The following is a 126,206-nucleotide window of genomic DNA, read 5'->3' as shown; positions in this document are numbered from 1 at the left end:
GTTGAGATCTGGTGACTGTGGGGGCCAGTTTAGTACAGTGAACTCATTGTCATGTTCAAGAAAACAATTTGAAATGATTCGACCTTTGTGACATGGTGCATTATCCTGCTGGAAGTAGCCATCAGAGGATGGGTACACGGTGGTCATAAAGGGATGGACATGGTCAGAAACAATGCTCAGGTAGGCCGTGGCATTTAAACGATGCCCAATTGGCACTAAGGGGCCTAAAGTGTGCCAAGAAAACATCCCCCACACCATTACACCACCACCACCAGCCTGCACAGTGGTAACAAGGCATGATGGATCCATGTTCTCATTCTGTTTACGCCAAATTCTGACTCTACCATCTGAATGTGTCAACAGAAATCGAGACTCATCAGACCAGGCAACATTTTTCCAGTCTTCAACTGTCCAATTTTGGTGAGCTTGTGCAAATTATAGCCTCTTTTTCCTATTTGTAGTGGAGATGAGTGGTACCCGGTGGGGTCTTCTGCTGTTGTAGCCCATCCGCCTCAAGGTTGTACGTGTTGTGGCTTCACAAATGCTTTGCTGCATACCTCGGTTGTAACGAGTGGTTATTTCAGTCAAAGTTGCTCTTCTATCAGCTTGAATCAGTCGGCCCATTCTCCTCTGACCTCTAGCATCAACAAGGCATTTTCGCCCACAGGACTGCCGCATACTGGATGTTTTTCCCTTTTCACACCATTCTTTGTAAACCCTAGAAATGGTTGTGCGTGAAAATCCCAGTAACTGAGCAGATTGTGAAATACTCAGACCGGCCCGTCTGGCACCAACAACCATGCCACGCTCAAAATTGCTTAAATCACCTTTCTTTCCCATTCAGACATTCAGTTTGGAGTTCAGGAGATTGTCTTGACCAGGACCACACCCCTAAATGCATTGAAGCAACTGCCATGTGATTGGTTGGTTAGATAATTGCATTAATGAGAAATTGAACAGGTGTTCCTAATAATCCTTTAGGTGAGTGTATATATATATATATATATATATATATATATATATATACACACACACACAGACGGGTGATAAATTAAAGGAAAAAGCAGCATAAAGTGTTTCAGTAAGGTTTGGCATAGATCCTACGTGTCTCTGGACTCTACTGGAGGGATGAACACCGTTCTTCCAAAAGATATTCCCTAATTTGGGGTTTTGATGGTGGTTGAGAGTGCTGTCTAACACGTCGGTCCTATATAGGTGTTCAACTGGGTTGAGATCTGGTGATTGTGAAGGCCATAGCATATGATTCACATCATTTTCATACTCATCAAACCATTCAGTGAGCCCTTGTGCCCTGTGGATGGGGGCATTGCCATCCTGGGAGAGACCACTCCCATCAGGATAGAAATGTGTCACCTTAGGATAAAGGTGAGCACTCAGAATAACTTTATAATGATTTGCAGTGACCCTTCCCTCTAAGGGGACAAGTGGACCCAAACCATGCCAGGAAAATGCCCCCCACAGCAGAACAGAGCCACCGGACCCCCTCACTGTAGGCGTTCAGCAGTCAGGCCTGTACCGTTTTCTTGGTGTCCCACACATGCACTCGTCCACTTGTCCAGAACATTAGCCAGTTGAGCGTCTTTGTGACTGAAGCTCCTGCCGTTCGTGCCCCAATAATGGCCCCCTCTTTCAAAGTCACTTAGATCCTTTCCTCTTGCCATTTTGATCCAAAATTGAGGTCAACTGGGCCTGCTCAGCATTTGTATACATGCCACAGAGCATGATAGGATGTTAATTGCTTAATTGTATCATGTTATTCACCTGTTTGTAGGCATCTGCATTCGTTATGTTCTTCCAGTAATTTTTCAGGTTTTCCTTTAATTTGTCACCCGTCTGTGTGTGTGTATATATATATATATATATCACACAAGATGAAAAACAATAAAGAAGGGGGAAAGATGAGATCAGACTCCAGTCCCAGGGGGGCGCAGTGTCTGCTGTTTTTTGTTCAGATAGGAGCTCCCAATTATTATTGTCATTATTTACTCAGGTAGGCTTATCTAAAACTATTTCTTTTTAAAATTGCCAATACCTTACAATTTGTTGGAATCAAAACAGTAAACCTGCAACATTTCAGAGTCTGAAGAGAAGTGTTAAATTATTCCAGTTGATAGTTTAATTAGACCATTTAAGGTGCCAAGAACTGGACTGGAACAAAACCCAGCAGACACTGTGGCCCCCAGGACTGGAGTCTGACAGCCCTGTAAGGGATTGGAATTGGAAACATCTTTCGGAGGCCTTAATTTAGCAGTGTATTTATTTAGTAGAATACTGTTGCTTTCTTTCTCTTTTAAATTGAATTTAAATGGACTGTGGTGTATTATTCTTTGTATTTGAGTTTGTAGGCTAGACAACTGGCTGCAGACCTCAGTGTACAGGAAATAGTATGACAGTGTGTGATAGTGCTGTATTACATTTGCAGTCACATGAAGAAGGATACAATATGCTGTTGTCCTTTAATTATTATTGTGACTTAAACAACAACCCAGTTTATCTTTGAATCATGGTCCTGACATTGATCAAATCTGAAGAGGACTATTGTTGTTTAAATGCAGAAGTGGCAATGCCTGCTAAATTAAGATGAAGTAGTATCTGAAGTCTCCACAGACATTGATTTTTGTGATGCAAAACTGCAATGCAAGTGGACTGACAGCATGTTTACAAGCCACTGTCTAAATACATTCCTGTTGACTACAATCTTTACAGTTTGTTATAGGCTAAATTGGTGTTTAACAAAACCTCATCCAAGACATAATTGACAAAAAGTATAGTTTAAGAGGGAATCTTTTAATGAAAATTACAGTTTCAAATCCTTTTAACTACAACTATTTAAAAGCTCGCCTTGTTAAAATTAGAAACATTGAAACAGATAACACAACTACAACAAAACATCAAGCACATTAATCAGCAGTTGAGCCCTGTACATGAGCGCCTGTGTTGTTACAGCCTTATAAACGTGCAGAAATTCATTAGAGAATGAGACAATTCCATGCTTAGGTACTTTTATTATGGCAAGCATCTGTATTTTTGAATCTTGCAAATAATTCAGCGGTATGTGAGGCATTCTAACCCTTTAGATCGAAAAACCTGCTGTCTGTAGAAATCAGAGATGCTTGAAAAATATAAACAAATGACATAAGACACACTGAAATCTGTGGATTTCAAGGTCACACATCCAGAAAGTTCTAATAAGGCCTGCTTAAATAGTATTGTAATATGATCTATTTGACATCAATACAATAAGTATAATAATCATCATCATCATAATTATAATAATAAGTATACTAACAACAACAATTATGCAGAATTCTACTTGGCAATGGCACAAACTGCATGAAATAGCACACTGCCTATTATTCCAGCCCAAACACATTTATTATGTTACAACATCTTTCATTAATAAAAGGTCAACACAACTAAACTGTTTTTTCCATTAGGATATTCAAAATTACGTAGTACCTCACTGTAGACACAAGATGGAGACAGCCTTTTAAAGTTAGGTTTGCTGAAATAGACTTTTTATAGTGGACGAGTTCAAATGAAGTTTCCAGTCATGGAATAGCAGAGGATACAAGAGCAGTCAAGACAAGCTATATACATACCACAGTTTAAATACTAAATCTCACTTGCCATTCAGGCTCTACAATGTTTTATTTTGTTATAAAAGGTATTCAACAGGATGATTTTAATGGGGAGAAATAGTTGCCAATATTGTAAAGTTCAGTGATTAGGCATAAAAACAGAATAGCTGTAAACAAAACTCTGCAGAAGAGATGCTTTCAGATATAAGGTCACCTTTCAAGAGGTGTTTTCAGCTGAGTTTATTTAATACCTCCAACAATGATACAATCACTACTACAATTGTGTGCATGTGTGGCAATACCAAGGCAGAGGAATCCATTTTTAGAACTAATAATAATTTTGTATGAATATTTATGTGACTGCGCATTTAATCTCTGTGGTAGTGTATACAGTAGACATTTATAATCCATGTGTAGTTGTCCTGAATGAGTCGATTGGACTGGTTCAGCAAGCTTCCAAATGTTTTTCTCAATCCATTTTTTCATACATGTGAATCATTAATAATAACAACCCAGTCTTATTTATTCCTGGGCTCAAAGGCATTTTCTACACAGACAGGCAAGTTAATGGAATCTCTTTAGTCATCGAACTATAAAGAGGATTCAAATAATCACATTCCTGAAAGGCGCTGACATACAGAGGACAACATGGGGATTATCAAGGAAACAAGAACTTGAGGACAGAAATTGAAATGAAGAGGAAATGCACTTATGTTTTCACACACAGGGTGGTGGTTATCTGGAGTAAGCTAGCCAGATGTTGTTGAGGTGGATTCCCTGGCATTAGACACCACTTCAATCCTTCAGTAATTCAGTGCTTCATTTAGTTCAATAAATGGATAATGAATGAATAATAATAATATTGCCACAACACCATCAAGAGTTAAGGAATTTCATGAGGCACCATTGTCATGGGAACACAGAGGGAGCCAGGTATTCTCAGGACCTCAGAGTCAGCTGAAATATATCAACACGGACACCTACCAAAATTCACTAAGCATCTCACAGACTTAAAGACTCAGGCCTGGCCATCATGAGAGCTGATGGCGGCATGCAATACTAAAACAGTCCTCTGTGGAGTAGCTGTTAGTGCGGTATGAAAACCTGCTTTCTGCCAGCCCAGAATGCCAACATTAGAGAAAGGCATTGCTTTATGGAGTGAAGTTAGATGTGCAATGACCAGTCACACGGTATTTGCTAGCTAAAGTGTTGCATTACAAACAGTGATGTATAAAGAAGCAGACATTATGCTTAATGTGTTTAAACATTGGCTCGATTTACACAAAGACACAAACTAAACATCTCAAAGCTCTAGTACTATAATGTGTGCTCTTTGTTCTTCTCAAGGGAGAAACATTAATTGAGGCCAACTCTGATTAGACATTACAAAATGTCTGGAATCCCTACTTTCCCTATGAAAGGTAATTGATTAGAAAACATTTGATCACTTTCTTCTCAACCACAATAGATCAGTTTATATAGGGATTCACTTCACTTACAAACTTAAGTTTGATAATTCTAGTGCAGATAGTGGATTTATCCACTATTTTATTTATTTATACTCCTTTGTTTTTAGTTTTTTTTTATATATGTGCCTGTTTTTCATTTTGTGTTTCATCTTAAATCTTTACATTTCCTACAAAAAATACACAATGTTTTGGACAAATAATGGGTTTAATTTGTTTTTATTATGTTTTGTTTAATAATAAAAAATATATCAAATCTGGCAGCATCATAACTACGATTATGTATTGGTATGACAGTGGGAAAATGCTTTCAATCTCAAGAATGCTTTTATGCATGAAGCTTGCCTCCATTATAATTGATAACATGTCACTGTGTAGACCATATTGCTTCTTGCACTCTTAAGCCTGTTCATACATGGCATGTGCAAATTTGATAGCATACCCTTTTTATAAGCTGTAGAACTTGTTTTATCAAGTTTCTTCAATATTGATTTCTAACACTGTCCATGAAACTGAAAAATAAAGAACAGATATATGGGCAACAAAGAGGACAAACTATCCCACCACAACACATTATGCTAAAAACTTTGGCTGCTAACTTATTGAATCAAAAAGCTCAGTTATTGCTTATTTGAAGGGCCTTGACCAAATCAACAGTTTCCACAAATGTACTGGTGAAACGGTTTTTATCATTTCATAAAAACATGCACAAAAAGACTGTCAGATTCTAAACATATCCAGACTGAAATCTATCATATATGACACAGACAAAACTGTTCAAATATAGAAACATTTTATTTTACAGGTCAGCAAAAATATTATACAATTCCAGTTTAGTTGAACAGTTGTTAAATATCTAAATACATTTTTTCCCCCAGTCATCATGTCTAAAAGTCAGTACAAAAAAAAATATTGGATATTTATGAGATACAAAATGTACACTTTAATTCCCTAAACATCAAAATTACACATACTGAATGATACCTACCTAAAAATGTTAAAAACTCAAATATTACTCCCACGTTGTAGCTGAACAGTATGTCAATTATGAAATTCATATCAAATGATTTGAATAGTATAAATCGTTCTCTTGTAACTATAAAAATATTAATTGTATTAGCCTCCCTCCCAATGTTTTTCATATTTTGAATAAAACTTGATTAAATACAGTGCACTTACACTTGACCAGTAGTTACAGAACAGAATACAGTTTCTATACTGTATAAAAATACAAGCATTTACACTCACTATATTTCATGATGAAGTTGAGGTGTTAATGTGAAGTTAATAAAATTATACTATTTAGAACAAGGAGAAAAGTGTAGGGAAAAGTGTAATATTCTTAAGGACAATTTTTCTTCATAATGAAAAAATACTGAAAGGAAAGAACCTTAAAATCAACTCATAATTTGTGTGCTGGAAATATTCAGCCTTATCTTGAATAAAGTGCCAAACTTGGTACACATTGCTACTGAATCACATTCATTCTTATCTCAAATCGTATGCCATTAACTTTATTTATTTAAAGAAGCTTAATCAATGAAATATGATCTTTGGAAACTTGTAAGAAATCATAATCAAAGAACAAAAGATACAAACATCACAGCTGAAGTAAACCTCAAAAACAAAATTATTAGTAGTGCTATTTGTTAGTACATAGTTAATTTATCCCAAATCAAAGATATACAATGACATTTGGAAAGTCATTTGATATATTACTGGTCATTGTTGTTCAATTAGTCCTGGACATTCCGTTCCAATATCATGTCTGATCTGTATAGATTTAATAAAATCCACATTCCACGATCAAATAAGGGGAAAATAAATATAATAATGTATTAGATAAAGTAAAAGGACTGACTATTCCCATTTTTGAGTAACCATATGACATCAGAAAAAAACTAAAATTAAAATACAACTCATGATTTAAACACACAAACTACATATATACATATAAAAGAATATCCAAAATGAAGACTTATTAAAGAATTAAGGACACAATGACCATTGTACACTAGAATTCAGTGATCAGATCAATTCTGAGAAAATTTAAAACAAACAAAATAATCTTTGGTTTTATCTTATATTTCGGGGTTTTACCTTTTTAACAGTTACACGTATTTAGAATGTGGTTAAAAAGAAAAAACAAAAACAAATTAATCTGTTCATATTGCTGTGGATTATTAAATCTTAAATTTATTAGATTCTCTCCCTACAAGCAAAATGATTTGTCTTTTTACTTCTATATCTTAACTGAATTGGTAACTGGAAGCATTAAAGGTTTCTTATTTTATTCTTAGAATGCCCTTGTTCCAGTGAAGGCTACCCATAATTCCACAGTTCTGCTGATTGGCCATGAACCCACAGTATGGCTTGGCAGTGCATGGTTGACAACTGGCAGTTCTGGATTGGCCAGGCTTAAATAAGTCATCACTGGTGAAAACCTAGACCAAAGCAAAACTTTGACCTACCCACGAATAACTTATGACACCTCCCCCTATAAGGGTTGCCTGGGGAAGGAGACGGAGGCTCACATCTTTAGAGAGTGTCCCTCCGCCTACAGGGTCTGGCTCCTGTTTTCTCCGTTCCTCCACAGGTTTGCCGTTCCTGTGCGGGCGACCGCCCAGCAGATCTTATACGGTCCTGCCAGGGGACTAACATCTTCCACCCTGAGGTGCTGGTGGCGTGTCGTCTGTGCAGTGAAGCAGGCCCTGTGGGAGGGACGGAATATCTGTCTATTCAATAAGCAGGAGCTGGACCCGATTATCATCGCGCGGAGGGGCATGGTGCTAGTGAGAGACTACGTCAATCTGGAGGTCCATCAGAGGGGCAAGGAGGAAGCCTATAAGAACTGGCATATACAAGATCTGGGGGAGCTCAGGATCCCATGATGGGACCCACCTCCGGGGATGGTCAGTTCCCCCTGCTGGAGCCCGAGTCCAAGATCTTTTAACCATTTTATGAATGATTGTTTTTAAAATGACTTTTAAGAATGAATTTTTAACTGTTTTTAAAGATTTAGTTGGTTTTAAAACACAAATTGTTTAGGGGTTTTTTGGTTTAGTTTTGTTATATTTTTTTTGTCAAATACATTGTCCGTTTTGGATTTAATTTTAAATGCATTGGACCTTTTTTGTTTGTTTTTTATTTTTACCTTTTTAATTGTTTCTTTATTTTGTCCAATGCATTTTCAGTTATTTTCAATGTATTTGACTTTTATGTTGGTGAGCAGTTTTGCTTTAAGCACGTTTGTTTTGTTGTTTTGTGCACATGTTTATTTAAAGTTAAGTTTTTTTTGTTTTTGATTTTGTTAAATCACAAAGATTTTAAAATTTTTAAGTGATTTTAAGAATTGATTTTAAAAGTTTTTAATCATAAGTATTAAAAATTGAATTGTTTTTATATGTCATGTAAAATACTACATACAATAAAACAGTATTTTACCCACGAATAACTCACTACAGACTTCTACCTTAAGTGGTCTCTGATAACGCAGTGTACAGGTTTGTACTTTGCTACTTGCAGGTTTACGTTTTAATTTGGTCTAGCCCTAAATTTAAAAAGTATAAAAATATTTTAGCGACTGGAGGACAAGTTATAGGCTGAGTCATGAAACGGAAAGAACTAGGCACAGAATAAATATAGTGGGAAGTGGGAAATTACAGGAAAGTGCAGGTATTTTCTCTCTAAAAGGGGTGATAAAATATAAAACAGTGTTCAAAGTAATGGAGAGAATTGCTTAATTATTAACAGTTAGGCTTGCCAATTGTTTCCTGAAAAGAGCTTGCTTCTCCTTGCAAATTATTCACAGGCATTAGTGACTAAAAGGGGACTCTTACATCCAGACAAATGTAAATGTACTTTTCAGCGAATGATGGTGACGCAAAGCAGTTCATGGTCAAAAGCAGAATTTCTTTCTAGAAGAAATGATGCAAGTTGCAACAGATGTATACAAATGTATATAACCTCAGTCTGCTTCTCTAAACAAATCCAGGAACTGAAAACTCAGGATTATATTAAACACATTAGTTTGGCATACAGTCACAACCGATTACCAAATATATATTAGTCACTTTGTACAAAAAAGCTTTGAAAGAGTACACAAAAATGGACTAGAATGGATTCTGGTTTCAAAAGCATATATATAGCTTGTTTTTATAAAACCATTTTAATGCTGTCAATTGTTTCTTTTCCATTCATCACATATTAAATAACACAATAGCGCATCATGAATACAAAAGGCCACACTTTCAGAATGATTGTAGGCAAATCAGAGGAAATGCCTATTTCTGCATTTTTACATGATGAAAATTGAGTCTACACTTTTATCAACCACACTGTGACATACATCACAGGAATGAACATAGATTGGCAACATTAAATGCATATTTTTCCACTGCCAGCCACTTAACTAGATCTGCTGCGGCTTAGGAAAAAAGGATGAAGCCAGTTATTCTTATTAATGCAACTGAATCAATTTCAAACAGAAACAGAGAAATATTATGGAGATAAAACAAAAGCTGTCACTGCTTGTCTTTATGAAATGGCACTGTTCATTGAGAAAGATTATTCTCCCATCTCTTTCCCTTGTAAAACAGGGTAAGTAGCACAATATGTATTGATTACATATTCACATTAGCAATTGATTTCAACTGTCTTGGGAACTCCGGCTCAACTCTTTGTCGAAGTATTTCGGCTGCTGAACGAAGAACTGACTATGTATACACACAAATCAGAAAAGGAGAGACTACTGTGTTCTGACCCAAGGCTATCAAGACTAGTATGAGTAACTGCTGTGTAATAGAAGAGTTAATACATTGGGAATATACTAATAGGGGTATATACACCCATGGAATAAATTAAGAGACCACTGCAAAATTATCAGTTTCTCAGTTTTTACTATTTATAGGTATGTGTTTGGGTAAAATGAATATTTTTGTTTTATTCTATAAACTACTGACATTTCTCCCAAATTCCAAATAAAAATATGAATGGATTGGAATGGCTGCCATACATGTAGAGATGCTGATTTAAGAAAAATGTGCAGTGCTCTCTTAATTGTTTCCAGAGCTGCATTCCCAAGAGATGAAATAAGGACCTAGAAGACAAACATAAAAGATGGGAAGTGTACATAATAAACTTTGCAGGTGTGAAATGAAAAAGAGAAGCTATGGATCAAAGCAAGTGAAGGAAGCCTTCATTCAGCAGCAGATCAATACAGGCTGATAATTATGATGGTGATGAGATATAGATAGATAGATATATAGATATATAGATATATATAAAAATAAATAATGCTTTTCCTCATAGTTGAGTTACTCTTGGTTATTGGGCCAGTTTCTATTTACAACCAAAATAAACACACAGGGGAAAAAAAAACAAAAACAAAACACTACTAATCAGTGGCTCCCAAGAGGTGTATCCAGTCAAAGAGTACAGGGTGTGTGTGTCCTGTAGGACCTGTTGGTCAGCAGTCCAGCTTAGGCCATGGCTGGTGTTGGCTGGGAGCTTCTAGGGGTTTGTGCACAGTATGACACAGTGACACCGGGGAGGAGAGGATGAAAGCCAGTTGCTGCAAAACTTGGTTCTCTGCCCACAAGTGACTCCTGTGGTTGCTGAGCATCTGTAGATTCAGGCTATAAGCTGTTCCCATCTGCATTAAATCCTCCAATTGATTTGATAGGTAGACTGTAGGCAGTATGGGCTCACAGGGCAATATACTGCAGGCACCTTTGACAGCAGGGAGGTTGCGTGTGTCTGTTCCCTCCTGAAGTAGCAAGACAGTTGTATTGATGAGAAGATTTCAGATTCCAAATTGAGAAGAGAATTGAGAGAGGGGGGGAAAAGCCTCCTTTTTGAGAAATCCGCCTCATTGAAAAAAGGATTTTCTAAAGGGGTCTGGGAGAACTGGGGTACTGGGATTTGCATTACTCTTGTCCAGCAAGGCACTAAGATTTAATTCAAGTTTATCAACACAAGAGCTCTTGCATTCATCCTCTCTACATTAAAATCAGTCAACTGCACCGATGTGTGACATCTGGGCAAACCTGTGTAGAAACACGCCTGCAGTGTACAGCCACACAATACACATTATATTGTCACAATTCCTCTTTGCCATAAAAATTTACACCAAACATCACTATGCAGTTCAAGTTATTTAACACCCCCCCACATAAAAAAATAAAATAAGAGGACTCCCTTCAAGTGTAAAAATAGCCATTGATTATAACTGCTCTTGGAGTGTCTTAATGGTTGCTTTCCAGCTTTCCATTACAGCCATTAAGCATTGACAGCCTCTGGAAAATGCACCCTGATCCCTTTAATGGCATCTCAGCCTTTAAAAACAAAGAGCTGCACTTAGAGAAAGCTGACACTTCTGTAAGTAACAAAACTGGACACCGATACATTTCACTTTTTTCCTCGTGATGCCGTTATAATCTGTCATAGAACTAATTTACCCAGGTCAATATGCTTTAGTTAAACACAAACACAAAGTTTCAGCAATTCTTACCTGCAAACTGCTACCGAAGCACAAAAGCAAGACAAAGATAAAAGTGTCATTTTTTGTGCCTAAAAGTGTCATTCACTCAAGCTGCAATCCTTTATTTATTGCAGATTTATTCCTGCAATCTTAGAGACACCATTTAATTTCAAACGAAAGGAGGCAGCACACGGGCCCTACATATAAGCTTCTGGAAATTCAGTCTTCGCCTCGTGTGTCAGGGAATCACAGGACTGAAAGGGGTGCACCTTTCAAGAGACCTGGAGGCCGTCAGGAAATGCTAAACGAGAACAAAGGGAACAAATCAAAGCCTTGGCAAATTCATAGAGATGTATTACTCTAACTTGCACTTCGGATCTGATCCAGCTGATTTGATGTATCCGTTTACCGTGCAAGGAAAAACCCACATGTTTTGGTCTTGTTCTCTCAAGTATTGCACAGCTATCAGCTTCTTGACTGGCTGACCCCTTACACGACCTCCTCCTGAGAGACATCCCTTGTATCCAACTTTCTTGATGTAAAAGCAGCTATTAAAAAATAAAACTTAACAAACAATAAAAATGTGTCCTGTTACCCCATCCCCAGTAATAAAATATACTTGAAAAATGTGCTGGATTTCCTCTTTCAGTTGTTCCTGTTGAACTGTTCCAAAATAGTTGAGTTGGTTTTCTCAAAAACCCACTGCTGCGTTGCAGAAGTCGAGTCACAGCTGTTCATAAAAACTCTTTTGTCTGCGGTGCTGCAGTCCATACAGCTGTTGCTGATGGGATGGTATATGCTCTTGTCCTGTGGAGAGAGTTAAGATCAGTTCAGATCCAACCTTTATCAGATTGTGCTATCATTTGGCCTTGGGTTTTCCATACATGTACTTGCTTTGCCATACTTTTCTATAGTTTGACATACCTCTCCTATGCCTTAGCATAATTTCACGATGCTACAACGAGCTTTTGCTGTATGTGCCATGTGGAAATGTCAGCTTTATAACAATTCTGACTAATGAGAGACCAAAGAAACCCAGCCAGGGGAAATTCAGAACAGTGTTTGATTCCATTTGTAAACATATATATAAAAAAAATAACAACTTATAATTAACCAATGGAAAAAAAAATCCTAGATTATTCTGTTGTCTGAGATTACACTAGGTTTTATCATCACAGGAATAAAAAGTGCCTTTAAAGAAGGGAACGCAAACTAACAATTTTACAACCCCCCCCCACCTCACGATGATGTTGCTTTTTAAAAGTGCATAAACAGGAATGCAACCAAGGGAAAACTAAATTGGTCTAGATGCAGACCTCTTTGTATTTACAGACAGCAACTGGAATACAACAACAGCAATAGCCCTTACCTTCCTGTATCTCCATAGCTGGTTCCCTTTCATCCCGTGACAGTCGTATAGAGTAACAGGGCTGTTGTGGGAAATGGCATCGAAACATACTTTTTTAGTATGCAGGGGGTCTCCAACTCGTATGTCTTCCCTCCAGCCAAACGTGAAGACCTGCAAGTCACAGATGCAGAAGGAGGGGTTTCTTTTGGTTACCACTGTCTCAGTTGATGCACCTTCAGCAAATGCAGAAACTGTTGTGCATCTCTTGTTTGATTGCTGTATCTATTCATCTTTCCATACAAATGGTCACATATTCCACTTTGAGTAGGGAATTGGTTGCCGAGTGTTTCAGGATTGGCAACTTATTTTAAAGCTGGTTTTAATGCAGTATCCAGCTTCATCTACTGACAGCTTTATAGATGCAGTCAATCCTTTTTGTTTTCTTAATATACATTTTTTTCCCTTGACGGCTTTAAGATTAATCTGCAACATAATTATCAATGAACTGAGTTGTCAGTGCTTCAAAATGCAGTTTTCAAAACCTTTTTTTTAAAAAACCAATTAAAACTACTTATGATCTGGTGGAGATCAAATTTGTGGACAAAAAAAAATATATATATATATTTTTCAGAGCTTCCTTTATGAAATGTTAATCGATGTCATGTAGAAACTCAGCTTAACAGCCTTGCTATATTTTGATAATTACCAACACTTTCACTTGTTTGTTGAAGCCCCCCGCTGACAACTTTGACCTGGAGAGGGAACAACTGGGGAGTTTTTCTAATTAAATATAATAACTTTCATAAAATGTGTGATTTGTTCTCTCCTGAATTATTATGGTGTTGAAACCACTGCATACATATCTGGAGAGAGAGGAGTCTTTTGAGTGGTTCGCTAATGCTTTACATTTCATTACTACACAGACTTTGTCAAAGGGGAAACCATTACTTCACCAGACCACACATTTTCTCACATTGTGTTAAACTGCAGGAGTCTCTAGCCTTTGTGTAGGACAGTTATTTAACAGGTTTGAATTAACTACTAAAGAGAAATGTTGAATGTTCTCTGGAGAGCCCTAGTGTATTAGGTGTTGAGTGTCTAATTTGCATGTTCATTTTTAACCACACATATAGAATGGACATGGTGCTGATGATGGTTTTGTTGGATCCTTCAAGAAATGTTTGGGTGAGACTTTGGGGGAACTGCAAGACAGGCCAGCCTATAACCTTTATGTTCTTATGTAATGAAAGTCACATTTATTTGTATGCCAATGCAGAACACAACCTAAACCAAACAGGTGCGTTCCATGTTAACGCTGCCCCCTACCTGGCCATGACTCCAGCCTGCCTCCCCTCGTCCCTTCAGGCAGGTCTCCATGCGTACTGGGGAGCCGGAGGCGCTGTGCTTGCTCTCCACGCACATCCCACTGCCCACATTGCGCAGCTGCCACACAAACACACACAGACATGCCCGTGAAGAGGGTTGCATTAGCCCAGTATCTCTATATGGATATATTCTGGGAGATGGCTGTAGACCATGTGAAGGGTGTCTCTTGTACATTTCCTGGTTTTGATTTTAAGGAAAGGCAAAACATTATATTTCATATTTTGTATGAATAGTTAACTTGAATATCCATGCAATAAAGATATAATGCCCAGATCATATTTTGTTAGTGTGCTGTATGACATACAATTGCAGGTTTAACATTGCTACACGAAAATGTCTTAGGAACACTGAAACGTTTTAAAAAACGGAATGCCAAAAAATAAAAACAAAAAAGAGCATAATAGACCTTTCAAGTTCAGATTCCAGACATGCTTATTTAAATTTAGATTAGTGCTCAGTGAAGTAAAATAAATTTGATGCGAATGTGTCACTTACCAAAAAGAATGCTTCTATTTACCACAGCTGCAATAAGAGCCTTATTAATTCCAGGTCTTTTTCGAGCTGCTGGAGTTCATTTTGCTTATTGAGATGCATTAACCTTTCCTAACAAACTGTTGCATTGAAGGGGAAAATCTAATTGAGGTGGGCCTTCTTAAACACTGAGCTATCTAATGACTTTGGAAAAATCTAAAAATGAATTAAGTCTCTTAATAAAACCCAGACCAAGAGTCAGCCTTGCTATAGGTAGTCTTAACATGACTCTTTGAGGTCACGTTTCCTTTACAAATGACATTTTCTTATCTGAATTTCCTTCTTCTTTTATTTTTTTTATTTTTTTTAAGGTAAGTAGAAAGTGTGGAACAGGTTTCTTTGGTAACTCCCTATATTATAAGTTATAATCCACCCTCCACTCATCATTTTGATTTGTTAATTCATCCTTAAGTGCTTTTTCTTTTCTGAAATTTGTTTTGACTAGATTTACTTGATCATTGCAGTCAATCAATGCCCTTGAAAGAAAGTGTAACACTTGACTGTCTATGGTGATAATTGCAGTGTATGTGTGGGGAGTAACAACCAAACAAGGGAGATGGCACAATGCACAGTACCTCTCCCCAAGCAGCGGCAGGAGGTTCCACGGGAGGATAGTGTTTGGGGAGGTCCCAGGCCACCTCTGTCATGAACCACTTGAAATTCTTGCAGTTCAGGTTGTTCCTCAGTTCCTTCTGGGCGGTCATGTCTCCGGCAGACAGGTGCCTGTACTCGGGCCGGCGCTGGTAGATGTACTCGGCGTATTCGTCCATCCACACCTCTGCCACCCGCTTCAGGTTCTGTTTGAGAGCCAGTGGAGGAGAAACAAACAAGAGGATATTTCTGAGTGTTGTCGCCAAGGGTCATGTCAAGGTCAACTGTGAAACGAGGGCCTGGGGCTGTGAGCAAGGCGAAGTGCATTCACAAACCATATATAAAGATCAATCTGCATTGTTGAAGGGATTCTTCAAGATAACTGGAATGGCTTCCTGTTAATTGGAACCTTTGCTGAGCTTAAGCACAAGGGACAGGAAGCAAATTTGGCCCACATATCCCATTTAGTATTTTTTTTTTTTTTTTTTTTAATATAATTAAATCTTTTGCAAAATCACTAGTTCCTCAACACGGCTCAATACTACAACTTCATCATCAGCAGGGATGGGACCAAACGGATGTCTTCCGCCATCAAAAGCCAGGCACAATTTTTCCCCACTGCAAATGCAGAATTTCCACAGCGCTGCTATGACACCCATCAGGCCGACATGAAGCACCGGCGGTGACCAGAGAAGCCACAGTCAGCCGCTGGAGCGCTTAGGATTGCCCAGCTGACTTCTACCCACCAACCCTGGCTATACTTGAAGAAGCTTTAACTACACAGCAGGGCAGTGCTCTAGAGACTCGAGTGTAAAGAAGCACTTGCTTTTTTAAGTCCTTAAATGCACCTGCACTTCATTTCCACTTGGTGTCTGTATCAGCCCACATAGATTAGCACCAAAGATCTTTTTGCCATTTTGCTTTTTGTTAGGCAAAACAATTTTAATACATGCATACTAGAAGAGAAATAGCCCAGATTCGAAAGTCTGTCTGTCTATACTGAAGTCTTGATTGACAGGGTCAGAACAAGTGTTGCTTAATGTTGAAATCTCAACACACAAAGCATAAAACATTAAAACCAATGATATGGCTATAGTTGCTATATAATTCAATCTTCAAGGGTAATACATATTTTAAAGTAAAGTTTCCTCTCCAATAGAATATAGTATGGCCTAGAATATAAGAGTGGACAGTTTCATTCTGAATTTAACTGCAAGACGACACATTTTGACTTCTGCTGTCAAAAAGATCTGCTGTTAAAGCAATTTGAAAGCTTTCATTGGCTATCCTTAAACACACATTGAAACAATGCACCCAGCCCGCCCCCTTATGAATCAAAGAAAATGACAAAATGAATCAGTTTAAATTGGAACCATTGATTAAAATCTAAAAATCAATGCTGGGCTGAAGTATATGCTTTGAAGAAATCTGGGCAATATGGGAGAATAGGCATTGATTTCATGAAATGTAATACATTGTATGCGGACAAGATTGAAATACCTCTGCCTTGGTTCCAAGTCAAAAATGTAACCGATAAGCTGTTCAAAGTGGCCCTGAGCTGTGATTTGTTTTACAATAAAGCAAGTACCCATTAAAACAACCTTATTTGGCAATTCTGTCAAACAGAAAAAGAGACGAAAACGTGTAAAATGTGATAACTGCAATTTTAACACTTCGTGGCAGTCTGCGCTTCTGAAATGAGGATAATAGTCAATGCATGAAGATCTCAAATTAGTAGGCAGGGATCGAAAGAACAATTTATACAACTTACACAGGAGTGAAGATTTGTACTAATGACAGATCAATACAGTGAATTACTAATCAAGGTCACTTATCTGGTCTGCTTTTAAATGAACAAATCAATACACTGATGGCTGCACAGAGTGTAGAAAATAGAAACTTGATGGGAAAGAAAAGATACGCAAGACACACAAACCCTCTCACACTGGCACACGCATGACAAAATACATGCATCGGCTTTTCATTCGAAGTGTACTTGCCAATTTGCAAGCTCTTAATCACAATGTACAGCTACAGACTATAGCTTGATTGATTGAACTCACAAGAAAGCAAAAAAATAAAAAATAAAATAAAAGACCCACGAGGCCTTCCCGAACGATCTGGACTTTTGCTAATCTTGGTAGCTGCATTTGTTTAAGAAGTCACACGTTGACTACTTAGAAAGATCTAGCAGAAAAGTCTGCATGATAACAAAATGCATGAAACCACCCCCTTTGCTTATTACATTTTGGGGTGGCCAACCTACCACATAGTTGCAGCACCATTGAAAATTCATAGTGTTCAAACATTCAATGTCAAAACCCAAACTCTTAGTGAGCAGCAGCAGGATTCAGACAAATGGTAATAGATTTGGCTGTGTTTTACCATAGATATTTAGGTCATCTTTTTAAAAGCAAAGGTTGAAGTCTACCTCAGTGCTGTTTAAGACGCTCTTATCCCATGCAATGTGTTTCTGGTATATGGGAACTTAGTGTGCTCTTCCAGAAGAAAGATTTCATATTTACAGTTTTAGCCCTCCTCCCTGAGCTTATCACAGCAAGAATGACCCAATTATCACAGGGCACTGAAACCTCAATGCACTTTACACTTTGTACCAATGCATTACTTTTGTAATTTATTTGGTCTTGTAGAAGAGGTCAAAGGTTACTCCAAAGGCATATATGTTATTGTTATTTTTATACATAAAATGCATTACTACAAAATAGAGTGGAATTTAGGCCACCAAACTACATGCAGTACGACGATGTGTGTTCAATTAAGAGCAAATACAAATCCCTAGTATCAAGGGATTGTTTCGGGCAGACTGGTTAAAGGAACAGAATCTCTGTGGTCATGAACGGAGGTGATCACAGACAATGGGGACTGGAGTCGGGGATTCCAAATCCTGAATGGGCTGAAGGAGATCAACCCCAAGGACTACTTCAAAAAATGGAGATTAGGATGCTGTTTTCAGAAGGCTGAAAACAGATCATACTTCACACCAAGAGTTGCGGGGGCCTGGAACAAGTCATCTAGCCAAATCCGTGGCATCGTTCAAGAGGCAGCTTGGATGACATTCTGGCATTGATTAGCTACTAAAGAAAAATGTGTCTGAACAGTCCAGGCTCATTTGAATCTTTCATTATGTTCTTAATACTGCTTTTTTTAGGGAAGCCCCCACAACATGTGCAGACTCCTTGCCATCTGATGTCAGATACCCCGGTTGGAGTATGAGCTGTGGGCGGCCAGCAATGTGTATTTGGAAATACATTTGACAAGAGCATCTAACTACTTTCACATCCCAGTGTTTAATAACACACTTTGCATTGGGATAACCTTTTTTTTTCTCTTTTGCAAATCACAGACACACAACAGGGTTCTTCCATATAAGAATCCCCATAGCCTGCATTCGATTATCACTTGCAAATCCACAAAAGAAAAACCTTCATCCTACTAGTCAGGTTTACTGAATGTGCATTAATGCCGTGCACTTAATGGGCTTGTGGGACAAACATAAATATTGCACTCACCCGTGCCAGGCTCACCCCACCAGGGACCTTGTAGGGAACATATTTCCTGTATATGTGTCCCACTCTGGAGCAAGGAATATCTTCCATACGTCCTCCACACATCCATACCTGCAGAACATAAATACATTATAAATCAGATCTCGTAGCCACACAAGTGCAGAAACGGCACATCACATTACATCAGCAATGCAAGGGAAAACCACTACATTATCACAGGGCTAGGCTGGGCTTTAATGAGATATGCACAAATACATACACGTGTGAAAATTATACATCTGCTACAAAATGGTTTTACATGAGACTCTGCCAAAGCTAAGAATGCATGAAAGAACAAGTGTGTTGCTCATAAAAGTATGAGGAACTGGTATAAAAGGAAAAATCACCACTGAGAGGACAGAAGCTTAACACTTTCCATGGGAAAGACACACTGTTATTACATTCCTATAAAACACTATCTTTAAGTAAGCCCTGTTATGTGACATTTCATTAAATATACAGCTTTAGAGGAAACAAATAAATATAATCTGAGGAAAGGGAACTGAGATCAAGTCCAAAATACAACACATGATTCTGTTTAGGGTCAGTAAAAAGGGGCAGTTCAGGAAATACAGCGAGAGTTACATCAGTGCAGTCCAGACGGGCGTAGCTACATATCACAAAGATACATCTACAGCCAAGTGCATTTATAGTGCAATAATAATTACAGATATAATAAGGGGCAATAATAGGCAGGATGAAGGTGGGGTCAGGTACATATGTGTTAAAAAGTGCTTTCAAAGTTGATTGCCATATTGTCCAGAAGGGGACGGCCGAGTTATTACAGATGCACAGTGTTTTACACAGAGTGTAATAAAAATGTAGTGGGGCTATCTATGACATCCACCATTATTATTATTTCCCCTGTGTCTAAGTGCTATTCTTCAAAAAAACTCCTGCATAACACAATTCCAAGCGTCTTTTAAGTTTGAACTGGGCAGCTCAAATGGTTTGTGCGCTGCTATAGGCACTTTACTTTTTACTGCTGCCTTGCCTTACCTTCCTGAAGTGTGACCCATTACAGTGGACGAGCAACACATCACCCATTTTGACAAAGTGTGCAGGATTTTACAGTTGAAAGGGGTTGGATTTCATAAGTGCATGTCACCCTTTCAGAAGCAGGAGGTTGTGGATGTCGGGATAAACACGGGAGCTCACGTATACATGGAGTAGTAGACTATAGCTTGTTGGTTCTCCCGCCAAGTAGAAGTCACAGATACAGTGAAGGAGTCGGCTACACACGAATGCTGTGGTGTACTCCTCCTGCCCCCCTAAAAACTAATTTGGTTTTGTGGTAACTGGGGTAAGATGTTTATTTTACGTGGGAGCAGCCAGAGAAATGACACTGCTCAAATGGTTTCCAGGTCAGCCCTGTTCCCCATGGATTGGACAATAGTAAAAGTGAATGGTATAGGGAGGGGATACATTCAATACTTCAGCTGTGGTTTTCGGAGATGAGGAACAGGGCTGACCTGGAAACCATTTAAGCATTGTCACACACACACACATACATATATACACACACACACACACATATATATATATATAAAGACCCAGGCATTTTGTTCTCTGTCAGGCCTGGTAAATGGATGGTGCTCTCCCACACGCACACTGAATAAGTCAAATCAAGCATGCAAGCAATGTACTGGAGAGCTTCTTTGTGTCAAAGCCTTAAAAATCTGCCAAGTCAATCACGCATTCATTAAGTTCCTCAGCAGTGATCCTGTGTTCTGCAATGCTACTGGAAACGGGTTTAGATAATATTATTATTAATAACAATAATTACAACAATGACAACAGTAAAACACACAACTTGCAGCATATACTATTGCCAAATATTGTATGTACATATTTTCATGCAATATAAATATTTAAAGTGGATCAGGGCCTGTTGGGTAATGTAAGCGTTCATAGAAAGACCAACAACATATGAAAAATACATCATAGCCTGCCCGTATTAATGCATCTTCCAGCACTGGGTAATCCAGACACTACTACAGCAGGAGATACTGGGTTATTGCACTTGGGGGGGGTAGATGTAAAATAAATAAACAAAATAAATAAATAAATAAAAAGGAATTAGCTCCCAGGCAGTTCAGTATGGTAGGCAGCTTGGCTTTTTCAGAGCCATTTTTACACATCGCACTCAGGCAACGCTGTGTACTGTGGTCTTATCTTAATGAAAAAGCTTGAAAAGGACATTGCTGTGGGGATCAAACAAGGGACTTTGGATGCACTGGAAGATTAGCATATTGTAATCAGTGAATTGTGAATTGTGCTCCAATTCAAAATTGAGCTGCCCGACAACCAGGCGGGTTTGCAGTCTGGAAACCTCCTTGAGCGAGTCAATCAAGGCATTGCAATGAAGAGGATTTATCGCAGGGGTCTTGCACTGCGCAGTGCCTTTTAGTATTTGTTTAAAACTGGTGTGGTGAATGACTTTACTTCATCTACTTATTGTATCAAATCGGACATATATGACATGGTTATAACCCACATGGAAAATTGAAATGTTCTCTCTCTCTCTCTCAGTGTGCATAAGAAGTCTTAACTCCAGCTAATCACCTAGTCAGACCAATTAAGGTACTTGCTGCTTGGTTGAAAGAAAAATCAGTTTATTTCACCGTGGGGCTGTGGTACGCTTTGAAAGGCCTACTCAGTTCATAATTTCAAATGTCAAACAGAGGAATATATAAAATGCAGACAAGTGTAGTGTTACTAAACATGGAGGTTTTGGGATGAAAAGCAGGTTGCGGCAGTGCACACTGGAATCACATAAATGAGTGCTTACCAACATGCAAAGTGAATCACAAGCAACTTATCTAGGCAAACCAAATAAACATGTTGTGTTTTTCTTCCCCACAGGCAGCTGTAGAGCATTACTTCAGGAAACCAGTAAAGCCTGAACTTCAAATTAGGGCTAGCAGATGTATTTTACCCCGACAATCTTGTACAGCACAGGCACTAGCCGAAACCTCAACGTGCCACACGCCTACCCCGAAACATATTTAAATTCACTTATAAAACTGGATTAAGCGATCTGGAAGTCTGTATCATTATTTGTTGTGTTTGCTGGGCAGGGGAGGGGGGTTGCTGGACAAAAAGCTTAAATGCTTAAAATGTCACCTTAATTTATTGGCATGCGCAAGAGGTTTTTCTATAAACAACCAGTTTATTTACTTATTTTATTTATCAATTTAAATTACACATTAAAGCAAAACATTAAATAAAGCGGTCATTATGTCATTTAGCAAGGCAATTCTACATGTTTCTGTGGTTATATTTTAATAAAAAGCTAATGATCCCAAGACTTGTTGTTACAACAATTATAACCAAACATGAATGAAAGCTACTGAATCAACAGTTTAAATTAGTTTTAAATTATATATTTGTCTAATCTTCATTGTTACGACTGACTTTTCAGCAAGTGCTTTTTCAAAGTGTAAGACTAGAACAAAGGCACTGTTTTACAGGAAACAATAGACCACCATCTTTTATCACTGCTTTTGTGTGAGAATTGGGTAGGAATTTAGTTAAAGAAAAAAACACATTTACTGCCACAATTTAAAAAAATAAATAATAATAATCGGAAGGTGGAACAAACAGAAACCAACAAACAGATGACTTGCACCCATGATTACAGGCTTCACTGTGAGAAGTTCACTGTCAAGAAAGATTAGGAGAGTGCCTGTAGCTCAACTATAACACCGGTGTGACTGAACTGTAAATGAGGATCACCTCACTGTGAGCAACAAAGTAGGAGGGAATGGAGAGACTGCAACATACACTCTCTACTACCCAGCCGGTATGCTTACTCTTCATGTGTGCAATAAAGGAAAACATCCATTAATTAGGGATAGATAACAAATCAAGTAGGTCAGGCAACATCAGGGGTGAACATAAAGACAGCTAGCTTTTTATTTTGAGCGAGTGTCTGATATCACACACATTTCTGTGGATGCTGACAACAGGCTTTGTGCCTTCTCCTCCTGATTGTTTCCATTCAGTGACTGACACACACAACTGATTACAGTAATCAGCTTGAACCAGATAAAACCTCAAGCATAAAACTAAGCACACTGTAGCATATCAATATGGGGTTTAGCTTTGGGCTACTATGCACAGCTTGCAGTAACAAAAACCGATACAGAGGGGTGATATATTGCATGGGAAAAGTGGTCAATTCTACTATGTTTGGGGTTGGTAAAAGTAACATAGCAGGCCTTGGTGTTTGCATCTACAGATACATTTTTTTCTGCGTGTAAATGCGGTGTCCTTCTCAGATTTCCCCACTTCAGACAAATGTAATGTGTCAGGGCGATTATCAGGAAAAGGGCTGCATTTTATTATGTAAAGAAATAAGGTCTGTATAAGGTTTTTTTTTTTATTATTATTGGCTTTTGCTGTCGTTTACAGTGAGAGCAATCGACAATACACTTATCACCTGGCGTCAAAGCCAAATCTTTCATCTTAATGAGACAGCAAAGCTGCTTAACGCCAACTTGTTGGACGCTCAGACCAAAACAAAAGCACTGCATTACACTTATGTCTACAGAACTGCTGCTCAGTACATTTAATAATATATTGAAAACCTCTATTTATGCTGAATGGAATGAGTTTAATGATGAAGTTTTGTGGTTAGGGTTCTGTAATAATTTTAAAGCGCTTTTGATAGGTGGCTTTTATTCTGGCTTAATTAAAATCATGAGGAGATTTTATGATGGGTGAAAAAAAAAAAAAGTCTTCCTCAAATATAAGAGCAGAAATTACTCATGTCTTACTGATAATCACACATTTTTCACGAGATTAAATGTGGAATACTCACTTTTAATTAAGGGAATTGCATAATTTGCAATTATGTGAAATGCCACAAACCTATATTTAGGTTGCTTGTGAAGAGATTTCCTACTTCGAATTGAGAGGATGTCAGGACCTTATAACCCGAACAGCTATTACCCGCTTAATGTGAAACTGTAAATCAGTGTTACTGAAAATTATTGCTTGATTGGTGGCCTCTGTGAAGCAGAATTGTATGCCCTCTACTGCAGCTTAATTTTTCATTATCATTTAAATATTGAACTAAACTAGATAAAGAAATTTGGCACTGACCTGGTACGGTTTCCCCATTTTTCTTAAGTGGCGGAACACAAATAATGAAACTTTCTAGACACGGCTGCTTAGAAACAATATTTAATGAAGGCCCTGAGTTGAGTGAAGAATGAGACCAAGGGTACAAGACTACACCGAACTGTTTTCCAGGCACAAATGAAAGATAAGGTGATTTCATACTCCCTCACCACCCCACATTGCCAGACTGATAGCTGTATCCAAATCTATTTCAAAGGTGAAAGGTGTATGCTGTATATACAAGCAGGATGAATAAAAAAGTACAGGCTCTGAAATGTTTACTTTTACATGAATCATGCAACTGTCTTAATTTGTCTATACACACAATTGCAGGAAAGCCAAAAAAGCACAACCAGACTCTCTCCTAGAGCTTATCCCAGAGAGATTGGGCATAGCATTATCTTTTGTACTGTTTTCTGGGTGGGATGCCCTACCTTAAAGGAGATTTCATACTGTTCTCCACCCCAGATTTCCAGACCAGTGTCATAGCCGCCCAACTCCCAGAACCACTTCTTCTCCACAGCAAAGAGTCCTCCAGCCATGACAGGCGACCTAATGACACAACAAAAATAAGAGGCACAAAACACAGAAATATCTGATCAAATCAGAACTGCCTGAAGGTTATACAGAAAGATCAGAGACTGTGGAACTTCTGTGCTGGCCTCACTTCACTGGTTCTCAATAGATTTAAAAAACTCTCTTGGCTTTAAAAGCATGTAACGATATAATTGGGCCTTTATGCAAGTGTAATCGTGAGGGTTAGTTCCTGCTTACTCTGCTAATGGAATTCTGTTCTGTTTTATATTAGGCATGCCGATTCAATTTAAAGTGTTAAACCAAATTGGGAAATGTGTCATTTTGCTTCTGGACTGATGGTCAGTGGTTTCTACTGTGTGGTTTGGGGGATGTGGGATTCTCTGCATAAGAGGTGCTATTTCAAGTGCTGGATTGTATTGTCTTGTCCTGAATTGTTTGTATACCTCCACGGGTTTAACGACATGCACCTCCACAACTTTGAGTTACTAGAAAGTATATGAAATATACCAGGCAGATTAATAAAATGCAGTCTCAATTAATAAAACAAATAAAAAACAATCTGTCCGTTTTGATATTAATATTAGGCCTGCCTTTTCGATGGTCGTTTAATATGAAAAGGCATCACACAGGACAAGGTATCTCATTACAGTTCTCAGTCCATTTTAATAGTTTTTCATTGTTCTACAGACAAGGAAACCATGTGCACAGAGTTGTCTGTAATAAGACGTTATGTAAGGTAGCTTCATGCCATATATGATTATGAAGTCTTGCTCATTCTCAGCTTTGGAGTACATAATATGCAAGGTAAATTATTATATTGTTGCTTAACTGGTCATTTACTGTATTAATTTAGTTGTGCATCAATACTATAAATTAATAATTTATGATCTTTAAAAGTATTCCTAAAAATGTTATAAAAATAGTATTGATTTTTCCTCAAGATTCCAAAGTGTAGTTTGTATTACTCTAATGTGACAAATGTAATTTGAAAACCCCATTATAACAGACACTCCCCCTCTCTCATTTTGACTGCTTATTTGTCCTCTTGTTTAGTAAGGGCTATTCAAGTTCAGGTCTGACAAAGTGAAATGTGCATGCACCCAGTCGTGTGGACTGGCTCTCAAGATTTCCATGAAACTTGTCTCTGAAAATGGGCGAGGGGGTAGGAATGTGAGCCTTGTGAGAATTGGGAGAAAATGTTTGAGGAAAGAGAATCGATTTCAAGTGCCATCTCTTGGACTCAGATTTAGCAGGTTATATAAAGTACTTTTTATTTGCTCAGCTAATTAGTGTGCTTAACTAATTAGATCTATACAATTCTAATGTACAATATCTTGCATAATTTAATTACTACACAATTGTTCTTGGGACTTATGAACATCTACCAGTATGCATTTATTTCCCAAATTGATTATTCTCCTTCTATAATAAACTGTTCACTTCTTACAAACAGTCCATAAATAAAGCAATAAAACTGCAGCTGTGAATGCACAATAAAATATTTGCAAGTTTATAAGCTTTGATTTATTCAGGGCATTACATTTGTTTTATGTCTCCTGTTGGTAACAATCAAGTGAGCTTTACTTAATACAGTTCTTGAATTATGAGAGTTGCTCATCCAAAATTCTTTTGTTATAACATTAATTTTATTTCATTTTGTGCCTTTACAAGCAAGCAGTCTCAACGTGCTTTTACAAGAGAAGAACCAACACAATTAACAGTAGAGATACAGAGAGAAAGTAAAAATAAGGAACTAATTAAGAATTACTTTTGTATTTTTTAAGGTTTTACGCTAGATTGAAAAGCATTCAAGGGAACAGAATCCTTGATTTCTAGTGTAATGGTGTTCAAGAGTTTACGGGCATAACCGGGAATAGCCCTGTCACCTATTATGTGAAGGCGAGTTGCAGGCATATAGCAGTCTGGGATCAGTGGAGTGAAGGTTACGCGTGGGGGTGTAGAGAGATAAAAGATCAGTTGGGTGAAGTGGAGTCAGTCCATGCAGAGCCTTCTATGTCGGTAGAAGAATTTTAAAATCAATGCAGATTTGAAAATAAATGCAAAAACTTTGTTTATTTATAAAGTACAGTGCATCCGGAAAGTATTCACAGTGCTTCACTTTTTCCACATTTTGTTATGTTACAGCCTTATTCCAAAATGGATTCAATTCATTATTTTCCTCAAAATTCTACAAACAATACCCCATAATGACAACGTGAAAGAAACAAAAAAAAGCACATGTACATGTACACTCAAAATTGAGTTCAGGTGCATCCTGTTTCCACTGATCATCCTTGAGATGTTTCTACATGTTGATTGGAGTCCACCTGTGGTAATTTCAGTTGATTGGACATGATTTGGAAAGGCACACCTGTCTATATAAGGTCCCACAGTTAACATTGTATGTCAGAGCACAAACCAAGCCATGAAATCCAAGGAATTGTTCTGCATCATACTCAAAAAGACTTGAGGCTGTGATTGGTGCCAAAGGTGCTTCAACAAAGTATTGAGCCAAGGCTGTGAATACTTATGTACATGTGCTTTTGTTTTTTATTTTTTTAAATTTGCAAAGATTTCAAACAAACTTCTTTCACGTTGTCATTATGGGGTATTGTTTGTAGAATTTTGAGGAAAATAATGAATTTAATCCATTTTGGAATAAGGCTGTAACATAACAAAATGTGGAAAAAGTGAAGCGCTGTGAATACTTTCCGGATGCACTGTACTTTATAAATAAACAAAGTTTTTGCATTTATTTTCAAATCTGCATTGATTTTAAAATTCTTCTACCGACATAGAAGGCTCTGCATGGACTGACTCCACTTCACCCAACTGATCTTTTCTCTCTCTACACCCCCACGCGTAACCTTCACTCCACTGATCCCAGACTGCTATATGCCTGCAACTCGCCTTCACATAATAGGTGACAGGGCTATTCCCGGTTATGCCCGTAAACTCTTGAACACCATTACACTAGAAATCAAGGATTCTGTTCCCTTGAATGCTTTTCAATCTAGCGTAAAACCTTAAAAAATAAAAAAGTAATTCTTAATTAGTTCCTTATTTTTACTTTCTCTCTGTATCTCTACTGTTAATTGTGTTGGTTCTTCTCTTGTAAAAGCACGTTGAGACTGCTTGCTTGTAAAGGCACAAAATGAAATAAAATTAATGTTATAACAAAAGAATTTTGGATGAGCAACTCTCATAATTCAAGAACTGTATTAAGTAAAGCTCACTTGATTGTTACCAACAGGAGACATAAAACAAATGTAATGCCCTGAATAAATCAAAGCTTATAAACTTGCAAATATTTTATTGTGCATTCACAGCTGCAGTTTTATTGCTTTATTTATGGACTGTTTGTAAGAAGTGAACAGTTTATTATAGAAGGAGAATAATCAATTTGGGAAATAAATGCATACTGGTAGATGTTCATAAGTCCCAAGAACAATTGTGTAGTAATTAAATTATGCAAGATATTGTACATTAGAATTGTATAGATCTAATTAGTTAAGCACACTAATTAGCTGAGCAAATAAAAAGTACTTTATATAACCTGCTAAATCTGAGTCCAAGAGATGGCACTTGAAATCGATTCTCTTTCCTCAAACATTTTCTCCCAATTCTCACAAGGCTCACATTCCTACCCCCTCGCCCATTTTCAGAGACAAGTTTCATGGAAATCTTGAGAGCCAGTCCACACGACTGGGTGCATGCACATTTCACTTTGTCAGACCTGAACTTGAATAGCCCTTACTAAACAAGAGGACAAATAAGCAGTCAAAATGAGAGAGGGGGAGTGTCTGTTATAATGGGGTTTTCAAATTACATTTGTCACATTAGAGTAATACAAACTACACTTTGGAATCTTGAGGAAAAATCAATACTATTTTTATAACATTTTTAGGAATACTTTTAAAGATCATAAATTATTAATTTATAGTATTGATGCACAACTAAATTAATACAGTAAATGACCAGTTAAGCAACAATATAATAATTTACCTTGCATATTATGTACTCCAAAGCTGAGAATGAGCAAGACTTCATAATCATATATGGCATGAAGCTACCTTACATAACGTCTTATTACAGACAACTCTGTGCACATGGTTTCCTTGTCTGTAGAACAATGAAAAACTATTAAAATGGACTGAGAACTGTAATGAGATACCTTGTCCTGTGTGATGCCTTTTCATATTAAACGACCATCGAAAAGGCAGGCCTAATATTTTTTGCCTCTATTGCCATGGCAACTGAACTAGTACATTTAAATTAAGGATGAGTTACATAAAAAAAGAAAAGAAAGTACATGCCTTGAGAGAGAGACCAAAACAATAGTCAACATGCTGTCAGGTATCAAAATATATGTACCATTCTGTACCAATTAATTTAAACACCGAGTACCTACAGATAGTAACGATCTTATCAAAAGAACCACAGCTCCAGAAAATTCTATTAAATGGTAGAGGACACCTGCCTTGTAGGAACAAAATAAATCAAGTCTAACACGCAGTTCCAACTGGTTTGGGCAATATACAACTACTCAGTTCAGCCTGGGGAACAGGAGAATGACAGATACATGCAATATTTTATGCCTTCAGAAAGGATATTTTGCTGTTGCTATTCTATTCTTAAAGTGATTCTTCCCCCTCTTTCTGATTTACATCTTGCAGTCTTAAGCTGCTCTGCTGAAATTAGAATTTAGTTTAATCGTCCATGAATATTCTGACTGGCAATTTTCACCTTAATTAGAATTGCAAATGTCCTCCTCGGCTCCGTTGGATTGACCTCGGAGCGAGCGTCAACAAACACCTCAAGTGCATAAAGAAGCTGCGGTGGTGGAGAGGGGCAGAATTTAGCAGATGGGTGCTCTTCCTTTCGGTTACTCACTCGAAAGGTTCGCTGGGATCTTCCCTCTGGATCTCGGGGGGGATGGGGATCCGTTTGTAGTACATCTCCCAGTCGAAGGCTCCTCTCATGGCATCTCCTGCTTGCGTTTCATAGCCAAAGTTGTCGTGGTCGATAACGTCAATCATTGGGCACACGATGGTCTTGCGATTCTGGGCGATGCGATCTGAAACCAGCGAGAAGGGGCTTTATCAGAAGGGATCAGTTTTCATTCATTTTGTTCTTTGAAAATGTCGTTTTTTTTTTTTTTTTTTTTTGGTTTTTCCTCTTCCCAATTCAGACTTGCCAATTTGGTAAATGGACCCTAGCTTACTCACCACTACACATCCCTCAAAATCATGCCCTGCCACGCCACCCGCAACTTTTCAACTCCAGTGCTAAAACTTGCACTGCGAACAAACTGAAGCGAGCCCAATGCACCATGGGAGGATTCATTCACTATCATCGCTCTCAATAATAACACTCTGAGGCACTTGGTAAGCTACAAGGATCACTGCTGTGCTACAAACCAATGAAACTGGAGCTGGCATGTGGAATCCCAGTCAGAGTTGGCTGTGAATGATCCCAGGTTGAAAGCAGCAGTCCCTATACCATATGCCTTAACCTCAACTGTCACTCAGGAGCCCTCAGGAGAAGGATGTAGATTGGATTTGCCCTGCTTTTGTTAGCAGACCTCTCCACAATCTGAGAAGAGTTTCATATTATAACCTGCATGTACCCTCTCTCATACACCATAATTATAATTTTTAATTTAATGAGTGAAAAAAATGGTGTTGAATTATCCAAATTAATATGCAAAAAGCATAAACTACATTTATCTAAAATACTCTGCAGCCTATAAGCACAACTTCAATATGACCTTTCAGTTGAAAAGTGACAGGAATTGCAATAAACAAAAATGTATCACGATTATGCCTTCCAGAATACTTGACCACGTTTGTGTTTTCGTGACACCTTTTCAAATAAATACATTGCAGAATGGTAACGGAATAATAAGATGGGATTCATAGTGAATGTGGAGATTATGTACAAGAACAGATCAAGAATTCTTTCCATGTTAATGTTTTGTGCTTAAAAAAAAAGAAAGCATGCAAATCACTTATTTGTGTTAGCTTGGCAACCATATATTGTTTTTAAGTATTAAAGCAATAACTGTAAAATGAATAAATATCTCTCTGGTCATCTCTCATTATTATTTATTTCTTAGCAGATGCCCTTATCCAGGGCAACTTACAAAATATAAAAGCCTGGGAGCCTCTCAGATCTCCTGGGAGTTAGCAGTGAGTGAGGCTGGCACTCTAAAGGTGTGGTATAGATAAAGGGACAACTACACCTTGACAAGCGCTTTGAAAGGAAATCCTGATATGTAGGAGGAGGAGGGGCAAAAGAAAGAGGTGGTTTGGGCTGTAAAGAGGGACAAATTTACCACGTTTTTGGGTTAAACATTTCATTTCCTTTCTAATCCACAAGCGCACTGACCTAGCAGAGGAGGCAACCAGTTGACATTGGCCTCGCAATGCGAGTCCAGGAAGGTGATGACTTCTCCCTTGGCCATGGAGGCTCCCAGCAGCCGTGTCCGGATCAGACCCTCCCTCTTTTTGGTGCGCAGGATCCTCACCTTGGGCAGTCGCACCATGTACTCTTCAAGACTGGTCTTTAGATGTTCTGATAGATAGATAGGCAGTCACTTCACTCAGTTAGACCAACATTTCTCAGTCCTGTAATTTGACTTTGTCCGCATCTGTCAAATACAGGGGCTAATTGTAATGCTGAACCTAATACAACTTCATAAAGGAATAGAGGGAGAGACAGGGAGAGGGGAAGAGGGAGAAAGGACATTGCTCATATTAAAATCACCCCCAACTTATTTACATCAAGACCAATAAACCAACCCCCACCATCCAAACTAAAAATCAACTAATTTTTAAATCAAGGTTGTGCACACAGCGATTGGAGCAATAAATCAGATGTGACCAACGTAAAACACACAAGGTTTTAAATCTTGTGAAAGATTAAAGCAAAATGGGACTGTCTTCCCTTTTTTTTTTTTTTTTTTTTTTTCCCCAAATGTCAGAGACAGGTAAATGGAGTAGCTTTATTATTATTCTTGTTCATTTATTTCTGTGTGAAATGTACGAGAAACAATGACAAAATCCAGTACTGCTTTTTGACTTGTCTTAAGCTTAATTCATGTGTATGCCCTTAAGAATATCTACCTAGAAGGCAGTAGAGATAGCTTGTTGAAAACCTCGCATTGTCTGGCACACCCTTAGGGTCTCAGTTAAGCATCAGCAGCAAAATTTTGCAATAAATACATCAGCTTAGAATAGCACAAGCCATTTAATTCACAGTTCTTGCAGCTCTCTACTGTAGTGCTGTGCTTTTGTGGTGCATACACAGGATATCAGAAGCACAAAACCTGAGACACTTGAAATGAAGACCTCCATAATTAAGGAGGCTTTTAACGAGGCATCTGTGGCTGTGGCACTAATTAAGATTATTGCAATGAGAGGAACAAAGTACAGGAAGTGTTTGTGCTAAATAATTTGAATGCACAAAATTCCACTCAGTTATAGAACTTTTTCTTTTTGTCTCCAGATAATGTGATGTGATGAAATAAACATTTTCCTGTCCTACCGTCCCTTGGTTCTCCCTGAGGACTGTATTTTAAGCCTCTTTCATAAGCTATCTTGACACAGTACAGATATTATTGAAAAGGATGTCTCCATTTGATGTGTATTTGTATCGTATCACTGCACAGCAGAAAAATGCATCAAGACTGATGCTCCTCCACTACAATCACCAGAACAGGCTGAAGCAAAAAAAAGGAACTGGGATTTTTATTTTTCCAAATTTTTATTTTATGTCACAAGTACTTTAGAAACATGAATGCAAAATGCAGGAAAACTACACTTCACTGGGACACAATCTCCAGGAATAAGAACACAAGGTTCTGTCCGATCATCATGGGATCCACTGGGTACATGTAGCACAAAGTCAATGAGAATTGCTTGTGGAGGGGTTAATGAAGATCAAGAGTTATTCCTAAAGCCATTAAAATATATAATTTGAAAACTAAGCAAAATAAAATAAAATTGCTGCACGTCATTATAAACAACATATTTCCATTTAACAGCATATTTTTCACACTCCAAAGCAGTTTCTACAGGTGTCAATATTTATAATTCATAAAATATTGATTTTTAATACAGTAGATAGAAGCCAAAAAAGTTACCAAAACAAAAGCCAATTGAATGTGTGTGCCAGTTAATTGCATTTTAGGGGACTGCTGATTTCTGAGATGGAGTGCAGAAGGTGTTCTGGTCACATCACTGTATTGTTTCAATTTTTTTTTTGCTTTTCTACACCCTTCAAAACTCTCAAGTTCTTCAACTGCAGTAAAAATAAATCAATTTATCCTAATTGAGTTGATAAATCTTGTTGGCCGCTGCCTTCACTGAGTTCTGACAAGTCCATCACCCAGCTCCATTAAAAGTCAGGGACATGCAGTATACATTTACTTTTAATCTCTGGCGGTGTTAAAGTGCTTTAAATCCAAGCTGAACAACACAGAACTTCACATTCTCCCCATCATGATTCTTCTCATGAAACCAGAGCACTCCAGTTCCTTTCCAAGCAGGGGCCGCATTGTTACCATATTGCAAGTCACATTAGGCAACACATTAGTGTTATTTTTATGAGAAGAGTAAGGCCATGCTTGAAGTCTGCCTTTAACTTAAAAGCTTTTTTATGATTTTATATATATATTTTTAAAGGAAATGCTCAGGAATACGATGTCACATTAATAAAGACCGAGAAATAATGTACAACTTAACCACAGAGCAATTTTCCCATGAAAGAGAGAAGCGGGGGGCTTTTTAAACATACACTTCACCTATACTTTGTAAAAAGGTTGCTTGCTTCTTTATATAAAGAAGAATGTCAGACAGGAAAGATGTTGCATTATTATTCCTTAGCTCTGTTGGCAGAATTCTCAACTGAATTTGAAACCACATGTTGTAGCTCTGGCTTTTAAATGGCTTTGTTAGCACAAAATTTTGCTATCAAGCCCCTTAAGAAAACTGCATTACTTTCTTCCATCAATTCATTTTGGGCCTATTTATCTGGATAAAAACAGCTGGTCCCCAAACACACCTGGCAGAATCTTAAAGCTAACTTGCAAACACACATACTTTCAGCTTTACTGGTACTTAAAGGCAATCAATATAATTTCCCTACCATTTCCATCAAGTCAATTATGGTTGCTTCCCAGCAATTTGATGTTATGGCAGCGTTTTCCTGAGATTTGGGATACAAAAAGGTTCTTAAATTGAAGCCCTATTGCTTTTGACACAAAGAGTCTTGAGTTCTTCAAAGTATTTACTGCATTGCTGGCATGGAGGGAATAAACAGTAGTGAAAAGAAGACCTCTAATTTCCTTCAAATCAACCAAGACCATAGATTTTAATGTCTGCATGTTTAACACAAGCCTAAACCTGAGTGAGAAAACCTGTACACGGAGTATCCAAGAATGCGTTTGAAGATAAGGTGTACTGGAATGATTTAGAGTAGGTGGCTTATACAGGCCAAGAAAGCTATATAATAATTCTTCCTGGGAGGGATGTAGAATGGCACTAACTGAGACGAGTGATGCTTAAAATTGAAGAACAGCTGCAAGAGTTTGTACGGATTTATCAGCATTTATCTGCGGATTCACCAAGCGAGACAGGATAGGAATTCCAATTCCTCATACAACCAAGTTTTCAGCGATCACCTGGCCCCTCTCTCCAGGTTAATTAGTTTCCCTCCTTTCTTCCCACAGTGCTGACTAATCTACATAAACTGCTGCAGCTCTTGTTCAGTGTTAAATACCAACCACCCCACTCAGTATCATTCTATAGCCCTCCCAGGAAACACCATCCAAATAAGTTGTGTGGCACTAAAACGCACTCTTTATCCCATTTACTTTTACACATCTAAAAATTCAACTTTCAAATTGGAAAAAGGGGGGGGGCAGAAGGTGGGAGAGGTTGAATATGACAACACATACAATTGAAAAAGAAAACTAGACATTTGTCATAAAAGAAGTAAAACTGACTCGGTTGAAGTAGAAAACAGACACTTCAAAAAATAAAAATACATTTTATAACATCACAGATAGAAAAAAGGCACTGCTGGAGGGATCATTTCAAATGCTTTCTGTGAAAAATGGACCAGCAAAATGGAGAACAATCTCATATTCTGCCCGAGCACTGTAAAAGAAACTCTCTGGCACAATTACTCAACATTAATAAAATATGACCTCCAGAAGAGCCTGGAGACAGAAGCAGTCAACAAGAGCAGGGCTTTAGAAATATAACCGTGTCGCAAAACCACCAAGAGAGACCAACATTTTTCCAAACCGTGAAACAGGAAAAAAAAAAAAACTAAAACACAAAACCAAAAACCATCAGGGGGTGGGATGGGCAAACATGAATAAAAGTAGCATTGGCAAAACTCACAGAGAGATACACTGGGTGGAAAGATGAGGGTAGTGTTCCAAATTTTAACATGGTGAAGTCAAGCCCTGATCCCACAGTCATAAATATTTTTCTTTTAAATAAATAAAATATCCTACAGCTGGTGGAGTCTTAACGTGCAGTGTAAGGATTTGTCATTGGTTTCTATGCGGCAGTTTGGAACTTCAAGATTTTGAAACTTTGAGACTGCACTTCAATTCCCATCTTTTATGTGGTCTTTTCATCTCTTGGTATCCATTCAATAGATTCTTTTGTCCAATTTTGATTTGTTCTTCTTGCATTGTGTCCAGACCATTGCCATTTTAACATTTTCACTCTTTCAATGTCACATATTTCAGTTTGTTCTCTGATCCATTATTTTAATCTCTTGTTATTCCAAGCATACATCTCTCCATGCTTGTGTCATCTGTAGATTCTGTATAATTGTTCCATAAAGTAACCAGGTTTCACAATATACATACATACATACATACATATATACACACACACACACATATACACTCACCTAAAGGATTATTAGGAACACCTGTTCAATTTCTCATTAATGCAATTATCTAAACAACCAATCACATGGCAGTTGCTTCAATGCATTTAGGGGTGTGGTCCTGGTCAAGACAATCTCCTGAACTCCAAACTGAATGTCTGAATGGGAAAGAAATTTGATTTAAGCAATTTTGAGCGTGGCATGGTTGTTGGTGCCAGACGGGCCGGTCTGAGTATTTCACAATCTGTTCAGTTACTGGGATTTTCACGCACAACCATTTCTAGGGTTTACAAAGAATGGTGTGAAAAGGGAAAAACATCCAGTATGCGGCAGTCCTGTGGGCGAAAATGCCTTGTTGATGCTAGAGGTCAGAGGAGAATGGGCCGACTGATTCAAGCTGATAGAAGAGCAACTTTGACTGAAATAACCACTCGTTACAACCGAGGTATGCAGCAAAGCATTTGTGAAGCCACAACACGTACAACCTTGAGGCGGATGGGCTACAACAGCAGAAGACCCCACCGGGTACCACTCATCTCCACTACAAATAAGAAAAAGAGGCTACAATTTGCACAAGCTCACCAAAATTGGACAGTTGAAGACTGGAAAAATGTTGCCTGGTCTGATGAGTCTCGATTTCTGTTGAGACATTCAGATGGTAGAGTCAGAATTTGGCGTAAACAGAATGAGAACATGGATCCATCATGCCTTGTTACCACTGTGCAGGCTGGTGGTGGTGGTGTAATGGTGTGGGGGATGTTTTCTTGGCACACTTTAGGCCGCTTAGTGCCAATTGGGCATCGTTTAAATGCCACGGCCTACCTGAGCATTGTTTCTGACCATGTCCATCCCTTTATGACCACCATGTACCCATCCTCTGATGGCTACTTCCAGCAGGATAATGCACCATGTCGCAAAGGTCGAATCATTTCAAATTGGTTTCTTGAACATGACAATGAGTTCACTGTACTAAACTGGCCCCCACAGTCACCAGATCTCAACCCAATAGAGCATCTAAACATGACAGATGGCCGGGACTGTCTCGTACAGAATATCTTGGTATAATTCATGGTTCCCTCAATGATGGCGAGTTGCCAGGGCTAGAGTTGGGATGAGGTTTATGGAGCATTATAAGTGTCAAAATTAAGTAAATAATTTTTTAATTAATTTGTCAATTCATAAATTAATTTGTCAATTAATTAATTTATGTCGCTGTTTGCCAAGTGATCTTTCAGTTTCATTTGGCAAATAGACTTCTTTTTAATGCTTGTCAATCACCTGAGGGGGCAGGTTTTGACCTTTACGAGGCACCAGTTTTGAGCCAATCACACGCAGGAGGGTGGGTTAAATCGATGGTGCTAAAATTGTGAAGCCTGCTATGGCAGTGGGGAGGGATGACTAGTTTTGAGAATATTTCAGAGTCCGTTTTGACCCATGACAACTAATTTAAAAAGTCTCGTAAGTGCTGTATTATGTCCAAAAAGCATATGTAAAAGAGTACTGTAACCCCATACACACATATAGACATTTTTTTCTCAATTTATACATTTATTTTAAACTAATTCCAGTAATTCAGTCAAATAGACTACACATAATTAAAATCGCTTTATCATTTTTCATTCTACCATTTAACACCAGGAAGAAAATAATAATTAATTAAATAAATAATAATAATAATAAAAAAAAAAAAAATCAATACCTACATAAGAAATAACACCCCCACTGTGTGGAATGCCAGGTTCAAAGTGGTGTTTCTTAACCAATATATAGAGTGTGTGCGTGTGTGTATGGGGTTACAGCACTCTTTACATATGCTTTTTGGACATAATACAGCACTTACGAGACTTTAAAGTAAGTATCACAGATCAAAACGGACTCTGTGAAATATTCTCAAAACTAGTCGTTACTCCCCACTGCCACAGCCAGCCCCGCTTTGCAATTACAGCACAATCGATTGAACTCACTCTCCTGCATGTGATTGGCTCAAAACTGGTGCCTTGTGAAGGTCAAAACCTGCCCCCTCGGGTGATTGACAAGCATTAAAAAGAAGCCTGTTTGCCAAATGAAATTGAAAGATCACTTTCTGACTCATCCAGCCAGAGAACATTCTTCCAGAAGTCCACAGGATCATCCAAGTGGTCTTTTGCAAACTTTAGACAAGCAGTGATGTTCTTTTTGGAGAGCAAATGTTTCCTCCTGGCTATCCTACCATGAATACATTGTCAATTTGCATCTTATAGTAGAGGTATGCACAATGACATCAGCTGCAGCAAAGGAAGCTTGAAGATCTTTGGATGTGGTTCCTGGGGTTCTCTTTGACCTTCTCTATGATTTTCTTGTTGCTCTGCGAGATAATTTTGACGTACATCCACATCTAGAGTCACCATGATCTTAAATTTGTCTTACAGTGGACTGATGGAGTATGAAATGTTTTACAATGGTTTTGTAACTCTCTTCAGACAGATGAGCACCTCTATTCCTGATGTCCTTCCTCTGAGGTCTCTTGAGATAATGGCATGGTATGCATTACACTAATCTGTATGGTTAAGACCAAACTGACCAGGTTTCTTACCTTTATACAGGAGAGCAATGCCCAAACTTTGTCCTGGAGATCTGCTCCTTGATTGGTTAACCTGGTACCCAATTATTTACCCACCTGATTATTGTTATCTCCTTCATTTGAGCTAATGCAACTTCAGGTTCACTTATTTTTGCAATTTTTTCTACTACATGCATCAATTCCTCAAAAACTATTTTAAATATAAACCCTCATTTAGTAAAGAAAATACTGGTTTTGATTAAACAAGGATTTAACAGTGAAAACCTGAAATGTTTTGCATTACACTAGGGGTTCACATACTTTTGAATGGCACTGTAAGACCTAAAATTTTAGTTAGACAAGCTCTCATTGATACTACGCATACACATACCAACTGAAATAACCTGATATGACCTGAAGGTCATAGTGTAAAACCATTTGACAGACTTTTCAATACACCTTTATTTGAATCAGTGTGATTTTAAAATATCAAGATGATATTTTCTGGCTTTACCTCAGCCTACGAGTAACTGTTATCCCTGCTAAGACTGAACAGGAAAAAAAAAACTAGTAACATACACTATGCACAGGCAGTGCATTTATATTGCTGACCCATAAACTAGACGATTGATCTTTGTAATCTAATCAAACACTGACAGAAGTTTTAATATGTCCTTTGCCATGATGCCACACATTATTTAAAAATTTTGAAAAGTATTTAAAAAAATAAAATAAAAAAATAAGGTTACCGGATCAACTTCAACACCGCTAATTTCACTTGAATAAATTATATTAGTAATCCAGTTTACTGCAACTGGAAGCAATTAATCACTGAAAGGAACAGCACTCTGCCTTGCTCAAGCAAACCCATTACTCTTTATTAAAGTCTCGACAGCAGAAAAGCCTGGAGAAATTGTAACCGTGGGTACATTTTTACAGCACAGATAATTCTAGAAATTACCTCCAGACACAGCTCAAGCAAACACCTTTTAGCTCTTCCTCAAATCATCTCCTGAAAGCCTAAAGCAACCGTAAACTATTATTCATTCTCAGCTCCAGCAAACCTTTTAACTTAAAACTTCGACACAGTTTCTCAAAGGTTACTGTGACCCACTTGCAGTTACATTCCATTGTAATGTAAAAAGATCTATCAAGTGATTTAGTTGAGTGCAAACATACACTACACTGAAGAAATTAACATACTAGGGAAAGGGCTTATTTCTCAGAGAGGAAACTGAGTATTAGAAAGTAGGGCTCCAAAATGACACACAGTACTAGTATGCATTTCAGACTGTTCCTTCAGCTGTTTAAGTTATATGCCTGTAATTTGTGCTTCTTGTTGGGGGTTCTGAACTCAAAAGTCCAATGTGACCCATTTTTGCAGGTCTTCATGTATTGATTCAAAAGATGGGGGGGGATACATAATGAAAAATAACAACACTATAGAACACTTGCAAAATGCACTTCTAAAATGCATCCAAGACATCATGCGAGAAATTTCCTCTACTCTTTGATGCCCTGTACATTTTGTTGATATTGCATCCTTAAGAAATCAAATAATTTTGGAGCTCCCCAGTGGATTAATAGGAAAAAAATGGTACAGGTTGAACCGTGTAGTCCAGACAACACTGGTCTGAGTCTGGGTTACATCATAAGCAAGTGTGATTGCAATTCCTAAACAGGGGTGGGGGTGCAATTGCTAAAGAGCTGCTGGAGTTGTGTCAACCCAAGTTTCTAGGCAACAGAAATGCCTGAAGCTTACTTTTAGCTGGCAGCTAGATCAGTGGGAGCTACATTAGTCCTCCCAACGATGTTACAGCTCTGCTGTTTGCACGGAGACATTTTTCTATTGTATAGTTTCCTATTGAATCTGTCTGACAGTTAATATGCAGATCTTACACCTTGACCCCCAAGTGTTTCTCTCAACACAGTTAGTCCTCAATATTTTTTATAATGTTTCAAAATAACAGGAGGGAGCTTAAAATGGAAAGGAACTTGTTAAAACATACTAATTGCCAGCTTACATGTCCTGCCTCTTAATTTACTTCCAACCCACATACTTTTACAGTAACAATCAAAGATAATGAGAAACGAGTCCCACACCAAATTAAAATACAATACAATTTAAGACTACACTATAGAGAAATGAAAGGATTTTAATAAGGGTTATTGCATCGTAGCTGCTTAAAGAAACCGTTTTCAATGAATGCAGGGGAACTCCTGCAGTTCCGCCAGGGCATTTACTTCCTGATCAATTTTCCTGAAAATGTAGCACTTAAAGTTTATATAAGGGAATTGGATTTAATCTTATTTTAAGCACATATCTTGCTCAAAGTCTTAGCCTACACTGTTGAGTCATAACCTAAATCTCCAGCATTAAGTGAACAATGAAATGAGCCTATGTTAAATGCAATTCAGATGCATTTGATAACATTATTGTCCACGATCAGTACTGAAAAATGCCAGGATTGGAAATAACTGATTAGGGAGGGGGCAAAAACTGTCAAACTTATTCCTGCACGGTTTTAACAGTAAAGGGATAACTGTTGGCTTCAAACATATTAACAAGAGAAATCTGAAAAATAACAATCCTGAGAGAGAAGACACCCTGGATAGGGATGCATTGAAAACCCCAACGTTGGGCCCTCATTCACACCGATATTCAGAGAGGCCATATGGTGTAGTTAAGAGCTGTTGAGGAAATAATCGGAGTGAGTTAAAACTAAAGAGATCGAAAAAAAGCATTATCAGGTCAATAGGTTAAACTGATCCGCTTGAAAAGGTCACAGCCTCAGACCCTGGAAAAGCAGGGAGTGTGGATTTACTTTCCTAACCGGGCAACAGATTATTACAACAAGCATTATATAACAATCAGGAATTGGCAAGTATCATTTTTCTCATCCTGTGTCCAATTTGGAATCGGCTGTTAATCAACTGGGGTCACAGCTACGACTTGCATGGTGTGTCGCACACAACTCAGACCAGTCTCCTTCTTCTGATACTGCGAATCCAGAGTAAAAAGCAGAACAACCAACCCAGAGCTCCACTAACAGTGTGCCACCCTGTGGAGGGGAAACCTTTTATGTATTTCCCATCACATAACAGAAAATGACAATATATATGGCCACATGTGCACCCTGAGGAGATGCTTTTAGCAGTTAAGAGCTGGAGGAAAGATCTATGTTTGTCAACTTTTAAACACTAATTTGTGGGAGCTACAGTGGCTATAGGAAGTATTGACCCCATTTGGACTTTGTGTTGCTTCACAAAATGAATTTTGGGTGCATTTAAATGGGAATTTTCTCCCCTTCAATTTACACAACCTACTCAATACTTTGAAGAGGATTTTTTTTTTTTAACTGAGTAACAACAGTTAATGAAACAAACCAAAAAATGAAATGTCTTGGTTAAAGTATTCACCCCCCGAGCCAATACTTGGCAGAACCATCTTTGGCAGCAATTACAGCTGTGAGTCTTTTAGGATACATCTCTACTAGATCTGCCTGTTTAATTGGACCTCTTCCATAAAGGCCAGATTGTGTGTCTAGAAAAGGCATTCTAATGGACGTCTCCTGCAACACTTTATGTTATAGTTGCAATTGGTCAAGGTGCTGAAGTCAAGGTGTGAACACATACAAATGCAACATGCTGCAGTATAATCTCCCAGGAGGATACTGATTGATGGGATATGCCTGAGCTCTTCATGCATGCTAATTGAATTCTAAGATAAGAGTATTTCAGGATAAAGTGGGGGGGAATCCAAGAAAATTGAAATACCTTTTAAAATAAGCATTTGTGTGAAATGAAAGTTGTATAATTTGTCGTCTTTCTTTGCACATAATAGTTACTTACAGCCTCAATAGCAACCGCCCATTACAACAAAGAAAAACCATGTCATTTCCTCCGTCAAATGGTCTAATGTGCAGCTGCAACCCATGCACCCATGATAGAGAGTAAAATAAAACTGAACAAAATAAAACCGTGTGTACAGAAAAACATTTGCGGACATGGAAAGCCTGACTGAGTTGCCACATTCTAAGTGACACACTGCCCTGTTCAAACAGTCACTCAGACAGACCTAGCTGAGGATAATAAAACAGTGGGTTTTCCTCTTCTGGCTAGCGTGAGTGATTTCAGCAGTGCTCACTCTGAAAGGGGATTATTTGAAAGCAAAATTGTCTGTATGAGATTGTGAGTATGTATGCGTGTGCTGTGAGAAGGACCATCTATCCCTATCTGAGATTAAAATATGGAAGACGTGAAATTTCCTGATGCCAAACTGCGATAAGACAGAAGTCTTAATTCTGGGCACAAATCTAAATGTTGATCATGTGCTGACAGGACTGAATAATGACAAGTTTAACTTCCACCCTAAGGAGATGGCACAGGACCTAGGTGTCATCTGTGACCCAGAGTCACACATTCAGCATGTGTCGAGATCATTTTTCTTCCAGCTTAGCAATATTGCTAAATTAAGGTCTTATCTTTTAATTATAATGACATTGAGAAATTAATACATGCGTGTGTTACATCTAGATTGGATTATTGTAATGCCAGTCTTTCTGGTAGCACAAATAGAGCTATTTCTGCACTTCAGTTCATTCAAAACGCTGCTGCTAGGATTTGAAATTGAAACAAAGAAACATGAACACACCACTCAAATATTAGCTTTTTTTCCCCACTGACTCCCAGTACGCTATAGGATAGATTTGAAACTCATATTGGCATTTAAAGCACTTAACCACCCCCTACTACCATATAAAGGAACTTAATAAATACCCTCCTGGTTGGGCACTGTGATCCCAGGAAGCCTGCTATTTGGTGATCCTAAAAATGCGCAAGAAAAATGGAGATGGCAGAGCATTTAGTTATAATGCCCATAAATTGGTGGAAGGATCTTCCAGCCTGTGTAATAGATGCTCCCTCTCAATTGTTTCAATACATTGTTCTAGTACTCAAAACCTGTCATTCTAAGGGTGATCCATGAACATGCTATGCACACCAGGCAACATTTTTCCAGTCTTCAACTGTCCAATTTTGGTGAACTTGTGCAAATTGTAGCCTCTTTTTCCTATTTGTAGTGGAGATGAGTGGTACCCGGTGGGGTCTTCTGCTGTTGTAGCCCATCCGCCTCAAGGTTGTACGTGTTGTGGCTTCACAAATGCTTTGCTGCATACCTCGGTTGTAACGAGTGGTTATTTCAGTCAAAGTTGCTCTTCTATCAGCTTGAATCAGTCGGCCCATTCTCCTCTGACCTCTAGCATCAACAAGGCATTTTCGCCCACGGGACTGCCGCATACTGGATGTTTTTCCCTTTTCACACCATTCTTTCTAAACCCTAGAAATGGTTGTGTGTGAAAATCCCAGTAACTGAGCAGATTGTGAAATACTCAGACTGGCCCGTCTGGCACCAACAACCATGCCACGCTCAAAATTGCTTAAATCACCTTTCTTTCCCATTCAGACATTCAGTTTGGAGTTCAGGAGATTGTCTTGACCAGGGCCACACCCCTAAATGCATTGAAGCAACTGCCATGTGATTGGTTGGTTAGATAATTGCATTAATGAGAAATTGAACATGTGTTCCTAATAATCCTTTAGGTGAGTGTGTGTATATATATATATATATATATATATACACACACACACACACACACACACATTATATATATATATACACACACGCATACATACATACATACATACATACACACGATTGATAAAAACACACACACACATTTTGGTGGGTGGATTTGTGGCACAGTTCAGTAGTAGAGGCATCCAGATGTTGCTTGCAGATTTAACAGCTAACTTTTTTTTACCTTTGTTTACTTTTTATATTTCAGAAGGAGGGAGAGAGAGACTGAGAATGAGACTAGAGAGAGGGAGTGGGGGAGAGGGAGAGAGGGTGGGGGGGAAGAGAGAGAGGTAGAGTGTCTGGGCGGCAGTGAGCAGGGTGCAGCAGACCCACCATCTGAAAGAGGTTTTTGAAATTCAATTACTGCCTAATGAAGAGCAAGGCATTCCCCTGTGTGAAGCTCAACCTGATAATTAGCTCAGTGCAGAGACTCGCCATCTCTCAGATGAGAAGTTTTAATATAATAATTCAAAGACTGACAATCTGCAGGGCATCTTTCCTTCATTGTGATGAATGTTGTTTTTTTTTTTTTTTTAATTCAAGCAGCCTGGCTTGATCAAAAATATGTAAATAGACTAACGATTTATTGAATTGAAGGCCACTACTCTACTTTCTTCCCTATTTCAACAACTTGCCTTGAAGGGACAGTGAAAGAAACAACAGATATTCAGGGTTTTAAAATCTATTGTTGCTTTGCTTAGTTCCTATGGCACAAACACAATCTCTTGTGTGTAGGATTATCATTATAATGAAGATGATTATTATGACAATTAATTACTTTAAGGGTAAAATATTTGCATTTCAAAACTATCCAGAAAAATAATTATACAAAAAATAAAACAGTCAGATATAATTAATTGTACCAATTAATGGCAAGAGTTAAGAGTTAGAATAATCAACTATTTACAAATTAATTCGTTACATCTACTAATATTTAATATTAATTAACAGTGGCGAGTAGAGTGTACACATGTATTACCTATCTAGGTATCCATTGTCTAAAAACTCACAACAAAATGTGTAACTGTAGTTGAAAGTATTCACACCCTTTATTGGAAACAATGTCATTTGGTAATTCATTTACTTTAATATAGTTCAATGATCTATATTTCTTTATCAAATAGGCTATATTGTTTTAGACTTTTAAACCCTGATTCAGGCTATAAGAACAGTTGACTGAACCGAGTTAAGACAGGAGGTATGTCCACTGGATTGCCACTACATTGATTTCTCCTCATTTCAAATCAGTCAGAATCCTTCATGGACTTTCGCTAGGATGCGTCAGTGATTAACTAGACACAGAAGTGTGTCAGTTAAGAGGTACTTTTGCTGACAAGTAATTTAAAGTACAGGTAAAATAATAACAGGAGGAATAATCCCTGAAATCTATTGTTGGAAGCACTGTGGAAAACATTTCTTAGATGTCCTATACTTATATCAGCTTCTTTGGCAGCATTCAAATCAAACCAGCCACTGCAAAAAGTCATATCGTGCTTTGTGCAGAACAGTACCAATATTACCAGGAAGAGGCTGGACTTGGGGGGGAAAGAAAAAAAAAAAAAATCTTCTTGTTCCAAGGTGTTTAATAGGTTATATAAACAGATTTATTCTCTGGCTGTTATTTCCAGCTCTAGCTTTGGATGGAGAATACAATATTTTGTGGCATTTAGGCAGCTGTGGATTGAGGCGTGAGTGCCTTAAGCTGCTGACGGTAGGGTGCAGCTGATGAAAACATGAACAGTTCACCTCTGCTGATTGCCTCAGACAAGACCATAGCAAGCCTACCAAAACAAAAATCAAAAACGGACCAAATCAAACAACCTGAAATTGGGGAGAGGAAAATACTCATTATATTCTGAAACACTACACAACGGTGTTAGTCATCAAGCAGGACATTTTGTGGAGTCCTTACAGAAGAATTAGCTTTTACCTACCTATTACTACTTAGTTATTTCACATCTTAAAACATTGACAATTAACAGTAATTAATGTTACATAACCGAAGTCTATTCCTATCCTTAATATTTAATCTTACCTAAGTCTTTTGTTCTTGGGAAGGCGCGTGTTTAAGTCAAGTAGTAGGCATTTCTTTAAGAAGAGAAAGCCTATTAACTTTTCCTTGACACCTTTACAAAATGGCATGCTTTCAAATATCTATACATGCATTTTACTACTCTGAAATTGACAGAATAATAAAAAAGATAATCTATGTTGCAAATAACTGCACGCCTCTCGTTTCTTGATGTGTAGGAATGTGCATTTAAAATAAAAGGCACATCAGGCTAAACTGTGAGAGCTACATTGCATGTGACCTTTTCTCTCAAACATCAAACAATATGCTCCCTAAAGCAGAGGGTGCAAGACACACACGATTACTCTGCACAATTAAATAATTTTAAAAGGCTCTCATTGTCCATATGTACTGTTTCACTGGGCACAGAGATGCAAAATCTATTCGGAAAGCTTCAAAAGACCAAACCAGAGTTAAATGACTAGAAGACTGCAGCACGCTCAAATATCAACCATCAGAAACTGCAGACATGTTTCTTGTATTATCGCTTAGTGTTTTAACTCGCATCCCTTCCCACTCAAAAAAATAAAATAAAATAAAATAAAAAGATCAGTTTAGAATTATTTACAAACCAGTCTTTCTCCAAAAATATTTTATACTACATCTACTATTGCTAATAATTCCTTTAGCAGGCTATTTTATCTAAAGCTACTTACAATACAGTTTTGTGCTTGCTGAACATTGCTTTAGGTTTGCTGGATGTGGGTTTTGGTTGCTGACAACTATTTATTGTAGGGGGAAGATTTTCTTCTTAGGCATTCTGAATGCTTCCTGGGGGTATTCTCTTTTCGGAAAACAATCTTCTGAATGCAAGATTGGGAAAATGTAGTTGCCTCCTGGGAATTGAAGTTGTGATTGGTGAATGGGTAGTTTTTGCAGGGTTTTCTCCAGCTTGGCAGAAATCAATGGTTTGTCTGTGGTTTCCTTTTCTATTTTCTTTTTTTTATCCTACTGACTTTTTATGTTTATTTTTCCTCTTTCTTGCGTTTCCCATTCACCTGCATTCATCCAACTTTACAAAACAATTCAGACGACCAAATGCCTCCAAAAATGAGATAAAAGGTCAAGATCTGAAAAATCTCATGTCATCTTATCAGGTAATTCCAGAGAAATAATTGGACAATCTTATTTCACACATAGCTCATGACAAAATATATTGGTTTTGCATGTGATCCAATTATCCTTTAGCAGCTAGAGGGTCAAAGGTCAACATTTTAACCCTCTAACATCTCACTTCATAGTTATCAATTTGCATTCAAACACACGGTCACTCACCATTTCACATATTTATAGATTATAGTTTTTTTCCCTCCTCCTCTTGAAGTACTAGCCTATATCTCCTTGTTAGATAATTCCAAACAAATACATCCATTCTCACTTTGTAGAACACAATAGTCTTCACAAAATATGTAATTCAAGGTTACAAGCCAGTATATGCCTTTTGGTCGACCGTCCCATCCAATTTTATAATCATGAACATACTCTTAAAACCCCATTACTACATTTTACTGTTAAAACTCTGTAACCAATCAGCAGCAGATACATAACATTGCCATTAACATTCATGTATTTCAACTGGCAAAACACATATATGCCTGAACAAATATGGAGGTTTGATTTGGAAATTCAATTCACACTTCCTTAGATGCATCTCTGTAACCATGGGGAAAACCTTTAGTTTATGGTTTCCACTGAGTAAAACACTGAATTAGCTGTAAAGATCTATTTAAAAAATATAATTCCCAAATTTGAGCAAAACAAACACCGGTTCTACAATTTTAAATGTTTTAAAATATTTTGCTCCTAATAAAGCATCCACTGCTATGTTGTTATCTATCAACATAATGCGAGGGTGAAGTTAAAAATTAAAATGTCTATGCATGTCTCCATGAGTATTGAAATGAAACCTCAAATTATAAGCAATAATGTGCATGCAATTGTGTTTCCAATTAACGTACATGTTCTTATAACATTAGCTATATATCTGTTGGAATTGTGCTGAATGAAACGGGCGAGAGAAGCGGCAAAATTCCAGATGAGATCACTTTGTACAATAGGAACATGGACATAAAACAAGATGAGAGTATAAACAAACTAGTTTTCAGAATTACATATTCTTTCTTCTACTGGTTTCCAAATAAATACTGTGCTAGCAACGATCTCTACTTTACAAGACTTGTTGAGCTTGACATTTGGAGAGTGTTAATCAAATCATCAATTTGCATGGACAGTGCTCAAGCAAAGCAGTCCAACAAGAAAATGTATTAAGGCATAGGTGTAGGTAGTGGTGGGAAGTAATTATGATTACAAAAAGCCTATCTACATTGTTTAATTATGTTTAAAATAACACATTAATTAGAAATTCCATCTGTGTGCTTTAAAATGAATTGAAATTTCCAAAGACTACTCCTCCAGAATTAATTAGAAACCGTGCTGACCTGCTAAGACATTTAGCAGCTATCATTTGACAGTTACTGCTGGTATTCCTGTACATCTGTACAAGGCAGACTAAGACCAGATTAAATTGTATTTGCTTCATTACACCTTTACATGATCAGAATCACAATCCCAGTGTGCCACTGTGCAGTAATCACTAGACATTAAACCCTCTTGCTTTGTATAGTATAGAACCATATCCCAACCATGTGGCATTTTGCAAAGCTGTCACCATTTTGATTTATGTCCAAAGGGGGGAAAAAATGATAATGAAAAAGGTTAAGTATCCTTTATGGCAGATTACATTGGCTGGATTTGCTTATAGCACAGACCAGCTGATGAAGAAACATTAGCATTAAAGTAATGGAAATGTAAAAGAGAAAAAGAAAATTAAAAGCCAAAAAGAAAAAGGAAAGAGCCGAAAGACAGATTGAGGCTACAGACTCAAGAAAGGCTATGAGAGATAGATGGACAGAAAGAAGTAAAGACAGACAAAAAGTGCTTTAAAATACTGTACTTTTGGCACAAAGGAAATCACTTTTCAGAAACAAAGGACTACTAACAAGGTTATTCAGAAAAGGGGTTAAAATTAATAAAAAATAAAAACAGTTGTATGCAAAAGTCTGGCTGATTTTCTAAGTGAAAAGAAGTTAACACAACCTCTACAGAGAGGAAAAAATAAAACGGTAAATGTGGCATGTGCAAATGTTTGGGCACCCTATCAGCCAGTACTTCGTAACACTCCTTTTGGTACAAATCACAGCTTCCAAATGTTTCTTGTAGCCTGCTAACAGTTTTTTTTCCCCCCACTCTTCCTTAGAGAATGCTTCTCGTTCAGAAATCTTCTTAGGTTGTCTTGCATGCACTGAATGTTTGAGATCTTCCCACAGATTGGGGACTGTGAAGGCCATTGCAAAACCTGAATCTTTCGTTTCTTGAAGAATTTCATGCTTGATTTTGAGGTATGTTTTGGATCATATGTTTTGGATCAATATCCAAATTCTTTTCATCTTCATTTTCTTCACTGACTGTGGGACATTAGCTTCAAGGATTTGTTAATAAATTAGTAGAATCCATTCTTCCCACAACCCCAAAGCATAATAGATACATCCCCATGCTTAATAGTTGGCTACATAATTCTATTCAAATGCTTCTCCTTTTTTTTTTTTCTCTCCAAACACACCTTTGGTGATTGTGGACAAAGAGTTGATTTTTTACTTCATCAGACTACAGCACTTGGTTCCAAAACACCTCTGGCTTATCGAAGTGTTGTGTTGCATACTTCAGATGTTGACTTTTGTGATTAGATCGCAGGTAAGGTTTCCTTCTGATGACTCTTCCATCATTTTTGTGCAAGCAACGTTGCAGGTGCTTTGCAGTGATATGGAACATTTGCTTTGAATTCCTGACCTGTCTACGAGCAGTTCTATCACAGATTTTAATTGGTCTCCCAGATCTTAAGAACATAAGAACATAAGTTTACAAATGAGAGGAGGCCATTCATCCCATCGTGCTCGTTTGGTGTTCATTAATAACCAAGTGATCCAAGGATCCTATCCAGTCTATTTTTAAATGTTCCCAAATTTTCAGCTTCAACCAGATTGCTCCAGATTGTGACAACTCTCTGTGTGAAGAAGTGTCTCCCGTTTTCCGTCTTGAATGCCTTGAAGCCCAATTTCCATTTGTGTCCCCGGGTGCGTGTGTCCCTGCTGATCTGGAAAAGCTCCTCTGGTTTGATGTGGTCGATGCCCTTCATGATTTTGAAGACTTGGATCAAGTCCTCACGTAGTCTCCTCTGTTTCAGGGTGAAAAGGTTCAGTTCCCTCAGTCTCTCAGTAGGACATTCCCTTCAGACCTGGAATAAGTCTGGTTGCTCTCCTCTGAACTGCCTCTAGAGCAGCGATATCTTTCTTGAAGTGTGGAGCCCAGAACTGTACACAGTATTCCAGATGAGCTCTAACTAGTGCATTGTACAGTCTGAACATTACTGCCCTTCCACAGATTCCACAGTTTTGACAATATACCCTAACATTGTTTGCCTTTTTTATTGCTTTCCCACATTGTTTGGATGGAGAAAGTGAGGAGTCCACGTAGACTCCTAGGTCTTTCTCATGCGTTAATCTTGACTTCAACAGTTACCCTTAACTTCCATTTCTAAATGACATTTCGGACAGTGGAAATTGTAAGCAGGAAGCATTTCGAAATCTTTTTATAGCCTTCCTCTGCTTTGTAAGAATTAATAATCTATTTTCTGATTCTCAGTCAGCTGCTTAGAGGAGCCCATGGTTGTTGAGTGTAAGCACAACACCCTGAGAGGTCGAAGAGTCAGAGAATTTACTAAGCTCTGGCATTGTCATCACCTGACTAGGCTTAATGAATCAATTAAGTGTTGTAAGGTCTCAGAAAAGTGGATAAACTGGAAGGGTGCCCAAACTTTTGCACATACATTTATAGTATAGATTTTTTCCAATCTGTTAAATTCAGCAATAAATAGTAACTGTGCATTAACATTTGCAGAAATATGTCAAGTTTAAGTTTGTTTGCTGCAGAAGTTGTCAAGAAAACATGTAATTTGGACAGGGATGCACAAACTTTTGCGTACAACTAAATAACACCACTAACTAGCAATTGCTGCTGATAATGAAAAATAGCAGTGTGCCTTATTCAAGCTTTTATATAAAGTACATTCATATTTTACCATATTCTTTACACTATAAAATATAGTCTACCTCCCCCAAGCCACTCCATTAAAATTTTTTTTTTAAAATTATTCAGGCAGTACAGCACTGCAAAGGGACATCACTTATGAGGACGTTTATCCCACACTTAAGTTTTAAAACCTAAAACCGCAGAAGGAATAATCTCATCGGTATCAGCACTTAAGAGGTAAACTGAAGTACCTGAATAAGAATAAGTGTCAGAGTTAATGGTGCTCTATGAACAATGTTGGTGATACAGTCATGAAAATTGTACAAAACTGCTCCACTGTGTAAATGGAGAAATGGTGCCAGTGGGTACCAAACACTAATGTTAATATTACACTGTATATGTATGTTGAAGGTGGTTTATTAAGCATTACGGCAAGTGAATTCTATACAGAACTGTAATCTAACTGGGATTCCAAGCATTGCCAAAGCCAAGCATTGTTACCAATAGAATACAAAGAATATCAACTATACAGGCCTTACAGTCAGTAATGTCTGTGCCCACATTTATATCCTTTACTACTCATTTGCCACCACTTTACACAATGTAATCAACGACAGTCTTGCGATTCAGAGGTGGACTGCACTGCGAGAAAGAATATCTTCACGTCCTCTGTGGCTATCCTTCCTGCTTAGAATGGAGTCTGGACAGTGTACAAAGCATTAGGATTCATTAAGGCAGTTATGTCAGACTAATGGAGTCTAATGTGGAACAATGAAAAATGACATGCATGTTGCAGCAGAAAATGAAAGAGCAAAGCAATGGAAGGTTTCAATATACAATTACAGTGCCTTGACATTTAATTTGTTCTACATTTTGTTTTCTCAGATTCAGAATTTGAAGAAATATTCATTTTTCCCCCACCACTGATCCACAAAGCCTTGAGCACCATGTCAAATTAAGAGAGATTTCAAAAGCTTTCAACAATTTACAAAAAAATAAAAAAGTATGTCCAATCTAATGCATCAAAATACCAGGTTGTAAGACTTAAATGTGGAAAAGTGTGTGGGGGGAGTGGGGCTGAATACTTTTTCAAGGCACTTGTATACAGCAGCATAAGTCCTGCTCTCCAGTGATTCAGTATTAGTGACCCCATATTAAATGGGTAAACATTTATATATCCTTATTGTTAAGGGGGATTTGCCATTATACAAAATTAGCAGCAAACTCAGTTACTTAAATCAAATTAAAAGCTGAACTAATACTTCGCTAAATAGGCTGTTTTTAGTCACATGCCGACAGTGTCAAACATTTCTGTTATGGAACAATACATTGGAATGGATATGAAGCTAAATTCCTATATGTCATGATGTTTGTGCCCTGAATGTAGCCTGCCCGTCTCCACACTAGGAGATGACACCTCCTGGGTTAACCCTTTTGTTATCAGAACACTCAACACACAGAGAGGGTGGTTGAGTCCTCATAAATCTGCGGACACATGTAGATCAACCATCACCCACCGGATGGACATCCGACCAATCAACGGTGCTGGGCTATCCCCTTACTAGGAAGGCCAATGAGGAAGCACCATATTACTTGGATCATAACCCCAAAAATGTGAACTGTCCAATCACCACAGACAAGAAAAGTGTATGACAAGAGCTAGTGTGATCAGTTCACAAAAAGGTTCCAAAGGCTCTCACACACGGGTTCAGAGCTTAGTGATCCAACAGTTTCTGAACAGGATCTGAAGAGATAAGAATTTAAAGAAGTTTGCTGAATTTGCTCTTGATCAAAGCTTCCAACATGTAAAATACTAACACAACTAGATTGTGTCAGACTAACAATTAATTAAAATGAACATTCGTTTTAATTAATTATAGTCACTGAATCTCCAAAGGACACTTGCCATATATACTATTAGTAGCTCTGGCTAATTACTTTGCACCTCTAGTATTATTAGTTTAGTTTGTGTATGACTACAATTTGATATTGGTTCTTGTTTGAACTTGTTTGAGCTTTGGACTCTACGCATTAAGGAACTCCCTATTTCCAAATATAGTTAGTCTGTTGCCAATTGTTGTGGTCACCAACACTACCAGAATCACAGAAGAGCTTGAATACATTCTGATAAATGTTTTGAAGGGCAACATTTCCAGTCACATTAACATTAAAAAAGTAGTTTTCTAAAAGCTTCTAACATCTTTTGACTGTGTAGGATGGGGAGCTAATGACTTAATTTTGAAAAGCTTTAAAGCTTGAAAAGCTTTTTTCAACAGACAAAATGTAAGAAGCTGAAGAGGGGAAAAATTAACTCTTAAAATCAAACTGGACTCTGCATTAAACATGGCCCTCACTTGCAGATGGGTTGGGGACCATGTTTGCATAAAGACATTAACTGGGTACAGCTCTCGTCCAGAAACGGATTTGCCAGTCAAGCTTGCAGACACCCAGGAGTCGGGTATAACTGTTGTTTGCTTGTCTGCATATTTAACAATGGAACCCTGAAACAAAAGGTATGCAACTGCCTGCTATGGTAGGAATGGGATGTCTGTCTCAGAAAGTGGTCAATCAAGCATGCACATCTCTAGTCCATTTCTGTCTCGCCTTACACCAATATCATGATTGGCTGTCGCAGGTCCCTCCAAGTACACTGTGTGCCACTGTGTATTTGGCTGCATTTCTGCCAATGCTTTAAGAGTTGCTTTAAATCGCTTCATGAGTGGTTCTTCACTTGCATGCATTGAATAAAATATTCGGAGCGGAGAATTTGTGGATAATGGAGAGTAAATCCACTACAAAGCCTACTCATAAGCTATGTAAAATTTAGCCTACAACTTGGGATCAGAATTTTTAAAAACTTTAGCGAAGGAAAACAATGAATTACAGGGCTGAACTGTGTAACTAAACTCTCTGGTAATGCAATGAAGAAGTCAGTGTGTTTCTGGGGAACAAGACCTGCAAACTTAAGGGTTTAGTTTTGTATATGTTAACTAGACAAGGTATTACAGACCTGGGGGAAGATGATCACATTTCACTGAATCGTGAACTTTTAGTAGTTTATTCCTTGTGTGAAACTATTTTAGGAAACAGCAGAGTTCAGCATATGCCATACAGTGTTCAGAAACGGGTTTAAAATGTGGAGCAAATGCTGAAGATCCCACAACAGGATTGAATAACTGCTTTGAAGGATTTTCATGCTGTATCATTTTGAAAAGTCTGGGGAATATGCACTTGTAACTGAATGCGTTATTTTATTTTTTTATTTTTTGGAGGCTGTACATTTTAAAGAACCACATTTTTAATTATTAATACCTAACACTATCATTTTTTGCTGATGGCCTTTGGTGAGAAATTAACAAATAAAAACAGTAGGCCTCCAGATAAGCCATGGGAATTAAAAAACAAAAATCTTTGGACAAAATGTTTCTGGGTATGTCCGTTATAAAAGAAAAACAAAAGACATTTTAATTTCTTAATAAAAAATAGTCCCAGGGGAAAATAAATAGCCTACATTAAAGCAGGAAGATCAAACAGAGTAAAAGCGGTGATCATTTTTAATGTTAATGTACAGTGCATAATTCTGATCAGTACCAAAACAATAGAGTCCCTATTTATTACAGGTATGTCTATACTGGTTAGAACTACAACTACACTAGGGCTGCTGATTTGGAATCACGGACGAGTCACGGAATCAGGCATTGCAAACAGGATGGTTTAAAGAACAGAATTTTCATAACTTGCTTGCTTCCTGATTTTTGAACTTGACTCAACGAAATGACATGAGTAAAACTATTTTTATTTTTATGGTGATTCAACATAGCAACAATGTGAATAAAGAAAAGAGCAATCTGAGAATGTTTTCTGAACTGGATACAAGAACTACTGTGCCAGTCTTTGACAAATATTCCATATGAACACATTTTTTACACATTAGTTAATTCATAATATATCACTGTATGGAGACTGCATTAAAGCTGTTGACTGAAAAGCCAGGTTCCCAGCTCTGTTGCTTCATATGGGTTATGGTGAAATGCTGCAGTGTGTGGAAATGTGTATTCTCATCTGAAACATAACCTGCAGCACACAAACCTTCCCAAACTGACAAAGGTACCTAAATCTGAGGGAACACCAAATCTATATGTTGCTATACAAATGTAGAAACAGTGTTTTGTTTCTTGTAACATCAACTGATTTTTGATTTTGTAGAAGCAAAATGATGTACTGGAATTATTTAACCAATCAAAGTTGTGAGAAAAGTCATGTGACTACCTGCTTCGCCACCAGAAAAATTAATAAAAATGTTGATGGGGTGAAAGCTGAAACCAGTGTGAGACTATCAGGACTAGGAGACTCCACCTTGATTTTTTTCAGGGTGGATATATGTATTTGTACTTATAAGCAGTAGAGGCCCATCAATAAGTATTAAAAGGTCTCCTAATTTGACAAGGTGAATAGTTGCAGAATTAGTTTGACAGCAACTTCCTGATCCAATGACCCGATTTGGTATTGTTGTTAATTTATTTTGGGATATTTTAATTATGTTGAACGGACACTGAGTGGGCAAATTGTATTTTGTATGTATTCATTAATTCATATATTAATTTGTATGGGAGCGTTCATTTAAATGTCAATGGCACAGTCGCAGATTTGGTGACTCGACTCGATCTTCTGTGACTTGGACATTTTAAATGACGAGTGGTCCTGAATGCTGCATATAATAAATTAAATATATTTTGGTTATTTTACTGTATTATGATACTAGAAAAACATTACTTATGGTAAAATTACATTTAATTCTAAGTAAAATGGGAAAGTGGAAAAATAAATAAAATAAAGTAAGGAAAACCAGAAAATTGGGCACAATTTGTATTACAGCAACTCCAGTAAAGATTGATAAGCAATACTGTATGATTAAATGGTTACCTAAAATGATGATTGGAACGACACCCAGTTTCCGATGTCTACACCCAGGTGTCCCTCGGCATGTCTGGGCCATACCCTCCACCTAAACACTGCTGCCTGCGTTTCCATTGCATTTGTTAGGTACAGCTGCCCCAGGAAGTGAATGTGAGACACGAAAGGTCAAAATGTATTCTGGGATACTCAGCAGTCTGGGATTAATGTCTGACTAATAGTCTGAATACTATTCATACCGTAAACCTTAAAATGCAATAAACTTAATGTTTGTGATATTTAACAGTCAGTCTTAGTCTTTCACTTTTTGGTATAAATATATGCAAACATGAAATGTACAGTCGACTCCAGATAATTGCATAGGCTTGGGAATGCCGTAACTTGCCATGCACTTACTGGAATATGCATTTATCCGGAACAAGTTATTAAAATATAAAACCTTGACAATATAGTCTATGCACAGTTGTATGTGTGTATAGGACTTTTTTTTTTTTTTTTTTTTTTTTTTAAATCAAATTTATCACCAGTATGGTGCACAGTGGGCTTCAGCTAACAAAAGCCTAAAATTATAAAATCGGTTACTACAGGCCCCTTTGCTTATGGTACCCAAAGCACAAAAATAGTCAGAAATCGGTAGTGAAATATTTTATTAAAGTACAACAACTCAATAAATCAGACTGAGATGTAGTACAGAATATTGCACAGTTCCAAAGTAAACGCAGCGTCTTAGCAACACAAAAGAAAATATAGGCTACCAAAAATAGCTTTGAGAACTTCACAAAACAAACGGTAATGTCTTTGTCATACACCTCAAATGTACTGATGAATTTTGGTAGCTCACATCTTCACAGAAAAGTAATGTAATAAAATGTAAAATGTAATGAGTTATAATGAAAAATGTTTGAACTACTCTATAGTCAATGAAAATAAAGTGTGTAGCTGGTAAAGTTTCAATATATAAGTATGAAAGAAATTTTAAGTCTGAACTTTACTGTAGTGGACAGCACTGCATAATTATCAGCTGTGAAATGCATTGTGAAATTGTGAACAGGACCACACAACCTTATTCACTAATCCGAATTATGCATTAAAACGATATTTAACCGAAGCATGTTTCCATTAAAAACAATGTCTTACTGCTCTAAGCAACTGATCCTGTAAGGCACTTTCCAACCATACATTAATAAGTGCTCTGATTTCATTGTCTTCCCAAGGGAATCACACATTCTTTCTTGGGAAATGTTATTATTGCATTTCACATTGGTAGCGGCCACCATTATTGTAGTTACAATTTCAAAATGCAGTGACGTTGCATCCAGCTACGTAACAGGACGTAATGTTATGTCCCCTAAACCAGTTTGTGACTCCGCGGGTACAATGTATGAATCTAAGCCTACTGAAACTAGTCTGGGCACAGGCAGAGGAGCACCTGAGCAACAGTGGAAATGTCTGGACCAAAACGGACAGGCCGAAGAGCACCTAAATATGGCCAGTGAAAAAGTGATACTATTGTAAAACCAATACATTTTTGTAACTTAAGCTTACATAGCAACTACGCTTAAAATGTCATTATACATTAACCAGTATAAATACTAAAACTAAAAATAAATAAATAAATAAATAATGTAACAGTACTTTTGTTCAGGTTCAATTTCTGAATTTCTCCAAATACATTTTTGGTCTGCTAACCAAACAGTAAATGGAATTTGCCAAAAGCAGACAAACAGTAATAAGTAAATAAATAGAATTCCTGTATTTAAAGATTAAGCATATGGTTATGTAAATACCAGCTGTAAGAAACATTTCCTTGAAGCAGTGTAGTTGGGATTTATGATCAATAACACAACAAATGGTTCAATTTGAGTGCACTACCATTTATTGAAAAGAAAGAATGAGTAATTTTGTTCCAAAAGTAAACTGAAAGAAATCCAAAGATTGAAGCATCTGTGGTACAATAAATAAGTAAATAAAATATATAAAAGAAATCTGCAGGCATGAATGCAATCATGAAAAAAAATCCATCTGACTAAGTGTTTAATCAGAGCTTGAGCCTTCATAGAAGTTTAGATAATAGTGGAAAATGATTTTTTTTTTCTCCATTCAACAACCTAATTGGATCACACAGATACACCACGGCTACAGGTATTGCTGACATAATATGAGTTGACAGTTTCACTGTTAAAGACGCTTCAGCCTTCATACAAATTTTGTTTGACTTTATATGCCACACAGCAGATGGGGAGTGGGTCTCATCAATAAATGAAACAATTTTGAGCCTGGTAGCTAAAAAGAAGCCAACCAGTGCTGGTCTTGAAAGTGCCTGTTCTGATAGAAATAGAAGGTTATTTCTTAAAACCGAAATATCACTAATAAGCACCGTTCTAATTTTAGTATCATAAAATGTCTAAAATTAGAAATCTAGCCGTACAAATATTTAAAAGGTGGGTTTTCAATCCCAAAGTCTTGTTTTTGCCGTTTTGAAATATTGACTAACTGAGGTCACATATATTACAGGTCAATACTTGACTTGTTGCCACCACAAATTTGCCTTACTTTTACAACCTGGTTGTAAAATGTATACATAATTTAAACACCAATGGGGTAATAGAGTAGTTAGAGTAAGAAAGACAACACTGATTTTATGAAATACTGCTCAGTGTTGCTTTACGGACAGGTAAAAAGAGGACTGTTGACGCCCAATACATGGAGTAAAAGCTGGGCTTGAGCAGACAGGAGTTGAATTACAGACATTATTTGTGCGTAATAAAGCGTAACTCAAAGCAGTGAACATATTTTATGTTAAATGACTTTCCACAAAAAGGGATTTTTCAATTTTTTTTAAAGGGTAAATACAAATCAAAGTATAACTGCACTTCATACACATTTCAAAGGTTCCCACTAAATGAAGGGTCAGGAAAATACAGTGAAACTACAGCACTAAGCAGAGGCCCGTTTGTTTTGAAAAGATCAACACAGAGTCAAACTATTGTTATTTGGTACATGTAAACAAAACAGAAAATCAACACATTCAAAACACACTTTTAATTTGTGTAGAGATCAATATCAAATGTTTAGAATCTGATGTTGTATTGTATTATATAAATGGGAGGGTTCATTTTTCAGCTTGGAAATTAACCCTCCACTTTATATAATACAATACATTTTAGATTTCCAGTATTGGGCTGGCGTTTTCTGGGAGGAGAATGAAACACACTGAGCTCTACGGCACTTCGATTGACAACACGCTGCAAGAGATTATATTGATGCATCAGCACTGTGGGAAGAAATTAGGTAAACTGATCTGACTGGTGAGACAAGAGGAAATCTTAGACTAACAACATTTTTAGGTTAAATCAGTTGATCCCAATTAAAATCAAATCAATTGAATGTACGACTCTCAAAACCTGACAGCTAATACACAACGATTTGAATGAACTTACTCTCACCAGCTCATGTTCTAACCCCTGTTAATGAACCGAATGCACATAGTTTTGTGTAGCACTTTGTGCTACTACACGTATGCTTTACTATAATACACAATATGCACAGGAAGTGTATAAACCTCATCTGACCAGTATGACCTGTATAGTCTGAAAATTGTATTTGTGGAAAGCAATTATATGATACATGACAGGCTGCACAACAAAGGCATAACTATAAATAGATTTATACCAAAGCCTAATGCATGACATGATTGAGAAATCAAATGCTAAGTATAAAATGTGCTGTTATTCTGTTCTAACATTGAATCTTAAAGTGCTAATTGCACTTTTCTTGTAAAATCATATTAATAACGTCAAACAAATAAAGAAGTAATTCAACTGCTATGCCCTAGATGTCCCTGCAGCATCCCCCCATCATACGATTTCAATTCACAATTAAGAAATCAACAAATTGAGCTATGACTCAATAATAAAAAAATGTATAAACAAAACAAATTAGTTTAATAAACTAACAATTTGTAAACTGATTGAATACATTGATGCATTTAAAGAAACACAAAGAGACCTAAACATGTAGAAAAAACATTGCCATCAAAAAGAGTTTAATTCAGCTAAAGCACACAACAACATAGCCTACACCTTGTATTGTGTATATTAGGGGATATAATTTATTTAGAAAAACTTGTAATTTACTCTTAGACCACACTCAAATGTCAACAATAGCCTGGAAAAAAGCATTGAAATGAAAGGCTGAGATTGATGGCTATTAAACGACCTCCTCCAGTAAGCACATAACTTTTTCCCCTTATGACGCTGATAACATGTCATTTTCATTTTGACAGAGGCATTTGTTTGTGCTAATATGCCCCTGAAAAAAAATAATCCCAAACTACATGCATTTCTGACCAAACATGTAATTTATGGAGCAGGTCTACTGAAAAGGGAATATTTACCCTGAATTCAAGAAAAAAAATTTACATCTGGTAAAGATGTCTGAAAGTGCACCTATAGTTACTGATGAGTGCAAAAATATCAGTGGTTTTGCATTTTGTTAGTTCTTCAAGAAATACTGAATACCTCCAAACTGAATGTAATATTAACCTAAACATTTAAATCTGCATTATGTCAATTGTTCATTGGAGGCACAAGACATTGTGAAATGTTCAAATGCATTTGAAGTTCATTTTGATAATCAATAATCAAAAAAAAAAAAAATTTAAAAAAAAAAAAAATTAAATAATGAGAACCAAGCCTTTTGATATGAAAAATCAGTCACTGTGACCTAATTGTTTTAGTGAAATGCTTATTTGAAATACATCAGATGCTTAATGGATTCATGTCGTGATTTCGGTAAACAAAACGCAGAGCTTAAAATACAAATTGAGCTGCTCAGTTGAACAACATGAAATTTGGGCAGCCATCTGAAAGGAGTAGATTACCAATCAACTTGCTGTAGGATACTAATGGAAAAGAAAGTGTTAAATCTTTTTAATTGGTTACTGTACAACGTCAAGCTTTTTAAACGGTACCGGAGGGGGACGGGGGACGACGACAAGGGGGAGAAATAAATAAATAGCATTACTACATTCCGGCATACATTTTTTTTTTTTTTTAAAGAAAGGTTGAAATTACCATTACAAAGCCCTCAAGTTTACCCATTTGTATTCTTACACTCTTCTTCAACCATTATTTTGACACAGCTGTGGAGTCAGATTCAACACCAGGTAAATTCCTTACCTTTGTCACTGAAGTCATCTACAAGAATGACCTCGGCCACCAGTTCAGGAGGGGAGCGGTTTAGTACACTGTGTACAGTTCGGAGCAAAGAGGACCAGCCCTCGTTGTGGAAGGGAATTATGATACTTGTGTTGGGCAGCTTTTCCAGGTAAAGCTTTTGTTTGCAACTGGTGGGAAAAAAAAAAGAGAAAAGATAATATTAATAAAAAAAAATATCAACATCTGTAATCACTACAAACAGAGCTCCAGAACTACAGTACATTAAAGTCCTGTACAAACTTATTTGTGTTAATACTGCTAAGGAAATTGACCGTTTTGCACGGATAGCTCGGTTTTCGTGATGTACTCTTCGGCTGATCTCTCATTTAACATTGAAGAGCGGCTGCATACACTATTGCACAGGAAAGCTGTCACCCATCTGAGCTCTCAGTGGCAGTTCCTTGAAGGCAGTTCACAATGGTGTCACTGGGAGAAGACGCTTAGATGTTGGCTGGGTAATTATGACACTAGTGACTCCCTGCGAACCTACAGGTTCACATTGTTAGCAGTTACAGCTGCTTCAAATCCTCCCGATTGGTGCAATATCTTGGCCTAGGGGGCATGCAGGGCCTGTAAGTAGGAAAAAGCCAGCTGATGGCTTTGACGGTGTACGTTTCTGGAGGGCCTGTGCCTTGTCTAAGCTTCTGCAGAAACACCGAGTCCTAGCGGTAGCTATTATGTGGAGCAAGCATGTAATCTGAACCCCATTTTAAAGGGAATTATCTGTGTTCATGACCCCCTGGAAAGTAGATGGATAAAAACCAGACCTTATTAAGACGGTCTGGATGATTGACCATTTTAACTCTCTGAATAAAATGAACTGACTGTACATGTTCTCCTGTCGATTCTCTAATGTGCCCCACGCCTCATACTAGCAATCTGAAATGACAGCACTTGCCTGTCTTCTGTGCCTATTTTTAGACATCTAAGGAGGCATGACTGTCTTGCCAAAAAAAGAAAAAAGAAAAAACAAGAACTAGATCACTCTACAGAATTATAAAATTGCATGTGCGAAGTATAGATAACCACCCGGCACACTGAATGAGCGATTAATGCATTTGTCAATCACATGCCATGCTGGAGCCCAAAGGCCAAACAGGCGCAGGGTTGGCTCAGAAGACAGGTGTGTTCTGCAATCACTCTGCCCATACATCCCAGCAAGACATTTACAATTTAGAATGAGGGCAGTAATGTTCAGATTGTACAATGCACTAGTTAGACCTCATCTGGATACTGTGTACAGTTCTGGTCTCCACACTTCAAGAAAGATATCGCTGCTCTAGAGGCAGTTCAGAGGAGAGCAACCAGACTTATTCCAGGTCTGAAGGGAATGTCCTACTGAGAGACTGAGGAACTGAACCGTTTCACCCTGGAACAGAGGAGACTACGTGGGGACTTGATTCAAGTCTTCAATATCATGAAAGCCATCGACCACATCAAACCAGAGGAGCTTTTCCAGATCAGCAGGGACACACGCACCCGGGGACACAAATGGAAATCAGGCTACAAGGCATTCAAGACGGAAAACAGGAGACACTTCTTTACACAGAGAGGCGTCACAATCTGGAACAAACTCCCCAGCGATGTGGCTGAAAATAGACTGGATAGGATCCTTGGATCACTTAGTTATTAATGGACACCAAACGAGCACGATGGGGTGAATGGCCTTCTCTTGTTTGCGTTTGTAAACTTTATGTTCTTGTGTTTGATGCAGAAATATGGCACTGCATTATCTGGAGAGGAAACCTATCTCCAACAATGGCTTTCTTGGGTTTGTCTTCAATCTGTAGGTTGGAAAAAGAGTAACAATAATGTTTCTGGAGGTTGAGGGGGGAGGGGAGATATAAATTAATACCTTTATGTGACATTTTCCCAAATGTTTGTTTCTATAATAATTAAAAGGGTATGCTGGGGTGACTTTCAATATAAGCAAAATTGATTATCTTCTGTAAAACTGAAAGTGCTAGCAGAGCAACAGGAAGCAGACAAAGTGACCAATTTATACTTGTAATTGCAGTTCTAGTTATTAAGTAATTATATATAGTTCAAGACCAGTTTAGGTGATCCTATTGGGAAAAAGTTAAAATAACATCAACAAGCATCCAATCATGTGATTTATATCCTACATAGTACAGAACAGTTAAATATTAAAAGATTCTAGTGCTGATGATCTAGACTAGGGGTTCCCAAACTTTTTTGACCCAGGGATCCCTTTGCCGGCCAGATTTTGTCCGAGGACGCCCACCTACAAAAGGATGGTGGTGGAAAGGGGGGGCGCTGACGGTAAAAATGCGGACCCCAGTTTGGGAACCTCTGATCTAGACTATTTTATCTCTTTGCTCCAAATTTTGAGTGTGTTGGTATGCATGGATCTTATTTCAGTGTAATGCGTTGATGCAGACTGGATTATTTAGTCAGTCGCTTAAAAAGCTAGGTACACCCTTTTTCTATCAAGCTGCTTGTAATTCCTAATTCTTTCAAAGCCTTAAGAAAATCTAGGTTTCATCAGCCAATCAAAATAAGCAGCTCTTCTGTGAACCTGTCCTCATGTTTTACATCACACAGACTCTTTGAATGCCTGCGTTTTTGTGGGAACAGCCTACTATTCAGAATATGCCCATTACATGGATCAGATTTCCTTTAGTTTTATGAATGCTACAGGAATATTCCACCCTCAACAGTCCATATTCTCATATATATATATATATATATATATATATATATATAGATATATATATATATATATATATATATATATATATATATAGATATAGATATATCACACACATATATACACATACACAGATCAGCCATAACATTATGACCACTGACAGGTGAAGTGAACAACACTGATAATCTCATTATCATGGCACCTGTCAGTGGGTGGGATATATCTGGCAGCAAGTGAACATTTTGTCCTCAAAGTTGATGTGTTAGAAGCAGGAAAAATGGGTAAGCGTAAGGATCTGAGCGACTTTGACAAGGGCCAAATTGTGATGGCTAGACGACTGGGTCAGAGCATCTCCAGAACTGCAGCTCTTGTGGGGTGTTCCTGGTCTGCAGTGGTCAGTACCTATCAAAAGTGGTCCAAGGAAGGAAAAGCGGTGAACTGGCGACAGGGTCGTGGGCGGCCAAGGCTCATTGATGCACGTGGGGAGCGAAGGCTGGCCCGTGTGGTCCGATCCAACAGACTAGCTACTGTAGCTCAAATTGCTGAAAAAGTTAATGCTGGTTCTGATAGAAAGGTGTCAGAACACACAGTGTATCGCAGTTTGTTGTGTATGGGGCTGCATAGCTGCAGACCAGTCAGGGTGCCCATGCTGACCCCTGTCCACTGCCGAAAGCGCCTACAATGGGCACGTGAGCATCAGAAGAAGGTGGCCTGGTCTGATGAATCACGTTTTCTTTTACATCACTTGGATGGCCGGGTGCGTGCGTGCCGCTTACCTGGAGAACACATGGCACCAGGATGCACTATGGGAAGAAGGCAAGCCGGCGGAGGCAGTGCGATGCTTTGGGCAATGTTCTGCTGAGAAACCTTGGGTTCTGCCATTCATGTGGAAGTTACTTTGACACGTACCACCTACCTAAGCATTGTTGCAGATCATGTACACCCTTTCATGGAAACGGTATTCCCTGATGGCACTGGCCTCTTTCAGCAGTATAGTGCACCCTGCCACAAAGCAAAAATGGTTCAGGAATCATTTGAGGAATACAACAATGAGTTCAAGGTGTTGACTTGGCCTCCAAATTCCCCAGATCTCAATCCAAATCGAGCATATGTGGGATGTGCTGGACAAACAAGTCCGATCCATGGAGGCCCCACCTCGCAACTTACAGGACTTAAAGGTTCTGCTGCTAACGTCTTGGTGCCAGATACCACAGCACACCTTCAGAGGTCTAGTGGAGTCCATGCCTGGATGGGTCAGGGCTGTTTTGACGGCAAAAGGGGGACCTACACAATATTAGGCAGGTGGTCATAATGTTATGGCTGATCGGTATATATACACACATACATAAATATACACACACTACTGTCTGCAATCTATAGTAATTGGTAGTTGTAAAAAAAAACTCAAAGCATGACAAAATATCACAACGAGATGGAGATTTGGCCTTGTTACTAGTTATTAAATACTGTACAAATTGTCAAGATCACAAGAACCTAAAGGCTTTGCAGTTTAGACCTGTGATTTCAATGGTTTATCTGACATCAATTAACTGCTAAGAAGCAGCAGGATACTTGCATCTTGTCCAGTCCTCTGAGGTTCCCTTTGAAAAACCTTTAACATGATCGCTTTTAGCACAGAGAAGGAAATCCCATATTACTGACAGTTTTTTATTTTTTAACTTACCCTCTTCTTCAAAAGGATAATAAAAAAATATCTGCATTGCCAAGAAAACAAAATGTACGTGTGTGCGTGGGAAGATTCTTGAAAGTCAACCATGCACAGGACGCAATTCATTCATATTTATGTCCCATTAAGTCTAATCCACCAACAGGGAACAAAAGTACAATACAGATGACAACGCTCTTCCTGAAATGAATTCATGTACAAACACTATTATCTGGTGATAAAAGGAGTCACCTGACAAGCATTTATTCAGAAAAGCCCTGGATCTTCACCACAGAACCAAATGCACGTTAAAGCTCAATCAGGCCCTAATTTCAACTGCAGCTATTCAACATTAATGGATGCTATATAGCCAAGGTTAGCCTCCTCATAGAGATGTGGGTTAAGTCAGTAGTGAAGTGTTGCAGCTATTCTGAGAGATCAAAAAAACAAAAAACAAACTATAAGGTCCAGTCAGTTTGTGTTTGAGAGAGATGAGTGTCCATTTTGGCTGTACCAAGAAAAAAGATGGTTTCACTTTTATACTTGTTTCGTTTTGAGTTTGCAATAGGGCTGCTGAAGAAATAATATATATATTTTTTTTTTCGGACAATTGCCATTTACAAAAGTAAGGTGGGAGAATGAATGAAGAGTAGGGAACAAATGCGTCTCCATGGTGTGTTACTATCAAATAACTTGTGTTGATGTTAGTAAATGAGTAGTTTTGAGATTTATCAGGAGATAATAAGCACCTGCTTATTAAGTTGCATGTTTATTTTACAAACGGATGGGTTCGTGGAATTACGATCTTGAATATTACACTCCCTATATTAAGATTTTTAAAAGGCACTGGAAGCGTATAAAGTATAAACCCAGATGTGGTTTATCTACTTGAATCTATACTATTACTTCTGTTGTTGTTGTTGTTGTTGTTGTTATGTGATAGTAAACATTACTGTGTGTGTGTGTATATCGCATAACAACAGCACAAGTAATGGTAATCATGCAACACATGCTGTAATGTGTTGCTTTCTGTGGGCTTCATGAAGACTATTCTGCAGGCTTGAGTGTATTCCATGCTTTTTCTTCAAAATGTAGTTTGACAGCCAGTATTTGTCATTTTGCGCATTGTTTTACCGGAATACATTTTTATATTGTTATTCTATAAATAAAAAACAAGAGATACTCAGGTTTTTAATGTCAGGTAAAAAAACATACAGACGTGCTCAAATTTGTTGGTACCCTTAAAGCTCATTGAAATAATGCTTCATTCCTCCTGAAAAGTGATTAAATTAAAAACTATTGCATCATGTATACTTGCATGCCTTTGGTATGTCATAGAATAAAGCAAAGAAGCTGTGAAAAGAGATTAATTATTGCTCATTCTACAAAGATATTCTAAAATGGCCTGGACACATTTGTTGGTACCCCTTAGAAAAGATAATAAATAATTCCAAATATTCCAAACTAATTTGTTTCTTTAATTAGTATCACACATCTCCAATCTTGTAATCAGTCATTCAGCCTATTTAAATGGAGGAAAGTAGTCACTGTGCTGTTTGGCATCATTGTGTGCACCACACTGAACATGGACCAGAGAAAGCAAAGGAGAGAGTTGTCTGAGGAGATCAGAAAGAAAATAATAGACAAGCAGGGTAAAGGTAAAGGCTACAACACCATCTCCAAGCAGCTTGATGTTCCTGTGACAACAATTGTAAATTAAGAAGTTCAAGGTCCATGGAACTGTAGCCAACCTCCCTGGGCGCGGCCACAAGAGGAAAATCGACCCCAGATTGAACAGAAGGATAGTGCGAATGGCAGAAAAAGAACTAAGGATAACTGCTAAAGAGATACAAGCTGAACTCCAAGGTGAAGGTACATCAGTTTCTGATCGCACCAAATGTCGCTTTTTGAGCGAAAGTGGCCTCCATGGAAGAAGACCCAGGAGGACTTTTGAAAGAAAAACCTACAAAAATCACTAAAATGCATATTGACAAGCCACAATCCTTCTGGGAGAATGTCCTTTGAACAGATGACTCAAAACTGAAGCTTTTTGGTCAGTCACATGATCACAGATGAAAAAATTAAGCTCTCAAAAGATAAGAACACCATACTTAGTGAAATATGAAGGAGGCTTGTTTATGTTTTGGGGCTGCTTTGCAGCATCTGGCACAGGGTGCCTTGAATCTGTGCAGGGGCACAATGAAATCTCAAGACTATCAATTCTGGAGCGAAACATACTGCCCAGTGTCAGAAAGCTCCGTCTCAGTCGCAGGTCATGGGTCCTCCAACAGGATAATGACCCATAACACCCAAGAATGGATAAGAACAAAACATTGGACTGTTCTGAAGTGGCCTTCTATGAGCCCTGATCTGAATCCTACTGAACATCTGTGGAAAGAGCTGAAACTTGCAGTCTGGAGAAGGCACCCATCAAACCCGAGACAGCTGGAGCAGTTTGCTCAGGAACAGTGGGCCAAACTACCTGTTAACAGGTGCGTAAGTCTCATTGAGAGCTACAGAAAATGCTTGATTGCAGTGATTGCCTCTAAAGGTTGTGCAACAAAATATTAGGTTGAGGGTCCCATCATTTATGTCCATGCCATTTTCATTTGTTTAATTTACAATATTATGTTGAAAAACAAAATCAAAAGCGCAGTCTGATTTCTATTAAATATGGAATAAACAATGGTGGATGCCAACTTTTTGTGGATGCCAACTGTTTTTTACTTTCATCAGTTTCAAGTTATTTCAGAGGAAATTGTGCATTCTTCATTTTTTGTGGAGGGGTACCAACAAATTTGAGCACGTCTGTATGCCTATTTACCATGCCAGTCTGGCATGTGGTATTATTTTTGCATATTTCATGATTAAAGAAAGACTTGTTGTTTCAATGTCTTTGGTCTCATTTTGTAGCATGTTTGGAGAAAAACAAGAAATAGAGATGCATATCGTGCATCGCTCAAACTTCTAAAAATATCAAGATATAATTTTTAGGTCATATCGCCCAGCCCTAACATGTACATATATTTAAATATACAGATATACCCAAGTAGTCATGATGCAAGAAGTGTAAAACAACAAAAATAGAACATTAGACGTGCCTGGATACTGTGCAGACTTTGAAAATAATATGAAATGCTAATATTACTAAGCACATCTGGGAGTGTGAGTCAGCAGCCAGACAAACATCTGCACAGAATTAGTTATTGGAAGCTTGGGGAGGTCTTGCACTGCATTTTTAAATCATTTCCACATAAAATATTTAAAGTACAGCTTTGATTTATTATTATGGTAATCTAAGGCAGTCATTTATAACTACTGTATGGCAATTTTCTCCAGAAAAAAAAGAAAAAATGAATAAACTGGAAATGGATGTGCATACTTTGAAAACGTCAAGCTCGCAATAAAAAAAATAATCTAATAAATAAGCATGTGATCATGCAATTGTGTTTAATTTATATATTTTATTTGTACCTCAAATAACAAATTGCAAATATAAAATGTTAGACTACTTTAATCCTGGAAGCAAGGGGGGGAACCCTCCAACAACAAATTATTCATGCATAATTGAGAACTAGGTTATCTCCACAGATAATGTACCTAATGATGTAATAGTGCCCTTTTCAGCAAAACAGCAAGATTTAATAGCTCCCCAAAGAGAAATAATAAGCAAGTACTTTTTGTAAAGCAGTAATCAGAGATATGCAAGTCATTGTGATCACTGTAGACAGTGAAAGAAAATATGAATACAATAAAATGTACAAAAAAAATAAACAGACTATTGCCAAAACATAATATGGTGCATAAAGAAAACAATAAGAGGTTTTATAAGTATAGTATTATAGTACCATCATCTTTTTGGGTGCAGACCATTTTTCAAATGATAAAAAATGTAATTTAGCACACCACACATACCACACCACATAAGACCATTTAAACAACAACAACAGCATTACTGTATAATAGTATTACCGAAATGCTTACTTTGGGTGTCGGATGTCTGCGACAGAGCGATTCAATGAGATTCTGTCGCTCACATAAATGTTGAAGCCGTTCTCCCTGTATGCTTGGTCGACGCGATCAGCATCCGTCAGTGGGAACGGCTTGCCCTGCTCTCCATTCCCTGCAACAGCAAACACAGAAAGTGTAAGTGTGGAGACCCAGGGTTCCTGGAGGCCCACAGCTTTCTAGCCCTTGTTCCAATCAGACCAAGATCTACTGGTTAACTACTTCTCAGGCTGCAAATGATATATCTGTAAAAACAATATGTAAAAAATAAATAAAATACAAATAAAATAAAAAATAAAAACATAAGACAAAATTCATGTAATCTAATTAACAAATCTAATAAAATAGCTCTAGCACTAGTTGGAAAGAAGAGCAGAAGACAGCCCTTGAAGAACCGAGTTTCAGATCCCGGGTGTAGATGGCTATGCAGATGTTTAGTGAAATGGCCTCACGGACCACAGCTCTTGGTCAGCCTGTACCTGCCCTGGCAGCATCTCTTCTAATTGCTTCATAGTCATGCCAGTCTATTCTTCTTGCCCCATTTGGGCCCAGATGGATCTCTTTCCTGGGCCTGATGTTAAGACCCTACAACAAAAAAAAGAAAACAAAAGAAGAAAAAATTACATTACATTTGTATACTGCTGTTGGGGAGCAATATTATCATTAAAGTTAAACATTGTTCAATGGTGCATAGAATGTTTTAAAGTTTCTTGATTCTTCGAGAAGAGCATCTGAAAACACTCAAATCTAAGCACTATTTCAACTACACAGAAATAGAACTGCCCATTGGCCCAAAAAAAAAAAAAAAGTGTCCACTGCAGCTGTCCTTTGAATATGGTCTAATCCCATTAGAAGCATATAGAGTGAAGTACCATAAAAACGATTTGAGATTTTATATAAAAATGTGCTTGAACAATCCATACAGAAATGTATTGTTTGTGCCCCAAGAGAGAAAAAAAGAATGCACCTGTTAGACATACTTATTGTTCATTTTAGATTTGGTTGTGTGGCCAACTATTGAATGTACTGAAAGCTACCAATGGCCTTTTCAGCATCTTTAAGAGCATTAATGGCTGATGCCCTTCACTAATGTGCAAAAGCATTTTGTAGCCTCCGATCCCAGGGTGTGCTCCAGCCAAGCTGGCAGAGCGAGGAGCACTTTCAACAGTCCTTCTGTGCAGAGGAGCACATTTGGAGAGTTCTACAGAATGTTTGCAGCTGTACAAAAACTACTTAAAGCTTTTATCCTGCTCTCCAGATTCAACAGTTAGGCTTCACATACAGTATTATATATATATACAGTGAGGGAAAAAAGTATTTGATGCCCTGCTGATTTTGTACGTTTGCCCACTGACAAAGAAATGATCAGTCTATAATTTGAATGGTAGGTGTATTCTAACAGTGAGAGACAGAATACCAACAAAAAAATCCAGAAAAACGCATTTCAAAAAAGTTATACATTGATTTGCATGTTAATGAGGGAAATAAGTATTTGACCCCTTCGACTTAGTACTTGGTGGCAAAACCCTTGTTGGCAATCACAGATGTCAGATGTTTCTTGTAGTTGGCCACCCGGTTTGCACACATCTCAGGAGGGATTTTGTCCCACTCCTCTTTCCAGATCCTCTCCAAGTCATTAAGGTTTCGAGGCTGACGTTTGGCAACTCGAACCTTCAGCTCCCTCCACAGATTTTCTATGGGATTAAGGTCTAGAGACTGACTAGGCCACTCCAGGACCTTAATGTGCTTCTTCTTGAGACACTCCTTTGTTGCCTTGGCTGTGTGTTTTGGGTCATTGTCATGCTGGAATACCCATCCACGACCTATTTTCAATGCCCTGGCTGAGGGAAGGAGGTTCTCACCCAAGATTTGACGGTACATGGCCCTGTCCATCGTCCCTTTGATGCGGTGCAGTTGTCCTGTCCCCTTAGCAGAAAAACACCCCCAAAGCATAATGTTTCCACCTTCATGTTTGACGGTGGGGATGGTGTTCTTGGGGTCATTCCTCCTCCTCCAAACACGGCGGATTGAGTTGATGCCAAAGAGCTTGATTTTGGTCTCATCTGACCACAACACTTTCAACCAGTTCTCCTCTGAATCATTCAGATGTGTGGCATGGAGCATTGTCCTGCTGGAAAAAACAATCCCCAGTTTGGTTGGGGAACATTGTCAGAGCAGAAGGAAGCAAGTTTTCTTCCAGGACAACCTTGTATGTGGCTTGATTCATGCGTCCTTCACAAAGACAAATCTGCCCGATTCCAGCCTTGCTGAAGCACCCCCAGATCATCACCGATCCTGAACCAAATTTCACAGCGGGTGCGAGACACTGTGGCTTGTAGGCCTCTCCAGGTCTCCGTCTAACCATTAGACGACCAGGTGTTGAGCCAAGCTGAAAATTGGACTCATCAGAGATGACCTTACTCCAGTCCTCTACGTTGCAATCCTTATGGTCTTTTGCAAACCTCAGCCTGGCTCTTTGCTTATCATTGATGAAGGGATTTTTCTAGCTCAGCACGACTTCAGCCCTGCCCCTAGCAGCCTGTTTTGAACCACCCTCGCAGTGCACTTCACCCTAGCTGCAGTTTGCCATTCTTTTGTAGGTCACTTGATGTCATCCTACGGTTGTTGAGTGACATTCGAATGAGTTGGCGGTCATCCCGGTCAGTGGAGAGTCGTTTTTGCCCTCTGCCGTTCTGTAGCTTTGTTGTCCCCAATGTCTGCAGCTTGACCTTGTTCTTATGAACCACCGTTTTTGAAATTTTAAGGATGGAAGCAATCTGACGCTCACTTTATCCCTCTGCCAGTAAAGCCACAATTGAACCCTTCTTTTCCTCACTCAAAACTTTCCTTTTCAACTCTTTTGGCATGGTCAATAGTTATTTTTTGATTGTAGTTACTTTTGAGGTACTACTAGCACTGTTTTTGCCATCTATTTGGTCCTATTGCAAGAGGATGGTGATGACCACAGCAGTGATTTTTATACTTTTCCTCATTAAATAAAATTTGGTTCAGGTGATCACCTAAATTAGTACTTCATTCAGTAGAAAGAGGTGTGCCTGTGCTGGAATTCAACAGACACTGGAATGGAGTGGCTGCCATACATGTAGAGATGCTGATTTAAGAAAAAAATTCAGTGCTCTCAATTTTTTCCAGAGCTGTGCATATATAATAATTATTATTTGTAATATTGTATTTTTTTATATTTCACACCATAATTTATACATTTATCTTACGTACAGTTGGCTCCATAAATATTTGGATAGTGACACAATTGTCATCATTTTGGCTCTGTATGCCACCACAATGGATTTGAAAGGAAACAATTAAGATGTGCTTTAAATGTAGACTTTCATTTTTAATTTGAGGGTAGTTACATCCAAATTGGATGAACGGTGTAGGAATTACACCCAGTTTTATATGTGGTCCACCCAATTTCAGGGGCTCAAAATAACAATTATGAGTTAAACTGAGTTTCAATACTTGGTTGCAAATCCTTTACCCCAAGAACAATCCTTCGCCTCAAGAACAAGCAGGAACTAAAGAGAGCTGCAGTGCAGGCCTGGCAGAGCATCACCAGGGAAGAAACCCAGCATCTGGTGATGCCTATGGGTTCCAGACTTCAGGCCGTCATTGAATGCAAAGGATTTGCAACCAAGTATTGAAACTAACAATTTAATTCATGATCATGTTAGTTTGTCCAAATACTTTTGAGCCCCTAAAATTGGGGAGACCACATGGAAAAATGGGTGTAATTCCTATACCATTCAACCAGTTTAGATGTAACTACCCTTACATTACAGATGAAAATCTACACTTAAAGCACATCTTGATTGTTTCCTTTCAAATCCATTGTGGTGGCATACAGAGCCAAAATTATGACAATTGTGTCACTGTCCAAATATTTATGGACCTAACAGTATACATATGCACACATACAATCTCAACAATTCAGTCATGGGAGGTCTACAACCATCTTCTGAGAGGTTTATTCCATTCCAGAAGGTTCTCCAGTAACACAACCAGTACAGGCCTCCACTCACAGTGCATGGCGTGCCCTATAGCCTGGATCCAGCTGCTCTCTAGTCCTGGCGACGCTATTGCAAGCTTTATATCAGAGTTTAAAGGGGTCAGTACACAACTGGCAGATGCAGACGTTTTAAATACAACACCTTGGGTATTAGATCTATTACTTACCGATACCTTTCAGTGATATTGATGCCCCTCCCCCCTCCCCAGTATTTCTCAAATACTTATCAAGAGTATATAAGAACAAAGTTTATGAACGAGAGGTCATTCGCCCCATCGTGCTCGTTTGGTGTCCATTAATAACCATGTGATCCAAGGATCCTACCCTGTCTATTTTTGAAGTGCAAAAATGTTCACATTCATAAAGCCAGACACTGATATTAGTGGGTAAAAAGTGTATATTGTGTTTTCCTAGCAGTAGGTTTTATCAGCAGTTGCTGATAAATTCTGCTCGCAGAATTCATGAGATAAGGCCCGTTTAGTCTCATTGTTTGTTCCTTTTAGAAAGTTGTCCTTGTGTAATGTGTGAGTTGTTGCTGGGCAGGATAGGGATCCCAGTCGTGTATTGTGATGTCATGTATCCCAGTATAATAGTCTCTCTGAGTTACAACTTAGTGAGTATCTGCATAGTTTCCCAAAATCTACTCTCCCCTGCAAGCTTCAATAAAGACTCAGCTTTATTAATTATATGAAGCGCCTTTCAAACCAATTCCCAAAATCCATTAAGTATCTGCAGGCTAGATTCTTAAAGCATTTACCAGCGCATTAAGTTTAAAACAGTTTATATTGTTTATCTATTCCTTTTGTTTTTGTCTAATTAGAAAAAACAAACATTTTACAATGTCACAGGACCCTGATATCGGTGCCCTCTACATACAAACAAACAGTTGCATTTGCTTTTTCCAAATAAGGAGTCTGTTAAATATATATATATTTTAATACAAATGTAGCTTGCCCTACGATCCAATCGTAACCTAGTCGGAGCGCCTACAATTTTATTAAACATGTTTAATATTTACGACTATTTACGACTGATCAGCATCACATGGAGACTGGCTGCAGCCAATGAGAGTTGAGCTGATTCTAGAAAGAAAGGAAAAAAAAGACATGGGAAGAATTAACCTGTGCAGATGACCGCTCAGCAGATCCTGTATTGACCAGCCAGAGGACTGACATCAGGCCCTGTGGGAGGGACGGAACATCTGCTTGTTCAATAAGCAGGAGCTGGACTCAAAGGCGATCGCACAGAGGAGCATGGTCCTAGTGAGAGACCATGTCAATCAGGAGATCCATCAGAGGGTCAAGGAGGAAGCCTTCAATTGAAAAATCCATGATCTGGGGGAGCTTAAAATCCCATGATGGGATACCACCTCTGGGGATGGATACTCCCCCTGCTGGAGCCTGAGTCCAAGTGCTTTTATTCTTTCTTGAAATGATGATTGTGGTTTTAAAAAAAAAAGTTCTTTAGTTTTAATGTATTACACTTTAAATCTATATTTTATGGTTTTGGTGATTTTGTTTTGTTGTTTTCTCTGGTGCATTGGGTGTTCATTTTCCTTTAAATGCATTAGATTGTTTTCTTTAATAGTTTTTATTTTTTTTATTTGTCTAATGCATTTTCCGTCTTATTTGACAACACACCATATTGTTTTGTATTAAGTTGTTTTCTTAATATTTTTCACTTGAGTTTATTTTGCATTAATGTTTTATTTTAATGCACTTACTTAATTTTGCGTTTCTTTTTCACCATTTTGAATAGGATTTATTTTAGTATTTTAATGATTTTAGAAATGGTATTTAAATATGGAATTAAAAATATAAAAATAAATCAAAAGTATTAAAATGTTGTATTGATTTTATTTTGTAAATATAAAATACTAACTCAATAAAACAGTATTTTGAACAGCCCAGAAAATACAGTGACCGATTAACGTGGTTTCAGTGTATGCTGATCATGTACTTCACTCAAAGGCATAAAAGGGTGAACAGGGGCTTTTGAATCACTGCTCTTTTATATGTATTTTTTTCTCTGCAGAAGCCTTTTCACTTGGAAACATTCAAGGTCTTTGTCACCTCTCTGAATTAAAACCAGAGACAAACCATGGCGATTGTCACCGTGTAGACTACATACAGCAAGCAGGATAATGTAAGACTGCTACAAACACTATTTCCCAATTAAAACCCTTTCAGATTGTGTGAATTCAAACCTTCCCACCACCCCTACCTGGAAAGAAATAAGACCTGCAGAGGGGGAAATGTATATCAAATAGACACTTTAAAATAATACAATTTCTATATATAGGCCTCAAGAACATACAAATTATATCATTTTCCAGACATCAGAATTATTATTTTTTCTTTAACTACAGCACACAAATCTGCATAATGGGTCGATTTACAGATGCAATTAGTAAACGTTATTATGCAAATGAAACCTCCTGATTACATAGAATTTGATTGGTATTATTAAAGCAGTTAACACATCTAATTGGCAAACAAATAACAGAATTACTGGAAAATGGATTGTGCTGCCACATGATTGACATTCCAGGTAGTTATAAGGCACTCGTGGGATATCCACAGGACACCACAGCAGGTTGACTTTTCAACCACAAACTAGCCACTGCTGATTTTAAGAGATTATTTAAATCCATTATGGTAATGATTATAAGGTGGGATATTATTGTGTTTTTACTAAGGTGCATTACTTGCTTTTCTCTTGCTCCACAGTGATGGAATGAGCTGGGTGTGAGTAACTGGACAAGACATCTGTTTACTTTGGATTAACCCTAGACCATTCTCATTGTCTTTTACACATTAAAAGTTGCTAAGGAACAGCTAAAATTCCACAAACACTTCCTGCTGCAGTATAATCCAAGCAAACAAATTACAGCACTTAATTTCATCAAAAGCCTATTGCCAGCATGTAAACCAATGAGAAGAAAAATAAGTTAGCGTAGATAAAATATAGGATGAAGTTTGGGTTGCTACAAGATGCATTGCCTGACTAGTATTGAAAGACAAGACAAAAGGATTGAAAAAACTTCTTAGCAGAAGATTGAAATAGATTGAAACGATTAGTTTAGGTCAGATTTATTGTGCAATCGCCAACAAAGTTACAGCAAATTGAAGGCTCAGAAAGCACAAGACTGAGCCTATATAGCCACCTAAGACCTAAAAGACGTGTAACATTTGGACAAAATATTGACACGGCTAGTATAATCTTTAAAAGCAGATATTCACACATGCAGTTTTCTGCTTACAAGCCTTTTGTAAAAGCACACTATGGAATTATCTGGATGCTTTAGACTGCCCTTGATGCTGCATTTGCCTGCGCTGCTCATCAAAATGTTACACAGACTGCAATGAAATCCCCAAATATGCTTTCATTTATTGGCAGACAAAATACACCGATCAGCCATAACATTATGACCACCTGCCTAATATTGTGTAGGTCCCCCTTTTGCCGTCAAAACAGCCCTGACCCGTCCAGGCATGGACTCCACTAGACCTCTGAAGGTGTGCTGTGGTATCTGGCACCAAGACATTAGCAGCAGATCCTTTAAGTCCTGTAAGTTGGAGCCTCCATGGATCAGACTTGTTTGTCCAGCACATCCCACAGATGCTCGATTGGATTGAGATCTGGGGAATTTGGAGGCCAAGTCAACACCTTGAACTCGTGATTCATCAGACCAGGCCACCTTCTTCCATTGCTCCGTGGTCCAGTTCTGATGCTCACGTGCCCATTGTAGGTGCTTTCGGCAGTGGACAGGGGTCAGCATGGGCACCGTGACTGGTCTGCGGCTACGCAGCCCCATACACAACAAACTGCAATGCACTGTGTGTTCTGACACCAGAACCAGCATTAACTTTTTCAGCAATTTGAGCTACAGTAGCTCGTCTGTTGGATTGGACCACACGGGATAGCGTTCACTCCCCACGTGCATCAATGAGCCTTGGCCGCCCATGACCCTGTCGCCAGTTCACCGCTTTTCCTTCCTTGGACCACTTTTGATAGGTACTGACCACTGCAGACCAGGAACACCCCACAAGAGCTGCAGTTTTGGAGATGCTCTGGCCCAGTCGTCTAGCCATCACAATTTGGCCCTTGTCAAAGTCGCTCAGATCCTTACGCTTGCCCATTTTTCCTGCTTCTAACACATCAACTTTGAGGACAAAATGTTCACTTGCTGCTTAATATATCCCACCCACTGACAGGTGACATGATAACGAGATTATCAGTGTTATTCACGTCACCAGCCATAACATTATGACCACTGACAGATCAGTGTATATGTAAGGAGAGGTTTCCCCAAGTGGTTGAACACATAAAAACCTCAGCTCAGAGGGCAGGCTGAAATGACATACATCACTGGAGCCAATATGGACGATCTGGCTTGACTTGATTAGTGTTCCCTCAGCTTTTCGGTTAACAGTGACTTCTATAGGACAGCGTAGTAGCAGGAACGTAAATATAATACCACAAAAGGGCACTACTGCACCTGGACCCTAAGCCTAAAAGGGATGCAATGCATCGCTAATAAAAAAAGACTTCAAAGTTGTCAGGAAGAAAACAAACAATTAGAAAATGCAGTTGTGCAATTAAGACATTTTCATGATTGTAACCTTTAAATAAATAAATACATACATACATACCTGAAATAGCATAACAGAGAAACACTCCAATAAAATTAATTTCTATCCCCCAAATTATTATTTATGTAATTATGTATGCATCTTTGTATTCATGCATTTTTGTGGTGAGGCAGATTCTTAAACTTGTTGCAGAAATGGTTGTCTGTGGGCTGAAAATCACAATAAGGTGACAGCGATAGAAAAACTACCTCAGGTAAACACAAAATGCGCATAATATAAAAACAGCAGATGTAACGCTGCTATAAAGAATAAATCATGATATTAGCTTTTTAATTCCCCACTCACCTCTGCATGGTACCAATGATTTTAGCAGTTTGAATCCCTGAGGGACACCAAAGCTGACAGTGCCATTTATTTTATACAGCACTTCCAGCTGTTGTACTTCCAAACCACTCACCCAACAAGAAATATCATACTCTTAAATCAGGATCATGCCCTTCAAATATTGAATTACTGCCGGTCACTGGAAGCAACAGATTGTTGTTATTTATTTTCATCAAGGGTTCTTTCCTATGGATATGGGAAGGAAATTTCAAGTGGCCACTTTGAACTACCGAGAGATGCAAACAGGTTTTACTTTGTATTATTTGTAAATGTAAGATCACAGGTTAACATGGAGAAAATGCTGAGGACAGATCAATTCCATTAAAAAAAAACTATCAAGGCTGTAAAAATAGACACTTATTAAGAGGGTGTCTTGCTTAGGTCAGAGATCTGGCCCTGAAGAGACTTGTATGCATCTTTCAATCTGTTTCTAAAGATCACATTTACCTTGAGGAAGCCACTAATTGGTTTTAATCCTAGAGAAGACCAAGAAAATGGAAATCCAAAGACACTGCAGCTCTCCAAGACCAGAGCTGGAGAGCCAAAATTCTACATCTGAACACAACAATGTGTTTTAGAGATCCAGGACAATCGAAAGCATCATCATAACCCACAATGCAACTGCATCTAGTTTGGGAAGGAGTCCAGATACAAACCGGTGCAGCTGTTCAATTTTAAGTTATCACTTCAGTCAGTGTCACTCAAGAACCTTCCTAAAACACACTGAATATTATTTTTTGATAATAGTGGGAGTTTGTTGGCTCTGCTCCTCCCCCACCCCACCACGGAAGTTTTAATTTATTCTCATTCATACCACAGAAACTAGGGCTGACTGACAGGTAACCTTACTATTCAGGAAAGCTCCCACTATCGCATATCCTTTGTGAGGCACAGGGATAAAACCTGAGTTCAAGAAAAAAAGTTGGACTCACAGTAAAAGATGCTTTCCCTAAAGCAGAAACAAAGATGGATGGGGGAGGAAAAAAAGTTCATTACAACAGATCCTGTTCAAAGGCATCAAGACTCTACTGTCCCCTTTGATTAAATTTCTAGTGAAGAATGCTATGATATTCCACAGAGACTTGAGGCTTTAACAAGATCCACACATCCATTCTAGTAGGTGACAATGCAGGGTTACCTTACCCCCTCCTACCCCCACCACCCACCCAGATGTTATACCTCCTTCATCCCCAGGTATAGAAAAATAAATCCCATAATATAATAAATAAAGATTCAGTGTGTTCATCTAAACCAGGGGTTCATAACTGGCGGACCGAAGCCATTTCTTCCTGACCTAGGAGTGGCTCGCCCAAGTGAGTGCAGCCGCATAGGATGGATAAACGTGGGGGCGGAGCAGTGTCGATGTGTACAAACTTTTCAAAACTTGTCCCGCCTCCTAAAGGCAAATAACCAATCACACGTATCAGATATGTTCGGACCTGGAGCAGTTCTGTCTTAACAGGGTTGGTTTCCAAAAACTTCTGCTTGAAGGCGGGTCTAAGCAGAGTGGCCGCCGGGAGGAAGTAAACATGAAGTTACTAGAAATATTATGCAAGCAGAAGACCGGCTTTAAGATCTTAATCGTGAAACTGTGAAATATAAGTAAAATATACCATTTTATATAGAGATTTACATTTTGCACAGAATAAACACTAGCATTAACAACCGTGTCAATTGCATTTCCATTGTGGTTTCGATGTACATTTTCAACATTAATTTTGAATAGTGATCATCAACAGGTACATTACAGGCTCACACCTGAGTATTATTACAATATGTTCAGGTATCGCTGTTGTTGGTAGGACTACAGAAAAAAGTATTTGTTTCTCCAATCAGGCAAAAATGCAGTAGGTTTAACAAACTATTTAACAAACGGAGAGATGGGAAAATAAAATAATAATAATAATAATAATAATAATAATAATAATAATAATAATAATAGGCCTATATATAATCAGAGTAAAACAAGAAAAGGGCATGAAGACATCACTGGAGTGGCACACAGAGCTGTATAGGTTGGCATGCCAAGTGAGCAATCTTTTTTTATTTTTATTTTTTTGATAGCCCTCCCCTCAATTGCGTGAACTGATTGGCACAGTCTATATATTTGCCAAGGACGGCACCACCCCCAAATAATTGAGAAGCACTCAGGTTATTTTCTGAATATTCGTGTTTAAGGTCGATTTATCGTTGTGCAGATTTCCGCAGTTCTGCATAGATCTGCAGAGTCCTGCGCTGCACAAACGATTTTAATGTTATGATGTTGTTTATGCTGCTGTGCGGTGCTGTGGGAGCAGGAGGAAGATGACAAAATGTAAGTCTGACCTGTTGTGATTCATTGTGGTAGGCAATGGACGTGTTTATTGAACGTGTGGGAAAGAAGAATCTTGTTTACCGTTATCTCCTGTATCAAATGGAGAACCCCACAATCATTCATATATAAACAATTTTTATGATTTATTTCTTAGCAGGCGCTCTTATCCATATTAACACTCTGACCATTTTAAACCTTCATAAAGTTAGCAAAAGAAAGCTGTACATTTTCAAAAATACATAAAGTATGCCTTCAATTTGTAGAGTACAGTGCATACTCACTGTTTTGATGGTGGTTTGATACCACTGCAGTATTTATTTATTTACAAAAACAGTGCCACACAAAGTACATTAATGTACTACCAGTTTTAGTAGGGGGGGTTAATTTGTGGTTTTAATGATTTTTTTTTTGTTAAATGTACTTCAGAATTATAATCCTCAAACTTATTTATGAAATGTGATTCATGCATTTTACTGCACTTTAGCAATACAACATTTAAAATGATGTATTCACTGTTTGATGACCTTATTCTTTATGTTGTGACAGGCTTTGTAAAGTTGTTTCACTATGTACAATTAAGCATGATTGATCTTATTTGAATGAGGATTAAAGATGCTCATTGTCCAAAAAAAAAGCTCACCATCCCTGCAATAGGCTAATACAAGGATTAAAAATGTTTGCATGCACACACATATTAATATAACAATCAAGTGAGCGCACACCCCCCCCACCAAAAAAACATGAGGCCATTTGATTCATCAGCCACTGAAAGAAATTATTGCAACTGACTCACCTGGCAAAGACTTCCTCTCCTCTCTGGACAGGTGAATCAGTTTCCCTTAATTTCTTCCTACAGTGCCGATAAATCAGTACAAATTCACAACACTTTTAAATGTCAATCACCATTCTACTTGTCAAAGTTTTTGCACATACATTAATTTGTACCTGGACTTGTACTTCTGCAACTGCCTTGAATTGCAGAAAACAGACAAGGAAAAAACATGCTGAATACAGTGGAAATAAACTGTATATACACACAAACAAAAAATATATATTAATACAATAGTTCTACACTCTTCTGTTTGACTTGGTTGGCACTCATGCTGAACACTGGTGAAATGCTAAAGCTGGGACCAGATGAATTTGCAGAGATTCACTAGGAATCTCAGTTACACGCACGATATAAATGCAAACACTTGGAAATGCCTGTTAGATAAAAAGAATCAGATCGCACATACCTCTGTTAAGGTTTTACTTGATCGCTATTCAAGCGTGCAACAGTCCCTTGAGTGATTGGCTATGCTATACAGTACTATCATCTGTAGTTGTGCTATATAGGCTATATATTTATTTTTTCTCTGTAATATTCCTTTTTTTAGATTGGATTCTACATTTTTATGTGAAAACACTGTACAAGATCTTGGCACAATGTAACTTTTTATAGTTCACTGCTCAATGCAAAGATGTCATAAATAATCAGAAAGAACTGTAGGCATCTCAAATACTTCTGTAGTCATTTTACTGTTGAACCTCTTTTCAAAGTGGGTTGAATTCATTAACTGGTGTAGATGGATGATAGTATAAAATAAAAATAGTTTGTGGTCTCATGGCTAAGAGCTCATCCCAGGAGCAGGGTTGGGGTCAATTCCACTTTTTCCAATTCCAATTCCCTTTTTCAGACCCATTCCAAATTCTAATTCCTATTCTTTTTGCCACGGAATTGGAACTGAATTGAAAAGGGAATTTCAAACGGAATTGGAATAGAAACACTGGGCCCGAGCTCAACACTGCCTAGGAAAACAAAGTGGGGAGAAATAAATAATAATAAGAAGAACAATAAACATACAAAACTAAAACCATACACTACTTGATATTATGATTGCATTTCAGTCATGTTTATGTCTGAAAGCGGAGAAGCTGAGATACGGTATTTTGTTCTCAGGGAGGGTTGCTGTTGATGCCCAGAACTGATTTCTTAATTTCACCTGACTTTGATCCATTCTGACTGTTATTCTTAGTGTATTACTGCAGTCACGTGAACTGACGGGGGGAAAACAAACGGAGAGGGAGAGGGAAATGCTTCATGGTGAACACTGACCTCCACCTGCTGAGAGTGAGGTCACATGAACACCTGACAAACTACTACTAGAAACAACTGAATGAGAGAGAGGTTCATAGGTTTGACACTTTAGAAAGCCAACCCAGAAAGGTACAACCATCCCACCCCCGTGATTTAAATCTCAAATGAATCCTCAGGGGTGCAAGACAAAGAGGGGAAAGCTGAGCCAGTCAATATATAGGCAATTATTCATTTGCATGACAACTTGGGTTCATTTATGGCTTTACAATAGCTGCCGATGGTTGTGTAATCAGTATGCGAGGCAGAGCGTAGATAATCGAATAGGGTTATAACATATGGGAACAGTCACATTTTGTGCATTGTTTTTATTAAGCATCATCATCAAAGCTTAAATTAAACTAAAAGCAAAAAGCTAAATAAATAAATAAGCAAACAAATGCTGCTCAGTTTTACCTGGCTGAGTGAGTTTTAATTAACTTTAATGTACCTTTATAATGGTCTGTTCCTGTAATTGTAACGGTGTTCTTTGCAGAGGTTGAAAGGACTGTCAAAGGTGCACTGAAATGTTTAACAATTAAATAATCTCTGACCAGGCTATGAAACAGAAGAGAAAAACACACATTCCTGCGTGCATGCATACATAAATTAATTCAATTTAAAAAAAAAAAAAAAAAAAAAATGTGCAATACCAATTCTCAGTTCAAGAGACTCATGGCTCTTACGTCATATGGAAACTGGTTTCTGAACCGAAAGGATTTGAGCTCCCAAAAAACATTACAGAAGACTGGTTTTCTAAAATAAACAGTAATACATTCAATGTGTTCAATCTAGCCGGTGTCAGATATTCCTAATATTTCCAGTCATTTAAATGAGCTCCAAACCCACCGTGCAAGCTCTTTTAGTTGCACACCCTAACAGCAAGCTTTTTAAGAGCCATGAGTGTACAGGCTAGTGGAAAGAATTAACCACCCTTCAGAACCATCATGCGATTTGTCCCACTGTGGTTGTATCATTAATCTATAGAGCTGACTGGCACAGAGACAGTGTAAGTGGACTTCATTAAATACAAATGCCCAGATGTCACCACCCCCCCCGACACGCAATGCAACACACTAAGTAACATTCTTGTTTATGAGGAATCCAAAGGGTGCAGATAGAATTTATAGTCCATCAGCAGTCTGGTATAGCATTAAAGGATTAATGCCTTTAACCCATTACTGAGAAAGACACATCTCATAAAGAAGTAAAGGGGATTTGTACCATTTGAACATTGTGTAAAATGCACATTAAACTACTGGTTTGGAGGTAGTGAGCAGGATTTAAAACCAAACGCGTCCGTGTTTTGTGGACGGTTAACTTGCTGGTGCTGGACGTGTCCGTAAGCGTCCGTCTCACGGAGGACATGATTCACTTTCAGCAGCAGAGGTTTGCGTTTGACTTGTACAGGGGAGATCCGATACATTGTGTCGGAAGACATATATAAGTGCCATGTGCGATCACAAAGAAATTACAGTTTTATTAGCAGCATGGATTGAAATGCACGTACAGAAACAATGACTGCTTACACTTAATATCTGAGTGTATTAAAAACTTGGATTTCACAGGACCGGTGCAGTGCCGTGACTAGTTAAAATAAACTGAAGGATAATAATCGGATTGGTAGCAGCCGATTTTATTAATATTTTATGAACAACTGGACAGTGGTTCAGGCTGTGTTTTGTGAATGGTGTGCAGGACAATCCGCAGACAGTCAGTGTGAAGGCGAACACGATTTAGTTAATGTGTCCATTTACAAGTTAAATTAATGAATAAATAAATACAGCAGATCTGGGTTTCCCTCTAAAACATCAAGGACTAGTTTAATAAATGCGTCCATAAACGCCATGACTGAGACGTGCACAATTTAGTTAAACTATAACCTGCTATATTGTATCTGGATGATCAATCGTGAAACATGTGTATTTTGTTTCAACTGTAACTTGCCCTAGTAAAGGACGTCTGTTAAGTAAATTATAAATAATACGGCAAAAAGTATTGTTTGCAGTTACAAATCTGTAGTAAGAGTAATAAATTAAGGGAGTCACGCTGTGCCGTTTAAAATACATATACTAGCACAAATGATGACGATAATAATAACAATACACATTTGCTATTTAGTATTATTGTTGCACATGGAAACGTATTCTTATGGGGACGTGCTTGTCTGAATATAATGTTGTCTATACACGTTTAGCTCTTCCTGATATCTCTTAAGAGAAACGTGTATTTATTACGCGGTATTCAATCATGTAAAGGAGAAAGAATAAAACAGATACAACAGTCCTCTCCACGTCAGGCTGTATCGCTCGTAGTGTTGATCTCTGTCTCGGTTTTTAAAACTAAACAAACCAAACCCACAGTCGCTGCTCCTCCCATCAGAGGGACGGACTTCACAACGGCCTGGTTTTGCAAAAAAAGCTCTGGGACGCGTCTGAGGATGGAGAGTCTAAGGCTAAACCAAAGCCTAAAACCTTAAAATAAACCCCATGTACCAACTACTTCCTATTACTTAGAAAGAAAATACGATCGGGTGCAATTTTGTCATTTGCGAATCAGGTCAAATTCTTGGTCAAATACACAAATTCAGGTCAAATACACATATACATACATACACACACACACACACACACACACATGTATATACGTGTATGTGTGTGTATTTATATATATATATATATATATATACACACACACATACACACACACGTACATATATATATATACCGATCAGCCATAACATTATGACCACCTGCCTAATATTGTGTAGGTCCCCCTTTTGCCGCCAAAACAGCCCTGACCCGTTGAGGCATGGATTCCACTAGACCTCTGAAGGTGTGCTGTGGTATCTGGCACCAAGACATTAGCAGCAGATCCTTTAAGACCTGTAAGTTGCGAGGTGGGGCCTCCATGGATCGGATTTGTTTGTCCAGCACATCCCACAGATGCTCGATTGGATTGAGATCTGGGGAATTTGGAGGCCAAGTCAACACCTTGAACTCATGATTCATCAGACCAGGCCACCTTCTTCCATTGCTCCGTGGCCCAGTTCTGATGCTCACGTGCCCATTGTAGGCGCTTTCAGCAGTGGACAGGGGTCAGCATGGGCACCCTGACTGGTCTGCGGCTACGCAGCCCCATATGCAACAAACTGCAATGCACTGTGTGTTCTGACACCTTTCTATCAGAACCAGCATTAACTTTTTCAGCAATTTGAGCTACAGTAGCTCGTCTGTTGGATCGGACCACACAGGGCAGCCTTCACTCCCCACGTGCATCAATGAGCCTTAGTCGCCCATGACCCTGCGGCCGGTTCACTGCTTTACCTGCCTTGGACCACTTTTGATAGGTACTGACCACTGCAGACCAGGAACACCCCACAAGAGCTGCAGTTTTGGAGATGCTCTGACCCAGTCGTCTAGCCATCACAATTTGGCCCTTGTCAAAGTCGCTCAGATCCTTACGCTTGCCCATTGTTCCTGCTTCTAAAACATCAACTTTGAGGACAAAATGTTCACTTGCTGCCTAATATATCCCACCCACTGACAGGTGCCATGATAATGAGATTATCAGTGTTATTCACTTCACCTGTCAGTGGTCATAACGTTATGGCTGATCGGTGTATATAACTCCATCACCTGACTATATTGTTATATTAAGTCTTAATAAGTTCATAAAAGGAACCATTCAAAAGTGAAAATAAAACCTAAGCAGGGAGGAGTTATAAAAGCTTTATTTAAATACAATGAAAGCAAATTGCAATCAAAGCACATTAAACTATGACCAACCTTAGCTCCCCACAGTAGATAGATGCAGAGAGCTGTAGCTGTTAGCACAGTGCTGAGTTACACAGGCAGAACAGAAGCACTGACTTATCACAAGCTATTAGTGAGCACTCAGCTCACAGTGTGAGCCTTGTCTGGCTTGTGTAGTTTCTTCTCTTTCATCACTGCATGCATATGATGTAGCCCCATCTCCCAGTTGTAGTCATTACGAAAAAAATCCTGCTGTGTTCTGTCTATAGGATTTCCTGGCGGAGAACATAGTTCAGTCGAGCTATGTTTTCTGGGTCGGTGTTCTCCAGGCATTTTTGTTTGAAGCCAGAATAGAGATTTGAGGGTGGAGGTTTTATTGCATTCACTTGAAGTCCTCCTTTCAGAGAACCAACAATCCCCCAAAAAATAAAAAAGTATAACAAAGCACAAGCTCATGAAATTCTCATGACAGAAAGCATTTACTCTCACACAGTCACATCCAGCTACACAAGTTCAGATAACCGCGACTCGCTTAATATTAAGCCGAGTGTTCTTTGGCCGCTCACGTCATATGACAACTTGGAAAAGAGAAGTGTGGCGTTTGTGACAAAAAACATAAAATATAGAAGGAAACCCTGCAGCTGCCAGGTCTAATATCATCCCTAGCTTCCTAAGAAGGAGGATGATATTAGGTGACGTTTAATCCCAATTGAGAAGCAACCTACTGTAAATGCCAAGTGTTGTTCAGTTCATCAGATTGAGTCTAGCACTTTACAACAAGAGAGTTAAGGATAGAAAAACAAGACTTCAGGGGATCCAGACCGAACACAGGCTAACTCTTAAATAATCCTTGCTAAGTATAGGAGATCTGTAAAAATGAAGCACTAAATCACATCTAAAAGAGCACCTCTTGTTACTCCTAATATAAGGTTAATTGGAGGACGCATCCAGTGAGAGTTTCTGCCCAGCATGCTTCCTGTAGCATGGCTTCACATGCACTCCAATGCTGGCTTTGTTTTAACTGGCTAGACCTTGGGTCAATTACAACGGTGTAATTTTCATTACTAGAACTGATCAGTTACAGTGCAGTTAGAGTCCAATTGCTATGCTTAAGAAGTTTTAAATGTAATCAACATGCAGTACTCTGCAGGCAAATTTTGCTCAACCATTGCCAGAGATGGTTCCTTGAATGCCAAGAAAATCTATTTTGGCAAAATGTAAAAAAAATAAAAAATAAACACATAAATCCAAAGTACCACAATGTGTAATGTTTTGTCCCCTCACTACATACCAGATCACCTTCTTATGCATTACCTTTTTGTGTCATTGTTATTCATGAGCTTGATTGTAAAGGAACAGAATATCACTATTTCAGACTCCAAAAATTTGCATCCACTACATTTGACCACAGGTCTGTTGCTACTAGCTCTACCCAGAGGGAAGTGGTGTATGATAGGCTGAGCATCACCAAGTGTGTGTGGGTGTGTGGGGGGGTAAGGAGAATCCCATTGGCTGAATTCCATGACTTCAGTGCACATTAGTGACTCCCTGTGGCTTCTCTGGGACCCTCAAGTCAGACTGAGCCGAGTAATTGGGCAATTCCAAATCAGGCAATAAAGGAGAAATATAATTTAATAATTTAAAAGAAAAAGGGATAATTAAATGAAAAGAACCATGGACAAAGCAACGACAGGATGATAGAGTCTTAAAAGAACATTACTTATAATAAGGCAGCAGTCAACCGCACAGTCAAAGACTCCATCCATTAACCAAAGCTCCATCCCCTTTATGTACTACTTTAGCCTTAGCTCAACTGCCCACTCATATCAAATTATATCTCACCAACAACATCCTTTCATTTAGATTTGATTGTAGCCATGCACACAAATCCTGCCTTGCATAGTTTCCAAATCATACTTAATAAATTGAAGTCATGGTTGATTAGCTATGTGGAAATAATACAACTTGGTGATATTATTATTATTATTGTTATTATTAATAATAATTTGTTGACATTTATGCTAAACCATATGTGTACTAAAGCAATAAGCTTTTAAAAAAAGTGAACTGCAACATTTTATATTTTCTGCATGTCTGGGGTGTTATCCAGTCCAGTCTTTGAAATAGTTAGGAAATTATAGTAGGCTGAGTTAAACATAACTCATTACATAATTAATAACTTGAATGTGGCCAGACTCGATTGCTTTAGAAAACAAACCATGAAACAAGCCATTAAAAAAAAAAAAAAAAAAAGTTAAAGCATTAGTTTATGCTGCACAGTCATATTAATGTACAGGAAGACGTTTCATTGATGGCACTTGAGGAACTGCACACGGAGAGAAAATAATTGGATTGGATACAAGTGTCTGTACACAGTGCTCTCATTCAAGTGTGTACTGTACATCTGCAGCTGCCAGGCACAGAATAAAGGTTTCCTTTATGGAAAGCTGTAACACATTTTAAACCACATTAATCCACCAAAGGAAAAGGAAAAAAAAAAAAAAAAATCACTTCTGAAGTTTTAGCATGTTAGAGATGGACATTTACAGCGTGTTCGATGAGGTATGAGGTTCTCTTTTTGGTAACCTGGGTCTGAAAATGACTGTAATGTATAGCTTGTGGTAGAGGACTGTGTCATGGTGTGATAACTGCTTCTTTCAACTGAATATTTCAAAAACTAAAGACATGGCCATTGCCTTTAGAAGGCAGTTACAGAACCCCATACCTGTGGTAGTTAGAGGAAATGTCATTGAGCTGGTCAGAACATAGAAGTACCTGGGGACCGTGCTGGACAATACATTGACGTTTGAGGGGAACACAGATGCAATTTTAAAATAAGTCAGCAGTTGTGAGGAAAGCCAACATTATCCTAGATTGTCCTGATCACCCCCTCCTTGCAGATTTTGAGCTTCTCCCCAATGGCCCCCATGGCCATCGACTTGCTCCTTTTTAAGTGTAATTTATTTATGCATTTTATGTGCATGTTGTATAGCTATCTTTGTTGTAATGGTGTTTATACTGTTGAACCCTTCCTGTAGAACACATTTTCCAATTGGGACAATAACATGATTGATGGGTTAATTGATTGAACTTTCCTATAAGAGCAAATCTATGTAAGTTCTTTTTTCCCCAGCAATTTCATAATTTCCATGTAGTTTTATTTTTTATTTAGTGTGTAAGATTGATATTCAATTTCTGCTCAGTTCTCATTCTAAGTGGTTTAGTTCTTGTTTCAGCTCAAATTCACTGGATTCAGAGATATTTTTCAGTTTCGGAAATACCATTTTCACTTTTTTTTCACACAACTCTTAAAAGGTGGCGGCCTACACCTTTTCTGCACAGACAAAAATAAATTTAAAAAATTGTGGTTAGGGAATTATGTAAAATTATTAGTGACATGTCTACAAGCTCTTAAAATGTAGTAGTTAGCCATGTCTCAGAAAGACTAGATTCAAAACGTACTCCCTGCTTGGCATCTCTTTCCTGCAGTCCAATCTTCCTTTGCCTTTGTCAAATGATTATACAAAGTTTGTTTAACTGTTCAAATCAACCAGTTCAATAACTTTTGGAATCTGTCAAACTAAATAAATCAACATTTATTAATGGTGCAAATGCTTTCAATTACAAGTTTGTGTGTATGCATATGTGTATTTGTATGTGTATGACCATTAACAAGGCGTGCATTTAGGAGACATTTCACATGTTAACCCTTTAACACTTTCATAAACCAACATCAGTTGATAAAGGTGATGCCTCACAAAAAGCGCTATATTTAAATGGTTTGAAATTGGTTTATTTCAATAGTTTTTTTTTTTTTCCATGATTAGAAAAATAAAAATATATACCATAAGCATGTTGCTTGATCCGTATAAACTTGTATGTCTGGCAAGTAAAATTGAAGTCTTAATAAGCATAATTTAATTTAAGATTGAAACAATGGATTTTGCAATATTGGTAATTCGCCTATTAGTAAAATTAGCACCTACATTAAAATAAAGAGGGATATGATGCATCTCATGTCAATTAACAACTAATTAACTAATTATCCTCCTTGTGATATCGGTCTTGCCGATCCTGGTGTATGTGTATGTGTGGTTTGAGTTAGTATAGTTGGGGATAATGGAAATATGAATTCCCAATTCCCATTTAATCAGCCATGGACAAAGTAAGCACTGCTGAAAGTCTAGACACGTTTCATTGATAAAAATCATGTCTACTGCAGGTTTGACTTTGGAGATAGTAGCATTGACTGTCACATTACAGCACACATTTAAATGACTGAATCGCAATTCAGAGTGGGTTTGCTGTACCCGACTTAACAATGAGTTGTACTGTATGTTAATGACCGACTTTATTAGAATTATACTGATAAAAGAAGAGGAGTCAAATAGAGCAGAGCTTCTCACAATAGGCAGAGGAGAAGAGCAGAAAAAGGGGGGGGGGGAAATCACTGTGCTAATAACTTTTATCTAATCTTCCTCCCACTCGCTCGTCATCTCACTGTGTACTGTGCAGAGAATGATGATGACAGCTCACCAATTTATTGGAGCAAAGCTTGCTGGCAGTTCCTCTAACGCAACAGAGAAGCTGTAATACTCTGGGTCGCCTTTTGTTCCCGTTTAGATTTCATTGCTGATCTGCCTTTTAATGTCATTTGGAGCTGATAAGTGTCACAGTGTAAAAAGAGGGATCCCAAGTGGCACACCCTGTAAAAGTCTGTCTGGAATCTACGATGCGTCATATTGAGTGGTTCCAGCTGCTCTCCAGTCAAAAGTAGGCTATTGCTGGCTTTAACAGAGTTCTCTGGGGAAGGGATGAGGGGGGGACATAGTTAGTGAAAGATCACCTGGGCAGGCTGGGTATAAAACCGCTAAGCTCTTCGTACAGCAGCGCCTCTATATGGTTTCTTAGGCATTTTAATCTTTATATCAGTTGCAGCTGCTGCGTCCCATTGGTGTAACAACTGGGCAATGGGCGATTGAATAGTAGATGCCATGACAAGAATTTCAGGACAAGGGCCGAGTCATGTCGCTCTTGATGGAGCAGAGAGGTTGCGTGGATGATTAATTGCCCCAATTCTGGTGAGGAAAACAAATGCAATGAAAATAAAAGCATAGGAGAAACTAATGGTAGAGATTGTTTTTCAAATAAAAACATGGATTACTCTTTTCTGTGAGCAACCCAAGGGATGCATTTCAGATATAACCAAAGTATTGCCTAAACGAAGCCATTATTTGCATAATTTGACCAGATGCTTCAGTATGTTTAATATCTGCATGTGTATATTGCATACAGCAAAATACAACTTTAAAAGCACCAATACTGCAACATTTTCCTTATTAATGGAAACTTCCAGCTGTTTTTTTTTTTCCTTTAACACACAGCTGGAACTCACTTAATAGCATTGTCTACTGCATTTGATCTCAATTTAAAGCAGAAGAAAAACTATTGTGATTATAGTAGTCATTCTGGCTTTTAAGCAAGTGGAACATACATTTCCAATTTTATATCTTATAATAACTGCATTTTCCTCATATCAAAAGCTTTATTTCTTTATTCCAAAAAAGCAAATATAATGTAAGCTGTAGTGTACACTATTTAATGTTCTAGGGGTGAATTTAGCTGGTGTACTGAATTGCTGTGAAGTCAAGCTGTGCTGAAACCCCAAGCTCAGTCACAATCCAGAAGCCCTGTCCTAGTCAGCACAGTATGACTCTGAATCTAGACATACAATAACATAAGGGGTTGCAGACCCTGGCTATCTCCGTACAACATTATTAAGTACATGCTGGCTGCAAGGCAGGAGGCGAGCTGTGTATGTGTATGTGTATGTGCATGCTTGTATGTGGGATATCCTGAAGTTCAAACCCAGTCACATCATATTCAACAGGCACACAATGTGTAAATTCTGTAGATACCTTTGAATAGGTTACATAGTCAAGGCATTCATTTCTAAGTTTTCATTCATGATTATTATTATTATTTTTTTTTTTTTTAAGAGTTACAGAAATGCAGAAAATACAATATAAAAAGAATTAAAAAAAAAAACATTGCATATACTACCATGATATGATGTACAAGCCTGTGGCAAAATTAAATGAATAACACATTTTAATAAGGAAGAATGAGAAAGAATGTTGTCTAGATGCCACCTTAAGGTCTGGATATTTCATGAGGTTTTCAGCTATAAGAATGTAAATGCTGTCATGTATAAATGAAAGATTATTATTGTTATTATGTAACAATAATAATCCAGAGTAATTTACATATAAAAGTGGGTGATTAAAATAAAACTAAATCTACAACTGAAAATAACAAGTTAAAAAGTAATTTAATTCTACCTCAGTTTCTGTATCAGTGGCACCTGAAAATCACTTATATGTGATCATAGAAGGTGTAATAAAAGATAATGCGCAAAAACGTCAAGTAACTTTTACTGTGGTAATCTGTCATATAGAGAGACTTAAGAAACATGCAGTTTATATTTCATACTTTCTATATGATATTCTGAGAAGTAATTCTGTTTTTTTTCAGGGAACACATGTCATTTAAGGAATTTTGAAAACACCACCTAGATTTCACTGTCAACATATTTTCTTTCAAAAACCTGTTCTGACAGTTTGCTGCCATAACACAACGCTTCCAGTTTAATTCCTGCTTACACTACTACTGTACCGGCATAAGGACCCTACGTTTTAAAGTGCATTGTCATGTACACACAGAAAAGTGCACCTTTCAGAAAACTGAACACAGTTCTGTTTTCCAAATACATCACAGAAGTGGTTTTCACAAAACTTGATCTAATATAAACGTACAGACCTATAAACCTACAATTGCTCCTTGGAGAATAGGAGAATGAGAATAGGTCACAAAAACATTGCATTTATCGCATCGCGAGTATTTGTTCTTTGTAAGCCCTGGCCTATAACGCAAAAATATTTGTCTTTTGATTGTGTTCTTAGGCATTGTATTGATCACACCTGAAGCAAATAAAGTCGTTGCTATTAAAATCTGTATTTACACTTTTGAAACGAAGAATCTGCTAAATGGCAAAAGGAAACAGAAGATTATGAACTTCTCAAACCTATTTTATCTACTAAAGGGCAGGTTCAACAGGTTTCATTTTTAAGGAACCCTGTAAAAACAATGGTTTGTCTTTAGTTTGTTTTTGCTTCAGTAATCTTGTTAGCCTGCATATTCAAACTGTGCTTAAAAGTGCAGAGTAAACTGGCTAGCTGTTACACCTTACGGTAATTTCAATATTTGGTTTCAACTAGATATTAGAACATAAGAAAGTTTACAAACGAGAGAAGGCCATTTGACCCATCGTACTCGTTTGGTGTCCATGTGATCCAAGGATCCTATCCAGTCTATTTTTAAATGTTCCCAAATTTTCAGCTTCAACCACATCGCTGGAGAGTTTGTTCCAGATTGTGACTACTCTCTGTGTGAAGAAGCGTCTCCTGTTTTCTGTCTTGAATGCCTTGAAGCCCAATTTCCATTTGTGACCCTGGGTCCGTGTGTCCGTGTGTCAGGGTGAAAAGGTTCAGTTTTTTTTTTGGTCTCTTGGTTTCCGTCCCCTGGTTAACGGCTTCCCTTTTTTTGTCTCAATAGCAGCTTTAAGTACCCTTTTGTCTACCTGCACCCATTTCACACCTAACTAGCTCCAACTGGTTCCACCTGGCACAACGCACTTAGCAGAATTCCTGCTAGTCCTTGACTTATGCCTCGGTTCCACTGGCTTAAGCGTCGTGTCGTGCCATGCCGTGCTGGACGCGTCCGTCCTCAGACGTGTCCCAGAGCTTTTTTTGCAAAACTAGGCCGCTGTGAAGTCCATCCCTCTGATGGGAGGAGCAGCGACTGTGGGTTTGGTTTGTGTTTCGTTTTAAAAACAGAGACAGGAAACACTACGAGCAACACAGCCTGACGTGGAGAGGACTTTTGTGTGTGTTTTATTATTTGTGCATTACATGATTTTAAACAGCAGAAACGTGTATTTATTACACTAAGAGATATCAGGAAGAGCTAAATGTGTATAGTCAACATTATATTCAGACAAGCACGTCCCCATAAGAATACATTTCCATGCGCAACAATAATACTAAATAGCAAATGTGTATTGTTATTATCGTCATAATTTGTGCTAGTATATGTATTTTAAAAGGCACAACGTGACTCCCTTAATTTATTACTCTTACTACAGATTTGTAACTGCAAACGATACTATTTGCCATATTATTTATAATTTACTTATCAGACGTCCTTAACCAGGGCAAGTTACAGTTGAAACAAAATACACACGTTTAACGATTAATTATCCAGCGACAATATAGCAGGTTATAGTTTAACTAAATTGTGCACGTCTCAGTCATGGCGTTTAAGGACGCATTTATTAAACCAGTCCTTATGTTTTAGAGGGAAACCCAGATCTGCTGTACTTATTTATTCATTAATTTATCTTGTAAATGGGCACACGTTAACTGAATCATGTTCGCCTTCCTACTGATTGTCTCTGCGGATTGTCCTGCACACCATTCAAAAACACAGCCTGAAACACCGGCCAGCTGATCAGAAAATATTAATAACATCGGCTGCTACGATCCGATTATTATCCTTCAGTGTATTTTTAACTAGTCACGGCACTGCACCAGTCCTGTGAAATCCAAGTTTTTAATGCACTTGGATATTAACTGTAAGCAGTCATTGTTTCTGTACGTGGATTTCACTCCATGCTGCTAATAAAACTGCAATTTCTTCGTGATCGCACACGGCACTTGAGATTATATCTTCCGACACAATGTATCTGATCTCTGGCTGCCTCACCTGTACTGTCCTGTGTCTGTCTATGGCAACTTGTAAGTCCTTCTGTTTCTGTAAATCCTTCTGTATATTGAAGAGTGGATTGTGTCCCAAAAAGCAAATGGAGACAGAAAATTAGATTTTGAGATGGGATACAAGTTTTGACTAAGTTTGTTTGTTCATCTTAAGAGGGGTCGAAATGGTTGATTTGCATTTTAAGAAACATTGTATTCAGTGTTGGGGCCTTTGGTGGTTTTATTATTTGGTTGTTCCCAATTGCATTCCCATTGCCTTTCCATGAACTTTAATTCCTATTGCTGTGATCCTAAGCATGAAGAAACTCTAGATTACAATGGAAGGAATGGGGAGTGAAAAACAAGAATGGACTTCTCCTGCTTTTTGTGACGGCTCGAGAAAAGATGCACACAGGACCACAGCTGCTAATGCATAGATAAATAAATAACATAAAATAATCAAATCAAGTCATAATCAATGCAATTCAGACCTGACGCATTTGCTGTGTGTCCAGTCCACTGCTCCCCCTGTTCTGTGTGCTGTCTGTTCGAGTGAAATGAATGCTGACAGAATGTATTCAAAAGGTCCCATCAGAGGTCTTTAAGACACTCTAAACCATCTGCTGCTTTGGAGGTATCTTTAGGAAACAGTAAAGGCAGGATTCTATACACTCACGAACATTATACACCTCAAAGCACACTACACCTGAGCTCGGCATTGCAACCTACATGTGTGCTTTCCAAGACATCACTACAGAGACCTAAATAAAATAAATTAATGGCTGCATACATTTTTTTTTTAATGACTAATCAGGGGGAACCAGATACACACATTCGCAAAGCGCATGCATGACTGATTGACTTTGGCTGATTACTACATCTTGCACCTTTCATAAGAAGTGAGATAAGAGAAGCAAGTCAATTGCACATACTCAACACAGAGGAGGTGTGTATAAAAAAAACAAAAAAAAGATACAAGTAACAGTTTCAGTACTACGTGCCAGACTAAGCTTTGACCCTGGGACAATTCCACTGTAACAGTTTTTCAGCAGCACGGTTTAGCAGATTTCTCAGGAACAGCACATAGGCTGCCACACACAGTTTGCTAAAGAATACACTGAAATGCGAGGCTTCATATTTAAATCGGAACTGTCGCGAGTGACAACAAAATATGCTCCTAATACTTGATGTTATTGCACATATGATATTGGTCTGAACATACAAAGTCATTTTCAATTCAGTTTATATCAGTGTAATACTCTACTGCAAAACCACAAAGAAACCGATGCCAAACACAAAATCTGAGCTTTTATAAACATGGCGCTGGGGATATAGGACTGAAATTGCCTTCTGTGACTTCCACTCAAGCTGTAAATACTCTGCTGTTTGACAGAATATCTGACCGTAAATCTGGCTGATAGTGGTATTTTGAAAAGAGATGCCTTGCCCTGGCCAAAATGATGTTCAAAAAACCAGTAAAAGAAAGAGTCTTGCATTAATGAAATTAAAGTTCTGGCATATACTTTTTAAGATTGCTTTCACCTCTATTCATCAAGGTAACAGCTTTTGATTGCACTTCCACCAATTCCATTTAACAGCTCAGGATGTTCTGAAGCTTTGAAGTTGAGCCCTTGGGAAGTAGTTGAGAAGATCATGAAAAGAGGAGTCTAGACTATAAGGGAATGTAATATGGTGGTCTAGGGACACATCATGCTTTTGTAGGTCATGATATAATTAACAATTTTAGACTGTGTAAAGGAGATTACACAGGCAATTTGACACAAGTATTCAAAAGCCAGCTAACTGGACCAATCAAACTCTATGGTTGAAACAAAAACCTGACAGCAGCAGACAAGGATGGGCATGTTAGGAAAATAAGTTATAGAAAGAGTGAAGAGCAAGAATTTGACAGCTGCTTTCCCAGATCTCAATTAGCTTTTGTCCAAGTCACCATACACCATAAACAATGTGGCCAGATGGATAAGTACATGAGATTCATTACTGAAAACCTTCTACCCTTCTAAAATCATTAGAAATGAACAGTGCCACTTGGTGCCCTTCTCAAAGGCCTGTTAAGTAAACGTCACATCAGACAGTTGTGACATTCCTAACCCTTCATGAGATGCATGATGGCTATTGAGTTGTACAATACAGAGACAAGGGAATACAAATGAACAGGGTGTTATCATGACATTTTATTTCTCCCCACACAGACGAATAAGCAAAAAGTCTGCCAGGCTGCCCAATAGATCAGCAATTAGAATCAGGTTCATCCCATTGGTCACTTCTGACAGCCTGCTCACTGTGAACCAGTTTTTCAAAACAAATGCACCATGTTCCTAACATTTAATGAAGTTTGTGGAAGAGTCACAACAACAAAGGGGGGATGAAAAAAAGACAACACCATTGCAAAAGTTAAGAAACAGTCAAAGGAAGAACATGGCAAACCAGGAAGTCAATTAGATTGACATTTACCTAGAAGTAGCAGTCTTTCCATAAACTATTCCCCAAGAAGCCTTTCATTCATTTCCAATTATCCCCTTGATTTTCATTACATCCATCTTCTTTGATATTTGTATTATATCTTATACAACTGTGATGAACACCATCTTCACAGCTGGGATGAACACCTGTGCACTTGTCTATCTTAATATTCAGCAAAGGACACAAAATTGATTTCGGGACATTTTTTAATTTCTGAAGCAAAGAACGTTTTCTTTCCTCACCACAGTGATCGAACATATGTTCATTACTCCAGCCGTCCTGGGGAAATTTGGTTTCTAAGTGTGGCCTTAGTCTTCGCTTGACCTCTCTCAGTGTCTGTAAAGTTCAGTTCGACAAATCCAAGCAAAGAGCATATTAAAATCCCTGTTTTGGCTCCACTGGTAAACACACTCCAAAAAGCACAGAACATATTTCCAGCCTAGTAGAAGCCAAACTAAAAAATGAAAAAAAATGAAAGTCTTACTAAATACATCAAAGTTGTGACCCATCACGCATATGTTCTTTATTCTTAAAAGATGCCACTATATATAAAGAGATAATACTTTGTTAAATGACATTTGGGATTTTATTATGATTGGTAGGATTATTTTATTTTGTGTAACTGGTACATAAATACATAAATGATTAAATACCCCACATTTGTAAAGCAAACGCAAGGGCTTTTGAGCACCTGCTTCCAATTTAACTGCATGATCTTCTGCAGCAAGGCGTAACAGCATGATTAGCATACTGAATAGCTATAATACAGGGCCTGCTTTACTTAAGCAGAACACACACACAAAGGAGAAGAGTCCCCTTGTCTTAAGACAAATAGCTCATAAATTAAAATCTATATTGGCTTATTGTACAATACACTCAAAACAACACGTGCCAGTTATAATCTTTTCATCATTGCAAAGTACTCTCTCATGAAAGACGATGGAATGAACAATGATTTAACAAGTGACTTAGAAGCCAAGTCACATCCGTTTTTATCTGACTTATCTGAAAAAGAAAGGCAAAAAAGACTAAAACAAGGGCTGTACAGCTTTTCTCTTCTCCCGCTCCATCCACAGAATAAGAAAACATTAAATGGAGTAATCCAGTATATTGCATGTAATAAAAGAATATACATGTATCTGTATGAAACAGCTAATTGAAATAGGACACAGACAGCAATGTGCCAAATATGGCTTTTAGACAAGAGCATGTATTGATAGCAATTTCTATTATTAAAGAAGAAATACTCCATGCTGTTCTAAGTGCACATGTAAACACTCACACAAAGTGGATTTGTTTTATTTTATTGTATAGTATTTTACAGAGAGAGAGAGAGAGAGAGAGAGAGAGAGAGAGAGAGAGAGAGAGAGAGAGAGAGAGAGAGAGAGAGAGAGAGAGAGAACTACCACTTAGTTTTCAGACTGAAAGTGTGAGTGAACAATATTAAAGCACTGGCTTTGGATACAACTGCTTAGTTCCTTGTTTCAGAGAAGCTACAGGAAAGGCCTGTGGTGCTAGCGATTACAACTCACCATGGAAAGAAACACTAGGCCTCTCCATCAGTCCCATGTGATACAATCCAAAAATGAAAAATGACACTTGAAATAATGACCATGACTTATACTAGTTCAATGGTGGCATATCGAGTTAGCATACAGATTTGAAAATATCCCATAACAAGATAATAAAGAAGATAAATGGGCTACGTAACTGAACAAGCTGAAAAACTAATGGTTTGTGGCAACTATTACCATTTTTCTATACTGCATTAAGTTTAATAGAACATTTCCAAGTTAAACTAGAACTGTGGTGAGCTTACTCTTAGGCACTCCTGTAGGCGGATCGAGGCTGCTATCCCCAAAACAAACCAATTTACAGTTCAGTCAAATCTTCGGACAAGTACAAATTACAGCCTTGCAGTTGATCCAATGTGAACTACATGCATTTAAAATTAATCAAATGTATGTAGGTTCATTCTTTGCATTGCATCACATGCAATACTTTCTGAATAAAGGAAACGAATAAGCCTTTTTCAGGAAAAGACCCAGAAAGAGTACAAAGTAATTTTAGTAAATGTGTCTTCCTACACTATGGAAAAAGTTAGGAAAGCTAACCTATCCTATCCTATCCTATCCTATCCTATATATATATATATATGATCTTGAAGGGAAATTAAAGCTTTGGAGTAAGACTATTTAATTTAGTTTTACTAGCTTCACAGAAACAAAGATTAACAATTGCAAAGAGAGATGTGTGATTATTGTCTATATTTTTCTGTCCAAAAGTCTATATAAAAGTCTGGATAGATGGCAGGTGTACACTTGAGGCTGAAGCAGTGTTCTTGCCATAGTGCAAAGACAGGAATTTGAGTACAGCGCAGAATAACATTTATGTGCCACGCTCTAGCTGGGATTTGGCAATAACCGGATGAAACAAAAACTATAAACTATGCTGAACTATCCAGTGACTCCAGAAAACATGAATCATATTTCACTCAATTTAGCAGTCTCTGTGTTTTAAGGATTATTATGTTTAAGGCTTCTAATTATTTTTTAGAGAACCATATTTCTGGAAAATTTTATTACACACACACAGGCACACGCCAATCTTTTATTGTGTGGAAGTGCAAGGCGCATACACTTCTCCCTGCCATTTTAGAAGTGCATGACAGACTATGGATGTTTCTCATTTGATTATTAACCTCCCATGTCTTATTAACAAAAACACATTTTACATTTGTTTAATATTCAATGACACAAAGACAAAAGACATGCATATGAAAAGACATACTTGGGGGCATCTTTTTTCTCTTGAATTTAATGTGACATTTTAATGCAGATGACATTAGGGGGAAAAGGTCAGCAAACAAAGGTGCTTTACATTGTTGGTCACAGAACAACTACATCATCCCTTTGCAAAATTCAACCTAAGGCATAAGGCTTCTTAGAACGGAGACCTGCAAATTGGTAACCCTTGGTAAATAACCTCTGGATAATACTGACAGCCAAATATACATTCTTCAAAACAAAAATATGATTCAACAGGACACTCTGGCAGGCATAAGTCATGTTTTAGCAGTTATTTCATAAGAGAGGCTTTTTCATAACTGTGGAAATTTCAGATGGTCAATTAATAATTTGTGATACCAGAACAGCTCTCAGACAGCAGTTTTAAATCGCTTATTCGATAGGAGGCTCGGTGTAAAAGCACCGAGCTCTTTATTATAGTCCATTTACAGAGATGCCCACAGATGAACATATGAAGTAATGCCTAGGTAGGACTGCTAGCATGCATGAAGCAGACAAAGTTAAGGGAATGGTTTCAAAATATGACAATAAATAAATACATTCATAAATAAATAAAAGACCAGTCTTTAGAGGAACTGGTTTCACGAAAATACTTTTGGAATAGGTTCTAAATGTTTATTTCTACAGATTGGTGTCTGTATTTGAATATCCGATTGGCATCCAAAAGTATATCACCTGTATATCACAAACTTCGCTAACATGAAGAGCTAGCTATTTCATTCCTAATAGTTAAGGGCATTCATTCAAAAAATGAACATCAAGTACAAAACAATAGAAGTATGTGATAAAGTATGGAAGTGGTATGCTTTACAACTCATTAAATATGATTAGGATTAATAATAATAATAAATACATTTGCTTCTGTTCAGTCTGAAATCACGTTTCAAAGTTTACACACATGACAAAGCCGAGGAGATTTACTGACTGGAGAATACAGCCTATCGCATCTGGAACCGCTAGGCAGGCCTAATCAAAATTTTACATCCCTGGTGTACTCACTCAATTAATATTTTAGTGCTTAATCTGTTCTATATGTTGTGTTACAGCCTCGGGTGACAATCTGGGTTTGACAGAGAAGACAATAATAACGATATCAGGACAGACGAAGATTAGTCTAGCTTCTCCTGGTTTGTGGAGATGCGTTTCATTCATATTGTCCCCGTCTCCCTTGTGTCTTGGTAGAGAGAAAGTGACAGCTTATGGGTTTGGAGCCACTGTTGTTCAATGCAAGCGATACAGCTGTTCTTAGTATATACAGTCTATTTATATCACAGTATTAATATGCACGGTGTGTCGACACACACTTCGCATTGCAAAGACTGTCCCACGCAAAACATACAATCCGATTTCCATGGCAAAGTTTAATAACTTAACTTATGCATAAAACATGGCACAACTAGACCGATTTCAATGCCCCGGCCATCTGCTGCAGACTCGGAAAATATGGACTATAACAAGACGGAGGGAAAAGTACAAAGTAATTCGAGTAAAATGAGCTGCATTGGTGTCACCCCCACCCCCCAAAAAACTGCATCCTGCGGCCGTGCAAACTTGACATCTGTCCCCAATCACACAGGGCTGCACAGTTTGCAGGATTTCACTGAAAACACTGTGCAACACCACGGATACAAAGCTGTGGTACTGATAATGATCATATTAATAACAATAATAATAATATTTACTACCTAAATAAACATGTTTACAAAGGGAGGATGATCACTTAAGTCATCTTCCCGGACATCCTGGAGCTGGCACTGTTGGAGTACGTGGCCTTTTCCCATTGCAAAAAAGACAACACAACCCGAGCCTCATATGATTCAAATGTCACAAGTTGGCCGGGCAAAAAGCACAACGAGACACAAACACAAACATACATGCGCAAAGTAAGTTTATATCCCGGTGACGTCAAATGTACACTAACGTGCAATACTCTCAGTACGAGCAGGGGAGGAACAAAGTGCCGGGGAGGACGAAACCCGCACAAGTACACCGCAGCGTGGGCCACCTGTGGCTGTGACGGGGATCCCACCGCACGGACGCGATCGAGAAGAGGGGGTCGGCGGGTCGGACCCCTTCGCCTGCCTTACCTGTATACCGGGAAGCCCGGCAGCCCCTTCCACCAATTCCGGCGAGTTCTCAAACACCCTGTCTCGGTACAGAGACCACAGCCCCACGTTGGGCAGGAACAGGAGAGCGGCGATCAACAGCCCTGCGACCTGGAGCAGCCGCTTTTCTTTCCGCCTCATGGTTTGTTCTGCGGAGACGGAGCCTCTTCCCGTCCGCGCCAGGTGGGGAGAACTTTCGCTCTGAGACTCAGTTGCTCGAACTGCGGGCACTTCCGCTAGGGGGAGCGAACCACTGCCTGCGCTGGGGGAGTTCAAGGGTAAGTGTGTGCCCTGTGGTGCCGCTCAATACTCCACTTTTCTGTTAAAAACACACTGGGTGACCTCAGTTAGGACGTAAATGCTCATACCGCACCACGGAAGCTTATGTTATTGTGATATCACCGATAGAGCCTCGATAAGAGTCGTAGCGCATTTCCACAGCAGCCCCCTTTAGAAAGTCAACTGAATGGAACTGTTCATCTTTGATAAAGTTACTCGCTCCTAGTCTACAGGTTAGGAGTGGATGACGGGGGAGGGAGAGAAGGTGCATCAGCTGTGATTTTAGCTCCCAGTTAAGCGTCATTGCAGAAGTATGCAAATATATATAATCATTACAGAGGTATGCTAAGCCCTAGATGGCTTGTGAGATATTTCAGGCGAGGTTATTCCAGTGATGCTTATTAATTCTGGGCAACAGTGACTTTAGCGAGTTCAACAAAAGTCGAACATAATACAGCAATACGGGTTATACGGTTATGCTATAACTGATTTGCTGTCGTCATCGTCATCATCATAATGTTAAAATTGCTATAGCCATATGAACCATATAATCTAGCTTTAGTCTAGAACCTGACAGACAGACACATCAGGACATTTTCTGTATTTGTTATATCAAAAGTTAATACTGTTCACTTCAATCAAGAACAAATAATCTGTGGGTCACACTGTCGTGTTAGGTAATGTGCTTATTTTCAGGGGGAAATATAATCTCTATGCATCATTCGTTCCAATTTTTTTTTCTTTCCCTGTATTCTGTTCTTGTAATATTCCAAATCGCCCAAATCTCTCTCGCAGTCCAATGGATGTCCACAAGGTGGCGCTTTATCAATGTATTGGGGAGCAAAACGTTAAACGCATGTTTTAAAACACATTTTGAAAAGGATTTCAATACATTATTTCACCATCTCCTAAACCTTTGGCGATTAAAGTGTGTACAAATAAATAATTAAATATACTTAAGTACAAGATAATCCAGTCGAATACAAGTAATCATTGTGTGTGTGTGTGTGTGTGAATCCTAAACCTCTCCCAATTAAGAATGATGTAACTAATTATGTATTCAGAATATGTTTTACAGTTACCAACGTAGGGATTGTTATGTAGCCTAGCCTATAGATATAAAAATAAATATGGAAAGGTAAAGGTCAGAAAAAGGTCATGTTTACCTCAATAATGTAATCAATTGTATAATTGGGAAATATGTTAAATGTGCAGGGGAAATTAATAGCTCCTGGTTTAGCAGCAGCAAAGATAACATAAAAACACTTAGGCACTCTTCAAGACTAGGCAAGCACCTGGTACATTAAATTGTAATGCTAATATATGCAAAGTAGCCTACAACATGCAAGTAGCAGGAATGTACATTATAAACAGTATAAAGATGTGTGGCAGTGAAACAGAGGAAGCAGCCTATGAAAAGAAGTTGGTGGTGTGTTAATCCTTCCTTGTCTTCACCTAGACAACAGGGTCCCGTTCCTTGTAGGTGGCAAACTGAGATAGTCAGATAGCTTTCAGTATAACTTGACAGAAGTCTGTCTTTTTCTGTTCCTCAATGCAAGATTAAAGCCCAGCTGAGTAAATTACCATAGGAGAGAGCCTGATTTAAATTATCGGATGAACTGAATCCAGCTGATTAGCCTGAATTAGTTAAACCAGGTACGAGGATTGGGGCCCTGGTGGAAGAGATAACAACAACAACAACAACAACAACAACAGCAACACAGTCTGAACTATATTGGATATACTGTGAACAATGGGGATTTTTCAATGAAGGGGAGTAATGTTCAAATTGTACATTGCACCAGTAGGAGCACATTTAGAAAACTGTATGCAGCTTCAGTCCAAAACGGACACTGCGCCCCAGTGAGAGTCCAGTGAAGAGCAATTACCATAATTCCTGATGTCATTGGGACTTCATCAGCAGGCACGTTGAAGAAGAGTGTATCTTTTTTCATCTGGAACAGAGGGGATTATGAGAGGATTTGATTCAGGAATCCCAAATCCTGAAGGGGATGGCCAAAGTCAACCCCTGCGGATTACTTCAGGGTCAATAATGAGCCAGGGACCAAGGATCACAAATGGAGGTTACAATTATTATTTTTATTATTATTATTTTAATTTCTTGGCAGACGCCCTTATCCAGGGCGACTTACAACATAAGTGCAAACAAAGTGCAAAAATACAGAGAAGTACAATGTGTAGGACTGAAATTAAGAGGTAATTCTTTAAAATTAAGAATAGTAAGGGTCTGGAACAAGCTACCAAGTCATATAGTCCTTGCTCTGGGTTCTTTCATAGTGAAAGCTCTCATACAGTCTGAGGATTTGACCTAATCACACATTTATATAACTTCCATTAAGAGCAACTGAAGTAGACTGTTTGAAGCTAAGTATCAACTTTGAAACTTGACAGGTTTGACTGCATTTCCAGCATTTTATTTCTCATTGTTTTGTATCCTGCTGCTGCTACCACAACAAAGAGAAGCATGTATCAGATAACGACTGTCCTTTTCAAAATATCTTGAGGCAAATTATATCTTAATGGTACCAAATTATTCTGGCATGCTTTGGCTTCTAGGTATTCACTATTAGCTTGGCTATGATACTGACTGAATGTATCGCATGCACTTCAGTTAATCTATCCATTTAAATCTCTTTGATTTAATGCGCTAAGCAATTCGAATATACCTTGTTCTGTAGGTTTGTCTTGATTGTATACATCATAAAAAGTGAAGAGCTACCTCTCAAAGCCCTTTTAATTTATTTTTGTACTTAAAAAAGTATTGAATGTGTGCTTTTTTGGAAATTCAGAAGTAAGCCATTGATTAGAAAAAGTTTCAACAGTTTTGAACAGTGAGGGCCAGGCCCAAAAATAGCTATTGTCCTGGAAGTGGCAGCAGTTGCCAACAGATCAATGGAAGGAAAATAACGAGAGTGACTTGTGTGTATCCTGTACTGTACTGTTCTAGGTGTGTTGTTTGTCACAAAAAAATGAACAGTGGCTATTTTGTTTCTGTGTAATGTTTGGCTTTGTTTCATCTTATTGATGTAGCATTTCATGATGTTACCAGCTCCCAGCTTGTTGCCACCTCTTGTCTGTGCGTTGATCACTAATTTTATTTCAGGAAGGCATTAACCTTTGCCACCTGATACAAATAACATGCAGCTGCAGGGACAGAGAGTGGGAAATGAAGATGTGGGCTTTGTGCAGGCACGTGAATGAAAATAATTTTTAAAAGCAAAGCATCCAATCCAACCACAAAGTAAACAATTAGGCTGACAAAAAGGACATCTGGTGTGCGATATGTCTTTTGTCACAATTATATTCCTCACGCAAACAGAGATGAAGTTGTTAGAATTCAGCACATTGTCATGTAAATCCAAATTATACCTTGCGGCATTAAAATTGTCATATCATGCAAATGCTCCTTGATTCCTCAGGACTTTCTCTACAGTTGGATATTTGGGATTTGATGTTCACAATGACAGAGATAAAGATGTCTGGACAAGTGTTTATTGTTGTATTACGTTTATTGCCAAGCATACTAAAATAATTGTTTTTGCAAGAGGTATGTAAACATGGTACGTTTTCAAACGGTAGATCAGCAGCTAATAAAAAACAATTACCTGTAAAGTTCAGGATGTCTTAAAAATGCATATAATGAATACAAACCTCCTCAGAACAAAGGACGTGCAGTAGGTCTTTGAACTGATATCGAGCACGTCCATGGACAAAGGTCTTGCAGCACATTGGCAAATCTGGCAATTCACATTTCTAATTACGTGTTGCATCACAAAACCATGATGACGATAATGTTGTCCTTCAGTCCTAGTCTCTAGAAAAAGGACACCCAAAATATGGCCTGCAGACACACTTTGTTTGGCCTGCAGAAGGATACTTTGGAATAAAACTAATTTCAAAAATTATTATATTAGAAATTATATTACAGAAATTATGTTTTGTAAACTTTGTTAAATAGGGTGAAAGCTTTTATTTAACTGAAGTTAAAGAAAGAGGCGTTTTCTATGATCAGACTCCCATCACTCTAATGTACAATGTCAGAAGGCATTCTAAACTAAACTAAACTAAACACTCCTCAACATACCCCAGATATACATGCCTCATTTGGTTATACAGTAGCATGTTATTTCAGTGAGCTGGAAATTATTTTAACCCTCCTGCTTGAGTCTAACCTGGTAATTGGCCCTCTGGGTATTCATGTTTGAGCATTCATGAGTTTGCATTAATATTCTCCAATGCGTTTGTTTCCTTTTTTAAGGTGTGCTCACAAGCTTTTATAAGACATATGGCCATAATTGCTTTGAATTAACATAAGGCTACTTAGACAGTGAATCACAGTAAAATGTTTGCCTTTCAGAAACCTGTATTGTGTGAAATGTACATTAGAGGCAATACAGTCTTTAAAGCACTTACAAACTGTTTTGCAGCATCTCTGGGAGTAGCAGCTGATTCCACAGGTGTGTCATGCCATGCTGATGATATGCTCTGATTGTGCTGGGTCTGCAGCAAGCTTGGCAAAGAAGCAAAAAAACACCTTTCTATCTGAGTCTTGAGAAGTCTGTAGCAGACAGAGACACTTAATTCAAAAACAATTCCTGTTCCTTGCCTTGACACTTTCAGGGGATGAGGTAAACATGTGAAAATAACAAACCCTGCTGTTGTTTCTAAGAGTTGTCACCAAGGTCACAGAAGTTGCGAGTTGCAATTTCTCCCAGTGGGACTGACAATGGGGTATCCATACTCATTATCTATATTGCTGTTCATTCAGTAACCAATCTAATCTGTTAGATTTGCATATTAATCTACATTTCATGTATATTAATGAATGATTCAACTTTTATCCCATATATGGATATTTTCTGTGTTCTGTCTTGAGGTCTCAACATATAAATGACCACATCTATATTTTTAAGGGCTCAAAACCTTTGTTGAGTCTGAGGATCCTCTGTATCTCTGTCCCCTGTTTCTCTAAATGATTTAATTACCAAATAAACATTTAATTGATTAATTGTCATCCTATGGATTCCTTACACTACAGAAATGTGTACAACTGGTTTCCAAACCTAAAAATAAATAATTTTTGAAAACACCTGTCAGATTGGAACTCTCCAACACTATGTTTGAAGACCTTTAGTTTGGGGTTTAGACTCAGTTTTGCTGTTAGTGATAGCTAAAATACTGTCACCTAGTATGAAGTAGATTGATGCACTGTCACCACACAGCTGTCCATTTTCTAAGATGCCACTCATACAGGATACAGGTCTGTGGAGACTAATCTTGCCCCCCGGTGTTAAATGAAAAAGTGTATGATTCCACCTGCAGGGAAGATCGATCCATCTGCATTTTTCAGGATACGATCATTATAGGCAACTTACGATTTTTGAAAGAATCCAAACATATTGAATCTAAATAAGATGTGAAATACTCCTGATTGTGAGCATTTGTAAAAGTTGTCTTCTGATGACATGCACACATTTTGTTGCATGCTCAATGGTGGGTACCAATAGTGTTGCCGAGCTGCAAAGCATTCTGAACTTGCATTATCTTCGAAACACCTTAATTGGTGGCACTCAACCGAAGTTTTGTAAACAATCAAAAGTCAAAGGGAACAATAATATTTTGGGTATTTTTTTTTTTTTTTGGTGGGGACAAAAGAATGAAAGCCTATGTGGAAAATAAGGTAGAAAATTACAAAGCAGATTAAATGCAGGCAGAGAGTGTGATCTGCCCAATGAAAAAAAAACTGGATTCAGAGAACTATGGGAGTAGCTGAACAGTGTACAGTGCTGTTCAGGGAGGTATTCCTAAGTTTATGATACAATAGTGATATGAGTCACAGATATACGAGGTGGGAATTTTCCACTGGAGCTTCAGCAGGCAACAGATGGAGTGAGGGATGAAAGGGAAGCAGCTCCTAACATAACCCACTCTAGGGATGAGTACAGTATGTTTTCACGGTGGTAGACCATGATCTGTAAACTAAGAAGATCAAAGTGGTTAATGGCTATTAGAACCTAAAGTGTGATTGGCTGATATTTATTTCTTTATTTTGGTCTCTCCAAGACCAAGTTATTTTTCTTTAATTTATTTATTTTACACCACAGGAAAGATGTTCAAAGTGCATTTAGACTGCAAATTTAGAAGTGTGAGAATATGAGTTATTTCCCCTATCCAGAGTCCATCGCCAGGGTATTCAGTCAGAACTCATTTGTCATAAGTGTAAATTGCTTAGCGGCTGGGGATATAGCCCTCTATTACACAGGGCTTTGCACGCAGAAACAGTTTAGAGCTGTTATACCAGATGCCTGTAACTCTGGTGGATACAATCCCCTACCTGTAATGCTGACTTTAAACAGAAGATTTGTATCTGAGAACATTTCGCTGGCACTGCTTCTTATTAAAAATATGCAGCAAAGGATCTATACCGACACAAGAACATCATAATAATCACATCTAAAAAATGAAAATAGATCAAATAAAACAAATGAGCAATTCAGTAGTCAATATCCTGCTATGTACTATACAAGTGATCGAGCATTTCTGTTATTGTATGGAATCGTGTTTTTAAACAAAATGCAAAACGCAAAACACAGAACACAGATTACAGAGCAAGGAATATAAAACTAAAAACACTTAATGAATAAGCAACAAAATTAACTCCTAAAGATGCGCTCGTCTATACACGCAATCTTACCGAATCATCGCTCGAGTTATGTTTTAAGAGACCAATTTTGATCTCCAACCAGTGACGTTCATGAGCATACACAGTGATTAGGAACTGGAATCGTGTTTTGTTTTAGTTTTTTCCCTGGCACAGCACCAGTACTTTTTCAATTGAATGGATACACATTCTAATTTGTACTCCTGGGAAAAAAACAAAAAACAAAAACAAAAACAAAAAAACACTGCACTTCCAGTGTATACTATCACCAGGAGTAATGGTTCTTGGGAAGAATGAGTCAATCAGATATTAATGGTGGCTTAGTGGTTTGGGTGCACAGTTTGCAATGCTTTGATGTGCTGTAAATTACCTTCATCCCGGTGTCTCATTTTGAAGGCTTTATAAAGCACTTGTGATACTGAGGGGATGAAAGTTGCTATATAAATGTAAATCCCCCTATATTCACTGGTTCATTAATTCATCCATAATGCATGAAATAATGTGTCTGATGGATCAAAATTGTGCTGTGGTGCGTCGCTTAGGTATGCAGGTGACAGTCTGCGAAAGAAATCTACAGCAGATTAAAAAAGGAAAGAAGGAGAACACTGGTACAAAATAGATTTGCTGTTTGGTGGAGAAGCTATTCAATTGAACAAAATGACCAGTGACACAGTACTTTAACCAAAGCTGACATAGTGCAATTATTAACCACAGGTCAGCCTATCTAATCCATATGGAAAAGGGGCATTTTTACCCACAGAAGCCTTCTGTCCCAATTTGTTATAGGCTGCCTCACATCCAGGCACTCGTAACATACACACGCATCTCTTTCCCTGGGATATCAATCTTGAAAGGCTAGACATACTAGTGCCTTCCAACGCATCAGGTGGAGCGGAGAAAAACAAACTCCCATTGAAAAGAGAAGATTGTTGTGCATATTGTGCTGATGTGCTTTACACTCCACAAGGCTGTGTATATAAGTTTATTCTGAATAAAGTTTTAGTATCCCAATTAATAGTGTCCGCTGATACCCAAGAGTCTGCATATCATAAAACCTCCAACTGGTGTGGCCTTGTTTGATTCCTGTTGCTGATGAGGTTGAGCTTTCTGTGAAAATTCAATAAATCTGCAGGGAAATCCTGTTGCCTAACAGATATTGCTACTTGACACAGCGGTATTAGAGACCCAGATTAAAAAGGGGCAACATCTGGCCCATCAGCACGGCATCATATCCCTGTAGACGGAAATAAATATGTAAGCACACTATACTGGAGGAGAAAGCACCTATTCAATTTGATTGCTTCTACAGCAAACTAGGAGCCGACCAAATCAGTATGAAATCGAAATGGCACAGACTTTGGTATCAACCACGAAGAGGACACTCCTTATTTAATGTCATGCAATCCATCTGCAAAACCTCCTCAGAGTCAGCTGGCAGGGATAGTGTCCTAAAGCAAACTGGTGGAACCTAGCACAGAGTAACGGATACATTCTCTATCGCTTGGGTATTTGGGTTTTATTCCAGGAAATTCCAGGAGGCCCAAATAAGCAGCGGATGACAGACATTAACTTATATATTATATAATTACATTTCTGATTGCTGATTAATCTAAAGTCCATCTGTCTGTCTGTTTATCTATGGTCTACATATGGCAACCAGAAAGACTGATTCCTGCCCTGAAAGGAATGTAAAACTCAGACTATATTAAACTAACTGGTTTTATATGGTTTGTGTGCTACCTAGGCTTTGTAGAAGTGTTTACCACTATCCAGGTGTTATTTTATCCTCAAATCAAAGAATTTAAGGTCAGATGGGAGAAATTAATCAATCATTTCAAGTTGTTAATTTGTATTTCAAACCAAGCCAAGATACTGCTCGGCTTCATTAAGTATGTGCAAAACCTGAAACACTGTTAATTAGCCTCTGACATCCTGACTACTTGTGCACATTACTTAATTTATGCCCCGATGATGTCAGTCCTTCTCCAGCACTAACAAGCGGAACACTGGTTTGGGTCAATAACCTATTTCACAGCTATTAATGCCTGAAGCAGTGTAATAAAAGGCAGAGATGGTTGAGAAGCAGGCTTTGTAGATGATGTTTGTAGATGAAAGTATTCACACCCTTCATTTGAAACCATCTTAATTAATTTAGTTTAATGGACAGTGTTCATTAAACTATACTTATGTATCAATAATATATTTCCAGCGTTTGCAGAAGACTGTCGGATTCAGACTACCATTCCATTGATTTATAACCCTAGCTGTCTGAATTCACTTCAGTCAACAGTAATCTGTACAGTTTTTTTCTGGGTTTAACTGGTCTCCAGCAAAACTCTGAAAGGATATTATTGATTTAAGACATACCTATGCAGATCTTTATCATCCTGGGAAAGGTGTTTATTCACAATGCTTCTGTTTCTTTTTGAAGTTTTTCGCTGTTCCATATGGTCTCTGCAAAAGAAGATTGCTGTGCAGGGATTAATCACAAATGATTGTTTAGTCATGATTTATTGTAATGGGTATTATTTCCCCACCTATTAACTGTGAACAACCTGATAGCAAATTTGGTAATGGCAATATGTATACGTAACAGATATGTATTATTTTGTACAAGCTGTATTTGTGAAATCCACCTAACATCACATGGTAATACAAGTGTTAACTCTATTAATAGACCATTAATCCACATCCCATCAATTGTTTAATATCTGTTAATACTGTTAAGGTAGAAACCTGACATGTATGAAAAACATCTGAGTTGCTCACTATCTGACTAGAAGCAATTTACCAAAAGAAAAAGCTCCTTCGATGAGTTGGCTTGTGCATTCTTCAGAGAGCATTTCTGTACTTCATGCAAATGAAAACACAAGGAATGATAGATCTGACCTGCACACGCAAAGAAAGCAGATGATCTAATGGGTGATATATTTAAATAGACATAAAACCCCGTCTTAGGGGTACAGATTGATACTCTGTAGCAACAGAGAGCAGCACCCTTCTGACAACCTCCTTCAAAATTGAGTCTGATGACACATCAGTGCAAAAACAAGCAACCTGCCACAGCTGGAAAAACGGGACAGGAAAGCAAGCCAGCAAGTAAGTCCTCTGATTTGTCAGGCCATACAAAACCAACCCCAGCTATCATGCACAGAAGAATGAATGTTGTCTGATGCAGCTCATACTAAAATAGTGGTAGTTTGGGTTCATAATTGATATCGCTTTGATGGCCAGCTGAAAAGCAAATTTTATGTACATTGTCAAAGAGATGAGAGATCTGTTGGACCTCTTTTGTTTGAGTTTGAGTTCAATAGTATCAAACTTTGGAAAGTCTCCAGTAATTGTTTTATTTTAAACCCTCCCAATTAACAATTTACAAATCATGCCCAACGTACACTCTGATTAGAGACCTTTACCTATCAAGACTCTCTGGACCCCTGTATCGTATTCTAAAAATGTAATTTCTAGAACAGCTATGTCATGTTATGCAGAACCCAAAAGCAGTGCGGGGAACTGGTGACAGAAATAAAAAAGTGAAAAACTGTGGGGAGAAAAAAGTAAACTGCAGTACAAGGGAGAGTTCATTTCACACACACCTTGTCTAAGAGCCCAGTGGGATGATTCAGGTTTCGTTCTTAACATCTGCAGGCATAAGTCAATTTTGCTCTGCCAGGAACTGCGGTGAAAGGAAACAAACACATTAGTCAGGAGAGCTAGCAGATGCGTTCAAGGCACTGTCTTTTCAGTGCAACAACAAAACAATCATGTTCAGGCACAGTGCATCTGAATACTCTTCCCAGGAGGACCAGCAATAAAGAACGACAACAGTGGGGTCGTGCTGGTCACAAATGAAGAATGGGTTTGTTTCATTCGTTTTGTATTCTCTTCCTGGCTTTTTATTTGTTTTGCTTTCTATTTCTTATTATTCTATTCATATTTTCCCATCACAAATCATCATTCAATTGCCTTTGCATAGTATTATGAAAAAGGAAATTTTCATTCAGGTCACACACCAGAATTATTGTCCCGAATCCCACCTCTGACATGTACCACCAACTATAATGCTGACTTCCTCTCCTGCATTGTGAACCCATAATGTTCACAGCCTGGTTTAAATAGCTTGGTTGCATGCAGATGGATCCGCTAACTATCTGAACCTGCCGATGGCCGAGAAACCACAGTGAGTCACTGGTGTGTGGAGAACCGAGGATCACCCATCTGACTTCTACCTATCCTGCTCCCATGATGCTTTGCTCTACTACACTGCCAGAGATGGCATAAGCATATCATATGATTGGAGTCCAGCTGGATTCAGGCTATAGAAATGGAGCATTCTACACTCAAATTATACAAGTTTAACAACAAATAAAAATAAAAGAATGTGTGATGAGACATCAGCTTGTTATTTATAGTTTAGCAGATAAAGGGAATCCCATTATATTGAATGAATGGCACTGTTACAAAAGTAATAATAAGAGATTGTTTTTGTTATTAAAATTCCTTTAAAAGTAAATCCATTGTAACTGAATTTGGTGGCTTCTGCCTTGACAATAATAGGAGCACTGTGAAATCTCATTTATTGTCACCAAAATATTCCTTTTCATTTTCTGCTGGTGAATTTATCACAACTTAAGTCCAAGTTCATTCCAGTGTTTCTCCTGCAAGCGCTTAGCAAAGTGACAGGTTGCCGTGCACACAATTGGAGTGCTGAAAAAAAAAAAAGTTAATTCAGTCAAAAATATATTTGCCTATGATAACTACATAACTTATTATTATTGTTATTATTTTTTTTAATGTCACTGTGTCCTGAGCAGAGAAGAACAAATTATAGATTTTTTTTTCCTGCTGACACCTAGGCTGAAAAATAAAAATAAAATAAAAACAAAAACAAATTGCGATTGATATTGAAGCAACAATTGCTCTCTCAGAATAATTTCAGTTTTTTTTTGGGCCTCTGATTTCTGTGCAATTTCGTTATACTTTATCTGTTGTGAAATGTGAGGTTCCAAGCTGGGAAAATAACCAATCCATCTCTGTGTCTTGTGATACACCTTACACTGACAGGGACAGGTCCCCCGGGAGGAGTGCAAACAATGTGCCACTGCTGGGCACAAAATATAATTCACTGCATACAAATTTAAAGTAAGTGTTCTACTTATTGGAAATGCTCCCAGTGGAGGGGAGGCAGCAATTTAGGAGGGTTGTCAGAGAGGTCTATAGAGCATCCCTAACCTATTGTCTCTTGTGGGCTTAATGGGGTGAATTACACAGAAATTGATAATTAAGGAGCTATTATCAAACAGCAGGAACAACCACAATCAGTATCAGTATATTTTAACCTTTTGTTTTGAATGTAAAATAATATAGTGATTTCTTCCCTTTAGCAGAGAATTAAAAAAAAATCACCACCTATAAAAATACAGTGAGGGAAAAAAGCATTTGATCCCCTGCTGATTTTGTACATTTGCCCACTGACAAATAAATGATCAGTCTATAATTTTAATGGTAGGTGTATTTTAACAGTGAGAGACAGAATAACAACAAAAAAATCCAGAAAAACGCATTTCAAAAAAGTTATACATTGATTTGCATGTTAATGAGGGAAATAAGTATTTGACCCCTTCGACTTAGTACTTGTTGGCAAAACCCTTGTTGGCAATCACAGAGGTCAGACGTTTCTCGTAGTTGGCCACCAGGTTTGCACACATCTCAGGAGGGATTTTGTCCCACTCCTCTTTGCAGATCCTCTCCAAGTCATTAAGGTTTCGAGGCTGACGTTCGGCAACTCGAACCTTCAGCTCCCTCCACAGATTTTCTATGGGATTAAGGTCTGGAGACTGGCTAGGCCACTCCAGGACCTTAATGTGCTTCTTCTTGAGCCACTCCTTTGTTGCCTTGGCTGTGTGTTTTGGGTCATTGTCATGCTGGAATACCCATCCACGACCCATTTTCAATGCCCTGGCTGAGGGAAGGAGGTTCTCACCCAGGATTTGACGGTACATGGCCCCGTCCATCGTCCCTTTGATGCGGTGCAGTTGTCCTGTCCCCTTAGCAGAAAAACACCCCCAAAGCATAATGTTTCCACCTCCATGTTTGATGGTGGGGATGGTGTTCTTGGGGTCATAGGCAGCATTCTTCCTCCTCCAAACACGGCGAGTTGAGTTGATGCCAAAGAGCTCGATTTTGGTCTCATCTGACCACAACACTTTCACCCAGTTTTCCTCTGAATCATTCAGATGTTCATTGGCAAACTTCAGACGGGCCTGTACATGTGCTTTCTTGAGCAGGGGGACCTTGCGGGCGCTGCAGGATTTCAGTCCTTCATGGCGTAGTGTGTTACCAATTGTTTTCTTGGTGACTATGGTCCCAGCTGCCTTGAGATCATTAACAAGATCCTCCCTTGTAGTTCTGGGCTGATTCCTCACCATTCTCATGATCATTGAAACTCCACGAGGTGAGATCTTGCATGGAGCCCCAGACCAAGGGAGACTGACTGTTATTTTGTGTTTCTTCCATTTGCGAATAATCGCACCAACTGTTGTCACCTTCTCACCAAGCTGCTTGGCGATGGTCTTGTAGCCCATTCCAGCCTTGTGTAGATCTACAATCTTGTCCCTGACATCCTTGGACAACTCTTTGGTCTTGGCCATGGTGGAGAGTTTGGAATCTGATTGATTGATTGCTTCTGTGGACAGGTGTCTTTTATACAGGTAACGACCTGAGATTAGGAGCACTCCCTTTAAGAGAGTGCCCCTAATCTCAGCTCGTTACCTGTATAAAAGACACCTGGGAGCCAGAAATCTTGCTGATTGATAGGGGATCAAATACTTATTTCCCTCATTAACATGCAAATACATTTATAACTTTTTTGAAATGCATTTTTCTTGATTTTTTTGTTGTTATTCTGTCTCTCACTGTTAAAATACACCTACCATTAAAATTATAGACTGATCATTTCTTTGTCAGTGGGCAAACGTACAAAATCAGCAGGGATCAAATACTTTTTCCCTCACTGTATACACTCACCTAAAGGATTATTAGGAACACCTGTTCAATTTCTCATTAATGCAATTATCTAACCAACCAATCACATGGCAGTTGCTTCAATGCATTTAGGGGTGTCGTCCTGGTCAAGACAATCTCCTGAACTCTAAACTGAATGTCTGAATGGGAAAGAAAGGTGATTTAAGCAATTTTGAGCGTGGCATGGTTGTTGGTGCCAGACGTATTTCACAATCTGCTTAGTTACTGGGATTTTCACGCACAACCATTTCTAGGGTTTACAAAGAATGGTGTGAAAAGGGAAAAACATCCAGTATGCGGCAGTCCTGTGGGCGAAAATGCCTTCTTGATGCTAGAGGTCAGAGGAGAATGGGCCGACTGATTCAAGCTGATAGAAGAGCAACTTTGACTGAAATAACCACTCGTTACAACCGAGGTATGCAGCAAAGCATTTGTGAAGCCACAACACGTACAACCTTGAGGCGGATGGGCTACAACAGCAGAAGACCCCACCGGGTACCACTCATCTCCACTACAAATAGGAAAAAGAGGCTACAATTTGCACAAGCTCACCAAAATTGGACAGTTGAAGACTGGAAAAATGTTGCCTGGTCTGATGAGTCTCGATTTCTGTTGAGACATTCAGATGGTAGAGTCAGAATTTGGTGTAAACAGAATGAGAACATGGATCCATCATGCCTTGTTACCACTGTGCAGGCTGGTGGTGGTGGTGTAATGGTGTGGGGGATGTTTTCATGGCACACTTTAGGCCCCTTAGTGCCAATTGGGCATCGTTTAAATGCCACGGCCTACCTGAGCATTGTTTCTGACCATGTCCATCCCTTTATGACCACCATGTACCCATCCTCTGATGGCTACTTCCAGCAGGATAATGCACCATGTCGCAAAGGTCGAATCATTTCAAATTGGTTTCTTGAACATGACAATGAGTTCACTGTACTAAAATGGCCCCCACAGTCACCAGATCTCAACCCAATAGAGCATCTTTGGGATGTGGTGGAACGGGAGCTTCGTGCCCTGGATGTGCATCCCACAAATCTCCATCAACTGCAAGATGCTGTCCTATCAATATGGGCCAACATTTCTAAAGAATGCTTTCAGCACCTTGTTGAATCAATGCCACGTAGAATTAAGGCAGTTCTGAAGGCGAAAGGGGGTCAAACACAGTATTAGTATGGTGTTCCTAATAATCCTTTAGGTGAGTGTATATCATCTCATTTTAAATGAGAACTATTGGTACCTCTGATTGAAAAGCTCAAGTGTTTATGCAATTTAAGCAATCTTTAATCTTTAGCTTGTGTAAAGTATAAGTTGCCCTGGATAAGGGTGTCTGCTAATAAATAAATAATACTTAATTCATCATATTTACCATAATTAATCAACAATATAACAATATGAGTGCTATTGGGATCCAATAGCAGATTAATAAACAGTGTTCTTGTAGAGTTAGTTAGTAGTATTAAACAACTGTATTGTAAAATTCTATGATATTTGGAATACACAGAAATGCATACTTCTTTTTGAACACCAAAAAGCTTAATGCAGCTGTGAACCATGCCCTTCCTTACATGCAAGCCATCATGAACACAAGCAGTGGTCACACAAAGGAATTAACCTGCACAGCACAAGCATCTGAGACCAAAACAAATGAATAGTCAAAAATGTCATTGACAGTATATGATTAAAAACATATATATCAAATAAAAAGTAAAATCTTCAGTTGAAAATCAGCTAAACCCTTCATACAGGACTCTCACATTACAGAGGAAAACATCTATGTGTTTTCACAGTGCGAGTCCCCAGCCCAAACTGCAGAGCTGTAGCAAGTACAGAACTAATACACCTCTCAGTGACATCAGTGCAAAGCTCACAGGCTCTCAATAAGCCACAGGAGCTGCAGTTGTGCAACAGGCTAAGAAAGTACAAGCTGGCTCCAGCCCACCAATCCCTCAGAGTACTCTATCGGCTGTGCAGCAGTCTACGGAGAATCCAAGTCACAGCTAGTCATGACATGATCGAGATCTGAACTAGCACTGTATGGATTATAGGAACTCAATGTGTGATTGAGTCCATGTGGTACATTTAATTTAACAGCAGTTTTTAATGTATATGGCATTTGCATGTAAGATTTGGTCAACATAAAAGTTGGATTAATTAAAAATGCAGGACTCGTGAAATTTCAGAATGCCTTCAACAGAATGATCATATATCTGTGTTAAGCCTCTGGACTGACTTTTATAAAAGAGTACATTTTCAAATTGCATGTCTATTTATTTATCTATGATTTATTCATTCATCCATTTATTCATTTATTTATGTTGGAAGGCCAGTTTCATCCAGTGGTGTTTCACTTATTTATCCATATATTTAGTTACTTTATTTAGATTTTCATATATTAAATATTTCATTATGAATTAGTTGGATTATACGATTGTTTTATTTTCTGCAGTTAATTGCATAATTATTCTGGTTTGCTCTCATCACAGATGCGATACACCTGCTCTGATCTGGCTCACCCCCCCCACCCCCTGTTAGAGAAGACCTTTGTGGAGAAAAGCAGGGGGAGGAAACAGAGACGGACACAGGAGAGAGAGCGAGACAAAGTGAGACAGGAGGATGGAGGGAGTGTGTTAGGTGGCCCGCTTGGGTCAAAGCCCGGTGGGTGGAAGATGGGGGCTGAAGGATACAGTGCCCCTGACCACCCACAGGAGGGCCTTGGGAAACGGGTGGGGTAGAGTCAGGCTCCCCATACCACCCCAGGATCCCCCACCCATGTAATGCAGACGACCTGTTGTCTTGAAGGACTTGTGGGCTGTGAACGATGTGATTGTCCTGTGGTAAGAGAATAAAGGAAGGACATATTTAACATGATTTGTCTGTGATACTCTTTAATAATAACGTGGGGTGGCGTAGTCAGTGTGTGTTTACTGAGTGTTTGGGGATTCCGGTATCACCAGAGCCCCCCCGTCATTTATAATTTCACAAGACTGGAAAGTTCAGTTCATATCTACTTAGATAGCGAACACATTTGTGATAATTATTTTTACGCTTCAGGACATTACCTGTCTTTGTATTAGTACTTTACTTCACTTAAAGCTCACCTTTGCCATCCATGCACTGAATCACTGTGTGTGTCTCTCTTATATACACCTCGCTGATGAGGGCCAAGTGTGTCCACCTGTCTGAACTTGGGTTTGGTGAGAGAGTACTTTTCCATATTCATATAAGGGGGGAATGGGAGAAGGGAGAGGCGCTTCTCCCATATATACCTGCGGTCCTGGAACACTCCCTGTGGGGTGTGACTATATATATATAGTAACACCATGGGGGATTTCAACGGTATTGGGCTCTAGCAATAGATGGGGGGGTATGGTGCAAAAGTGAAGATTTATTTATACTACTGGAGGGAAAACAAAAGGAAACTGAAAATAAAACCCTAGCCATCATCTGATGTCCATGGGAGTGTTTCCTATTGTTCCATTTGTATTTGCACCAAATAGCATAGGTCCACAGTGTACACCTGCCGTGGCATTCGGTAGTTTACAACACTGATTGCGATAGGGTGAGGTTTAAATGTAAAGGTTTGGCTGAACACACTCGGCTGAGGGAATGGCGGTCTGGTGCCGGATGCAGACTGTCAACTCCCCCCACCCTCTGTTTATGTGGAATGAGCCAACGAGCTGTTGCAGAGGCGTTGACAGGGGCAGTGGTGGGATGTGAATTGATGAACGCTGGGGGCGTGTGATAAGGACGGAGTATTTATACCTTATGGGTGGATGCAAGAGCTGAATCGGAGTTGTCTACTCCCAAAATTCAATTATAATTTCCAATTATAAGCATCCTGTATTTTTACGAAGAAAATCTCATCCCTTTTGATGTAAGAATAAGGCGAAAGAGACCTGGTGCTTATAATTTGAAAATGCATGCAGAAAGTAGATGATCCAGAGTGTAAGGTTCTTACCTTGTAACCTGAAGGTTTCCAGGTGAAGATCTGGACTTTGCTACATACTGAAACTTGCAGAATTGTTTTGTGCCTGTCCTTTGAATGAGACTGAAAACTGAAGTTCAGTTTTAAAAGAGTATGACTGCCCTTGCTGATGCATTTTTAATTCCCCTAGTCTCTGCAAGTTTGTTGTGGTGTCTGGTAAATGAGGGATTATTATTTGGCTCATTTATCTGAGCAGCAACTCAAAACATCTTTGAATTCATCTTTTTTTGATGGCAGAAGACTTCTACCCTGGTGCTTGAAGAACCAAAAGGTCTTTCTTGACATTTCAGCTGACATTTGTTTGGACCAATCATTTATTTGATTGAAGACAGCTTTACAGATAGCATTTTAAAATCTTTATTATTCATTATTCAAAGCCAATTCTAATACCTGTATGATTGTGCCTCTACAGGATCAAAACCATCAACTCCTCCTTTGTGGCATACAATAGTGGTTATATAGTTAGCAAATCACACATTTATTTTATATTTGAATCATGTATCATGTAAATCTTAACTTTCTTATATAGAACTATAGTTGCTACTGTGCATTAACTTGTGATTTAATCCCTCCTGAGTATCAAACTGAAACTGGCACAGTACAGCACAGGCAATGGAATAAAATCCCCAAGCTTTTGGTGAGCAGTCTTGAAAACGCTACCATTAAAGACAATCCAAGTCCCTCTGCACTCCTGTTGCACGAGGACAGCAGGAGAGTCTGCGTTTTCATGGACAGAAAATAATAATAAAAACAAAAGGCTCTTTTTTAGCCAGGTTGTGCAGAATAAAACTCAAAATTGAATCAAGTAGAATGGGAAATGTGACGTGTCTGCAGAACGAGCCCCTCTGCCTATATGAAAGGCATCGATTCTGGAAGCTCTTTTGACCATCTCCTATAATAACTGCGTTTAAATTGGAACGGACAGGCGATGTAACTATACTTCCCTAGGCATAAAGGTTGTGTGTTTTTATCAATATAAATTCAAAATCAATACAAGTGTCTTGTTTCCTGAGTTATTGACTGCCGTAGAAGAACAATTGAATCTACTGGCTGTTGCCTCTTCATACAACAAAGGGGTGGATGCACTGAAGAGCCACTGGATCAATGTAATTTTCTACCCTCTGCCTGAATAGCACTGAGGCCTCAGGCTCTTTCTTCGGGATGCTTGTTAAATCTGCTGTTATGAACTGCTTGTGCTTGTCTGCAGTAAATTTTAATAAGTTATACACTGGTAAATATCTTTGATGAGCTCCCGTGGCTAAGGGTAAGGACCCAGCTGCAGAGGTATTGAAAATATTAAGTATTAAACTATATACTCTTCCCTACCCAGTACCCAGGTGCATTAACTTCAATGTGTTGAGGTCCTTTGGGCAACAACCTTAAAATGAAGGCGCACTCAAGGGAAATGCTCACAACTGGCCACAGGACTTATTCTGATTCGGAAAGCATCATAGTTATGCTGGTGCTTGTGTGTGTGTAGCTTGGTACCTTACTCAAGGATTCAACTGTAGTATCTACACTGGGGACTGTAGCTTACCATTTTCTCATATCAGATCATGCACACACACAGTTCTATTATGTATTTATTTATCAGCAGATGCCCTTACTCAAGGTGAGTTACAGTTGTAACAGGTTGCACCTTTCAAAATTCCTAGTAGATATGAACTAAAACAAATACAAATACACAGTTTCATTGCTGCTGTGTGCAGAGGGGTAGGGCATAAGTTTAAATATTACAGAAGCAGATGATGAAAAGTGCTAGAAATCCAGAAGTACTCAGAAGCAGAAGGGTAGGAGTTCTGTAAGAAAGTGCATAGTGGTAAGAGTGTTGCAATGTCCAAGAGGTCTATGGTCTAGACAGTGTGAATATATACAGGCATATGAGCATGACTGCAACCTCAAAAAGAAAGGGAATATGCTCTCTTCTGCTTCTTTCTCTCTCCCCTTTGTATGTAGTTCAAGTCTTTTGTTCTCCTGTTAGCTTTATGGCATGAAAACTTGCCTTGCCCCTTTGATGTGGGGAATTCAAAGCCAGCCTCCGGGTTTTCGCTCCCTCAGAGTTAAAGATTCAGCGGAATTCTGTAGCCAGTCGTCACACCATCTCCCCTGCCATTGACGCACTGATATGCAGCATGCGGTTACATATGAGTTATCGTAGGGGAACTTAAAGGTATGCTTGGCCTTAGAGTTGACAAAGATCAGGTATATAAGATAAGAGCCAGAGTGACACATTCTTATCTTTTTATTGAACTCCATCTTATTGAAGTCATCACATTGGGTTGATTGATTGTAGCTGTCATCCCTCAGTAAACCATGGTGTGTTCCACTTCTGTTAACTTTACCCAGATATTTATAACTCTTTGAAATTTCAACCTTTTTTCTGAGTGACAAAGCTCTATCCATACTCCAGGTCAGAGGTGGCCAACCCTGTTCTTGGAAAGCCATAGTCCTGCCAGGATTTTCTAGGGCTCTGTAAACCATCAGACACCGAATACTTTGAACTCATGGTAATTCCATCTAATTTGACCCCAAACATTTTATAGATAATGTTTTAGAGAAAACAAAATCCAGAAGACAATAAATTGGAGACATATGTTCGTAAATATGAATTAAAGACGTTTCTGATCTTCATGCTGCCTGTTTATGATACATTGCCTGAAGGGGATGCAACCATTAGGCCTAGGCCTTAAGTCATAGCCCCCCAGAGATATATTTTCTTCTATAACAGCCTGTCATGCTACAGGAGTTTCTGTTTTTCTCTCATCCATGCCCAATGGTTTCCTTTTAAATTTGGTCTTAATCACAGTCTAATATTGTTGTTCTAATCTGTGAAGTGCTCTGTGACAACTTTATGAAGGGTGCAATACCAATTACAAATTGATTGATTGATTTATTGAGTTGTGAGCTGGAAAAATAAAATCAAAGGCTTTGTGGAGCCCACTTTAGTTGGTTCTAATTGCTCCATTGATACAAGACAGCAGTAACAGAGGATGCTACACATTTTGCCTACCAATTGTGCTGTTAAAAGTTTATATTTAAATGAAGCAAATGCCTGTAAAATACAAAACCTTCACAATTGAGCTCTGTGACTGCGCGTTCTACATTCACATGCCTTTTTTGAATGAGCCCTACTTATTGAGCCTTCATGATTTATTTTACTGAAGGCATTGCACCCTCATTCTGACAATGTCTTTCCTGTTTCCTGTCAACATTGTTTCCCCTCTCCTTAACACCCTTCTCCTGTCATCGTCCCCATGAAAACAATGGACGTAACTAATTGGCAGTGTTACTGTACAGCAGTGCAAACAAAAGCAATTATATGGGCAATTAATAGGATCAAAGGGTAAGGGTAGAAGGGGAAAATAAGGAGAAAAAAGCATTTTCCAGACATATACTGACAATACACAGTCAACAGAAATCACTCACAGAGACAGACAGACACCATTTTTCTATTCTACCTGGAAATGTCTCCATACCGGAGTTCCATAGAGATTTTTCCTTTCCAGATAATTCTTAATATCTACCAGTACTGAGGGAATATGTGTAACCACCCCCCCATATGAAATAACGTATTTGCTCAGCATCTCATGTTTTACCTCTATGCTATCAGTTCTGATGCCTCTTCCTATGTCTCTCTCACTCCTGGTCTGCAATTACTTACTCCCAGGCGGCTCAAACTGCGAAAGCCTCTGCTCGAAGTGCAGGTTAGGCCCTGAAGTCTGAGCAGCGCTGTTTTTAATCTGGGTTCTGTCATAACTGATTGTGACTGTGATTCCCCACAGTGTCCAATTTGCCTGAGTCCTGCCAGGGTTGAGTGGGCTCGAGTCAGCCAGGAATTCCTCGTCCTGTCACAACTCCTGTAGTGTACTGGACGCCTGTGAGCTGTGCGGTGTCATCAGTGAGAGCTGCAGCAGAGCTACCCATGATGCTATAGCTGTGCTGTTTGCACTGTGTGAAAAAAGTGCTTGGCCCAGTAATGAGATGCTAAGGAAAACCACAGCTCGACAAGAAGGACGATTCTTGTGGCGCATGCATCTTCCATTCCAAGGTCCACTGATTGAACACCATCTTCAACATGGGAATTCAATGGCAACATCACAGTGTGTTATCAAATACGTGTCTAATTGTCTGCATTGCTCTTGAGTTAGTGTAAGAGGGGTAGAGATGAAGTGTGTTAATTAACAGCTTCAAATTGGAATGATAGAAAATTACATAGTAAATAATAATTGGGGGATTCCACATAATGCTAGGACTTTCATTTTTAAATGCTTTGGCAGGGAAAAGCATAGCTCTGGGCATAAGAAGCGGCAAATGAGTTCCACCCAGTCCTTTCACTAAGTGGAATTGCTTCTGCTGAAATCCGGTTACCTAGACACAGGCTTCAATTAACTTCTTTAATTGGGATTCAGCCAATGCAGCCTACTGCCTTCACAGGTTTTGAGATAGAGCCCAACCTGGGGTACCATTGAACGTATGTAATAATTGTCATGCTAATTGATGTGGACACAGGAATGTGTGCAGGCATTTCAAAATAGGAGGAAAGTCAGAGGTCACAGGAATGAATATAAATGTGCATCACAATTTCCTCCTACACACCTTCTGCACAGTGTGTCTAACAGGCAAAGTTGGCTTTTCATTTTTTTATTTTCATTTTACAGACAATTGTGTTGGATCAGTGCCGCCCATTAACAAACAACTGCTTATCAAATCCCAGGTTTGCAATTAGCCTTGAATGCTCAAACATCAGCAAGTTGGCAGTTAGGGTCAAGTGCAGTTCTGCAAGATTTAGCAAGAACGTCAGAAACATTAGAGTGGAAACATGGTGCTGAGACACTTGCTCAGAATGAAAGGAGAGATAATTGGTAGTCAATAAAAATCTGTCAGGCGATGAGCAGCAGGTTCAAAGGAGCTCTGCTGTCAAGCAACTTCTGAAGTGCTACAATACGAGTCATATTAACCGAACGGGACAAATTATTTTTTAAGGATTGCTTTTACGGCCCCGTTATACACTTCACTGTCAATTGATGTGCGCACTGTAGAATAAGAGCCCCTCTTTAATGGGAAAAAAAGGAGAAAGAGGAATGTTTAAGTACTGCTAATATAGGAAGCACTTTGAGAATCTGGGCTTTAGCTGAAGACTGACTAGTACAGTTAAATTTAGTTAACAAACTGCTGCCTATTTGAACACAGTGAATATGTGAAGTCACACAACACAAGGCATTGAAAAGTGGTGTAAGCACATCCTAGGGTGATTTTAAAGGCCATTTTATCCCCCTTGACCAAAATGTTATCCATACTCTCGGAAATACCTTATAAATAATTTTAAACATGCAGCATCTACCAAAAGACAACACCGGTGAGAAACAGACAGTTCTTATATTGTTTTCCCACTTAAATATCATTTCGAAAAGTTAGCTTTGGTTAAAATGCACTTCCGTCTTTCTGGATGCAAAGATACATATGTTGGAATGCCA

The 126,206-nt window shown here is 38.3% G+C and overlaps 1 protein-coding gene and 1 long non-coding RNA gene across 2 annotated transcripts; one reads left to right on the top strand and one right to left on the bottom strand.

Annotated features, from left to right (window-relative positions):
* Window positions 1-5,844: 5,844 nt before the first annotated feature.
* Window positions 5,845-102,901, bottom strand: galnt10 (UDP-N-acetyl-alpha-D-galactosamine:polypeptide N-acetylgalactosaminyltransferase 10 (GalNAc-T10)). The gene is made up of 12 exons (XM_066716471.1): window positions 102,743-102,901; window positions 69,840-69,945; window positions 69,337-69,475; window positions 60,977-61,143; window positions 31,026-31,211; window positions 29,529-29,712; window positions 24,533-24,650; window positions 18,936-19,043; window positions 15,390-15,611; window positions 14,224-14,340; window positions 12,919-13,068; window positions 5,845-12,356 (listed from the first exon to the last, which is right to left on the bottom strand). The coding sequence occupies exons 1-12, from the start codon at window positions 102,899-102,901 to the stop codon at window positions 12,195-12,197; spliced, it is 1,818 nt and encodes a 605-aa protein (XP_066572568.1). The 3' UTR covers window positions 5,845-12,194.
* A 2-nt stretch (window positions 102,902-102,903) lies between these two features.
* LOC136762877 (uncharacterized) lies at window positions 102,904-119,610 on the top strand. Its single transcript, XR_010820923.1, has 2 exons — window positions 102,904-103,038; window positions 119,231-119,610. It is a non-coding gene; the product is annotated as an uncharacterized LOC136762877 (long non-coding RNA).
* Window positions 119,611-126,206: the final 6,596 nt, after the last annotated feature.

The sequence above is a fragment of the Amia ocellicauda genome, chromosome 11, assembly GCF_036373705.1.
Source record: "Amia ocellicauda isolate fAmiCal2 chromosome 11, fAmiCal2.hap1, whole genome shotgun sequence".
In the NCBI taxonomy this organism is placed as follows: Eukaryota; Metazoa; Chordata; class Actinopteri; order Amiiformes; family Amiidae; genus Amia; species Amia ocellicauda.
Note: the sequence above shows the minus strand (reverse complement) of the source record. Positions and strands in the feature narration are given on the sequence as shown.

Bases quoted from the DNA above. Each gene is read 5' to 3' on its own strand.
- galnt10 (XM_066716471.1), bottom strand. From the start codon at position 102,901: ATGAGGCGGAAAGAAAAGCGGCTGCTCCAGGTCGCAGGGCTGTTGATC. The intron at 69,946-102,742 runs GTAAGGCAGGCG...TTTTTGTTGTAG, and splicing joins CCGGGCTTCCCGGTATACAG to GGTCTTAACATCAGGCCCAG. The intron at 31,212-60,976 runs GTAAGGAATTTA...TCTATCTATCAG, and splicing joins AGATGACTTCAGTGACAAAG to AACATCTAAAGACCAGTCTT.